This window comes from Drosophila hydei, unplaced genomic scaffold (assembly GCF_003285905.1).
Source record: "Drosophila hydei strain 15085-1641.00,03,60 unplaced genomic scaffold, DhydRS2 tig00008139-arrow-pilon, whole genome shotgun sequence".
In the NCBI taxonomy this organism is placed as follows: Eukaryota; Metazoa; Arthropoda; class Insecta; order Diptera; family Drosophilidae; genus Drosophila; species Drosophila hydei.
Window position 1 is genome coordinate 3,157,193 of NW_022045847.1, and position 130,834 is coordinate 3,288,026.

Genomic DNA, 130,834 nt, shown 5'->3' on the forward strand with positions numbered 1-130,834 from the left:
ACGACCATTTTGGTTTCTCGTTCTCGTTTGAAGCGTGATTACAGTTCAGCTTTCTTTAGTCGCTGATATCTTTCCTGTTGTGCAACACTTCGGAGAACAGTTCGAAGAACGTTGGCCACTTTTTGGAACTTCCATTAAAGTGAGGAAAATCCACTTTTGGTAGCTCTAGAATGTCTTCTTTAATATTTTGCAAGTCACTTACTCCTCTGCTCAGTTTTCTTATGAGTATGCTGACATTGCATTCCAGCTCGTCGATCTTATTGATATCAAAAGCAAATTTCTCATGTTTTGCCTCTAAATCCGTGAGCGTTGACTGGACTTTGTTCCACAGAAAAATCAACTTGCCTTTATAGTCAAGGATTTCATCCTGGCTGCTGAGCTCTAGATTGGCATACACTTCTTGCATGTGTTGCCTTACTTTTAGAGCTCGTCTGTCCACAAGGTCTACCATCCAATCCATTGGGCTCGCGCATCTTTGGGAAAATTTTATTTCCTGCTGCCCGTGCTGTGCCATGGATGTCTTTGGATGGATGGATGCTGTTTGGTCGGTATCTATGGCGTGGTCGGCAACTTCGACTTTCACCAGAGATTCCTCGTCACAACATCAGGAACTGTTTTCCATTATGCCATCATATATTTTCTCCTTAAAATATTGATGGTCGACTACACCGATTTGGATCAGCGTTAGATGATTGGCAGTAAACTCTTCTGCTAATTTATCAATCTCTGGTAACGCATCCTTGTTTGTGATGCTCTGCCAGATCTTGTCATAGACCTCTGATTGCTTTTTGAGCAACTCAAGAGTTTTTTGCCTACAGCATTTTGTTTGTTTTGTTTCGTGTGAAAATTTGTTCTTGATTTAGTCTTTGGCGTGACCCGTTGGAGGTGTTTTTGTTTTGATCGCCTGGTTGATCGTGCTGTGCCTCTACTTTTTTTTTAAACAATTTTTCACTTCGCCTATACACTTATCACAAACCGTAGCCTTGTAGATTGTACTCGAAGGACCAATGTGAATATACATGACTGTGGTGGCGTTCAGTTGCGTATTGATATTTATTTGTCTGAGCTAGAGCTCTTATACCCCGACTCATGCATATTTCATCTCTTAAATCTTGAAAATCAAAAGCTGACTGTGTAAGGGTCAGCGCTCGTATATGTATTCCTATTGCATTCCCTGCAAGTGCGTAGTCGGCATGCTCAGAATTCTTGAATATGCTGTATATTCATGCCTGAACAGTAATTGACTGCGACACTTAAAAAGAGAGGACAGGATCATTAACGGCAGGAACGCATAGCTTATTGACTGCTAGACGTAGGGTCTTACTAGGTGTACGTAGAACACCAACTCTTACGGAGCCATAAGCTTTTGACTCAAGCTAATAGCAAATTATGATCCTTAAGTCATATGACATCGTTGATTTTAAGGCTGTGGGATGTATTGCAGGTATTCCTCGCTCAATTGTAGTCAAGACGTATATTATATAAGTTAACAAGTGCCCCTCGCACGTTTCGCACATTACGATGCGTTGCACGCATTTGTCACAGGCCTAAGAAAAGGGTTGAGAGCTGCAGTTCTTTCAGCTCAACCAAAAGATCTGCCGTCTGTACTGGCCTTAGCCAGAGACACAGAAACCACCCTAGAGAGATGCGCTTTCTCAGATTCCTATTCTAGCACGAAGAAAGAAAAAGAAAATTATGAAGCTGATCAAAACCACTCCCAAGAGAGCTAATCTCCTAGATTGCCAGAAAAGAATCCCTATTATTGGAAACAGAGACAACAGCACAGCAAAGCTCAGTCTAATAGTGCACAGAAGAACCAAACCCATGCCAAGTCGCCAGAGCCCATGGACGTTGACCCTTCAGTGTCAAAGTTTAGGTAGCAGACAGGTTACAATAAAAATCTGTTCAGTAACGAGCGGGTCCAAATCGAACAAGGCAAAAAAAAGCAGAATTCATCCGAAAGGATCTCAGGTCAGAGGCGCCGGCGGGTGAATAGTACTGTGCAAAGTGAACTCACCCAAGAGGGTGAATACGATAAGTTAGCTCACGAACAGAATGCAGAGATTGCATACGAATGTAAGTCTCTGTATGATAGTCCGTTACATTTTTTAGGGAACGCTCCCGCCATCCGCCTAATACTAAAGTTTCTTATCGATACGAGTGTGGTAAAGAATTACATCAAACCCGTAAGTTCCATCCATTTATTAAGTTTCATTTATTTAGTTCGTTGGAACCATTCGACGGAATTATAGGTTTCGACCTGCGAATGCATCCGAGATGCGAAAATACTACTACTGCATCGACTTCAACTTCTACAATGTAGATGACATAGTCGTCCCAAATTCGGTTAAAACCGACTTCAAAAGTATGATCATGAATAGGAAAAAAGTGTTTTCGACCTCTAACGAGGCATTACCTTTTAATACTGCTGTTGTGGCCACGATTCGCACCATTGACAACGAACCAGTCTATTCAAAGTTATACCTACATCCAATGGGTGTTGCCGATTTCATGAAAGCCGAAATTGAAAACCTACTCCGGAATGGCACAATAAGGCCTTCAAAATCCCCGTACAATAATCCACCTTGGGTTGTTAACACGAAGGTATATGACGAGAACGGAAACAAAAAGGAACGTCTCGTAATAGACTTCAGAAAGCTAAATGAGCGGACTGTCGCCGATAAATAAGATATTGCCAAACCTAGATAAAGCCGAATTTTTCACAACACTAGATCTAAAATCTGGTTACCATCAAATCTTTCTTGCTAAACAGGAAAGTATGAATTTTGCCGATTTCCGTTCGGGTTGAAGAATGCAGATAGCATCTCCCAAAGAGTAATCGATGACGTCTTACGCTAGAAAATCGGTAAAACGTGCTATGCTTACGGTGACAACGTCATAATATTTTCCCAAAATGCAGATCACGCCACATATACTGGGTTCTATAGAGCCTATGCGAGGCCAACATGATAGTCTCAAGGGAAAAAACTAAATTTTTAAAGAAAGTGTAGAGTACCTTGGTTTCGTTGTAACCAAATGAGGCCCGAAAACGGATCCTGAAAGGTAAAAGCCATTAAGGAATACCCTGAACCAAAAACTCTGTTCGAACCTTTAGAAGACGTAATGCTTAGCTATCCTGATTTTCAAAACCTTTTCGAACTAACATCAGACGCTTCGGCTTATGGAAGAAGTCTAAAAGATAGAGGGGCCAACTATGCAACCAACGAAAGATAACTATTGGCCATAGTTTGGGCCCTTGACAAGCTACAGCATTACCTGTACGGTGGTAGAGACATTCACACTTACACAGACCATCAACCACCATCCTTTGCCGTTTCGAACAGTAATCCAAATGCAAAGATAAAAAGGTAGAAGGCATTCATAGATGAACACAACTCAAATGTTTACTCCAAGCCAGGAAAAGACTACCATGTTGCGGATGCTCTTCCTAGGTAGTACATTCACGTGGTAAATGCGCTCTTTTGCGACCTGCCCACGGCTGCGTCTATCCAAAGTTTTGGTTCCGCGAATAGAGAGTTATGGACGTCACAGACAAAACAGAATAAAGGGAGATTGCGATAAACAAATTCTAGAGGAGTACTACTTCCCAAATATTGGCCAAAGAGATAGTTGCAAATTACAAAAACTATACTAAGGCCAAATACAACGGGTATCCAAAAAACCAAGTCCATGGTGAAACCCCAATTCCATCGTATTCCGGCGAAATTTTGCACATCGACGTGTCTTCAACTGGCAACTAGCAGTTTTTAACATGTATCGACAAATTTTCTAAGTTTGCAATAGGGCAACCAATTGTGTCTCGTACTTTAACGGACGTAAAAACCCCTTTAATACAAATCTTGAGCTACTTTCCAAAAACAACAACTTTATACTGCGACAACGAAGCAGCCTTTAACTCCGAAACCTCAATGCTAAAAAACAGATACGAGATATATGTGGTGAATGCCCCACCCCAAATGGTCAAGTGGAGCGTTTTCACAGTACACTACCTGTGCCTTAAGATTCATAAAGACATCGACGATACTGTCGAATTAATCTTAAACGCATCCCTGGCATACAATCATTCCCTGCATTCGATCACGGAAAAACCCGATTGATGTAATACATGCATCTTCAGCATAACCCACTGATAAAAGCTCAACAAATGCAGCTTGATAGGAATAATGCTACAAGAAAAAACAGAGTGTTTGATGTAGGTGAAAAGGTTGTAAAACAAACAAAAGACTAGGATATAAGCTTACCCCTTTATGTTCAGAAGAAGTTATTCAGGCAGACCTGGGTATTTCTCTGCTCATTAAAGGGAGGGTGGTCCATAAAGATAACATACAGTAGTGTTCCTATATCTATCGCAGTCAAGAGTTATAGTGGATTTCAAATCATTTTCCCCACAGGGCTTTCAGTTTGATTATTGCCCTGCTGGCAACAGCAAATGCTCGGATCACCGACTATTCTCACTCCAGATACATAGCGGTAGTTGAAGGTAATGTATTGGTATGGGAACAAAGAGGCTGTCTTCTGTAGAAACTTGACAGAATTCGAAGAAAAAGGAGATGAAACGAGTAGACTCTCCGAAACCTTTCCACTATCTCACATGCGCAAATTACTAGACGTGGATTTAGACCACTCCAGAAATCTGTTGTTTGTTTTAAGGCTCAACATAGAATTGCCAGAAGTTTAGATTTTGTGCGCGCACCGGATGCCCCAAATTTTGATATGATAAGGATGACGGAATCAAAACTGATCAAGTTAAATAAAAGGCAAGGAGCAAATATACTTGCTTGCGGATACCGTGAACAAAATATTAAAAGGAAAATTAAATGAGTTTGTAGACACTAAACATATCTAATAGCAAGGAATAGAATGTTGATTACTGAAATTCAAAATCTGATGATCACAATTACAATCACAGTCTAATATTATAAATCCTACCATATTGGATCACAGCGATTTAAAAGCCGTATTGTCTGAACATCACACAGAGAAACCCATAGTTAGCCCACTGGAGGTCTCAACTATTAAGAAGGACCTTAAAAAGAATTGTTTATATAATAATAAACTATCCAAAGATTAAGTCTGTTTGCAAAATGATAATCATCTTGCCGATGTCACACGATGTCAGCTACAAGATGGCATAGTAGCTGAATACAACCAAATTCTGGCAGTCACCTACTGTGATGCAACCACCTACGCACCAATGTGGAAATTGTCTCATCATGACACTTGCGCATGCGGTCTACACTCTGGAAGAATGGCTCACAGTCGTTCTTAATCGAGCCTCTTGGGCCCAGTCACAGTCATAGATGACGGTATCGTAGTTGTAAATGAGATGTAAAACAGATGAGGGGCCAGAAGTATCAATTAACGGCTTAATAACCTTCGAGCGTAAGGCAATGATTAACGGCGTTCAAACCGCCAATCAACGGGAAGCCCTATACGAAGGCTGCGAGAAAGGATAGAGGATGCGGTATCACTCAGCTGTATACTGTAAACTGTATAGAAAGTTTACAGATACAGATAAGTTTAGCCTCGTAGGAAACACTTATTGATTTACAATAAAGCTACTTGCACTCCGGCAACTGGCCGTTAAACTTATCATTCTATTATTGGTGTTATGTTACTGAGCATGTCATAGTCCGGACCACTAGCTCACACCGCTGGACCGAGATAACAAACATAATATAATTTATATATGTATAAATATGTATATGTTTGAGAAAACTTTCCTGATGGAATGGAAATCGACGATGATTTTGTACGTTGCCCTAGCTATCGGTTGGAAGGCTGAGAATGTGGCATCTCCAATGCAAGATACTGCAGTTAGCTATGAATTTGCATTTGTTTTGCGAATGTTCCTGCTAGGTTTTTGAGAGCAGTGCTTAGAAGGAAATATATGATATATATATATATATATATATATTTATATATATATATATATATATATATATATATATATATATTTCTATAAACTGTGGTGCTCAAAGCAATAGGGGCACAGAGGGTTTCTCTTGACTACATTATGTCCAACGACCTGATGGTATCCAAATCAGTACCACTTTATCAAAACTTAGATGCGTCTCGATAGTATTGATATCGGAGTCCTTATCAATAACAATTTAAAGTTTCCAGAGAATTTCGAAAATTGCCGCTGCGGAAAATTAATTAAGTAAACGATAAAACATTCACGTTCAAAATAATACAGAATTTATGCGAAATTATTAGCCATGCCCCGATATATTTTAAGTCGATCTGTAGAGAAACTTTACGGTAACTAACGTTCCATATTAAGGTGATAATTATAAAAATGTAATGCAAGATATGTACAAGGCCGGAAAGACGGACATTGGACAAAAGCAATAAGGTCTTTTACTTCATGAATGACTATGGATATAAATAATTAGGTCCCATTCTATTGTCTCCAGCTATACGCTTCGAACCTTCAGCCGGAATGATGCCTCTCTATATGAAGTTCCATTTTGCATTTTTTTTCTTCCTCTCCGTTCTCTGCTATCTAACATATATGTATTTATATAAATTGCAATTGGTTTACCAATTACCCACTTCTACCTTTTGAGAGAAGATTATAGAATAATCATTAGTTATTTATTATTTGTGCGAAGGGTGTGAAAAGTACGAATCAAAAATACTTTTTCACAACAATCATGCGCACTTACACACTTACAATCCTTTGTTCTCACGTATATGCACGCGTGCAATACTCTTGTTGCCTGCTAAAATCTACAATCTACAATTTGAAGTTAAGTGGCTGTATATAATAGCGTTTGGAATGAAACACTTACGGGATATATCGATACCTTATCAATGTGTAGTGCTGAAAACAATCGATGAATATAAAAGTACGTAGTATGAAATTCGATAATATACCTATCTAAGTAATTGCCATCTCCAAATAAATTCACACGTTTGATTTTAGGAAAAATGGATAATCCTAAGGTAACAATGTAGTATGTTTAATTTCCAATTAAATTTAAAAGAGGTTTTTTATTAGTTATCGAGAGCCCTACGTGATTTGCCGAATAGAGTGCTGAATGTTGCTGTTGAGGAGCGTCTGACACTATTTCAAAACGTGAGTGACGTACTTGATAATCCCGGTAAGTTCATAGCTGGATATATAATTATTACTATATTAAATCTTACTGGCGCAGTGTAAGTTTTAAGAAATTGGTAGCCCACATGCTGTTAATAATAGCTATAAACCTTATTTATTTTTCTAAATAGTGTTAAATTATGAACATTATTGACAGTGAAGCAAGCTGTGTCTAGATTGTTAACTAATTGATATAAACAATTAAACAGCTTAAAAAAATAAAATAAATTAATTTTTATGTTTTAAGAAAATCTAGATTTTTACACATGTATATAAAATATATTAAAGGTTCAAGGTTTTGCATTATAATAATCGAAAAATTGATATATATTTTTCTTCATATATTGTAGGATAATGAGTACTTGACTTAATATATACCTTCACCATTCATTTAAACTTCCTCAAATACCATATAAATGTATACTATTCCTTGATAATGTGAATAGTTTTTGAGGTTTTTTTTTTTGTCAATTGTCAGTTGAAAACAAGTAAGAAAGATTAGGTCGATTGTGCCGGAGATCCTCTGAGCCCCGATCGTATTCGTGGTTATAAATACACTCTCAGATTCACAAATATATGCATGTAAAGTCTTACAAATTGCCAATCAAAAAAATCGTGTTGATTTTTGGAACTTGCAACATCACAATAAAATAAAACGCATTGCCTCTACCACTTCACTGTTGAATTGCACAGCAGCTAATGCAAACGAAGGTAGCAACTGTCAAATCAAACACAATTCAATCATTTGAATGTACGCTTGGTGCCATAGTAAAAACTGAAAAAGTAAAAACTGCCAATTAATCCATTTGATGAAAAGGCCGGTACAAACACATTAAAATTAAATTTAATTTAATTAATATGTAAAGCTAGATGATGGGACGCAGACATTCTATTAAATTAAATATACGTTTATCGTATTAAGATTTGTAAGCAACTGTAAAAATATAGTTATGCTTAGATAAATTGTCAATACAAATAATAAATGTAGTTGTGCTTACATACATTTTCAATACAAATAATTAATTAATACTTCAAAAAGTAAATAAAATCTATTTTTAAATCTATGACTTTTATTTAATGAATTATGAATTTAAAAAATCATATAAGTATTTATTTCTATAGCTTATATATCTTAACTATTTATATATTACCTTTCAATATTCCTCAATTCTCATTTTAGGTGTAAACTCAGCCATCATTAGAGGTATTTGTAAAGTGATCGGAACAACGTTATCAAAGTACAAGGATGCACCATCACAGCTACTAGTTCGAAAATTAATTTGTGACTTAACCATCTTTCATCATGACTTAACTATAGAACATATGCTAGCTGTTATTAAAACACTATTGCTAAAGGAATTACCATTAATACCTGCTCCAAAATCATGCAGACCTGCTGTTGTAGCCCTAGGATGGATTTGCTTGCTTTTAAAAAATGCAAATAGAGATTCAAATATTTATAAAACAGAAAAGTTGAGGTTATTTGAATACCAGTCGATGTTGTACCAAACAACTTTACTTGCCCAAAACACACGTGTCACAGATGCAGCCACAAAGATACTATATGATTTATGGGAGAATAATAATATTTTTAATGATACGTTGACTTCATTATTTCAAATGGATGCAAATTCGAATATTACAATACTGATAATGGCAATGATACGATTTGAAACTGAACACAGTCAGTTGAATATATTGAAAATATACAAGATTCAAATTATAGAATACTTTGTAAAAAGTATGATATTGTGCAAGTCGAAACCGGAAAATGCATTAATATCTGCTTGTCAACCATTATTATCAGCACTAAATAATTCAGAATTTTCACAATATATATATAACGATTTACAAAAGTCTATGCTTCGCAGTCCTGAAAATACCCTGGAGAGTGTTGGATTGATTTTTAACCTTATTAACATTGATTGTAGTCCTTACGCTGGTCAAATTGCTACAGTCTTAATTAAAAATTTATACAGTAAAGGAGAAGTTGCTCGCACTGAATCCTTACAATCTTTAAAAAGTCTATCACAAAAATGCTCAGATGTCAAGATTATAAAAACATTATTGGAACTTATTTTCTCTATTTTAAATGGATCTGATGGAAAAATAAATGTTGTGGAGCATAGAATAAAATTATTGCAGGTAATCTTATATAACTTTGTGGTTATTTTCGATATCATTTTTTTTTTTTCGGTTTGGCTCTTGGTAAAGGAAGTCGAATATTATTTTAGTTTATATATTTTATACCCTAATCCCATTAAAAAGGAAAATCGATATGTAATCGTTTTATTAAAATAATCTGTCTGTAGGAACGCGTCGATCTTAGAACCTGAACCTAGGCCCTTGAATTTGTTTGTAAGCTCTCTTGTAGCACACGCAGATCAAATAATTTATATTTACTATATAACTGCAACTATTGTCGTTTTAATATTTTCGATTTATTATATTGTATTATCGAAATGCAGATCTTAAATTATATTTCGTACGGTGTTAGAGCTAGAGTCTCCAAAACCTGTATTTAGTTTTATGTATATTTTATATAATTTTGATTTCTTATGTATTTTGTTAAGTGACTGAAATTCCCCAAATTATTTCAATTCAAGTTCAGTTTTATGTATAGCTAATATGGAACAGTTTTAATTTGTACTAAACTGACACATATACCGATAGACTATGTAGATATTTTCTGAAAATTTCCTTGAAATCCATTACGTAACATAAAATTTATAAAATCGCAACGATATAGTTGTATATATAATACGCAGTACGATCGGTAAGTCTATGTTCTTATCAATAAAAATCGATAATTTGACTTAGCGTATTTTCAATACCATAAAAGCTTGATACTTCAGTTATACTCTGTAGATTCCTGTAATGAATACGGACAATTTTTGCGCATAGCTCAGATTGTTGTATTTTATATCTTTGTTAGCTTTTTTTAATTTATGATCTGCATAAACTACTGGAATGTATGCCAGTTTAGTCAATTTACCAACTCGTTTAAGTGTTGGCTATAAATGCAACTGAACCTAAATTTTACAATTTTTCAAATTTGGTGAAAATTGGAGACGGTATAAAAAAAAAATCAAAACTATAAAATATAAACTCTATCTCTTTAGCAATATCAGATATAATTTAATTTACTCATTTTTAGTAGACAATTTTCGTAAACTGTATTCTTCCTGCACTTGCGAGACAGTTTTTGTAAACTATATTATTCCTAAACTAGAGAGTATGTAGTATATAACTCCAGACTAAAAATACTTTATTTTTATATTAACCTATTTTTTAAATTTCAGGGAGCTGGTTATTTAAGCTTTAACGACGTACATGCCAACGAATTACCCGAAATATTAAACTTGGCTGCCGATCTATTTAGCAAGGCGCTTGATACTGAATCCCAGGAAAAAGTGATATGCTGTACACTAGAAATGTTTGCGCTTTGGTGCGGAAGGTTCAAAGATGAGGTACCCAGTGTAATTATAAATATTTTTAAAACTGGCATAGAACATAAAAACACAACTCAAGCTATTCGACAAAGTTACCTTGAATGGTTGCTTTCATCAATGCAAAATGCTGACGTCAAGAATACAGAAAATATAGTTCCAAAATTGTACTCCTTATATTCAAAAGCTTTACAACAGTCCTCTCAGTTATCTAACATATCGGAAGCAGCATGTATTGCCTGTATTTTGCTTATTTTAGAAACACCATCTGATTTATATCCAGTTTTCTGGACTTCCCTATTTGATTTGAATAAACAATATTTTTTTAATGAGAAGTTATTAGCTACAGCAACTGCCGAAACTCTATGCCACATTTCATTTATAGCAAAAGTTATATTTAAATCATATTTAGACCAAGTCAGAGGTCCGATAGAATCATTGCACAAAGCATTGCTTCATAATTTATGTAGTTGTATACCTAAAGTGAGAACTTATACAAAAGCACAAATTGAAGAAATCATAAAATGTTCTGATGGCGTAGATTTTGTTAAACTAGCTCTTAGGGAGTATAGTAAACTTATAAATTCACCGAAATATATAAATGAAATAGACAATTGTAACGAACTCGCTGGTACTCAAGCATATGTAGATGCGTTAGAAGTCTTATGTGGCTTACAAAATGTGTCTTATAAAGACTCTGTGGAGTTAACTCTATCTCTTTTAGAAATTGCGAATTGTCCAACAATATTGTTCAATAATCCATACTTTTGGGAAACAACAATTCAGAACAACTTTGATTTGAATCCTGAAAGCTTCATTGCAAAAAATAAGGAGCAAATCATTGAAAAGTATATAAATAATTTTAAAATATCTCCAGTTTATGAAAATGTTATATCTTCAATAGTCCGAATAAACCCACAAACAATAGTGCCCCATATAATAGACCACATTAAAGCATTTCTGAAAGCTGACAGCAATCTCTCTGTAAGCAATGAAGAATTTTTTATCTTTATGACACCAGACGGAGAATTGTATGATAAAAGTGTAATACCGCATGTTGACTCTCAATATAAAACCAGTGGCGTTAAACGAGAAAACAAAGTTTACAGTTATAAAGAACAGTTAGAAGAAATTCAACTTCGTCGTGAAATTGACGAAAAGCGTCAAAAGGAAGGTAAATCGAAGACTGTAAAACTAACCCAGAAACAACAAGAATTAATAAAAAACCAAACAGAAAAAGAAATGCGTATAAAGCTGCGTGTTCAAGATATGCATGAAAAATTAATGTCTGTAATAAGTTTGTTTAAAGCTTCTTGTTCTGGAAATGAAAAATTCATTTCTTTAAATTTTTATACTTTATTAGATGATATTTTACGTGCCACCCATAACTCTTTATGTGCTGAACCTTTAACAGATCTTTACTATTTTTTACATAAAATGTGTTTTAAAACTCATTCAGAATTGGGACGCGCTATTTCTATTGCAACAATCCGACTTCAAAAACCATCTTGCACTTTAAAAGATGAATGGATTGAGAAAAATATTAATGAGAATATTATAGATATAATATCAGATCTTAAAAAATACGTTATTATAAATTCGAACATATTAGATTCACAGTCTTTTTCGTATGCATTTGAGTTTCTGAAACGTGCGATTACTTACTTCAGTAATAACACCAATGAAGAATTTATATTAATATGTATTAAATTGATTGAAATGCACGTCAAAAGGGAAAATACATCTACAGTTGAGTCTAACCATCCAAAGTACTTACCTAGGCTGGGTATGTTTCGCATATTACTATATTTGATGCAAAACAATTACACCCCCATCCAAACTCAAGCCGTAAATGCTCTGCTAGAAGTGGCGATTGTCTCATCTGGCGGAGAATCCAATTCTACACCAGATTATCATATAATTGAATTATTTTTGGATAGCTTGCAACATGAAAGCGATACTATAAGAGATGTAGCGTTACGTGCAATTAAAATAATGATTAACCCAATAGTTACTTATTCAAAAACTAATGCAGATTTGAATAAAAAAATTATATCCAGATTGTGGATAGCAAAATTCGATATTTCGACAGATATACGACAGCTCGCTGTTGAAATTTGGGACATTACTAGATTTTCTTATCCCGAGTTTGACGATATTATTTGTGATATTACACATCCAGAACTCTGTATACAAAAAGCATCAGCGGAGTCTTTAATACCAATAATAGTAAATAACGACAAATTAATTAAATATGGATTAATGAAAATGTTAGATATTTACAATGAAAAACTAACTTTAATTCCTCCCAAACTTGATAAGTTTGACCGAGAAATTGAACCTGCGTCTGATCAATGGAAACCTAGAAGAGGAGTTGCAATAGCAATATCTCAAATTGCTCAATTTTTATCTATTGAAGATATAAATTATTTAATGCAATTCATGGTATCGAATGGCCTTGGTGACCGAGAGGAAATTGTTCATAAAGAAATGTTAGCTGCTGCATTAAAAATAGTTGACTTACATGGAAAAGAGACAATTATAAGTTTACTGCCAGTTTTTGAAGAATTTCTTGATAAAGCGCCAAAGTCGCAAAGTTACGATAATATACGTCAGGCGGTTGTAATACTTATGGGTTCCTTGGCTAGGCATTTGGAAAAAGAAGATAAAAGGATTGATCCAATAGTTAAACGATTAATAACTGCTTTGTCTACACCATCTCAACAAGTACAAGAAGCAGTATCAAATTGTCTACCACATCTAATGCCGTCTGTTAAAGACGAAGCTCCGGCCATGGTTAAGAAATTATTACATTCATTGACTAAATCTGATAAATACGGAGAAAGAAGAGGTGCTGCGTACGGAATAGCTGGCATTGTGAAAGGACTTGGAATTCTTTCGCTTAAGCAGTTGGACATAATGTCAAAACTAACATCCTATATACAAGACAAAAAAAATTATAGATGTCGTGAAGGTGCGCTATTTGCATTCGAAATCTTATGTACCACACTTGGTCGCTTATTTGAGCCATATATAGTCCATGTTTTACCTCATTTATTACAGTGCTTTGGGGATTCTTCCCAATATGTTCGACAAGCTGCTGATGACACAGCCAAAGTTGTTATGGGAAAGCTTTCAGCTCATGGAGTTAAATTGGTACTACCATCGTTATTGCAGGCTTTAGATGAAGATTCCTGGAGAACAAAAACAGCTTCTGTTGAATTATTAGGTGCTATGGCATTCTGTGCTCCTAAACAATTGTCTTCTTGTTTGCCCAGTATAGTGCCCAAATTAATAGAAGTTCTTGGTGATTCCCACACGAAAGTACAAGAAGCTGGCGCAGATGCACTTAAAGTAATAGGATCCGTGATTAAAAATCCAGAAATTCAAGCTATTGTTCCTGTTTTATTAAGAGCATTGGAAGATCCTTCTAATAATACATCAGCGTGTCTCCAAAGTTTATTGAAAACTAAATTTATTCACTTTATTGATGCTCCTTCTTTAGCTCTTATTATGCCGGTAGTTCAAAGAGCATTTATGGATCGATCAACTGAAACAAGAAAAATGGCTGCTCAAATCATCGGAAATATGTATTCACTTACAGATCAGAAGGATTTAACTCCATATCTTCCAAGTATAATTCCTGGCTTGAAATCGTCATTACTTGATCCTGTTCCTGAAGTTAGAGCAGTATCTGCCCGTGCTCTTGGAGCAATGGTTAAAGGAATGGGTGAAACCTCATTTGAAGACCTACTTCCGTGGTTAATGCAAACTCTAACATCAGAGTCTAGTAGTGTAGACCGTAGTGGTGCAGCTCAAGGACTTTCTGAAGTTGTCGGAGGACTGGGTGTAGAAAAAATGTACAAGCTTATGCCAGAAATAATTTCCACAGCAGAGCGAACAGATATTGCTCCACATGTTAAAGATGGCTACATAATGATGTTTATATATATGCCAGGTGCATTTCCTGAAGAATTTACACCGTACATTGGACAAATCATTAATCCAATCCTTAAGGCATTAGCAGATGAAAGCGAATATGTTCGCGACACTGCCCTAAAGGCTGGACAGCGCATTGTAAATTTATATGCAGAAACTGCTGTGGCGCTTTTACTACCGGAATTAGAAAAGGGCTTATTTGACGAGAACTGGCGAATAAGATACAGCTCCGTTCAATTACTCGGGGACTTATTGTATCGCATATCCGGTGTATCTGGAAAAATGACTACTGAAACAGCAAGTGAGGATGATAATTTCGGTACAGAACAGTCACACACTGCAATAATTCGGTTCTTAGGTGATGAACGACGTAACAGAGTTTTATCTGGTCTTTATATGGGCCGAAGTGACGTATCGTTAATGGTCCGTCAATCAGCGCTTCATGTTTGGAAAATAGTTGTTACAAACACTCCTAGAACATTACGAGAGATATTGCCAACATTATTTGGATTGTTGCTAGGTTGCTTAGCAAGTACAAGCTACGATAAGCGACAAGTCGCTGCGCGAACATTAGGAGATCTAGTAAGAAAACTTGGTGAACGAGTTTTACCTGAAATAATACCTATACTAGAAAGTGGATTAAATTCAGAACATCCAGATCAGAGACAAGGTGTTTGCATTGGCTTATCGGAAATAATGGCATCTACGTCAAAAGAAATGGTTCTTACATTTGTTCACAGCTTGGTTCCAACCGTACGAAAAGCTTTAACAGATCCTTTGCCAGAAGTTCGAGTGGCAGCTGCAAAGACCTTTGAATCCTTACATAGTACTGTAGGCTCACGAGCACTGGATGACATTTTGCCATATATGTTAGAAGGGCTTTCCGATCCAGATCCTTCAGTTGCTGAAAATGCATTAGATGGTTTGCGTCAAGTAATGTCTATAAAATCACGAGTTGTATTGCCCTACTTGGTTCCACAGTTAACCGCACAACCTGTGAATACAAAAGCCTTATCTATTTTAGTTTCTGTTGCCGGTGATGCTTTAACAAAATACCTACCAAAAATTTTATCCGCTTTGCTAGAAACATTGTCTCAATCGTATGGGTCAGTTAATGAAACACAAGAACTGGAGTACTGCCAAACTGTAATCTTGTCTGTGACAGATGAAGTTGGAATCCGAACTATAATGGATACACTTATGATGTCTGCAAAGTCAGAGAACGTGTGTACTCGTAAATCATCAGCTAGCTTATTGTCTGCTTTTTGCATTCATTCACCTGGAGATTATTCTCAATATATTCCTCAACTACTTCGTTGCTTATTGCGTTTGATGGCGGATTCAGATAAGATTATAATTCAAAACGCTTGGGAAGCTTTAAATGCTGTAATAAAAGGATTAAGTCCAACTGATCAAATAGGTTACGTATCAGATCTACGCCAAGCAGTAAGATTTGCTGCAAGTGATTTAAAGGAGTCTGAATTACCAGGTTTTTGCCTTCCAAAGGGAATCACACCTTTATTGCCAGTTTTTCGTGAAGCTATTTTAAATGGGTTACCAGAAGAAAAAGAAAATGCAGCTCAAGGACTTGGTGAAGTTATTTTTTTAACCAGTGCAAATTCATTACAACCATCCGTCGTTCATATAACTGGTCCATTGATTCGAATTTTGGGAGATCGATTTAACTCTGGCGTTAAAGCCGCTGTATTAGAAACATTAGCAATATTGCTTCACAAAGTTGGAGTTATACTAAAACAATTTTTACCACAACTACAAACAACTTTCTTGAAAGCGTTACATGATCAAAACAGAAACGTTCGAATGAAAGCGGGTAAAGCATTATCAGAATTAGTGGCTATTCACTCTAGAGCTGATCCATTGTTCATTGAAATTCACAATGGTATAAAAAGCTCAGACGATTCTTCTGTAAGAGAAACAATGTTGCATGCACTCCGTAGCATTATTAGTCCATCAGGAGACAAAATGTCTGAGCAAATAAAAAAACAAATTTTTTGCACATTAATTAGTCTAATTGGACATCAAGAGGATACCACTAGAAATGCAGTTGGTGGTTGTTTAGGTGCTATGATAAAATATATGCCATCAGTTCAAATTTCTGATTTATTAAATAATTGTCTAATTACAGATAGTTCTGATGATTCATTCATTAAACATGGCTATACAATTATTCTCTTTGTTGCTTTAAAAGAATGTCCTAAGGAAGTATTGACAGAAAACTTTAATGATAGAGTAATTGCGAACATATTAGTAAATATAATTTCCGAAAAAGTACCGATTGCTTCTAATGCTGTTCGAGCTGCAACATATCTTTTAGAATACAAACTACTTCAAGGAGAAGATCCTCCAAGCAGTTTAATAGTGGCATTAGCTAGAGCAATGAACCATAGTAGTAATGATGTAAAACAGCTAGTTGCAAAGAGTTGCATTCATCTTTCTAAAAATCTTTACCCAGATCAAATACATGTCGATGTATTAAAAATTTTAGTTCCAACATTAGTAAATGGCACTAAAGAGAAAAATGGTTATGTTAAGTCCAACTCAGAATTAGCCCTTATATCTATACTGAGGCTAAGATCTGATGAAACAATGTTTAAAAAAACATGTGATGTCTTAGAAACAGGAGCAAGAGATTCTTTAAATGATGTCGTAACAAAAGTTCTAAAAAAAGTCGCAGTTCATGCTACAGTAAGGGATGAGGAACTAGATGATACATTACAAACCTGATTATTTTTATAGTTGTAATAAATGCTACAAAGAAAAATTGTTTGAAAATCAAAAAATGTATAAATCTTAATTGTCATTTAACAAAATAAAGGAATTGTTTCATTTAAGATTTTTATTGTATTTTGTAATCGTTCATAAATCATTCAATTTTATAAAGAGACCAACATAGCCCAGAACCAATAAATTGTTTACTAAGTTTAAAAAAAAAACAAATTTCTGTATTTTGAAAATGTATGTATAATAACGTATAATTTAATATAATAAATGAATTTGTAATACATTATTTAGTTTTATTAAAAATATTTCTCACGAATCAAACTTAAAAATTGGGCTTATCACCAAATCAAATAACAAAAACACTTAGATCCCATGGTTGTCAGTCACGGAAACAATAAATTAAAATACGCCATTATACGATAAAACCTTGGTCACTATATGATTATTTATATATTGTGAAGAACAATATATGCAAGTAATTGCTGTGATTCAGAGGTCGAACTGGAGTTGGCCCTTTTCGCTCATACAAATTCAGTAGAAGATGCTGTTGCTCTCGTGGCAAACGGGGATTGGATCAATGAGAGGCTGCCACGCTGCAAGTGATCTGAAGTAGTCAGATGTGCCAATCAAACACCTATTCCAGTATGAATATGTCATATACATATATAATAAACAATAATGCAGAAAGAATATAATATGAGCCTAGAATTCGGTAAATGTGAAGGTGTTTTTATTAACTCTTACGTTTTGGTTCTTCGGCGTTCTCTCTTGTTTACCCCACCCGTGGTAAGAGACACAGAGAAGGCGCCACCACCTTAATGCTGTCAGTTTTTATAAAACCCTCAGCTTTCCTCTCCCCCACCAAAGGTAAGAGAGATTATGATCCCGTCCTCTGGGTTTTTTAATATTTTCCGTAGCTTGTACCGAGCATTCAAAAAAATAAGAAAACAAAAACGAAACGACATTGCAAAACCAGGATTCGAACCCGGATTGTCTGTGCAACGTACACCAACTCTACCAACACCGCCACTTCATAATTTAAAAAAAAAATAAAACAATGAACACGTTTCATCTCCACCGGACTCGAACCCCGGACCCAGCTGAATGCGAGCGCAGCCTCTACCAAGGCAGCCACTGCACCTCTTGTAAGAAGAGTTGCAAATTTGAAGTTGAGTAGCAACTGATAATTCAAGCAGTATTCAGTCGCAATTTCGATTCTTGGAATAGAAAAGAATACACTCCTTTGAATGTATGAATGCACACGCACAGGACATGTGCATTTGCCAATTGGCCAAACGTTTTGTTTAATAACTTCTGTTTTACTTAATGGATTTTAATGAAATTTTCAGCATATGATTTACATGTCCTATTGGCTTGGTTGAGATACAAACGACTTCACATAATGACCCTAGTTCCAACTGAACTTAAATCTTATGAATTTGGGAAATCCAAATCCAAAATCCAACAAAAATCATAAAAATTGCATAAAATATACATAAAACTAAATAAAAAAATTTTGAGGCTCTAGCTCTTAAGACGTCAGAGATATAATTTATTAACTGCATTTCAATCATGTGTTTATTCAATAACAATTAAATACGAATAGGTATCGAATATTTGAAACAAACTCGATATGCGCGTGCTATACACGGACCAACAAAAAAAATTTCTAGCTTATAGATGCTGAGATCCACGCGTTCACACATACGGAAAGACGGACAGACAGACAGGCGGACAGGGCTCAATGGACTCGGCCTGTCGTCCTTATCAAGAATATATATGTCTGCCACGCCTCCTTCTGCCTGTTACATACATTTGCACAAAACCATTATACCCTGATTTCCCATTTTCAATGGGATCGGGTATAAAAAGGAGTGTTCGAATTCAAAAAATAAGTGGAACGGACATTAAGCAAATTCCAGATAGTGAATTTGTTGTGTTAATGGTGTTCTTTCTCAAAAAAATAAAATAAAATAAAAAATAAAGTTTAAAAGAGCAAGCAAAGTCCCAACAAAAGCAAAGAAAAAACAACGACGACAGAAGACGAAAATATTCGCATCAAAATCGGCAGAAGTCCATTCAGTGACAACTGGATCATCATCGAGAGTATCCGAGAGACCCCTGAGCTCTGATAAAATTAAGATAAGTTATTAATATAATTTTTTTATTTAAATAATACACTAAGAAATGCTGTCAGAAAAAGTCATAAAACTTTTGGAAAAACAATCAGACTTAGTATTCAGATTAAAAGAGTTAGACTCATCTAAAAAATTTAGAGAAGTTTTAAATAAGGAGAGAAATTAGTGAGGAATCATGCATTATTGATAAAAGTTGGAGTAATAAACCATGCATACTTTAAGAATTGGGAATTTTATAAAGCGGTAAAACTAATAAAAAATATAAATTTATAAATGAGGAATGCGGAAAAAGAAGAAATAAGCTGTAGAGCATATTAGAGCAATTACGATTCATGAAAAACAATGAAGAAGCAGAGTGCAAGAACAAGGCTGAAAAGCTAAGAGGAATTTTTTACGTAGGGAAAAGTAAAATAATATTCGTATGGAACAGAATTTTTAAAATACTTCAAGAAAAAAAATTTGACGAAGAAGTAAATGAACAAGAATTTGATGTTCAGAAAACAATCAGCGCTTTCGAAGCAAAAATAATGATTTCAGTTCAACCAATAACCCAAAAAAAGGTGGGTAATCTTACGGGATTACCGAGAAAAGCTCAACTTTCAGAAGTTGATAAGGTATTTGCACATCTAATACTAAAGAAATTTAGTAAGCAGGCACTTCAATTATCTGAAGGTAAAATAAAGAAGACAAAGGACGTACATTTACTGACGTAATGGAGTACTTGGAGCAGCAATATTGTGCATAATCCGCATCAAGTAAAGGCGAAAAGAAAATGTTTAAATACTCTAACGACAATATGCAGCGATATTGTGCATTATATAAAGATCTTTAAAAACTCTATTGACAGTAATTGTCCGACATGCAAAGTAGTAACTAATGGTACCACGCAATTCATTAAATTAAGGCAATGAATCCGAATGAAACAGTACACATTACAAGGGAGTAACAAATATGTATAAGGTATTTAAAACACACATACAGTTGGAGGTGTACAAACTTGTAACCCATCACATATATAAATAGAAGTTGAGACGGAGTTAATACACTGCTAACAAATGAAAAAGCATTATTGACCCCTGCCATAATAAAAGTGAAAAAAAAACAAGGGGAACTATATTGATTTAAAGGCTTTAATGGAAGTGGAATTAGAAGAAAATAAGACCTAAATGTGTACCCTTCGAATTCATGTGGTCATTATACCACTTACTATTTGGGATAATGGATGCAGATGATAGACCACAAATGGAAGAAACCATGGCCAATTCATTAAATAACCAACATAACGTCAACAAATTAAGTGAAAAACAAACAGCAACTATTCTGAAAAGATACCAGTGACGATCAGATAATCGATAATGGTACACCAATGAACAGAATAGTTAGTGTATAACTTCAAAATCATCTTATCCTATCATCTAATGTGTGAAGCTACACTGAACAAAAGTAACAAAACGCATCTGTGAAGGTAACTGGCCTTGAAATTTCACCATCATACGTTGAAAAAATTGTTGATATTCCAAAAAAAGATAGGAACCCATTAGAACTACCAAGAGTTAACCATACAAAGGAGATTGAGCATTTAAAAATAACAATACAGCAAACTTTCGCCATATATCGGGTCATGCGTCTATATTAATAAGCAATATTATTGTAATAATTTCATCATAAAAATGATAATAAAATTTAATAAAAAGAGGCTATTAAATGTTATAATAAATCGTGGTCTCGTTTAAGAATATAAATAATTAAAATTGTAAAATATCAAGCCACGGCTTCTCTTAGACCCTGGCAAAATGTTCAAGAATAAACATGTATCTTATGATAAATAATAAAAAGCTGCAGCGGCTACTAAGGATGCAAAATGAGCTTAAACGACAGCACAAAACACTGTGAGTACAAGTCACAAACGTAGCCTTGTGAATCCGGCTCGAAGAACCAAAATGTGAATACACATAACTGTGGTGGTGTTCAGTTGTGTAACGATCTTTATTCGTCTGAGCAAGAGCTCTTATACCCTGGCTCATGCGTATTTCATCTCTTAGCCTAAGTACATTATGTAATGAGTTCTGCGGTTGAGTGGAGCTCCAAGCGGGAGTCATACTATGCTCTCCCTCTGTGTAGCTTCATATATATAGCTTGTATATATTTATATGCATATGGCATAAACATTAGGCAAGTAGCATAGACCTTAGGCAAAGTGCGAACGCGGCATCTCCCACGCTGCTGGTCAGACCACACTTAAGTGGCTGATTATATTCCTATTGTTTATCTTTGCGCTCGCCCTATGTTTATGCGTAGGGAAAAATGGGACTATATGCGTATTTTGTATACACTATCATATGTTAGGCATATGACGCATTTATATGTAGAACACTCTACATTGCTTCAGGTATTATTAATATGTTATTAAATATACTACAGTATGTTCATGCCTGAACAACACTAATGAGTGACACATAAGTAAACATGTGTGCACTTGTGTGCACAATAAAAATGATCTTTCCAGTGACTGGAAGTAGTTTTAAGATTCTCATAGTACGTCTGTAAGACTAGTAATTTAAGGGAATAAAATAGTTCAGATTATTATTATTATTCTTAGTAAATATAATTTCCGAAAAAGTACCGATTGCTTCTAATGCTGTTCGAGCTGCAACATATCTTTTAGAATACAAACTACTTCAAGGAGAAGATCCTCCAAGCAGTTTAATAGTGGCATTAGCTAGAGCAATGAACCATAGTAGTAATGATGTAAAACAGCTAGTTGCAAAGAGTTGCATTCATCTTTCTAAAAATCTTTACCCAGATCAAATACATGTCGATGTATTAAAAATTTTAGTTCCAACATTAGTAAATGGCACTAAAGAGAAAAATGGTTATGTTAAGTCCAACTCAGAATTAGCCCTTATATCTATACTGAGGCTAAGATCTGATGAAACAATGTTTAAAAAAACATGTGATGTCTTAGAAACAGGAGCAAGAGATTCTTTAAATGATGTCGTAACAAAAGTTCTAAAAAAAGTCGCAGTTCATGCTACAGTAAGGGATGAGGAACTAGATGATACATTACAAACCTGATTATTTTTATAGTTGTAATAAATGCTACAAAGAAAAATGGTTTGAAAAATAAAAAATGTATAAATCTTAATTGTCATTTAACTAAATAAAGGGATTGTTTTTCATTTAATAATTTTATTGTATTTTGTAATCGTTCTATTGATCCAAATAAACCAATAAAAGTTTTTACTAAGTTAAAAAAAAAAAACTGCTGTCTTTTGAAAATGCATATATAATAATTTAATATAATAAACGAATTACTTAGTGTTATGTCAAATGTCAAATACAAATCAAGCTAAAATATTGGGTCTATCGGCAAATCAAATCAGAAAAATATTTTGCATCCCACTTTTGGCAGTCACGGAAACAATAAATTGAAATACGCCTGGGAGGATTAATCGATGTTGAGACTTGGATTAAGAGTTAAAGACAAAATGAGATTGTAACCAAACTTCATAATGCAAAATTAAAATATAAAACAATAAAAAATATTTCATCGCCACCAGGCTCGAACCCAGGGACTCTACCAACACAACCACTGCACCGCTTGCGAGAAGCGTTGCAAATTTAAGTAGTAGCAATAAGTATTCAATCGCAATTTCGATTCTTCGAATAGAAAAGAATACACGCACTTGAATGTATGTGCATGTGTATATGACAAATGCGAGTGCGTGGCGCTGCTGAAATGTAATTTTGCAAATTGGCCAAACGTGTTGTTTAATAACTTCTGTTTTACTTAATGAATTTTAATTACATTTTCAGCATATGATCTACCTATTCTATTAGAGTAATTGTCAGCTTAGCAAAAATTCACTTATTTACATATTGGCTCTATTTTCAATTGAATTTAAATTTAAAGGATTTGGGTAAATTTGGAGCCGGTATCCGAAATCCAACAAAAATCAAAATTGCATAAAATATACATAAAACTAAATACAAAATTTGGGGCTCTAGCTTTTAAGACGTACGAGATATAATTTATTAACTGCATTTCGATCATGTATTTATTCGATAACAATTAAATTTGGATAGTTATCGAATATATGAAACAAACTTGATATGCGCGTGCTATACAAGGACCTACAATTTCAAGCTCTTATAGATGCTGAGATCATTCACATATACGGACAGACGAACGGACAGACAGACAATCGACTCGGCTTGTCGTCCAAGATCAAGAATATATAAATTTTTTGGGGTCTGCCACACCTTCTTCTGCCTGTTACATACCTTTGCACAAAACCATTACACTCTGATTTCCCATTTTCAATGGGAACAGTGTATAACGAATAAAAACCGACATTGGTGACTTGAACCAACATTGCCTACGCAACGCGCATAAACTCTACCAACACTGCCATTTGATAAATTGAATAAAAGCAAAAAAAAAGTCTCTTCACCACCTGGCATTGAACTCAGAACTCATTTTCGAAGAGCACCGCCTCTACCAACACCGTCACTCCGCTCCTTGTGAAATCTTGTGAATAAGGCGTGACCGGCCACAATAAACGATATAAACTTGATCACCATAGAATTATGTATGTATATGTATATGTTAACGGACGGTCATTTTCCATTTTTGATTTCGTAGTGAATTTCGATGTATTAGGGTAGGCAACTCAAATTATAACTGACTCTCGCTCTTTTTCATTTCTCTACCTCGCACCGAACTACACAACTTCTTTGCCTCCGCGCCATAACAGTGCTTTGTCTAGCTACAAAAATGCTACCAAAGGAGCATCATTAAAGATGATGCAATATACAACACAGCAACGCCACCGTTGGTGATCCAAATACTTAAACAGGCTATGACACGACACGGCCATCCTGACATATACATGCCCTCGTATACTCAACTTTTGATGATACATCCAATTCAACTTTCCTTTCATACAACTGTTAACGTTTATTCGTAATAATAAAAAATAAAAACATATTTTCCTTAGTGCAGTTCAATTCAATTAATTCACTTATGCTGGTTACTAAAATAAAACATAATCGTTTTCATTCATCATCAATATGCCGACTTTACATTTCGTTTGACCAAAATTCAAAACTCAATGCATAATTTCACGCAGAAAAGCAATTATAGTCGTCTCACTTCGACGGCTCACCATCATCTTACTTAGGCGCCTCACACTCAGCTTCCACTAGACCATTTGACGAGCCTGGATCCTCATTATCGATGTCCAGCTCATAAGGTGCATTTCCCTCTGGAAGTTTCCCTATGTCATGACAATATTTATATAGTCGTTTACTTGATAACGATTTTAAGATGTATTTGTCACCATCTAAGTTTTTAACTACAAAAAATGATTCCTTAAATTTTGGGTCTAGTTTTGTCTGGAGTCTCTCCTCATTCTTAAGAAATCGGTTTTTATTATAAGAGGCTAAAGACTTCAGTTACCAGTTGCTCGAGACCGTGTGGAGTCTAAGTCTACTTGCAACCCTGTATCCAATGGAAGAGCTAATCCAAATGGCTGACCTTCTTTCCCTATTAGCATTTCTAAGGGGTTTGCATCAGTTTCCCGACTAATTATGCAGTTTAACGCTAGCTGCACATGGCAGAGAGCTTCTTGCCAGGGTCTCTGGTTTAATTGGACAGCAGTTAATAGATTTTTAAGCGTGCTCATTACGCGCTCAATTTGTCCATTAGCACGGCTTGCCCCAGTCGCAATTAAATTAAGTTTGATGTTTTTTGTACAGCAAAACTCGTGTGCTCGAAAAAGCATCTGCCCTGGTTTGCTATAATACGTGTTAGTACACCGAATAAGAAAGTTGAGGACTTTATGGCCTTGATACAACTCTCTGTATCTATTTTGAGAGTGTGGTAAATGTATACGAATTTTGTTAAGCCGTCAATTTGAACTATAATATATTCCTTTAGATCACTTTTACCACTTCCTTTACCAGTAATGTCCACATGGACAGTGTGCCAAGGAATGCTGACCTTTGGGATAGGATGTCGTTCTGCTTGAACTTTACCAGGTTATACAATTGTCAACAAATTTACGGACATATTTGTTCATTTTCTCATACCGATAAAATTGATAAATCTTGTCATGTGTTTTTTGCCAACCAAGGTACATGCTTGACTCATATACTTGATTAACTACTGACCATCTGAAAGTTCGGGGCACAACTGACAAGCATCGTGTTTTACCACTTTTTTGGATTTTCCGAAACAACAGCCATTTCTTAAATCATATGTTTCAATTACATCATCTTGCGACTCGTTGGAATTAAGCTTCCTTATAATGGCAACAATATCTGGGTCCAGTTGCTGTTCGGCAAACATTGAAATTACCGTTGTTTATTCGCTTCTCGGAAATTGTTTCCAAAATTAATTTGTGGATTTCTAGATAACAAGTCGACGTGTGCCATACCTTTTCCTTCTATGTATTTTGTATATTGAAGGATTGCAAATAAGACCACCAACGATGAACTCTAGGAGTAAGGTCTATTTTGGTTCGCGGTGTCTTAAATGAATTGTAATCGGTGTAAATCTAAAATTCTCTGCCAAGCAAGTAATGACGGAAATTTTTAGCGGATGCAAATACAATAAAATACAAATAAATAGTTTATAACTCTATCTAAACTCGGTTGGCAAAGTTGTTTTGCTAAGGTATTCCATCGGATGTAACATGGCACTAAATCCGATTTAGCTGGCGTCAGTGTGTATAGGGTATTGCGGGTCGAATATCCCCAGAACTGATTCGTTTTTAAGAACCATCACAATTTTCTTGCGAATACTTTTCAACTCTGTATTCAAAGCAAAACTTTCTGTTCCTGTTGTTAGAGAATATAACGGCTTTATGACTTGACCGATAAATTGTCGTACACCAAAAACTGTTTGTGGCGGTGACAAGGATATTAACGCAGCAATTTTTCGCGGGTTTGGTCGAATTTCTCCTGCTCTTAACTCATATTCCAAATACTGAACGACTGTTTTTAAAATGCTACATGTGTTGACATTAAAAATGAATCCAGCTTCTGTAAGAATGTCCAGTACTTTTCTTAACCTTTCCAACCATAAATCGACTGTGGATGACACGATCATTATATCGTCTATGTAGACAATCACAAATGAATATATCAGGTCACCCAAGGCTCGAATGACTGCTCGTTGAAAAACAAATGGCGCATTTTTAAGTCACAAATGCAGTGTATTCTATAGAATCAAGGTGAATTGGAATTTGGTGGAAACCACTTGCCATATCAAACCACGTGAAGTAATTTGCTCCACGCAACATCTGGTCGTTTATAATCGGCAAGGGATATCTGCCAATAAGTGTGTTTGTATTGAACTCTCTGTAATCGACACAAAGTCGATATGTACCATTTTTCTTGTGTCAATCAAGCGAATTTTCATTTCCCCTGTAGTAACTCGTAGATGGTGTCCCCTTGACATGTGCAGTGGGGTAATTCTCAAGCATTTTTATTAATTTGTTTTTATCAGTTTTGCACAATTCGGTATCAAGATTGGTAAGGTCAACTGGTTGTGTTGATTACATTTTTATAAATATATACCAATTCAAATACTGAAACTTCATGTCTTAATATCATCATAGGTGCACAGTCAGTTGAATTTAGCCCGGGTTGATCTCGGAAAAAACTCAAGGTTCGTTGTAGTATAAATAGATGTACATCACAATTAGACAGCTGCATGAGCAAATTAAGTTTTAAGTAACTATTATGTTAATAAAATATCACCTTGAGGCGATACCAATCGTATGATATTATATCTTGATGGCTTTGAGGAAACTAGTCTTAGATTTGAAAATTTTAATTTTTTTATGTTCCTTTTATCGATTTCGCCTGACTTCTCATGTTAAATTGATATTTTCGCGTACTGTATTTCGTTTCGAATCTACTTCCCTAAAAACACCAGCCTGCATATTATCAGGTCCCAGAGCCTTTGTGTTCTTCAAGTTGCTCCTCGTTGAAGATAATGGTTGAAGTGTGAAGTTCACTATGGGATCCTCCGGTTCTGCCTTTACCTTTGTAGCTACTCTGTAGTTTCCCAGCTTCTTCTACTTTGTAGCCAAATCTTTGCAAAGCCCCGGATTAAGTTTTTTTATGCCTTCTTGTATGTTTCGGAGAACATGCACGCTGCTTTGCCTTTTTTCCAGGTTTTATGAGGACAGTTTCTGTTGGGTAAACGTGTAGCAGCTCTTCCTGGTCGGATACAGCGCTTTTAACATCCATGCTGACGTTTTTCTTTTTCATTAGCTCATTGATTCATGTTTTTGTAAAGAATACGCAGATAAAGCATATTAATATTTTATACAATTATACTCCCTTAAGTAACATTTTTAACATATATATAAATATCTCATCCAATATTAATATCAGTTTACTCGAGCATCTTAAAGGGCACTGAGATTATGCACTCATGCTGACTTGGCCGCAATCGAGCACAGGCAACGAAATTAGGTTTTAATAAGCTCCACACGATAACCGTCGCGGTAGCGCAACGCAGTAGTCAGCGACTCTGACCAAGATTTAACTTTTAATTTAGTCCGAGCCCGAGTAATATTCCATTAAAGATAAATCAGGACGACTTTGTATCAGGATAGTATGTGGAACATTAATATATGTAATATTCAAAATGAAACGTAAAATATATCGAATACGGCAAAAACAAACAAATTTAAAATTATATATATCAATCTTTGTTTTTATTATGAAATATATCTATATTTGAAAAAACTAAATTTTTGATATTTGTATTTAAGTACGGACGACTAACCCATTCTGTATCGACAGCTTTGATATTTTCCAATGTTCCAAGTTTAATCTGATACAACTTCAATTGAAATCTGGGCCCAACTTCCTTTAATTTGATTTCTTTATTTATATACTTATATTGATGGTGTCTAAATGAAATGTTGTCTTCATTGTTAATAAACGAGATAACTCTTTCAGACTTTTCTTTTGGTACCGGAAACAAATGTTTTAAAATTTGTACAGCTCTTAAGCCAATATTGCTCTTAAAATTACTGAAAACTAAATGCGGCTTCTGTTCACTCATAGGTTCAATATCAGGAATATCATGACGCATTGTAACATCTGTTATATTAAAAAAAGCCGTTGGCCCAAATGGCAAATGGCATATCACAAGACTATCTGGAATGCCCCTATGCTCGTGTACTATTATAAAGTCTGTAACATTATTAGCTCTACAGGCTTCCATTAAGGTTTTCAATTGATATTTTCCTCTGTTCATTTGTTGAGCATTAGGAAATATCAGTCTAAGTTCTTTCACAAACATTTTTAAGCGTGAAGAGGGCTCATGGGATGTCGTTAACATAATTTTCGGATCCTGACAACCAGCATACTTGTATTCATCAATAGTAGTTATGTTTCCATTTTCCATATCTAAAAAGAAAACCACATTATATTTATATATTCTATAAAACGCAATGATCAGTAATTTACTTTATAATTTCAATATTCATATATATTTAACATACAGTGGTTCACAGCATATTTCAACCAGCACCTTAAAAAGTTTGTTGGGCTATAAAATCTAAACTATTGGGGATATCCCGAAAATTTAAATGTAGGTTGTTAGTGTGATGTTTAAACTAATATAAAATCAATTCATTTATTTTTTAAATATTTTTTCAATATTTAGTAATGTTTAAAAACTAAAAAATGAGACCAAAACAATAGTTAAAAATTTAAGGGCTACTATTACGCATGGTCGTGGCCGTGTTATGGCGTTTGTCTGTAGTGTGGCCGGCGTTGGAAAGTCAGTGTGCCTTTAAACTAAAACTTACACTTTACTTTTTATTGAAGTTTTTATAAATTCCTAATTCTTCTTAGGAAATAAGTTGAAAAAGCTGTGGTCTACTGTATATAGGTCCATACATATAAAAACTTTTTGCAATATTTGACAAATAAAGAAGAATCACATTAAATAGAAATTGAGTATTCAACAATATATTGTTTACAAACAGTACCTCCATCATATTTTAGAGAATTATACACTGTTACTCCGTCCAAAATGTTAGAAGGTCTAAGGGATTTATTTTGTTTTAAGGTGTCAGTTATAACCTTCATATTTTTCTTTTTTTCCCGAATCCGTTCATTTACAACTTTGGAATACAAAAATTCCCTTCTTTGTCTGGCCTGTTTTCTTAACATTTTTAATTTTCCTCTTTTCTATGTTGCCACGTGACTCTAGACCGGAATATTAGCGCCAGCATTTGATCGATATATTTTAAGCTAAGAACTTAAAATAACCATTTAATAGTAACTTGTCACTAGTGTCGAAAAACAGTGACTCATTCACAATGAAAACAAATGATTGAATTATAAACTAGCAAGTATAACATTTTCCAAACAATTTTGAATACGCACATCATCAGTCTTGTTTATACAACATTTTTTTTAATATATACGTGAGCTAAAATGGCAAGTCTTTTCAACTTTATTTGGTTTCGCGCAATTTCCGTCCAACCGTCCGTATGAAAGTAAACTATTTCGCCGTTATGGGATCAAGTGACTTAATATTTGGAATATATCTATATAGGTACCCTCGTCTCACAAAATGCTAAGGTTTCACCAAAACGCTCTATTGTAATTTGTATATTAAAATCTATACTACTTATAATTCGCATCATTGAAAATTAAAACATATACTCGAGAAGACAACCAAAAATAAAAGATATCTTATAAAATATCCGTAAAAACCATATATTTAAAAGTTTAATTGCTGGCATAGTATAGACCTTAATTAAGTATTATGTAGCTGGTAGCGCTTGATGTCAACATTCTGTACCAGTCTTAGTCGTATATATTTAAAAAATTAGCATAGAAATCATTTATATATGTTGTGGTTATCATGGAAATGGTATGGAAAATGAACATTACTAATACATAGTGTAGAACCAATGTTTTTTTATTAGCGAGTATATTAATATAAATTTGTGTGTCCATACATTTTCTATACATACCTATTATGAAATGCTCAACGTAGTAACCACTGATATTTTTAATCCTACTATGTCGATACTTCATAACCTTATTTATTGAAACAAATTCTCAAGGGCGATAAGATATTGGCAGAACTAAGATACGTTTTAGTTGATATGTCAGAAAAGTACTAATATAATCAAATTTAGTGGAAATTTAAATCGGGATTGGATCAATTATACATCCTAGTTATGATTGTCGGTTAGGAGTGTTTTTGTTGAAAATTTCACCGGTGAAGTAGCTTATTTTCGGTTGTGTTTCCACTGCGGCCGTGCAAAGCTGTTCGAATAGAATTAGGTTTCTATGATTCTCCTAAGTGTTAAAAAAGAGATACTATCTTGACTAGTCCATTTTAAGCGATCAACGATAACATTTCGGGAATTCACTTTGGTTACATACTTCCGCTTGACAGAAATACTTCCTTTTGTTTTGAGCTGTGTTGAGAAAGGTACATATGTTCGTGTATTACTAAATCTTAAAACATCAGATTATACATTGCACTTTCGCTTGACTTAATCACGTAGATGTATTGCGGATTCTTAAATTAATTTAGTTAAATTTTTCTATATAGATATTTAAAATATATGTTCTAATCTTTTCAGATTCACCATGGGTCGTCGGCCAGCTAGATGGTATTTAAATGTTTGAAATATTTTGTCCCCATATATATTTTAAAGTTAATCTTCTTATTTTAGTTACCGATACTGTAAAAACAAACCCTATCCAAAGTCCAGATTTTGTCGTGGTGTCCCCGACCCAAAAATTCGCATTTTTGATTTAGGCAGGAAGAAGGCAACTGTTGAAGACTTTCCTCTATGCGTACATTTGGTATCCGATGAATATGAGCAGTTGAGCAGCGAAGCTCTAGAAGCTGGACGCATTTGCTGTAACAAGTACTTGGTAAAGTTCTGTGGAAAAGACCAATTTCATATCCGTATGCGCTTGCATCCGTTCCACGTCATTCGCATCAACAAAATGTTGTCATGTGCTGGAGCTGATAGGTAAGCTTATTTGTAAAATATATTAGTTTTACACAATATTTACATTTAAAGTGTGCATTTATTCTTATATGTAAATATATATATATGTATTTTGTAGGCTTCAAACCGGTATGAGAGGAGCATTCGGAAAACCGCAAGGAACTGTTGCTCGTGTAAGAATTGGTCAACCGATTATGTCTGTCCGCTCTAGCGACAGGTACAAGGCACAAGTAGTAGAAGCTCTGCGTCGCGCTAAGTTCAAGTTCCCCGGTCGCCAAAAGGTATAAAGACAATATCCTTGTAAAAACTCTTATAATAATTTGTTAATTGTAATAGATCTACGTGTCTAAGAAGTGGGGTTTCACCAAGTATGATCGTGAACGATATGAAGAGCTTCGTGATGACAATCGCTTCGAGCAAGATGGATGCAATGTTAAATACCGGCCAGAACATGGTCCAATTGCTGCTTGGGAAAAGGCTCAGCGTGATCTTTATGCTTAAAATAAACTCCATTTGATAAATAAATCGATGGATCGTTGTCCATACTGCATAGAGACACGTTTGTTGAATGAACTTTAATTATTTTTATATACTGAACATGGAAGTGGCGAATCACGGTTTTATGGCTTTATAACGGACAGAAGGAGCAGTGGCAGACCTCAAAATATATATTGATCGGGACTACGAGCTCAGTCGATCGAGCCATGTTCGTCTGTCTATCTGCATGAACCCGTCGATCTCAAACCGTGAAATAGCTAGAGTATATTTTTAAATGGGAATAGTTTCGTTTAAATACATATAACCCACATTCCTATGTGTACGGTATTCAAGCTACGTTAAAAGAAACCAATAATTTTTTTATCGATAAGTAGGAAAATTGTATTGCAAAAGGTATGCACGAGTGCGTATTTTTACCGTGATCGCCGCGTTGACCCGGACAGAAGACTATGGCTAGATTGACTCAGTTGTTCGTTCTGAATATTTTTAATTTATTAACTCTGCCACGCATTTTTAAGTCCTATTACATAAATTTTAATATCAAAGCAAGGACTATACTTAAGAATCCTATAAATCATATAGAATCAGCCAGGTTCTAGAAACAACAGCTGCCACAAACAGACACCTGACGTGACGTGGACGTGTTATAAGGCTTGTGTGTCCTGTGAAAGAGTAAACATCTTTCACGTAGCCGTGCGTAAATACTTCTACTGCGCAGATGCTTGTAGTGACCACAGTAGTAAGTACGACAGATCCACCGAGCAAGAAAGTATTTCAGAGTACAGAAAACCAACAAGAATATTTAGCAGCTCAACTATTTATATACATATATCGACTTTGCCGTCGCAGGTGCCTACAATCACAATTAGTGTTGTCATCTGAATCTCGGGTAATATGTTGCACAACATATATCTTACATGAAAAGCATTTGTAGAATCATGAAGTTTTAATTTAAATTGTTAAAAGAAAAGGCTTTATTTTTTGACATAAATTTAGAAAGTGATTATTATTGTTATAAAATCAATATTCAGCATATTCTGGGATCATGATAAAACATTCCTCGCCGTATTCATCATGCTTTAGGGCATGCAAGAAAATATCTTATATCTTACAAACAAGTTTTTTTGTCAATAGCAATTGCAGGAAATACGTACATAAAGCCATCCAACCTTTTTAAACACTTGTTCTCGATTTTAGAATTGCAAAAGGTATTTTAATTATTACATTTAGAAAAACATGAAATGAGTAAGATTCAGCCTTCACTATCCTGCCACATAGTAACCTTAATTTTTGATGTACTAAAAACAGCCAATGTTTTGAGCAAATGTATGTAACAGGCAGACCCCATAAGCTATGTATGTTCTTGATCACTACAAGCCGAGTTGATTGCGCCCTGTCCGTCAGTCAGCATGTGTTAACGCGTCAATCTCAGCATCTATAAGAGTTAGCGAATTGAAATTTTCCTAGGTCCGTATACAGCACGCAATCAAGTTTGTTTCAAATAATCGATAACTTTTTTATTGTTAACGATTGAAAACATGATGCAGCTATTTAATTATATCTTTTATGGCATTAGAACTAGATCGTCAAACTGTTCTATTTACTTAAATGTATAAGATTTGCTTTTGCAAATTGGCCAAACGTTTTGTTTAATAACTTAAGTTTTACTTAATATATTTGAATGAAATTTAATGGCAATGAAATATTGGTCCTATTTTCAATAGAACTTACACTTAAAGAATTTTGTGGACATTTTTAGCCGGTATGCAAAATAGAACAAAAATCAAAATTGTAATAATATACGTAACAGTAAAAACAAAATTTTATAAATGAATTTTGATTGTTTGTAATCGATAACAATAAAAAGATATACTCGTTTCGATTATTTGAAACGAGTATATAACCTAGATTTGCGCGTGTTATACACGGACCTTCAACTAAAGCCTTTGGTTTTTATAGATGCTGACATTGATGCGTTCACACATACGGACGGAGCGACAGGGCTTTACTTTATGGGGTCTGCCACGACTCCCTCTGCCTGTTACACACATTTTAACAAAACCTATATCCTGATTCCCAAATTCAATGGGAATATCACATCCGGAATTGTGTAATTTTTTTAAGTTACTAGATGTATTTAACTATATACATAGAGTCATATAATCTGATTTTACTTGGAAAGATGCAGGGTTCAAGATATCTTCTCGAGCCACTCACTTGGTACATTTAGTTAGTTATTGTTGGTGAATAATTTTATTGTTTACTGTACATTTAATTTATTCAGTAAGTAAACATTTTTCGATAACATTCAAAGAATTTCAATTTTAATGTTTTTTTTTTTTATTATTTTTCATCACGAGGAATTCCCAAATGGAAATTGGACCATTTTGCAGCATTTGGGTAATCGAACTCTCCCTGTCAATATATATTGAAATGTAGATTCTTATTAAATGAAAAACATTTGATACTCACGGTAATGTGATCTGGCTCATGCCAAAGGTGCCAAATTACCCACCACCACATGGCTCCTCCAACTGCTACAGCGCCAATCCTAGTTGCCTTTGAGTGAGGCGGTGGTGCACTTCGATATGATACACTAAAAAAATTGACATAAATACGCTTAAAGATAATCAGTAAACAAAAATTATGTAAGGGCTGCAGAATAGTCAACAAATACCCATTTTAATATTGACTTACACATGACTCTTTCTGTTAATTAGTTTTGTGCCACCATTTAACAATTGAATTGCTTTCTCCGTCGCTAAGACACTTTTGAAAACTTTCAGATTCCCGAGCATTTTCGCTGTTAATAAGTAACTTAATATTTAAAAGCTAGCTAGGTATGGTATAATATAAAATATCGATAAGTATTTGGGTAAGTGAAATTGTTTTGATAAATTTGTGACGTTATGTTCGTGAAGTACGATTTTCGAAACATAAGATGACAGTAATAAAAATGAAAATTTTCTAATACGAAATTAGGCATCGCAAATAAATAAACATTATTAATTTGCTTTTTTCTTTAACACCGACTATACTATAAGTTCCCAATTTGCGACCAGTTACTAGAGCTTTTGTGTAATAAACGGTTACTATTAACAAATACTCGTCTTTATACCCTGGTGCTATTGAAAATGGGAAATCTGGGTTTAATGGCTGGAGGATATAGAGGATATCATGAATGCCCCAACATGTTAAGCATGAATTAAAAAGTGTGAAAAAGTTTTAAAAAGTCTATGTTTAATAGTAAGAAGCCTAATTTTAAATTCTATCTAACCAATGATCCGGAGATTAAGTAGATAAAGTACGGACTTGGATCCTCTATAATTGTAGCAAGTCTCTTGATAGACCACCACAGAGTCCCGATCTGAACAACATTGAACATATGCCCACACATGCCCACCTAAAGATAAGAGGAAGAAAACGGGATCCAAAGAACCGCACACAGCTGAAAACGATTATCCTAGAAGAGTGGCAAAAAATCCCTGTAGAATAGTTAGTAAAGTTGGTGCATTCAATGAGACAATGCCTCCAGCATGTATTTTGAGGTAATAATAAATATTAAAGTTAGCACAATTCGTTTTTTATTTAAGGTTAACAACAAAGTGTTTGTATAAAAAAAGTTAGTAGATTTGGTTTTTGTTGTTTATTTTGTTACACATTTTTAGTTTTATTGTTTTTTTTTTATAATTTAACTCAATAATTATTACTGAACACTTAAACATTGAAAAAAGCTCATTAACGGCCATTAATTTTGCATTTACAGTCAAAAATTATATTTTTTTTCGGTGTACAGTTTCTTGATAAACTGTACATTCAAGTGCGTGCATTATTTCTATTCCACTAATCGAAATTGCAATTTTATTGTGTTGTTACTTTAATTGAGACTAAAAATTATTGCACAGTGGCGATGATAGTAGAGGCGGTGACCGTGCCGAGAAGTTATTTGATCAATGCCAGGCAGTGACGGGGCTTTCTTTGTATTTTGTATCCTGATCCCATTAAAAATGAGAAATCAGCGTATAAAGGTCTTATCGAATAAAAACATGATCGAAATGCAGTTAATAAATTATATCTCATACGTCTTAAGAGCTAGACTCTCCAAATTTTGTATTTAGCTTTTTGTATACTTTATGCAATTTTGATTTTTGTTAGATTTTGGATGCTTGCTCCAAATTTCCCCAAATTCTTAAAAATTAAGTTCAGTTGGAAATAGGGCCAATAAGTGAAGGAGTTTGCATTGCTGCCATCGAATATGTAGATCATATGCGGAAATTTCATTAAATTTCATTAAGTTAACCAGAAGTTATGAAACAAACCGTTTGGCCAAATTGGCACAAAAGCATTCAAATGCATGCATTTTACTCTATTCGAAGAATTGAAATAGTGTTTGAATTGTAAACAACTGTTGTAGAGATTATATCGACGTTTTTACTCGTATTTTTTTTTTTGTTTGAGATACTCGATACAAACAATGGAAAACATTAAAAAACGCAGATATGACTGGGACCAGAGATTCTCCTAATCAGCACCTAGCAAAACAAAGAGTATACATGATGTAACCTGTAAGAATAAATGCAATAAGACTGTGTGTAGCGGAACATGGCAATTTTTATCTGTTATCATTTCATATTTTATTGAGTTATTTCGACAATGGTTCTTATGGTTCTACAAATATTCGATATATGCCAACAGACTTAATGCTGGAAAACAACTTTTTTTCGTATTTCACTACAAATTGCAAGAGGTTTCAATACAAAATAACAATTGATTAGACGTAAAATATTATTTGTATCGATTTTCGACCTGGCGGCGGACTGAAAATCATATTTTGGAATCTGCAATGATTTTTCGGAAACTCTGACTCCAAACATTTACGAAGGCTAAATAAGAGCTTTTCTATTCAGTTTAATTAGCTAACGCCCAATGCGTTTTTACAGACAAAGATAATTTATCGTGAGAAATTAATATAAAGCTGCTGCGTGCATGGAGACGATTTTTGTACAGAAAACAGAAGCAAAAAATATAAGCTATAAGTAGCGAGTTCAGCAGAATATTATATATGTTTGCTTACGTTGAGTGCACTAAGAGTAATTGTGAATATACTTGACTGTGGAGGCGTTCAGTTGCGTAATGATCTTAATTCGTCTGACGGGGGGTTCAAATGTGTCAGCTAGCAGTTGCTGCCTCTGGTCTCTCCTCTTAATCCGTTGGCTGTGTCTCCGTCTGTATAGCATCCCAATTTTTCGATGCTTCGCAGGGATCTCTGGGACGTCCAGGCACATCGTTGTTGATTTTAGTGTTTTGTCCCAGTGTTTTGTTGATTATCTATACTTTTCCCAACATTATTATGGGAACTAAATCAACGCCAATAACAACATCAATTTGACTGGGCTCGTTAAAATGTGGGTCTGCTATCTCGCAGCCATTCCAATCCTAATTGACATCCATGTCAATTTTCTTGGTCGGAAGAATTTCTGAAGAATTGCTTTTAAGCCTGGGTTTGGTTGTTAATGTTCACATTTTCCAAAATTCCTTGAAGTTCCATTTTTAAGGTTAAGGTTTTTTGCGAGCATCCATCTATAAGAGCCCTTAGCTGCTCGTATTTTCCAGACTTGTTTTTAATTTGGATGAGCGCAGTCGCCAGCAACGTACCTTGCCTTTTATTTTCATTTAGACAGTTGCTGCTGGTTGGGGTCTTAACTAAACACTGTTAGCTTTTAGCTTCATATCTAGAAAGAATATTTTATTACAGATCACGCTTTCTTCGTTGAACAAAAAAATGTTAGAATAAATTATTAAGAATTCTTAGTTTATCATATTTTGTTACCGCTGCGGCTGGTAAGTTCTGGGTACAAAATATTTGACGAATGCATTACTCTTGTGTGTCAGCCGTTAACTTTAACATTTTAACAATTTCTCTAATAATACACCGGTCAAGCCGGAGTATTGATTGAACAGTCTTCTGCTGTTTTAATTGCGAATCAATCTAATACCAAAAGAATAAGATATTCTGAATAAGCTTAACATTAACAGTTTAAGAAACGCTGCTACAGAGTCATAGTCGGCAAGGCGACCTGGCGTCGGCGATAATGCTGCTTACCGCTGGATTTCGTAGCCCGGGCGTTAGCTTGAACTAATTTGGATAGCCCAAGTTTTCCATCCAAATTATAATTAAGATATTTCGTATAGAAATAAATGGCGTCTATTGTGAAGTCAATTGAACTATATTCTAAATTATGTAATGAAGATGTAATGTTCGACAGTTAGGAGAAATGTTTATTTATTGGTTAATATATTATTGGTCAATATAATTGTATGAAAATATATGTATGAATTACACATTTTAATTTATAAATATATTCTAAAATTATATTGTAAATTTTATATTATATATATTTAGAGTACATTATGTAAAATATAATATTTTTACTTTAACAGACATTTGTAAGTAACTGATTCTGATTGAATGATGATACATCGGCGATAATTTAAACTATCGCTTTGAAAATATGTCTATCGGTATACTCGCATCTTCAATGGTTTCTTGTTATTTTAAATCAGTTTTCCAAGATGAGTTTACTGGAATGGAAAAGTGTTGAACTTTTCGATTTTGTTACTTTACCATCTATCCAATTAAATGAGAACAATACTGAAATTACATCGCACTGCTGTAATATAGTTAAAGCTGCAAATGGAAGAACAAGCACCACGTTTGTATTTTGTGCGAAAAGTGGAAATGTTTATGTTGTAATAAAAAATGGTGTAAAGTCAAGGCAAATAATCTTTAAATGCCATGACAGCCATAAACCGATTAAATTATGCTCCATAACAACCACCAATTTACTTGCCATAGTTTCACAAAAAGATAAATACGCTTTATGCATTTGTATTTATGACCTAAACCAGATAAAAAAGGAGGAACACCCACCTTGCATCTCAACTGCAAATATGCAAGTATCAAGTACTGCAACATCCTTACATATAGCCGTCATTGGGCCCGATAAATTACTTGCATTGGGTGTTGGCTTTGAAAAAGGTGATATTCTGTTACATTTTGGTACCAATCGTGAGCTGGCCTTAAGCATCCGCCGGCATACCGTTGCTCTAAGCCCAATAAATGGAATACAATTTACAACTTGTGATCAGCAAAATGAAATGAGAGCTTTCAATGTGTTCGTTATAAGTGTCGATGCAATATATTGCTTAGTATTAAATGATAAGAATACAATCGATTCCAAAATGGTTCTTGATAACAATAAAAATATTTCTAACCAGTGTTGCACATTATCCCAACCAGTAGTTTCAGATTCCTTTCTTGTTGTTGGCCGTAATGATGCTATCTACTGTTTTAGAAGCGATTGCAGAGGACCATGCTATGCTATTGAAGGACAAAAACAATTTCTTTCATGGATTGACAATTATCTTCTTGTAGTAGTTAAAACTAATTTTGGATCTGCCATTACAGTAGTTGATATTGATAACAAGTTAATTGTTTTACATAAACGAATATCAACTGTGATGGACATAATCAGTTTCAACAAACTATACTATTTTATAACCAAAGACGAAAATTCTAAAAATGTATGTGCATTTAATGTTTATGCTTTAAATGAGTATCAGATAAATATCAAAGTAAGAACGCTTATTGAAAAGTGTATGCATGATAGCGCCCTCATGATGTTAGAAAGGGAAGAAAACCCGCATCAATATGATGATGTGGCATATGTACGTTTGAAATACGGTAATAATTTATTAGCAAAAGGTTTTTATGCTAGAGCAGTTAGTGAATATGCTCAAACCATTGGCATTTTGAAGCCGTATCACATTATTTCAAAACTATTAAGTTCGAGACACAATGATAATTTAATACAATATGTAAATAACTTATTAAAAAGTAAAATCATTACAAATGAGCATCACAAATTACTTCAAAGATGCCTTGATCGTACAAGCCTACGTTCTAGGATTGAACAGCTATGGATTTCGAGAAATGATACTACCCGCATTTCTGATTTTAAACAGATATCAGTTAGAAGTAGCAACATGTCACACTTGATGGATACATGGAATAATTTTCAAGAAACTGATTTTAACAACAACGACGAAAGTGATATTTTTAATTTTTACCTTGAGTATGGGAAGGAACTTTTATTGGCTGATACCACGATTGTTTTAAACACTATGAAATCATTGGTAAAGAGCAAGAAAATTAAGGATATACTTCGCTTTTTAATTATATTTCCAAATTATTTAGAATTTAACGCAAATTTACTATCGTACTATGTAGAAAACTGTTCATTCTGCGATGAAAAGTTACTCTATTATTTGCTCACCCTTTATTTGGGACTATGGCGAGAAAAGAAAATATTATCCAAGGACATAACTGATTTAGTAAAGAAAATGCCAATTAGATTTGAGAAGATTTTAACACTATCGAAGACTTATTTATTTAACATTGACATTGAAAATTTGGGAACTAATGAAGAACCTCAATTTATTTCTGAGGAACATAAAAACTTTCTTCAATGCTTGAATCAACACATAAAGAAGAATCCAAATCTTACTTCATTGTTGACAATCAGTCACCAATCATTGCTTACAATATTGCAAAAATTGTGTGGTGGTTCCGAAATAAAATTAAGAGATACTAAACCGTTTTTGACTGAAAAATTCATTAAAAATACTATTGATGCCAAATCCGAACTTAAGTCCATTGCAGATCTTAACTGTGAAATAGCAATCCATAGTTCACTGGAATCCCACTATAAACAAAATCCAATAGAATTCCGCAACAGGTATTGTGATGTATGCCGTCAATCATTGCATATGCCGGCAATTTATTATCTTTGTCAGCATTCATTCCACAAAGATTGTCTGCGCTTTAATTATAATATAAAAGAAGGTGATGACGTCGGCTGCGTGTTGTGCGCCACAAATTTAAAATACTTTGAATCAGATGATGAAAATATTTATTTAAGTTGTAAATCTTATGATATAATAAAGGGAATTTCAAATGTTTTCGCTTCTGGTATAGATAACTTATTAATATCAGAAGATTGTGATAAAGAAGAATATTACAATGCTGTCGTCTCCAATGATATGACCAATCAAAATACTTCGGAACGTACAAAAAATCCATTTGATGACAACTATGATTCTAAGTATAACTGTAGTTAAATGCTTCAGTAATTTTTATAAAGATGTGCATCCAATATATATTAGATTGTAATACACCTTTAATGATTAAATACAACTGTTTTAAAATTTTTAATTTATGCGTTTAAAATATACAATCAGACAACAAAACAATTCAAAAAGCTACAAATTAAATTCAAGAGTATTGATATGCATTTTTGTGAATGGTAGTTATTAAGGAAGGTAAGATGTTATTGTTATAAGTTGTGTGACAGCAAAAAAAACATGTTTGAATTTTTGGCAGTAATTATAACATCGAATGGTCCTTCAATAAATAAATAGTTTCAAAATAAAATAAAATGTTCAAATTTCTAAAAAAAACTTGCTTTATGGGAATAATTTGTCATATTGACCTTGTTTGTTGAAAAATTTAACTTTTTTCGACTTCTTCATAGTAGTACAGTACGGTATGGCTATAACTGGTATGTTTTTATACGGAAACAAATTTTAAATCGTATCGATCGGGATGAATTTGGACTCTTTGAGGAATCTGTGGAATCTATTGAGCTTAAAAGTTGCTTTAAAGTTCATTTAAAATAAATGTAAGAAAAATATATATTCATTTTATGGTTCTTTTGCACAATTTGTTCTCAATATCAGCAAGTAACTTAGGTTGTCATTCTGTCTGTATATAAACCGATTATTAATTAATTAGAAAATATTTAACTATAATTTTGCTCGCACTACGAGCGTCGTCTTAGCTTCATCAAACATGTCTCAAACACATATTTTAGAAAAAAAGAATAGAAAACGAAGCAGCAATCTAAATATCTTTCAAAGCTAGTCTATTGCGCCAACTGTAGTCAAATTACAAAGTTTATCAAAGGTATCGAAAACGAATTTGAGGCATCACGTCAAACTGCACACTATTAAATTAATAAGTTTTAAGAGTATAATGACTGTAGAAGCTTCACGAGGTCATGAGCTTAGAGTAAAACAAAGCCCAGTTAAGATCGAGTTCTACGGCAATTTAAGGAAATGTATTTTTCTGAAACCAAAAGACAATCGAAGTCCAGTCAAGACAAAGCCGTACCAATGAAAGGTAAAATAGCCTAAAAGACTGGACATTGGTAAGTAACCATACAACAATAGAACACATGGAAGAGACTAGATTCCCTGCTCCAAGTTTTCTGATGTCGAGGTCCTATATTTTCGTTTATCGAGCCTAATAATAAGATACCTGAATAAATACGATTTTGAGTGGGATTTAATGATAAAATTTTATGCGTTGAAAAAGTTTCTGGTGATACTTATTTTTTGAAGCTCGTTGGTGTTGCCGCATGGTCTCCTTTAAACGAAAAAGAAAATACACTTTTGTTAAATAATACTAGAGAGAAGAATATCTCAGAACCCACTTTTCTTTGAAAAGATATTTCATCAGAGATTCTAATAGCTTAGTGGATTAAGTAATGAAACTAAAGTAGGTTATTAATTTCATTAAATTTTTCATTAATTTATTTTTGTTCAGTTTAAGCTTTGTTTATTTTCTTTCTTTATTATTTTCTAATTAATTAATATCTTTTTAAGATCCTGTAAAAAATATGTTTTTGCTTATTAAAAAATCATTATTCTTTAAAAAATCGTTTAAAAGTTAAACTGAAAAGTTTATATTTTATTTTGTCTAAATACTTATGTAGATAATTTAACAGCTAAATAATCGCGCCTTGACATTAATATATTTGAGTGTCATCAATATCTGAAGGTTAATACAAGTCTACAAGTCTACATATTGCAGAAAAATTATTTAGCATTGAATTTCCCATAATTAAGCATACGGCGTATATACATTTCTATGAGTTATTTTGTATTTTTTAATGTTTAAAAGGGAACTTTGAGGGAAAGCAAATAAAGAAATTAAAAATTTAAAAATAATATAGAAGTTTATGAAAGTGAAAAATATTTGGTTTCTCACAAAATCATACCATATCCTACTAATTGAGTTGTTCAACTCATAACTGTATATTTTCCGGTACATTTGCTCTGTACATGCACGTGCGTATATATTTTGAGCTTTGACTTATTAATTCAAACATATATACGAATCTGTATGTGTATATGTATTTCAATCGAAAGCTCCAGGAACTTCGATAAACAATGCGCGCGCAAATGCTCTGCTTATGCGAGGTTAAATTCCAAATAAATAGAACGACAACAAAATACCCTCTGCAGCTGAGAAAAAATTAAACTATCTCAACTAAATAGAACGACAACAAAAGATCCCACTGTTGCTGAGAAAAAATTAAATTATTTTGTTTCTATGCATAAAAAAATTAATATTGATAAAACTGATAAACAGATAGTGTGTAACATATTTTTTTTTTATAATTTTGATGTTTTCTATTAAAAAATTGTGATTTATTTTTCTATAGTGTTGGTTGACAACAAAGTTAGCAGCTTAATAATTAAATGTATTAATTGTATATCGTTCTTGTCATAACAAAATTGTAATTTTTTACTTTTTAGTTGATCATCAATTCTAAAATGACAGTAGAAACTAGTGCACATTTCTCTTAATACATCCTTGCTTTAGCTTACCTAGATGTAAAGGGTATAGAACCAATTTGAGAGAAGAGCTGTAGAAAGGTTAGTTTGTTCATATCCGAGCGAAAATCTTGTGCTTTAAAACTTATTTAGTCGATTTCTCTTTCATAAATAAGTATTACTATACTTATAAGTGCAATATTTGTTTTTATCAACGCTAAGACCCCAATTTGAGTCAAGTAAGTAGAATAGAATAAAAAATATTCTTAAGTTTACCAAGCGTTACAAATATATATACATGAACATCTATATAGTTGAAAGTTCTGAAATATAATTTAAAAAATGTGAAATACTTAAAAATCAAACTCGTATTTTCAACTAGGAATTATTGATTATACACAACTGTAATTTTAACAAGTGCGCAGAATCAATAACACATCATGCACTTGCTTATATAATCTTTTCATTATAGAAAAAATTAAATATTTTAAAAACGTAATTTGAAGAATCAATACAAAGTGTATTTTTTTGCTTCTTAATTAATTTATACAACATACTTTCATTAATTTCGAGATTGAGTGATTTAATAAAAAGGAGCATATTATTTTTCATATATATATATATCGCATAAAGATATATATATATATATATATATATATATATATATATATATATATATATATATATATATATATATATATATATATATATATATTCACATATATATATAATATATATATATACTTCTAAGCAAGCAAATTTGTAAAATATTACAAATACATATTTCATTACAATATTTTTTAATTACACTATGAATATTTAATAGTTTGTTTCTTCTCATAAATCACATCATTAATTAATAAATAATTAATCTTAAATTATGTTTTTTAGTTTTTAATAAATATGTGAATCTTTAATTTATCAATTTTTAAATTGTAATCTTTTATATTTAGGATGCCAGCAGATCCTTCGGATGAAATACCTGGACCACAGGTTCCAAAAACAGAACTGGAAGAGTTGCAAATTAAGTCACAGGGTGTTGCAGATGAGGTAACTACTGTATAAATTTATATAGTTAAACCCAAATTAAAGTACATATCGATCGAACTGAGATATTTTTGTATATTCAGAATTTGTAGAATATAGTAATATCGTTCTTAATTAACGTGAAGAGTTAGTGTTTCATATAACTAAGATCGTAGGTTTAAATGCGTTTGTGCCACCTTAGGCACAACTTTAGCGAGCTTTCTGGCTAATATGATCATCAGTACATTTTGGGGCAAAAAGTTCAAGAGATTGGAATATTTGAGATTAGTTAAATAGTAAAGTAATTGTAGAGAGTTGCATCATAAGCAAATATTGATTTTTGCGTTTTCGATAGAAGGATATTGTTTAACAAAATATTAAACGATTTTCTAACAATTATATTTGTATTTTATTTCAGTCCCTGGAAAGTACTCGGCGCATGCTTGCTCTCTGTGAAGAGGTAAGATACGATATATTTAAAAACTCTCATCTCATAACGTCCGACTTTCTGTCTGCTTGAAATTATTATTATAAAGTTTTCTGACGGAGTGGCAATTACATATAAAACTTTGCAAAATTCTTCAGCCCGATTCAACTGTTATACTTCTGTTCCAGAATTTGAGGTCACAAAAGCGTAAGCTTTGGTTATATATATCAAATAATAGTAATTATTTATTTATTAAAAAATAAATAAATAAATGAGTTGCATATTTATTCCACCAGGGTTAAGTTTATGTTTTTTGTGTTTCTTATTTTCTATTATTAATGCTTACGATTCGAACTTTTTAAAATGATATACCGTGCAGTAAACTTGATCCAGTATTATCGCATAATAGAATATTGACCTGATGCAAACTCAAACGATTTTTAAAGCAATATATTTTATATTTCTTTTCTTATTTTATATTTTAAATTACCGTACATTGAGCCATTCGACCCATCATTTTGCTTAATAACTTTTGTTTTATTTAACGGATTTCAAGGATTTAAATTTTCAGCACATTATCTACATATTCTATTGGAATATTTCATGTATTGGATGTAATTGTAACCGAACTTATATATTAAAGACAATTATCAAAATTGTATAAAATATACATCAAATTAAAATCAAAATCTGAAAACTAGTTATATTTAGCAACTATATTTTGATCAAGTGAAGTTTGTTTCAAATAATCGATAACTGCTACCATTTTATAGTTATCGATTAAAAATATGATCAAACTTCAGTTATAAAATTATATCTCGAAATAGGGCTTCCAAGTTTTGTATTTAGTTATATGTATATTTTCTACAATTTTTATATATTTTGGATACCGGCTCCGAATTTCCCCAAATTCATTTAATATAAGCTCAGTACAAAATAGAGCCAATATGTGAAAGAGTTTGTTTTTTACTAAGCTGACAAGTACTACAATCGAATATGTAGATCATATGCTACAAATGTCATTAAAATCCATTAGATTCACAAAGTCCATTAATAAACGTTTAGTCGATTTAGAAAAGCAAATGGCAAGTAGCGCCAAGCATATTTCCATTGTGTTTGAATTGTCAGCTGCTGCTTTAATTGAGATTTGAACTCCTTGCATAAGCAGATCAGTGGCGGTGCTGGAGAAGTCGTGAGTTTAATTTCACTTGGCAAAGAGACTTTTTATACCCTGATCCCATTGAAAATGGAAAATCAGGGTATAATGATTTTGTGCAAATGTTTATAACAGGCAGAAGGAGGCGTGGCAGACCCCATAAAGTATTTATATTCTTGATCAGCCTAGTCGATTGAGCCCTGTCCGTCTATCTTTCTGTCTATCCCTATGTGTGAACGCGTGGATCTCAGCATCTATAAGAGCTAGAGACTTGAAATCAAATATTCGATAACTATTCGCATTTAATTGTTATCGAAAAAAAACATCACGGACGTGCTAGAGCTAGAGCCTCCAAGTTTTGTACCGGCTTCAAATTCCACCAAATACTTAAAATTAAGTTTAGTTGGAACTAGGGCCATTCTGTGAAGGCACTTGCATCTTAACCAAGCCAATAGGATTTTTAGATCATATGCTGAATATTTCATTAAAATCCATTAAGTAAAACAGAAGTTATTAAACAAAACTTTTGGCCAATTTGCAAAAGCACATGTCAGCAGCGCCACGCGCACGCATTTTTCCTATGCGTGTGCACGCACACATTCACAAATGCGTAAACAATCCGGGTTCGAATCCTGGTCTCGTAAAATCGTTTTTTATTTGTTTTTGTTTTTTTTTGAATACTTGATACAAACAACGGAAAATATTAATAAACGCATAGTCGGGCACACGACTAGAGCTTTCTTACTTGTTTTAATATGAAGTGGTGGTATTGGTAGAGCTTATCCGCATAGCGTATACAATGTTGGTTCGACTCTTGGTGTTGTAATGTCTGTTCTTACTTTTATTTAATTGTCGATACAAACTATGGAAAATATTAAAAAACTCAAATAGGACGGATTAGGGTATCTCCCAATCGGACACTTCGAATACAGCTTTCTTACATGTTTGATTTTATGTTTTTTTTGTTTAAATATGTCAATAAAACTAACTGTACAATAGAATAAGATTTGCCTTTTGTCTTATTTTATCAGTTTCAACTAAATATTTCAATGGCCATCTCTACTTTTTTTTATGGCCTCAATTGATTACGATAATTTTACTTCTTGTTTAAAATCATCTAGTTGATTCTTCTTATTGTAATACTTTTATAGTGTTACTTTGATTGTTAACAGTTAATAAAAAAGTAGAAAGCTCTAGTTACTCAATTTGGAGATACCTGAAACCTCGACAGATTTGCATTTTTAAGCATACTTAACAGTTTGGATTAATTGCCAATTCATTGCTAACACGTGAAATAGTTCATCCGAAATAAAAGTGGCAAACATAATTTAATACTAATTACTATTCATTGAATAGCTGGCATTCAATTATATGTGTGTACATATATAAATGCGTATGCTTTGGGTTAATTGCCACTCGGATTTTCCACTATATTATTTTAATAACTTACATGTTATTCAATGAATTTCATATTTTCCTATTATGATTGACGTATTTGTGATTTTTACTAATTAGTACTAATTTAAATACATTTGTAAAATTTAGAGTCTAAAATATTATAATAATCAAAAGCTTTAGAGAAGAACGAAATGTAATTTAAAAAATTAAAATATTTTTTTAACCAATAGCATTGATTATTTGTAATATACTTAATCTGATCGTTGTGCTGGAGGACTTACAACAAATATTTTAAGTCTATAGCTCTTATTAGTTCTGTGATCGACGCTTTCACACAAGTGAACAGACAGACGGATGGAGAGTCTACTCAACTCTTCGTTTTTCTTTTCTGTGGTCATGTTTGGTGGTTTTATTAATAACACTTTGATTTATTATATTTCTTATTTCAAAGTCTAAATTGGGAGAAAAATATTTCGGCTTTGAATGTTTAGCTAACTCCTCAGTCATTGAATGGTAATTTATATTTAACATCAATTTTTTTTTGGTCTGTTGTTACAACACATCTATTTGCTTCATGATATATAATTGGTTTTTTAAAGGTGTTTAAGAGTTTTTTGTTATTAAGATATCATTATTTTCGTTTTCTTTTGAGCTAGTTGCCATAGTGACCGAGTCCAATACATTAACTTCTTCTATGTTTATACGAAACAAGGCGTCAGCTACATAATTTTTTTACCAGAGATATATCGAATAATTTTTGGTTCTTTTAATGAATGAAGCCATTGATTGTCGCCCATAAAGATATGATCTAGAATATTTAGTTGCTCATACTATACTATGATTTTGTGCTTATAAAGGGTACGACTTGCAAAACGTATTGGTTAATTGATCTGTGAAAATACGTCATCTATATCATAATCGCTGACATCGGTCATTAAGAAACTCTCTTTATGAAAATCTGGTAGGTTCTGATACAAAGAGTGTTTTGAGTTTATAAGCTTTAGTTTCAATATCATTAACACTTCCCTTTATTAAAAAGGAGTTTTGCTATTTTAGAAAAATCTTTTATGAACTTATCGCATATTTCTCTATAGCTTTAAAATGTTAATCTGTTCAATTGAAGCATTCAATTGCTTCTTTGATTTTGTCGCAAACCTTTCGAAGGCCCTTAAGATGGTCTTGTAAATAATCCGAGAAAATAATTAAATCATATAAGTATATTAAACAGTGTTATTCAATAATATCTTGAGTATTTGATTTATAATTCAGTGAAATGTTTTTGGAGCGTTGGTTAATCTAAATGGCACACGAGTTTTTTCGTATAGAGCAGTTTTAGTCCAAAAGGCCGTTCATCCATTGGAATTTGATGAAAACCTTTGGCCAAATCTAAAGTTGTAAGATATAGGCATCTATCCAATTTGTCTAAGAGTGCACCAATATGTTGAATTGGAAATCTATCTGCGACAGTAATTTGCTTCAAGTTGCGATAGACAATAACTATACGAAATAGTGTTTTTTTCAGTGACGTAGTCTATTTTTGAGATGATCCTAATTGGACTGCCATAAAGTGAATTAAATTTTTGGATAATACCTTGTTTCAAAATTTCATTAATTTGTGAGTTTAGCTATTCTAAATAACTTTGAGGGTAAGGGTGTTTAGACATGAACAAATATGTTACATAGATTTAAGGGATAAAATATGCATGAGTCAGAGTATAAAAGCCGTAGCTCAGAAGAATAAAGAACTAATACAAACCAAAAAACATCGCAGTCAAGTGTATTCAAGATCCTTCGATCCAATATTCAAGGCTACTAAACTTTTTGGGATAAGTGTAAAAGTAAAGTGATAAATTTCTTAAAAAAGATTTTTTTGCTTGTCAATCCAAGCTATGAGCAGAGCACGATCAACCAGTCCCCCAAGAAACAACACAAAAAAGATGAGGTCGACAAAAACTCTATAGTTGCTAAATAAGCAATTAGAGATTTATGACAAGATCCAATAGAGCATCGCGAACAAAGATGATAATATTTTAGGGAGATAATATATGTTGACATAATGGAAAATGTCTGGACCTATGAAGAGTCCCTGATGAAAGTCGAAGTTGCCGACCACGCCACGACACGACACAGACCAAACAGCATCTAGCAAAAAAAAAAAAAAGGAAACTAAAAACATCCAAATTAAAACATAGTCAGAAGAAGAATATTTTCACAATGAAGTTCAAGCTACTGGATGTGATGATAGACCTTGTTTACAGAAGAGTTATAAGAGTGAGGTAGTACATTAACGTGTATGCCAGTCTAGAGCTCAGCAATCAAGATTTAGAGGCAAAATATAAAAAATTTGCCTTTGACATCGATGGCATCGATAAGCTGGAATGTAAAGTCAGCTTATTCGCAAGAAAACTAAACAGAAGGGTAGGTTACTTTCAAAATATAAAAAAACATCTCTAAGCTACCGAAGGTGTACGTTTTTCACTTTAATGGAAACCCTTCGAGAGATTCTCCGATGATTCACTACAGGAAAGATATCAGCGACACAAGGAAGCGGAACTAATTTTAATCAATCAACGGAGAACCAAAATGGTCGTTGGCCACTTATTAGTTGAGTCTGCTAGCTATAATTCAACGTGGGACCTTATATGCAAGCACAACGAAAATAAGCTAGTTGATATGGAGCTGCTGAAGAACAATGATGAAGGCAGTATCCGCAAGTTCTTCGACACAGCGACTGAGTGTGTTTTCATCATCAAAAGAAAAGTGCCATTTAGTAATTACGCTGCCGTCTACAGCAAATGTCCAAAAGAAAATAATGGGCAAGAAACGTTGCTGATAAATGTTGATGTCTGAAGAAGCCGCACAACAGCTAAAACTGCGCCGAATCAAACGGAATGAAAATTCAAAGAATTGCTCAAAATATTGAAATACTTAAAAATAGCGTTTGATTTACAATTAAACCAAGAATTAAAAGCAACTTGGTTATCAGAACGCAGGAACTTGTTATGTCAAAACTTCAGAGATCTTCACTGAGCAAGAAAATTGACAAGTATGCCAATAAGGATTTAATGGGGTTCGAGCTGGCGTTAATGTACTTTCACTAATTATGTTTGAAAAGTAAAGAAAATCAACGAAACACTGGGATAAAAGACTGAGCTTGGATGGATTGCTTTTGGCAACATAGCTAGATTATCAAGCAACAAGGTAATCAGTGCATAAACGACGATGTGTCTTGACGACCAAGAGCACTTTGAGGAGCATCGAAAAATTGGGATAGTAGATAAATGGAGAACGCAGCAATTGATATCTGTTACACATTCTGGCCACCCGCAAAATATTTTGGCATAAACAAACAAAATAAACGTAGATTATAACTATGCCGTCTATGCACTCAACAGCTAGCAGGTAGTGCAATAGAAATAGACAAGACTGTATGTTTAGCATCTAAAATGAAAAACTCAGCAATAAATAAGCGAAATTTAAAGGATGAATAGAAGAATAAAGAATTAATACAAAACTGAACCACCGCGCAGTCAAGTGTATTCAGTAACGTTTTTTGTAAACGGGTTCCCCAGTTCCCCTAGTATGAAAATTTGTATCCTTAAAGTTTAATGCAAAGTCAGTCTTTAAAACTGAGCAATCAGGGTATAATGGTTTTGTGCAAATGTATGTAACAGGCAGGAGGCGTGGCAGAGCGCATAAAGTAAATAAATTCTTAATCAGGACGACAAGCCGAGTCGATTGAGCCCTGTCCGTTTGTCCGTATGTGTGAACGCGTCGATCTCAGCATCTATAAGAGCTAGAGACTTGACACTTTTTTGTAGGTCCGTGTATAGCACACGCATATCAAGTTTGTTTCATATATTCGATAACTATTCCCATTTAATTGTTATCGAATAAAAACATAATCGAAATGCAGTTAATAAATTATATATCGTAGGTCTTAAGAACTGGAGCCTTTAAATTTTGTATTTAGTTTTATGGATACTGGCTCCAAATTTCCCAAAATTATTAAAATTGAAGTTCAGTGGAAAATAAGGACATTATGTGAAGGCTGAAATTTAATTAAAATCCATTACAACAGAAGTTATTTAACAAAATGTTTGGCCAATTCGCAAATCACATGTCAGCAGTGCCGCGCGCACACATTTTTCCTATACGTGTGCATACATACATTCAAGTGCTTGTTTTCTTCTCTATTCAAAGAATCTAAATTTCGATTGAATACGGCTATTTAACTCCAAACTTACAACTCTTCTCGCAAGCGGTGCAGTGGTTGTGTTGGTAGAGGCGGTGCTCGTAAGCATCTTGCCCCAGGGTTTGAGACCGTAGGAGATGGAATATTTTTTATTGTTATATTTTTTTAATTATGAAGTGGCGGTGTTGGTAGAGTTGGTGCACGTTGCGCAAACAATTTTTTTTTATTGAATACTCGATAAGAACTACGGAAAATATTAATAAACGCAGATAGGACTGGGATCAGAGTATCTCCTAGTTGGGCTCTCCGACTAGAGCTTTCTTACTTGTTTAATTATGAAGTGGAAGTGCTGGTAGAGTTTTTTATTAATCGATAGACATACAATCAATAATGGATTTCCGAAAAATATAATGATCTGATGAGTTAAATAAAAAATATTATTGATCTGATGAGTTAAATACAAAATATTATTGGGCAACGAATAAATCCATTATTTGTCACTTGATGTACTCACTAAGCTGTTTTTTTTAACAATTCTAGTGTTTTTAGTGGTCTGTTTGATCAAAGAATAATTTTTTAAATTTACACTACTTCCTGTCTCGATTAAGTTATTATATATATTTCACGAGACTTTTATTTTAAGAACTACTGTTCTGGGTGTTCGTCCGTAGATTTTTATTGAAAATCCAATTTAATTTGAATAATTTTTAACTGTATCCATCGGTAAGTTAGATTGGTGTGATTGTCCGCTTAAATTGCTTAAATGCCTGTTTATATCTTTGGAAGTTATTTTTTCGGATTATACTCTTGTGTGTTTAGATTAGTGCTATTCATGGTATACTTTTTTTGAGTGTTAATATATGAAAATAAGACATTACAGATTTTTAAAAAGTATTACTAGAAGCTTTTGGATTGATATCGAAATGTAAGCCTTTTTGCTTAGCAGTTTTTTTTAAGATGAATCGCCCCTTCTGTTGTTAATTAATTGAATTATCGTTTCTATATTCTCAATTATTATATGAGTGTTTATTAAAATATAAGCTTCAGTTATTTCAGAAAAAATTTTTCTTAAGCTTACGAATAAATCCACAATCGGCGGTGAGATGCACGTTATATAGTTGTCTATAATATGTCGAATATTTTAGTTGATAAAGTAAGAAGTATTTTTAATGTTGGGAACACTTTTTTTTGAATATGCTCCACCTGACGACAAAACGGAGCCAGACTTTGATTTCATATTCAATATTTCATTTTCGGAAAATTTTAAGTATATGTATATATATTTTCCGAAAATGAAATATTGAATATGAAATTAAACGTCTTTGAGCTACAGCGATTTATATTGAACTGATCGACAATGTATTGACCACCACCTTTAATTTAAAATTTGTTTAATTGTGATAAAAATAAAAAAAATCGAATAAGTTGGTCAATAATATCATGCTAATGCTTTAACGAAAGCTCGGTACTCAGTACAAACAGATTTGGAAAACATATTTGAAAATGCGCCTATTGCGTAATAAATTTGATTAAAATTACAATATTTCTTGTATGCTATATAAACTGAAATATAAATACTAATTCCAACAAACAACTTATTATTAAAATATATATACTTATACAATACTAACACTTATCTATACACTTTTACAAACTATTTACATTGCATTTTGCTGCACACCAGAGCAAGGAGGCAGGAATACGTACACTTGTAGCCCTTGATGATCAAGGAGGTGAGTCCACTACTAACACAACAATATATCACAATTTAATAGGGCATAAATTGGAAACCATAAATTTACCATTTTGCATAGATATTATACATTCACAGCACTACAGAACTTTTAGCACGATATTTAATGCATATACACTTAATACAATATTTAATCTACAAAACCCGAGAATTACAGAGCTGGAGACATCGTACATTTTTACATAATATATAATACATAATACATAATATATAATATAATATATATATATATATATATATATATATATATTATATATATATATATACATATATAAAACTCTCTCTTTTGGGGTTGAATTTCCAATGAAGTGCTACGATTGGAATACATGGCTTCTAAAATAAATTTCGTAAATATTGCGATGCAAAAATATGTTTTCCTGAATATCTAAAAATATGTGTATAGAGATATAAGCTTGGATGTTACAGAGGGGTCGTAAAACTAAAGATCAGAAATATAAACAAGAAAGTTGCAGACGGGCGAAACAGTCTACATAATAATCATTCACGGTATAAGCGCCAAAACTTTCGAAGATATGCTTTTTCCCGATCTGCCACGCCTTCAAAAAGCTTATAAAAATAACTTTCAATAGTGCAACAGTAATTTAGTTGTTACATTTTTAGTTTCTAAATATAAAAATTTTGAAAATAGACGCCCAGGTAAGCATGGCCATATAATTTTTGTCACTCCTAACAAGAAGCTTACACTAACGTAATTATAAAATTTTGATGCTAAGACTCAAAAAATTTGGAATATACAGGGTTTTTTCTATATTTCACGCCCTCAAACGAGCGTAATTGTTATGATGCATCGATGGAGGAATTCAACAGGAACCTAATATTTTAAGTTTCTATCTCTACAAATTTCGAAGAGACAGACTTTGTTGTTCTCTGTTCATTGAGTTAAAAAAAAACTAAGCCAAATTATTGATTTTTATAGATATAGCTCGTCGCTATGATCAGGATCATATATACTGTATGGGGTCTGCGACACTTCCTTCGGACTGTTATATACATTTTCACTAAACCATTATTACCCTGAATTCTCATTTTCAATAGGTATCAAACCTTAAAAGCAAAGGGATAAATAAAGAGATATAACAAAAAAAAAAAAAAACAAACCCCATAACGTATATATATTTTTAATAAGGATGCTGAGCGGATTGCATGCTTAGGCATGTGTGCCCATGTGTTGTTTGTATAGAAAGAGTGAAAAAATGATTGGAATATCAGGTCATTGTTCAGGGTATCTCCTAGTCTAGTCGTCTCGACAAGAGCTTGATAATATTTTTATTTTTTTTCTTAATTTTATTTTATTTGGAATAGTTCAAGCTACCTTCCATTTTCTTCCTAAGTTAAGCTATGAGAGGTTAGAGTATTTCAAAGTATTCCCTAATGTGCTTTTCATATTAACTAAAAAGTCCCCAGAAAGATCGTAAATATTTGATAATTATAGCTGTTGGGATTTTTTTTATTTATATTATTATTATATCGGCTTTATGTTGTGACTCTTCAGCTCAAACGTTTAATGGGAACGCTGTTATTTTTGGTGGAGCAGCATAGTCTATAAAATGGACTTCGGATGCAACTACGGGCTCTGTAGCGTGCAGTAGCTTTGGTAATTGTTCGACTAGTTCGTATACATTTTCCTGCTTTTTAGTTTCACTGTTAAACAGACATGGCAATGCACAGTGCTGCTTGTGAAGCATATTTTTGAGAGGGCAGAGAAACTGTTTCGGTTTAACACTCGAATATTTTAATGCTCGAACAAATAAGGAGTTGAGTTTGACCTACTACACAAATTTGATGTGTTAAAAAAGTTTGCCCTAGTTGTTCCACCAATGTGTACATATAGATACATAGATTAGTGAGATATATGCAAGAGCGTAGAATGATTGGAATGCCAGCTCTTCAGGTTTTCTTGGTGGGACACTGCCGACCAGAGAAATCTCACTTATTTCCTATACCCTATTGATTAGGATGACCACTAAACTGATATATTAAACTTTGCAGCAATTATATTTATAAACAAGTAAATGTCTTGCAGTCGAACGCTACTGATTGCATTATATTGATTCACTGCATAAACGCCGTCTACTCTAAAACTTTCGGAGATGTTTTTTTTTTGATTTGCTACACCTCAATATCATGAACATTTTTTGGGAACTCAATAGTGGAAGTCAACAGTAACTTGAAGTTTGAGTTTTAAATTTGGGTCAAAGGCTCCAAAACTGTGGAAAATACAAAATTCAAGCATTAAGAATAATATAATATATAGGTGGGACTGCTCATCTTAAGCTGTTGTCATCTGCATATACATACATATGCTTCGTTGAAGATAATGGTTAAAAGGTGGAATACTGCTTTTAATCGGGCTCGTAATGCCTCAGTGACTGAAAATTGTCAACTTTTGCCAAAAAGTTAATTAAATTGTAAAGCCCGGGACTTAAACAGTGAGTCTTAAGATTTTTCATTTATAGTCAAATAGTTATGCCTAACAAATAAGATTCTCTGAGATATATATCACTACACATGTGGAACAGTTATAAAGATTCCCAATGAGCGGATAAACAAGTTTATCTGTAAGTAAAATCAACAGTCACAGAGAGGTCCACTAGTTGTGGCTAATATGAAAATGGTGATTTTGTATCAAATATAGCTTTTTTTGGACGTTAACACACTATCTTGTAAGTGTTAATGGTTAGTCTTTCTATCTAATAATATATTTCGATTCTGTTTTCTACTGCAGAAATAAATCTATGATCTTTAGACAAAATGTTATTATTTATCATTTTGGGAGAAGCATATGAAACCAACAAGACCTCTTGTATTTCAGGGGATACTCCCAATATATTTGATATAAATGAACAAAGCTACCAAATTTTAAGTGAAAAATTATGTTTTGTGCATTAGATAATTTTGATTCATAAGCTTAATATTAACACGATAGTCCCAATTATAGTAATAGTTTTTTAATATTGCTCTATGTCTGCCCGATTTTAATAATAATCGGACCTATATATGTATCATAAACAGGAAACTGAGTTAATTGATTTAAAAATCATAAACATTTTAAAAATGATATACAACTAAAAATGATATAGACTCAAATGTTATAGATATTTTGATGAATTCTCAGATTATAGTACTAATTTTAAAATCAACATGTATTTCTATTTAGAGCGCGGAAGTTGGGATGCGAAGCATTGTTATGTTGGACGAGCAAGGAGGTAAGATTTTTATAGTAAAGGACATAGACCAATTTTAACAACTGATAAAATTAGAAAATACATATTATTCAAAGCTGTCATAATGCAATTACTAATAACTTGATATAAGTTGATCATAAAATAGGATAGCTTTAGGTCGAGCTTTAAGTGATATATCGAGTTACAGAATACAAAATATGTATTTTTATTGTGATTGAGGTGGGTAATTTACCGCTAGTCAGATCGTCACTCTGACCGGTATGCCGGCCTGCATTTCCGCTAATTGACTAAAAAGCCAACTTTTTCTTGAGATCCATCTGCCATCTTAGATGCATTAGTCATTCAGCACTAACCTCCTATGTGGATTCCTTTTTGTGGTCCACTTGAGCATTTTTATCCCTGCTCCTACACATACATTCCACTTTTTCCGCTTTCACTTTTCAGCGAATTTACAGGCTCTTTTCTAAGCATGTTTACTTTTGTACATTAGTTTTACTATTTGACTTACTTTACTTTTCCACTTTGCCAGAGACTCCATCTTGCTGCACTCTTTCACAAGGAGTTAGAGTTACTTCTGACTTTACTTCGTTACCATACATAGGATTGCATTTTTTCTTCTATTAGGAGTCTTCGTTTTTCTGCAATCGGTCCGTCATTATTGTAATCAGTCTACTCAGAGACACCGATACTATTCTTTACGTGTCATGTTAAAAATGTTCTCAAAAATTGAGTCCTTGTTATGGTTCTGCTATATCACTATTTCAGTTGAGATAAGCTTTACCGAAAACTGAATTATCGCCGTTTTTTGGTACGAAGTTCCAAACTTATTGAGCTGCGTACCGTCTGCGTGCGTATCATGAATTGAGTAACTCTTTATTAAGTCTCTACTGTATTTCTGAGTGTAATTTCAGCCGCGATGTCATCTGCCAATCTAATCACAAAAATATTTCCCTGTGTAGATCCACTGGTCACTCTATAACATTTCGTACCAGTTGTGTAGCGCACAGAAGTACTCGAGCCTGCAAATAATTCCTAACCATGCGGATTTAATATTCCGATATACGAAAATTCTGCTCTACGGAAGCCAGCAGACCAAAAACCGCTATTAAGAGCGTTTTTCACGCCAAGCGCTACTAACAGGATCTTGGGACCCGAGTACGCATTTCCTCTTTCCCCCTGGCTAACTTTGTTGGATTCTACCGCAGGAAAAGCTTTTCTAGCAGCTTTCCAGCCGTATTTAACACTTATGCCAATTTGCCGATGGTCTGGTTTGGGTAAATTGGTCTGTTCCTCTCTCCTCTGAAAAGTTAGAGGTAGAAACTAATAATCAAAAGAAGCAATAAGGGAGAAATTATTGTTTCTTTTGATTATTAGCTTCTACCTCTAACTTTAAGAGGCGTTTCTGCACTGTCCATATTTTTCTACCTAGTCACAGCAGCACGTCGCAATGCCTGCAGATATTCCAGGACTGTATCCTCTTCCTCGGCATTGAGTTTCAAGACCCTTGCCTTAATGAAATTTCCTGCGCTATCTGCGTTCTTGTTTCAGCAATGGTTTTTAGTTGTGTTTTCTTCCCATTGTTTACTGCCAATGCGAGCCGGTGAATAGTGGATAAATTTCTTTTAGTGGTGTTCCACTGCTTGATTTTTTCTTGTTATTGGGAGTTTATTTGCTTACAAATTCCATGAAAAAAGGGTCCAGCTACAAGCTGCTATCTTAGCTCGAATGTACAGTCGCTCATAACCATCCTCGGGGTTGCCGAATGGCCACGCAGGGCTTGCCGCTGGTTAGCTACAGCCGACATTCAGAGCCATGATCCTGCACAAATTTATAACTTATTTCAACAATAAGTGACAAACGTACTTGGATTGGCAGTGGCAGGTTTTTAACTTGTTCGCAGTTTATGTCTTATTTATTTATTGAAAACAAATAAAATTCTTGCTAACCCTGCTAAACTGGCGTGCTGTCTTCTCAATCAAATTTTTATCAGGTCGTGGTCCCATACATCAGATTTCGGTTGAGCTAGATATCTCTCTAGCTTTGATTTCATATCATAACGTGAGAAAAGTATTAAACCTAATTTTCTACCTCAGGACTGTTAAAGCTAGGTATGAAACTGTTAACAACTTACTGACAGCAATATTAGCAGAATAGTAGAGGCTTTGTGGTTTGCCTGCTACAATTCGGATATCCTGACAATAAGATAGTTCTCTATCTGTGTCAATTTCTTGTAACTATTCATCTTTATGACTTATATCAAAATCTTAAAATAAATATTATATTAAAATTACGTTAACTAATATTATATAATATAGTGACTTAACTTCTGTCAAAGCTTACGAAAGTCCGTTTATAATAATGCCTTACTCTTATCCAATTTCTTATGTTGTTGGAATTTCAGACGCCTTGATAAGAATTTCGGGACAACTGAGAACCGACAATATTTTTGACCAAATACCAGATACATATGATTCTTTAAATTAAGCTTTTAACTTTGTGAAAGGCTTGCTGGGTTTTCGAAACTTGTCGCCATTATGAATTCTCCTGTATCGTACTTAATTTGTTTTTGTCTTTTTTGTTTTTTTAAGTACTGTTATTTTTGCTTGTAATAAAGACTGATTTGTTGTACTTTTGCCAAAATGTCTTTTGAATTTCGTGCACTAAGTCTGGCCATTTCTGTTACATCCTCTAATTTTTCTCCTAAGCTATCACTAATTTCGCCCTTCTGTGATATTCCATATAAGATTTCGCTAGGAAATTTATTAGTGCTATGGTGGTGAGCGTTAATTATTCGACTCTTTTACTGTCCATTTTCAGCTTTACTATCATTGTTCCTAAACTTCTTTTCGTATACTCTATCTAATCCTTTGTGTTGACCGTTTCGAAAACTAAAATGTTGGATGAAACTGGGAAATCACAATATAACGGTTTTGTACAAATGTAACAATGAAAAGGAGGCGTGAATATATATTATTGATCAGGATGACAAGCCGAGTCCATTGAGCCCTATCCGTCTGTCTGTCCGTCCGTCCGTATGTGTGAACGTGTCGATCTCAGCACCTATAACAGCTATGTATGCGTGTATTATTTTCTACTCTAAGAATCAAATATGTTTAAAATGTCAGCTGCTTCTTAAGTTGAGATTTGCTCAAGCAGTGCTTTGGCGGCGTTGGCAGATGCAGCCATAATTATGTTGTGGCGGTGTTGGTGGAGTTGATGCGCGTTGCCTAGACAATATGGATTCGAATCTTGGGGTCATAATGTCGGTTCTTATTTGTTTTTTTTTTTTAATACTCGATACAAACTAGGAAAATATTAAAAAACGCAGATAGGACTAAAGCTTTCTTACTTGTTTCTGCAATAGCTTCGTTCCCTTATCAAAGTTGTAAATATACTATTAACAAATCTATGAAATAATTGTAAATCAGTTTTTATCCTATTAGCCTCTACAAGAATTCGAACTGCCAGAAACTAGTAACGAATACGGTGTATTTTAAAAATTCCTCTGAGTTGTATGATGCCATCTCTAATTCATTCGTCTAACTGTTTCTGTACTTTTTGTTCGCTGCATCTTTATATGTAACCCTTAATTTCTAAATACTAAACATAACACAATAATACGAAACATAACGCTCAACAATTCACTCATTTTTTTTATTTTCAAACAATGTACTCTCTATTCCATTACTATTACATTTAGTATCTCATATTTTGTACCGCGCTAATGCTTTGTTTTGCAGAAAATTCTTTCGATTTGGTACTCTCTTTGACCATTAGAATCCTGATATTTATGACCCAAAATCATCCGCAGAACGTTTGGGTCAACATTTAAGTTGTATCCTTTCCTGAAATCCGTACTACTCCTCACCTCATAGATCCATAAGCATATAAGCATATACGTATATAAGCATATAAGCATATAAGCATATAAGCATATAAGCATATAAGCATACGTTCGCTTTCATTTAGCTCAAATTCAATGGGTTTGGAGTTCTACTCCAATTGCACACAATTTTCATGAATGAAATGACTGAATGTTTACCTTTATGGTTAAAATATATACTGACTAATTAATAATTATTTCCAATTAAATTCTTTCTTTTCGCGTATTGCACCACAAAGTGACCTGTGGTACCACAGCCGTAGCAGAACCCCTGTTCTTTCTTGTTATCCGTTGTAATTGCAGTGTCGCATCTCTTTAACTAAGTTGCTATTGGGTGCTAATGGTTTCACCTGTACTTCTGAGTGCGCATCTAGTATTCGTTCGGTAAGAGCATCCTGATTTTTCTGAACTTTTTAGTAGAGTTCAAAATGTCTGCCTCGAATTTGCGACAAATGTCCACTTTACATCTTTTGGCGCACAAACCCAAAGATTGTGAGCGATATAATTATTATTTATTTATTGAAAACACATAAAATTCAGTCCGTTGTTTAATACATTAGATTTTGCTTGAGTTCGAGTTCGCGCTTTGATTTCATGCCGTAGTATCACTAACTACTTTGCTTAGTTGCCTACCACAGCATTGACAATATTAGCAAAATAGTAGAGATATTGTTATTCCTTTGCTCTTATTCTCTGTCGTCGAGTTTTTGTGAGTTCTATAATATCTGTTTATACGTTAAGAACAATTTTGTCATGCAACAAGCGATGTGCGCATAACAACACATTTATAGGACATTTTTATTCTCTGATCCAATTGAAAATGAGAAATTAGGTAATAGTTTTGTTAAAGTGTATGTAATAGGCAGAATTCAGGCCCCATAAAGTATATTCTAGGACGAAAAGCCGAGTAGACCCCTGTCTATCTCTCTGTCCGTCTTTCTGTCCATATCTAAAAGAGCTAGAGACTTGAAATTTTATTTTTAGGTCCGTGTATAGTACATAAATTTGTTTCAAATAATCGATAACCACTCCCGTTTTATATACTATTTTCTATTATCTTTTATACTATTTTCTATTATACATTTTTGATTTTTGTTGGATTTTGGATAGCTACTCCAAATTTCCCATAATTCTTGAAATTGAAGTTCAGTTAAAAATAGGGCCAATATGTGAAGGAGTTTGCATTTTTATTATAGAATATGCAGAGAACTTCATTAAAGTCCAATAAGTATAAGAGGAGTTATTAAACAAAACATTTGGTCAATTTGCAAAAGCACATGGTAAACAACGCAAAACGCACGTATTGAAATGCGTGTATTCTTTTGTATTTTTCCGTGTATTCCAACAATCGAATTTGGTGTTGAATTGTGCTTGAATTGTCAGTTGATAAGCAGCCTGCTTAAGCAGCGAAGTGCCGTTGTTGGTAGAGGCGTTATCGTTATCTCGGTCGACAAGCTATGGGTTCGATGCCTGGCATCGAAAATACATTTTTTTAGTTGTTTTTTTTATTTTATTTTTTTTATATCATGAAGTGGCGGTGTTTGTAGAGTTGATGCGCGTAGCGTTAGCAAAGTGGGTACGATTCTTAGTATCCTAATGTCTGTTTTATTTATTTATTTATTTTTTTTTTATACTTAATACAAATATTTAAAAACGCAGATTGAGTTGGGATCAAAGTATCTTCCAGTCAGGTACTCCGACTAGAGTTTTCTTACTTGTTCCCTTTAATCTCAGAGTACGAAAACAAAATTAAAATAAATAGATTAGAAAATAAAATATTAAAATTTATGTAAGACAATTGTAAAATCGAAGATAAATTAATGTATCTTACGTCTTTACGGTAGTGGTAGAAAAGGCTGTGGCAGACCCTATAAAGTATATGTCTTCATGATCAGGTTACTGTGCTGAGTCGATGTAGATCTGTTCTTCTATCTTTTGGATTGCCTGTCCATATATACATATAAACGCATCGATCTCAAAATCTATAAAAATTGAAATTGATTGTTTTTCAGACCATCATTAAGCACGCGTAGATTGTTTCGAATAACTGATAACCATTTCGGGGGATAACATGCAAAAATGCATTGAAGAATCATTTGAGGTGCACGTTTTCATTTTATTACGAAAATGTGTATAAGCTTACACTTATTTATGCTTAAATATATAAATGCACAAGTGTAAATACATTTGTGGAAACAAGCTATGGAATATATTTAAAAACGCTTAAGCGCCACTACAGGATTGAATTTGGAGCGAACAACAACCATCTTACACACAATTTTCGATGCCATTCGGTACAAAAAATAATGGAATTCAGTTCATATTAACCAGTATTGAATGTTTTTATGAATTTAATGTTCTTATTATTTTTGCAAAGATTCTGTTTGTAAGTATTTCATAAGAATCGGTATAACAAATTTCTATCTCTTTTTAGAACAACTTGACCGAATTGAAGAAGGCATGGATCAAATTAATGCCGACATGAGAGAGGCTGAAAAAAACCTGAGTGGTATGGAAAAGTGTTGCGGCATTTGTGTACTACCCTGCAATAAGTAAATATTAAAGAAACCATTTTCTGAAAACGAGCAATATAACATTTTTTCCCAATTGAGTATATATGATCCTTATTAAAAAACAGTAAAAACTAGCTTTTATACAATTTTAAAACCACTTGACTATTTTCCATACATCTGAATATTCTTCTTGGGATCACTTAAAAAGCATAATTCAATTTAAATTAATTTAAAAGAGAGTTATCGCTATAACATTTTAATCCGTTTAAATACAGCGATCTCTTACACCAGAAAAGCTAGAAACTTGAAATTATTTTAAAATAATAAAATATGTTAGTGCACGTGAAAAATGTTATTTTCAAAACTTGAATACTTTGAATTTTGCATTTAAGGTGCTCCTGTAATGTCCACAGAACTAGCTTTAAGTAATCCCTTACTAGTCAGTGTCCACAAAATTGATGTGTCTTTTTTAAAACGTCAGGCATTTGAACTTATATCCTCGTTTGTATACACAAATTTCATCTATTTCAAGAAGTTAAATTTTTAAAATGTCTACGTAAACTGTAAGTAATACAGTGTATATGAAAGATTGTATTGGCTATATGGTTATGTAGTCAATAGTCAAGACATTTTTCTTACACTATATCTATTAAATATGAACTGAACAGTTGGATTAGAAATTGCGATTGATTTGTATCAATGTAAATGTTTCACTAAATTTAATAACTATGATATTTTAGTAACCTAATAATAAATAATGCTTATAGAAAAGTTCACATAAATTCAATTGTCCACAATTAAGTAATATATTTCAAAGCCTTTATGATTTCCTCAATCTTTTCATCAAAGTATCCAATATTGATTATGATTAAAATTAGTATTAACAGATAAATAAATCCCTTTCAGGAGCCAATCATTTAAAGAAGATGACGGTACATGGAAGGGTAATGATGATGGAAAAGTTGTTAACAATCAACCACAAAGGGTAATGGATGATAGAAACGGAATGATGGCTCAAGCTGGATATATTGGGAGGTATAATTTTGAAAATGCCAAAACTGACCATATTTGAATGTTGATTTTAAACTATTCTCGCAGTTTTAATGTTCTCGCTATGAAAATCAAGATTTATTTGTAGCATCTTAGACTAAAAAATTCGGTCAACTATTTCATTTTTTATGAACTTTTTGTTTTTGAAACAATTAGGATTATTGATTATTTATAATTAAAAATTACAAAGTATAAGCATCTACAAATCATGTATCAATTGAAAATATTTTAACATATTTAAACATTACACACATCATTATAAAAAGCGAATTATAAGTATTTTACCAATGGCTCCTTTATTGTATTACAAACATATTGTTAGTTGACGATATTCGAAAATTGTAATGACATTAAACTAAAATGGCGAAGATTTTAACCTTGTATCCCATTGTGAATTGTGATTAATACATACTTTGCTTTCAGAATAACAAACGATGCAAGAGAAGATGAAATGGAGGAAAATATGGGTCAGGTTAATACCATGATAGGTAATCTCCGAAATATGGCCTTGGATATGGGCTCTGAGCTAGAAAATCAAAACCGCCAAATAGACCGAGTTAATCGCAAGGTACATTACATTTTAAATATGTTATATTTTTTTATATGCAAGATATCAAATTGAGAATCTAAAACCCATGTTGATTATTGATACTTCGAGATAATCTTTACGGAAGTGAAGCCTAATATCAAAGAGCTGACGGCCACATACGGAAGCTTTAAACCAGGCTATATAAATGAGATTCATTTGAGCACCTTAGTTAAATTTAAAGATAAAGGCGTCAAAGGCCATGGTTTCGCCCAAACCAATTTAAACAACTACAGGCCAAAGTTTTACGGCTTACGTCAAGATTAAGTCTCAGTATTCGTGCTCCTATTATAGGCATGATATTGTATATCATATATTATAACCATTTAATTCTTGCTTTCAATATTGATGTTAGTACTTTAAAAATTATATATATACATTCCCCTATATGAAAGATTCTCTTCGATTAAGATGAAATACACACACAGACTTAGTCTATTTCGGGTTTTTAGATTTTAGCGACTTATGCTTTGTCATTGAATTATTTAAAGAAAGTCGATCTAGAAAATAAATTGATTAATAAATAATTTACAATGAACTGTGAAACTAATATTTTATTTTTGTATTTTCCCAATTATAGGGTGAATCTAACGAAGCAAGAATAGCAGTAGCTAATCAACGAGCCCACCAGCTTTTAAAATAAGCCGATCTCAAAATAACAGCATGTATATACCAAAAATTGTTTAAGGGTATTCAGTGTTATACAAAAAATATAAGATTCTTGTAACTGCTTAGTGCTCCAACAGTTGTAAATAATATGAACAAATTAAACAAATCATTTTTTGACTATTATCAAGCAATGTTATACAATTTCATAAGTAGCATGTATACATACTTAAATGCTCAACAACATTTCACACCTTTAATCCATTGCATATTTTAATGAAAACATGTCAAAAAATTTATAAAAAAAATTTTATTTTATAAAAACCTTTGTTAGTCATATATCTCTTATTTTATTAATTTAAAAAGTAATTGCCACAATTTTCAAAAATTTAATTATTTTTGAATGTTTATCGTTCCATTTATGGCCAATCCAATCTTCACAAAATATTTTCTTAAAGACTAACATTTTACAAATTCTAAACAAGCTTAAAGTAATTAAGGTATATTCAATATATGTTCGATTTTTCATGAACTTAAAATAGCATCTCATAACAATTCTGTATCGATTAAAATAATTGATCAAATTGATATATATTTTATATAAAATAATATAAACGGATATAAAACGTGTACTTAATAAGATTTGTAGAAAAATCTAGTACCAGGATGCATATAAAATTAATTCCTTTTAATACATACATATTCAAGTCACTTGAGTTCTAAATATTATTTAAGACCACGATTGGTAAGCATATTTTTTTAAAGTATCAAGTCTTCATTAACTCTCAAACGAATCTCAGAGTGTGAATAGATTATTATCAAAACTCTCCTACACTCTTAGTCCAATTTATAGGATAAAAAAGTAAACCCAGATGTCACGATTAATATTTTAATAATAATTAAAAGTTATTCATATGTTGATAGTTTTAATATCACAATTATTTTTGTACGTCTTATTTAATTATTTTATGCAAAACAAATACTATAAATTTATAAAAACTGGCTAAGAAATTAAAAATGCTGTATAGACAGACATTTGTAGTAAAAATATTTCTAATATATAAGGCATGTCTTTTCCACTACTATATATAGGTGTTTATCATACTGAAGATGTATGTACATTTTTTAAGCCCTTTTAAATATATTTAAATCAAATTATAATGTGATTAAGATGACATTTGTTAACATTTTTTGCTCACTGTAAAATGTTATCAAATTCGTCAACTACATGATTATAGGAATACGTAAATATATTCCAAATTTAAATAAATTATCGTTCAAGCAATGCTTTTGTTTGTTAAATTATTATTTACTAATTTCTTTGGAATACGAGCTATAAATTACAGCGGTATAATTCTCAGAAATTGTGGTTTGTACATCTAATGAATCGTTGTTAAGAGAAGTAAGTAAGTAAAGATATAGTCGCCGAATTTTTAGGACCATAAGATTTGGCTTATTCATAATTAGTTTTGGAATCAGGCCACGGTTTTTAGTCATATCAAAATTGAGCTTGCGCCTCGTGCAAGATTGCGGCAGACATAAAATATCTTCGTATCCAATGTTGTTAAGTAATGGAGAATAAGTAAGGAAGAGTAAATAAAAGTAGTAATGGATTCTAGTTTAGCCAGCTGTTTCTGTGTTTGACACTGTTACTGTTTATAATTACAGGACAATAATAGCTTACCAGAGTGCAGCTTATTATGATTCCTGTGTCACCATTAATGTTGACTCTGGTTCTTAATTACAACTAAGCCATCGCCGATTACCGTTAACAGGTCAAAATGACTGGATTGGATCTTACATCATACAACTGAATGATAAATATTGAATATTTATAATTTGAATACTTAACAATCTATTTTTGTTGACTGAATTGGCAGGTATCGACACGATCTGTTTTCGAGTGTTATAGGATTTTAGTGCTAGATGGAAGATATTTATTCAGTTCTTCTGCTGGCTAGACTTTGATGGACACTTAGAAATCTTAAATCTCTATTTAGTTGATAAGTCCTCTTGTCCAATCCACGATACGAAAACATTCAATTAGGCTAGCGGTATGCGCTAACCATATATCGATCTCAAATGAGGAGTCCCCTTCCACTATCAGAATATAGTCCGAGTGTGTGTAGTCAGTAACCCAAAAGTCTTATAATCTAACGTGTAATGTAAAAGAAAATTCAAAGATGAGAAATATTGAAAATTACCAATTTATTAATAATCTTATCGACCACGCTCTTATTATTGGGGACTGTTCTCCCCAAGTCTTTGACTCTACTTTTTGCATATACGGAAGTTAATTTGTTTCTCATTTTTGAGTTTGAATAATATGTCTTGAATAATATGTCTGTTGCCTCTGACACTACTGAGGTGTTTTAACTGGCATATATTCTTATGGATTTTCATTACAATTCTCTTGTTCAACCTGGTGTAATTTTATAACCCTGCGTCACGCTGTAGTGAGGCCAGTTCGATGTAACGGCAACAGCGCGAGGAAAAGAGCTTTTATTCGGACTCTGACACAGCAATCAGTGCATGCTAGCTGTTTCACTGTAGCCAATAGTGCTCAACAGAAGAGCATATTAATAAAGCTAATGTTACCAATGATCCGTTGTTTAACACACTACCAGTTTCTGAATGTATTTCTTTGTGTGTTACCATGTTATCGTGTCGCATTGAAAATGGAAAATCAGAGTAGATTGGTTTTGTTAAAATGTACAAAAAAATGGCAGAAGGTGCCAGACCTCATAAAGTATGTGGTGTCTTGATCTGAACGGTAGGCCGAGTCGATTGAGCTCTGTCTGTCTGACCGTACATATACGTTCACATAACGCATCGGTCACAGCATCATAAGAGCTGGAGATTTTTTTTGAAAATCCGTTTAGAGCACGTGCATATTAACTTAGTTTTAAATAATCGAGAACTCTTCCAATTTTATTGTTATCAATTAGGAACATGATCTAAATGCAGTTATTAAATTATCTCCCCAAAGTTTTGTAATTTTAAGTTCAATTGGAAATAGAGCCAATATGTGAAAGAAATTGAATTTTTACTAAAGTGTCAAGTAGAATATGAAGATCATATGCTGAAAATTTTCGTGAAATCCGTTAACTGACACAGAAGTTATTAAGCAAACCTTTGGCAATTGTTAGAAGCACCTGGTAACCAGATCTAAACGTACGCATTTTTCGAATGCATGTGCACCCATACACTCAAATGTATGCTTTCCTGTCTATTCGAAGAACCGTATTGGGATTGAATTGTGATTGAATTGTCAGCTGCCAACTTAGTTTTCATTTGCCACCAATAACGCAAGCTGTGGAGCGATGGGGTTGGTGGGTGTCGCCAAAACAATTTTATTTTAAAATGATTTTTTTAATTTATTTTACATTTACGGTGTAGATACGGAGTTATATTTTAGCTTAATAAATGATTAAAGGCAGTATTTGGGGCGTCATATGTTGATTTGGCATTTTTACAAGAGACGAACACTTACAAAGAATAATACATGTATACGAAAACAATAAGAAAACCACAAAATTGCGCATGCATACCAACATAAAGGCGTCATAACTATCTGCAAAATCTAACGGCAGTTGAACTGACATCAAATTTCGATTTGCATTACGAATTGCGAGAAGTTTTGATGGCGCCGGCGATGATCAGCGCATTTTCCGTCCGAGTTGACTGGTGACCACGATTCAGTAGTTTCTTTTAAACTAAACTACCAACGCCTCCAGGCTCACAATGTCGACACAGTCGCCTTGAGCCACATTCCACACATTGTCTCCGAAGCTGAATTCTTAATAATCACCTCAAATTATAGGCCTTGTTTTCCACTATGGCATTTTTGTTGCATTTCCTGATGCATTCCTTTTCTTTTCCTTTTCTTGTTGTCAGTTTTATTTCCCATTTTTGTTAGCTGCCCTACCCTACAATTGCTGTTGTCCTGTTTTAGCTTGTAATCTCGTTTTGCTTTTCATTGTAACTGCTTCGTGGGTTCCTCTTTATTCATCCATCTTAATGTTTCTTGGAGAGGGTTGTGTTTCTCATGCAATTGTTATTCTTTTTGTTTTTGTTTGGTGTTGTGTCTTCTGTACGACGAACGGTATTTCTGCAAACAGTCCTTGATGACCGTCGTGTGACCGACGCGAGCCCTTTATTAATCTATTGGAGCAAGAGGGAAAAACTCCTTTTCGGACTCTGACCCTTTACAGTCGAGATAGTTGTAGATAGTTGTATTCTGTTATAGAACTATATTCTAAAGAATCCAACTATTGAGCTACGGGAATATCAAAAATAGCCTGTACTTTACACAGTTTGGGAAACTCAATTCCAATTCGTTAATTTACTGAGTTACCTATTGAGGCATGAAAAATCAAAAAACTGTATCTTCTACAATTTTATTTTTAAAAAGTCAAACTTACTTTTAACGTAATATATATAATGTTATAGATTTACCAAAAATGATAATATATATGCTTCTTGAATGCGTGCTTATTATTTTAATTAAATTTTCCAAAATTTTTAGGTTTGTGCTTGTTAAATTTTTAAATTGATATATATTTCAATGCAGCTATGTAGCGACTTTGGACCTAGAGTTTATGCCTAGTTTACACCGGGCTGAATTCAGTAACCAATCTTTATATGTCGGTAATTTTTATGGATTTTATTACACTTTTCTTATGTCGATTTACAAAGTAAATGTATTATAATGTGATTATATCCTGTCTGAGGCACTTATGCTATATGCAAGAGAACCTATACACAGGATCTTATTTGGAGACGTTCAACTCTAATCCGGATACACGAGTGAGCTATGATTTTCTTGTCCATCAAAGAATTTACTTTGAGCACTCCAAGTGCAGTCCAGACATGTTCAGTCCCCTTGGGCGGTTCGCTCCGATCTAATTCAGTGCTCTCCTACGGTTGGATTCACTGTAAGCACACCTGAGTAGTTCCAAAACTGCACAGCACTCTTTCCGCATGTCTTTGTGAACGATACTGATTCCTGCACTGGATGCATAAGAGTCCTAACGCTATCTAGCTCTGCACTAGTATTCGTGTTAGTAGCATCTTTTCCTGAGGTGTCTATTCCTCAATTTCAAATACCATACTATACCACATTTTACTAACTAATTTTACACGTAGTTTTACAGTTAATTACCTTGATGTATTACATATTTATCGTATTGAATTGGTGCAAAAGTGTATACGTATTGTCTTACATAATCTATGTATGACTTCATACTCTTGATTCTTCTTCTTGATCTTCCATTGTTAATCAACCTTGGAAAAATCTTCTGGATTCCCTTCAACATTATTTGGTTTCCAATAATATTTATATTATATTTCCTTTAGTACGAATTTTCTCTTTTTCTGTCTATTCCAGACCAACTAAGCACTTTCGTCCGTTATAATTGTTCTCTGCTTCATGCTTAAAAATAACGTTTGCTTGAAGTTTCGATTAGCACTCCAAATATAGTCTAGCAATTTCACTGGACTACATTTTACTGTGAGCGGTGGATTGGTGCTCGTCCGGCATAGTGATAGTAATTTAATGCATTTTACTTATGTGCTTTAATTTTAATTTTTTGTTGACACTCGCTTTGTCAACGTACCTAAATAAATACATATTATTTATTTATTTACAACAAATAATTGGAACAATTTTGAAAAAAATGTTGCTACTTTTACGCATTATTGTGAGTACTAATAACAAAACTTCGGCGGTATGCTGACAATTGTCAGTATGCATCAATATGAACTAGTTCTTAACATACTGAAAAGGTTTTTAATATCTTGTGAATAGTTAATATAACGAAGTAAGCAAAATATTTATATTAAATACACATTCTGAACAGAAAATATTTATTTATTACTAGGATATTTATAAAATGCAAGGGCTCGGATTACAAAGTCTTAAAAAAAATCCAGCGGTTAGTAAAGTGAAATTATTCATTTAGTATTACGTAATTTTTATTGCAAACTGAATTCAAATTTTTGTATTAATATTTAAACTGTAGTTGATTCCCCTCTACGTTTGCGTGGCTGCTGGAGCTGTTGGAGCCGTATACTATATGACTCGTCTAGCTACAAGGAATCCAGACGTTACATGGAATAGGTCATCCAATCCAGAACCATGGCAAGAATATAAGGACAAACAATATAAGGTAATCATCTCCAGCATTCATATTTTTCGCTACACATATTGTAAAATTTTTTTGTACATATTTATATAATGAATGATTTTTTTTGTTTATTTTCAGTTTTACTCTCCTATAAGAGATTATTCTAAAACAAAGAGTGCAGCACCAAAATTCGAGGAATAACTTTATGGAATGCAATTAAATTGATTGTCAAAATAAATGCATTAAAGTGCTGTTAAACATTGCGTTGACGAATTATAATTTACATATACATATATTACGTATTCGGATATTGACGCCAGTATCTGCCTACATGTTCATTCTATTAGCACAACATCAAACTGATAAAAAATTATATAATCGAGAATAGTTATAGTTGGCAAATCAAGTCAGATAATTTTGTGCACGAATCGAGATCTGGACTTAATAGCATTATTAAAGTCATACACCGCCTACACCATAGTTGAAAAAATGCAGCTCAAAATACCCAGCGAGCATTTGACAATATAGTTGATGGTCGCCTGACCTGCGGCCGCCGTTAATGCTGTTCTACGAAGTACAGCCTACTCGCCTCTGCCGGAATATATTGTTACGCAGCATACTTGCTGGCCGCTTAAGTAGAGTCCTTAACCACCGCAAATTGAGAGAAATTGAATTTTTTATTGTTTATCTACTCCGCGTTAAGAATTTCACCATCTGCTTAGTTTGGCACACATAGCCATGAATACGTTCCGCTTCGAAAAATACACTATAATATATATATATATATATATATATATATATATATAAATATATATAGTTTACATCAACGCTTTTGTGGGATGATAAACCACAAAAATCTACACCCTCTAAAATTGTCAACTAAATTACTGAGCTGGCAACATTTATATTTTGAATGTGAATTATGCAGTTGGTGGCATTGACTGCCTATTCCTATTATATTTATATTTATTTTATCACCAATTTACAATGACTGACTGACAGTTTTTTTCATGCACAACCCCATATTTTAACATGTTTATTTCATCCACCTTATATCTACAGCTTTAATATATTTCCTCGATTCTACATTCCAAAGTTGAAAGCCGTTTGGTTACTCGACAAGTATAATTTTTATTGACTTTCGTGAAATTTAATTGTGGAGTGTGAGGAACCGGAAAGCTGATGCTAAATTCATATATTCTATTATTCGCTGCCATTATCAATATATGATTGAACATTTTTAAGATAAAATGAGCTTCACTTTTCGCAACAATATATACATCGGAATTATTTGTCAAAAAGTAATGTAATGTTCTGATCAATAAGTAACGCTTTAAAGATTGTGAAAATACCATCCAGATGTTAATGATACTAAGGTTTTTTTTATTAAAATTTGGCACGATTAACAGCTAATTAATTAATATGTAATTTAGCATCATATCATCAGCAATGTTTCATATAAGTGAACAGTAAGTGCCTGCTTACCCCTCGTTAATTTAAATACTTTGTTTACGATGTCTGTTAATCGATTATTTGGTCGAAGCTTAAATGTTATCTTATGCTATAACTGATAAAAATATAGAAAAGTTATAATAATACCGGGGATCCTAGCGGATGTTGCCCTTTGTTGATTTCATGATGGAATAAGTTCATTCATAAACTTCTATTCATTTCATTTCTCTCTTGCTAGTATAGTCTATGCTACATATACCTCATTGGATTCATTCGGATACCGTTCCGGCACATTAAACGTAAGAGGTTAATTGTTGATTTCTATTACCTTATGAAAAACACATAGCAATTGTTTCTTATATATCTTCATAACGGTCTCAGAAACCAATATATTTTGAAGTTTCTCAAACGCGTTACGGGTTTGACCTGTATTTGTTTGTAATGGTGCAACCTCTTGTGGGTCCATTCTTAACATGATCTGACCCGTTTTGAGAATATATGATAAATACATCTACTAAGACTTACCAATCTGCTTTAAGCATGCTGCCAGCGTTCTTAAAGCAGAAGGGAAGTCGAAAAAATAGTACTTCAGGTGATCTGGTGATAGCCGGTTTTAAAGCTTTTGACTTATTTTGGTTTTTTTCCGGCCTTTAAAATAGCAATTCGTCAGCGTCAGTGAATGCTTAATATGGCTTTTTAATTGGCTTTTATCAAAGGATATGCGTCAATATCATGAATACTCGCGCATAAAACGCGCTAGTGTCAAATGACAGAAGAGCCCGAGAAAAAGACGGCTAAAGGGCAGTTGACTCATACAAATGAAACTTGTAAATAAATAGTAAATACGTGCATTTGCACAATGTGCAACGGGCAGCAACTGTATATGCCTTTGGGAGCAAATATTATATAAATGCGCGCACAAAAGTATGCAGCAACCTTTACACTCTTCTAAATAGGACTCTCCGTGGCTGACAGCCCGTTCGGCTATTCACGACATTCAAGCAAATCAGCCATTTTTAAGCTTAGTTTTATTGGGAACGACTATTTAATACTCCAATAAGTGTAATTAAAACAAGAGGCTAGAGATTAACTCGCAGATATCTTGATTTTAGACAATAATTTTAATTCAGCAACCTTTCACCCTGCACTCCCGATATCACCAATGCGCCCAGTAGTCCACAGCCACGTAGCCCATGTCGCAAGAGGAAAAAGCAATTATCACAATGTCAACCAAATTTGCGGTTAAAATATTGAAATAATACATGCATGATTATCTGATACTCTATACTTTGAAAATAATCTGAACCTAGAACAATTGAAAGTTGATCTTTACAATGGAAAAGCAGTAGTTGAAAATATATCACTAAAGGTTAAGGTAAGCTACATTGCGATATTATTTATAATAAATATAATTTACGTATTGAATAAATTGGTACTACTGCCATGTATAAATATTAAACACAATATATATTTAAGATAATTGTATTTACATATTTACATATGTATGCATGCATATATGATCATGTTCATAATTATTAAGTGCAATAAAATTGCATTTGTATATTTATTTCTGAGTGCACTTATTGAACTAAAAATGCAATTCATAAAATAATTATGAATCTAACTCAGCTCACAAAAGTATGTTGCGCAAAAAGTTTTTGTGGATTAACTAGATATGACATCTTGTCACTACCTGAAATTTATTTCAGAAAATGATTTACAGATTAAGCAAAATATTAACACATATATAACATAGATAAGGCATTTCAAATAAACTTTTCAACACAAGAAATATCGGCACTGAAATTACACGCAGTGGGAAACTATGGCAATATGTTCCTAGTAGATAAGCATTTTTATACCCTGATCCCATTGAAAATGGGAAATCAGGGTATAATGGTTTTGTGCAAATGTATGTAAATGTAAATGTAACAGGCACAAGAATACATATATTCTTTATAAGGACAACAAGCCGAGTTGATTGAGCCCTGTCTGTATGTGTGAACGCGTCGATCTCAGCTTCTATAAGACCTAGATTTGTTGTAGGTCCGTGTGTAGCACGCGCATATCAACTTTGTTTAAAATATTCGATAACTATTCGCATTTAATTGTTACCGAATAAACACATGATTAAATGCAGTTAATAAATTATATCTCGGACGTCTTAAGAGTTACAGCCTACAAATTGTGTATTTAGTTTTATGTATATTTTGTGCAATTTTGATTTTTGTTGGATTTTGGATACCGGCTCCAAATTTCTCCAAATTCTTTAAATTTAAGTTTAGTTGTGAAAGCGTTTGCATCTCTACCACGAATACAATAGAATATGTGGAGCAGATGGCTGAAAATGTCATTAAAACCATTAATTAAAACAGAAGTTACTAAACAAAACTTTTGTCAAAAGCACATGTCAGCAAAAGTATATGCCATATGTAGCGTTGTAGCATGTTCAATGTATTCCAATGAATTTTTGACGGTGATCGACTCTTTAGGACGACGGTGATGATACATATAATAACAATAAATAGGTTTCCATATTCATAAATTAATGAATATTAATTCTTAAGTTTTAGGACTGACATAAGAGAAATTTTTAAGTTTGGAATCGTTTTCTGGTTTTCATGTTCTGTTTTTCTGTTAAATATGATGATACTGCAAACGCGGCAAGCGTACATTCACTGTAGGCTGGGTAGATTTGGTCCATATTAATTAACTTTTTGCAATGTGCTTACGATGTAAGAGTGTTGGGGTTGATTTTGCCGTTCCATACACTATACCCTTGCTCACCCATGAACACTTTCAGTGATTTCCAGAGAATGATCTGACAGCAAAGTTTTTATAAAGGCAATATGAAGTCCTGAATTTTGAAGAATTGTTCTACGATCGATTAAAGATGAATATCGAAAAGAAGGAGCCTACTATTATGTGGCAAAATATTAATCTATAATTATATTTATATACTCCCTCACTTCTATAACTTTTGTAGACAACTTTTTTGCTTCCGCCTCAGCCGCTTAAGCGGGGGAAACTGTTGCGTTGATTTTGCTTTACTCCAATATGTTAATTGTAAATTATTTAAACACTGAAATACAATATTTTATCGCAGCAATTTTTGCTGGTCTCCGGTGTCTTGAACTGAAATGAATTCATTCCTGCTTCGTATTATGCCACTGAACAATGTGCAATAAATCCCAAAAATAAAAGGCAACCTCATTTATAGATTTACTATATTTTCCGTTCAACTTTATTTAAGTAAACGGGATTCGGATTTGTCAGGGTAAAAATTTGATATCCACACAGAATTTGATGATATACATTACTACTGATTATTAAATTTCTTTTTTTATTTTTATTTATTATATAACGAAAAAATGTTTTTTAGAAAATAATTAAAGACACGTCATGTTGCGAAATACTTTTTTCTCTTACGTATAAGAATTTACCAATTTGTGTAAACGTACAATCGATTGATTTCTAAATTTCTCCGCTTTACATTCAAATAAATAGTGCCCTTTCGTATTTACATAATAAGGTGGAGTTTTTTTTTTTCTTAATACAATTTTATTTCCCAAAGTAAACTGCATAAAATCGATTATTTGATCGTTCTCTGAAATTTTCAAATCTTGAAGAGGACTAGCTTTAATTTCAGTAAATCCATTCTTTGCCATTTGACGTTCAACAATATGCAATTTTGTTTCGTTTGCTATATCTTCATATGATTTTTGACGCATAAGCCCAATAAAAAATGCTTTCACAATGTGCTGAAGGTTTGTTGATCCTTCAATTTTTGCATATAAGTCCTGTATTCCTATAACTTTGCAAATAGTTTGTATGGCCCTGTGGCATACTAAGCCATGCCCTTCCGGTTTTTTAAAGACAAAGATTTTGGTTTTTCCAAATGCGGTATAAAAATCATGATTTACAGTTCTATTTTCATAAAGGTCAATACTAATAAGTTTTTGACCTGCACGATTTTTCGATTTTCGGAGGGCAGTTCGAACTTCAGGAGCCTTAGCTGTTGCGAACCCAGCTAATCCACTTTTATTTCCAGTGACAGATAATACAGAGTACCGTCTTTTTCTTCCCATATTACCTTTCATTATAAATACTATTTTATTCTCTAATACACGTGTATCAAATAAATTAAAATTTTCTTCTCCAACAGCATCTGGTGGTCCAATACTACGACCTGGCATTTTTGATCCTGACCAACCTCGATCTATAGGATTTAATTTCATGAGCTTGAAATTGCTCATGGAATCACGCAAGCTAATAATGCTTTTTTCTCTATCCAAGTTTTCAGATTGTTTTTGTTGATGCGTAAGCTCGTTTCCTCGTATAATTGGTGCATTCAGACCAGGCCAAATGCAATTACTTTTGCCGAGCCCAATTGTTTGGCCTCTGTTCAAATCCTTCGCAACTTTTTTTCCTGTCCCCTTTCCACGGCCTCTTTTTTTACCTGCGTTACTTACTGCTGTTACCCCACGCCAGATATCTTCGGCTGGTACTGTAAAAGACACCATTCAAAATTTTAATTTAACGAAACTGAGCTTATATTTTCTATGACATGAAATCTTATTTATGATAAATCATATCAAACATATCAATAAGTTGTATAGCATAAATAATTGGATACATGTTTAATTAAAAATATCAACATAACTTATATGTATCCACATAATTTAACTTTTACTAATCATTTCGGAACAACTTACTCTTTAAAGAAACAACTGTAATTAATATGAGATATTAATTTGGGCAGCAATCTCAGCAATGAGAAAATATAATAAGAATTAATAATTTTATTTTCATTTTTACTTCGGAAATCTTGCGATTTGATAAAAAGGCACTATTACTAAAAGTGTGCATATAGAATCGAAGTTATTCAATCACTTATTAAGCGCGGTGTGAAAATATAAAAAAAAACTGTCTATGTACGTAAATTTTAATTACAATTGTATGAATGTTTATTTTCGTAATATAAATTCAGTAGCGATAAAACCAAAGTTTATAAGCAAATAAGGATATTTATATTGGACTTTGCAGCACGTGTACTTACATTTATTAAAAAAGCTAGTGTTACGTGTAAAAACAACAGCGGAGGGAGTGCGCACTGCGTTTGCATAATATGCAAGCTGCGGTGCGGATGCCCGCCAGTTGGACATCATAAATGGCATAAGCCACAATTTGGCCATTTTATACTTGTACTCAATTGACAGGTAATACGTAAATGTTACATATTATTATAAAACTTCTCGATTAAATTTGTTTTTTTAAGTACTTTTTCGATAGCTAAAATATCGATACTTAAAACAAATATCGCTTAAAAATTTACCGTCTAATCAATGAATAACTTAAGGTAATCGTGCGAAATGTGCGATAAATATGTAAATGTTGTATTATTGTTAATATCTTATATTATTTTTTTTATTTAATTATAAAATAAACAAAATAATTATAATTTATTTTCTTTACTGTTTATATTCAAAGCAAAAACAACAAAACTAATAAAATAAAGTCTCGTTATTAACTATGTTGTTATCGATTTTGCGATCGAAAAAAACAACTGCCAATAGCACATCACCAACGGAAAACAATAACAAAGGATTAAAAACTAAGCTATTGTATTTAATTTTCACAATTTCACGATGTCGTGGTTTAATCTTTGGGATGGATTAAAAACAAAGACCTGTAGATACCTGTTACAGAGGTATCTAGGTCAGTTCTTTGAAAATAATCTGAATCTAGAACAATTGAAAGTTGATCTTTACAATGGAAAAGCAGTAGTTGAAAATATATCACTAAAGGTTAAGGTAAGCTACATTGCGATATTATTTATAATAAATATAATTTACGTATTGAATAAATTGGTACTACTGCCATGTATAAATATTAAACACAATATATATTTAAGATAATTGTATTTACATATTTACATATGTATGCATGCATATATGATCATGTTCATAATTATTAAGTGCAATAAAATTGCATTTGTATATTTATTTCTGAGTGCACTTATTGAACTAAAAATGCAATTCATAAAATAATTATGAATCTAACTCAGCTCACAAAAGTATGTTGCGCAAAAAGTTTTTGTGGATTAACTAGATATGACATCTTGTCACTACCTGAAATTTATTTCAGAAAATGATTTACAGATTAAGCAAAATATTAACACATATATAACATAGATAAGGCATTTCAAATAAACTTTTCAACACAAGAAATATCGGCACTGAAATTACACGCAGTGGGAAACTATGGCAATATGTTCCTAGTAGATAAGCATTTTTATACCCTGATCCCATTGAAAATGGGAAATCAGGGTATAATGGTTTTGTGCAAATGTATGTAAATGTAAATGTAACAGGCACAAGAATACATATATTCTTTATAAGGACAACAAGCCGAGTTGATTGAGCCCTGTCTGTATGTGTGAACGCGTCGATCTCAGCTTCTATAAGACCTAGATTTGTTGTAGGTCCGTGTGTAGCACGCGCATATCAACTTTGTTTAAAATATTCGATAACTATTCGCATTTAATTGTTACCGAATAAACACATGATTAAATGCAGTTAATAAATTATATCTCGGACGTCTTAAGATTTACAGCCTACAAATTGTGTATTTAGTTTTATGTATATTTTGTGCAATTTTGATTTTTGTTGGATTTTGGATACCGGCTCCAAATTTCTCCAAATTCTTTAAATTTAAGTTTAGTTGGAAATAGGGCCATTATGTGAAAGCGTTTGCATCTCTACCACGAATACAATAGAATATGTGGAGCATCTGCTGAAAATGTCATTAAAACCATTAATTAAAACAGAAGTTACTAAACAAAACTTTTGGCCAATTTGCAAAAGCACATGTCAGCAAAAGTATATGCCATATGTAGCGTTGTAGCATGTTCAATGTATTTCAATGAATTTTTGACGGTGATCGACTCTTTAGGACGCCGGTGATGAAACATATAATAACAATAAATAGGTTTCCATATTCATAAATTAATGAATATTAATTCTTAAGTTTTAGGACTGACATAAGAGAAATTTTTAAGTTTGGAATCGTTTTCTGGTTTTCATGTTCTGTTTTTCTGTTAAATATGATGATACTGCAAACGCGGCAAGCGTACATTCACTGTAGGCTGGGTAGATTTGGTCCATATTAATTAACTTTTTGCAATGTGCTTACGATGTAAGAGTGTTGGGGTTGATTTTGCCGTTCCATACACTATACCCTTGCTCACCCATGAACACTTTCAGTGATTTCCAGAGAATGATCTGACAGCAAAGTTTTTATAAAGGCAATATGAAGTCCTGAATTTCGAAGAATTGTTCTACGATCGATTAAAGATGAATATCGAAAAGAAGGAGCCTACTATTATATGGCAAAAACCAGGATCTGAAATTGAACATTTTTATTAAAGGCTAATTCTTAAAAAAATAAATAAGGATATTATCAGAGAAAGGTGACTTCAGTGTCAAATTAATTGTTGCTTTTCAGAATTGCTAGCTATATGATATTCGTGATTTTTGATTTGCAGCGTAAGTAGCGAAACTTCAACAATTAAAGCTTTTTTCTTTGCCCCGTTGTGTCATGACTTTTTCAATTAAGCATATCGCAGGCAGATGGATTATTTTCTAAAGTCTCCCTCTATTCTATTTATATATGTGAGTTTCATATGGTAATGGGATGGGATATTTTTACAGCTTGTATGGCTAGATGTTTTTGATTTAATTTAATTTTAGATGTGATAAGACCATTGGGTTTCTTTATTTACAATGTTAACGACTTCAAGTCAAGTTGATCAATTTACTACCATCAGAGTTCAGAGTTGCTACTTATTTGAAATTCATGAATTTTGAATCAACCATCGCGTAAAGCAACGCAATACCAACTTATTTGTTTAATTATTAACCAACTTCTTTGTTTAATAACTTATGTGTAATATAAGAAAAGTATGCAATTTGCAGCACATGAGCTACATATTTTATTCTGTCAAAATGCAAACTCTTTCACACTTAACTATATTTACAAATTATCTTCAATTTAGAGCATTTTCTGTAATTTGTATAAAATATAATAATTGTTGTAGATTATTTTTAAATTCTAGTCTTGTAATAGTTTTAAGTTCGACGTGATGGGACAGGGTTAATAATTAATTAATATAAAAATATATAAAAATCTAATTCTACAAATGATTACTCTGATAAAGTAAAATATTATTGCTAAGGAATATAATATAAACAAATTTTTCTAAATATTTTTATTTTAGGCTCTCAATGATTTGTTTGAAGATCAAGGCTGGGCTTTTGAAGTGATTTCCGGGCATATTGGATGTTTAACGGCAATGGTACCGTGGAATGCTCTTATGACAAACGATAGTTCTCTTAATGTTTCAAATTTGACAATAACTTTAAGACCAGTGACACGTTGTCAAAGTGGAACAACTATGTTAGAATCGATGTGGTCATCCGTTAGTAGTTCAATGCAAATGGCGGAGGAATGTATGAAACAAATTGATGATGACATACCATTTTTAAACCACAACAATACCTTAATTGGATTGGAAAAGTTTGCTGAAACTATTGACAATGGCAAGTAAAACTTAAGAATAATATTTATCATTTTGTGCATAATATATATGCTACCTTGTCCGAACGTGACTATCAGAGAGCTAATGTGAACGACGGGAGGTTCGGTCGATCGGTATTGCGACTGGCTGTGTTCTGAACGTGGTTGAATAAATTAATGTAATGTAAAAAAAAATTAGGATTTTCATTCAATATAAACAAATGTGCCCCGCTTCGAACATTAAATGAGTAACATGAATTTTTGATTAAGCGTGATTAAATATTAGAATCACCCGCATCCCCGACATGTATCTAATTTGTTTTAAATCAAAAGCGAAGGTGAATGATAATTTTTTTTGTATTTATAACTGTAATACTAACCACTTTGCATATACAATGTGCATCTAATCTAGCAACATATCTACTTAATAATAAATAAATAAAAAAACAAAAACCGTCCCTCCGCCACCTGTTATCAAACCCAGTAATTTTCGATGTCGAGCGCCGAATCTAGCAACACCGCCACTGCACTGATTGTACAACAAGTAGCAAATTTCAACATAATTGGCAGCTGACAATTCAAGTACAATTTAATCGCGATTTCAATTCTTCAAATAGGATAGGAAGAATGCGTACGCTTGTCGCTGTTTGATTTTGCAAATTGGCCAAACGTTTTATTCAATAACTTCTGTTTTACTTAACGGATTTTAATGACATTTTCAGCATATGATCTACATATCCTATTTTGCAAAAATGCCAAAATTCACATATTGGCCCATTTGTTGCCCAGTTGGAAAACTGAACTTAAATTTAAAGGATTTGGGGAAATTTGGAATATCCAAAATATAACGAAATTCAAAATTTTACAAAATATACATAATGTACATAAAACTAAATACAAAACTTGGGAACTCTAGCTCTTGAGCCGTACGAGATATAATTTATAACTGTATTTTGATCATGTTTTTCATGTCTAGCTCATATATATGCTGAGATATACGCGTTCACACATACATACACACGACATGGTTAAGAATACGCCGCCTTATGCCTATTACATACATTTGCACAAAAGCAATATATCCTGATTTCCCTTTTTCACTGGGATCAGGGTATAATAATACAGATTTTCCCGTTTTGTCATGCCTTGACAACTGTTTGACTGACTCTAAACGGTGCAAAAAAGGGCTTGGTGCATCGATAGAGGAGGTAAACAGTAACTCAATTATAGAAATTTCAAGTCTCTAGCACCACAACTTAAAAATATAAGGACTTATTATTGGACACGCCCTAAATAATGTGTATGGACCTTTTTCATCTTGGATTGTCTACTTATACCTAAAATACCTGATTTAGTATAGCCAGATTCACCACGCCCATAGGCGTATTAGAAAAATATAAACACGATCAGATGATCACAGATAATAACCACTTGAATTCTTATATTTAATATTCTTTTAATTCTATGAATTTAAAGAAAACTGAACCTATGATCATATATTTATTTAGTAAGTTTACTTAGTAAAACGACGATTTGTCGTTGTGGTCATAGTTTTCAAAATCAATCAGTTTTAAGATCATTAATTACCACAGGTTAGAATACAGTATTGTATATATATATATAAATAAGTCGAAAAATTTATAAATGTTATTTTTTTTTTTCAGTTCTTAATCGAATACATGCAAACTTAACTAACACAACGATTAATATCGAATATATGCTACCTAAATCATCAAAGAAGCTGATTATATCATTTAAAGCACACCATATTGAGTATAAAAATCAAACTGGATATGAAAAAAATTTTTCATCACATGAGGAATTAAGTAATACCGATAACACAGATCAAGCAGCTAATATGATATCATTGCCGATGATAGCTAAGCACAATCTAGTAACTTATGACTTAACGATTCATACTTCCGAAATAACAAAAACGGAAACTAATACAGCGGACTTGAAGTCTATTGGACGACTTTGTAAAATTGTTGAATTTAAGGGATGTCAAAATTTTAAAATAAGTATTAAGCAAACCGAAAATATTGTTGGTCCGAAAATTAACCTGGAAGTTACAATAGACGATATTTATTTTATGCTTACCCCACGTCAAATACATATGTTAATTCGAATTTTTAAAGGGTTTGATAAAGTACGACCAAAAGATAAGTTGATAAAGAAATATACTGATTCAAAAACTGAAGTACATAATACACATTTCCCTACAAAAATGTCTGGCCTTGTTGAAAAAGATAAGGAATGGTGTGCTGAAGATGGATATAGAAAATCAGAGTATATATATAATGATAAAAAGAAGTCAAAAAAATGCGAATCTATAATATCTTCAACGTCTACAAACAGCCTAACAACATCATACAGCAACGCTCAAAGAAATGAGGAAATTGATGAAAAATCTGGTGAAATTTTAAAGTTTAAATTGCAAATATATAAAATTGTAGGTGTTTTCTTGCATACCGATATTCTCTTTGAAAGCACATCCCATCATATTGGGTCTAGCTGTATATATACTAATCAAAGTTTCGCGACATATTTGGAAACTGCTAGTTATTTTTTTCAAACCGCAACTATCGAAAAAAATGAGAAAGAATGCCATATTCCAATACCAAACAATAATTATCTGTTGCTAATGATCTCATCATTATTAGTCAGTGGAAATCAAAAACGATTTTGTAATGAACTGACTTTAAAAACAACATTATCAGCAACGATGTTTGACTTCTGTGAAATTCTTGATAACACCAACACTCATTTAATTTTGTTTGACAGAAAAAAAGTAAGTTTTAGTATTATTTATTTTTTAATTAACTTTATTTAACTAAAATATAAAAATGTTTATCTTATCACCACTATCTAATAGGCTAAGTTCTGTTTATTAACGTTACCAATAACAAATAGTAATATGAAGAAAATAATATGTTTCAGAACTGTCAAGACGGATATCACACTCGACCCGAAATTGTTCTGTCCCATATTTCGTCGTGTCTTTTCAAGCAAAACTATAATATAAGTAACAACAAAATTGAATGCACGATTGACGACTGTATTGTAGAGTTTGATATATCAATTTATGATAGAATTAGTTCGCTATTAGGCATATCTCCATTCATAAATCAGGATGATACAGATGAATGCATTTCGGAAAATGGAAATCCAATGGATATGCAAATTAAGTGTAACTACTTAAAGTGTAATTTGAGGTACGTTTTTCACTGAAAATAAAATAATATACAGTAGTTCAACACAGATTTCTGTATCCGCTAAAAGTACCAAAAGTGCTTTATGATATTTTGACAGTTATAAAATAATATTTTTTTTTTTAATTTTTAAATAGGTTTCCAGTGAACGGAGGTTTACCTAGAGACAGCGATAAATTTGAAGGGTTTCAGAAAAATATAAGAAAGGACTATTTCTTATTTGATTTACAAAATATATTAATTGAGTGGAAATTATATATTAGTATATTTGTTGACAACATCTATGGATATTACTGTGTAAGTATAATATATATTTATGTATAGTATATAAGAGTAAATGTAAAGATTTGCTGCTTTGAAGATTGTTGAGTGTTAACCTTAATAGGTTTGGAAAATCATGTTTATGTTTTTGTTCTCTCTTTGTTTTTATTGAACATTTACTTAAATATCAGAACATGGTTTTAATCGGAAAATTCAAAATGTATGGTATATTTTTGGCTCATTTGCATAATTATATAGAACTAAAATCTTTAGTATTCTCAAACTTAAATCAATTATTAAAAATGTATCGTGGAAAACCCTTAAGCGATTTGGAAACAAAACAGCAAAAAAACGCAAGCAGGATTAGCCACAGTTATAATATAACAATTTTTCTTAGTAATGAAGAAACGAAAAATGAAAAATATTAAATGAGGATATACAACAGCATCAGAACAACGACTCTTGCCTCTCGGCGAGTGACCTTAAAACGAACTAAACACTTCTTTGAAGAGTCTGAAAATAAAACAAGTAAGAATGCTCTATTCGAAACTGATTGACTAGAAGATACCCTGAACCCTGCGGATCGGTGATATTACAATAATTATAAGCTGCTCTGTGAAGAGGTCATTATTCCCTTTCTTATAAATACTTTACTGCGCAGTTTACGCACCGACTGCACTTGTGCTGCGCTGTTGACTTTACTATGGGATCTTACTATGGGATCTTTTCCGTTGTTGTTTGTTATTTCTGCTAGATCGACTTTCTTAATAAACTTTTTAATGATAATGACAAATATGCTATTTGATTGTGAAAGTGTGATGTCCAACATGAAAAATATTTAAAAACGCCGGTCGACTGAGTTCTTTTACTTGTTTTGTATAACAACATTTAGTTAATTCAAATCGAAGTTTTTATTAAGGAGATATAACCTTTCAAATTTTTTAAAAAATCCAACCAGTTGAGGGGCATCATAAAAATATACACTATTAAATTATCCAATTTTGTACGGTATAGAAGTTTCCTCAGACACCCAAATGATTTGAAGTAGTGTTAATCACCACAACGTTGCTAATGATTATATTCTAATTGGTTGTATGATCATTCCAATTACTAGACTTTTTGAGTATCAATAAAAGAATATATTTATTTTCCCCTGTTTTTGAAGTAGACCATTTATTTAAGATGTGCTTGGTTATAAGCTAGATGTTAAACTTATATATTGGATAGAATGAATATGTAACTAAAGCTTAAGACAAATGGAACATAGACCTCGTGCTTAACTTGATCGAATGATTTCGACGCCTCCAGCGTTGATATATGAGGATAAGACTGAATTCCTCGGTTTCTTTGTGCTCCTAGATAATGAGTAAGTTGTGTTCATGCAACTGTTGCTGCAATAGTACAAGATCATGTCATGTGGTGCTCAGCTAGTGTGAACCCACCGGTCCCGGGACCTTCCTTACACCGTTATTGTAATTAAGGTGTGCACTTTTAATTATTACGGCTATGACCTCAAATAAGAAAAGGTGAACCCCTTATATTGTCATCACGGGTCCGTTATCTGTGCTGACTCTGTGCGAATCGTTCGTTGATGATTATTCCCTCATCCCCCACGGTGATCGGTTGAGACATGTGGCTCGAGCTCATGAATTGTAAATTATTGTCAATAGATTGTCATGGAAACTAAACTTATTGTCTGTTTATTGTAAGAATCTCCGAGTTATATTTCCAGAAGACTTTAAAATAACATAAGTATTTTATCGTCGGTACATATGACGCTATCTAAATACAAAAATGATTGACATTAACCAATTTTAAATATTTATTTGCGAAATAATAAGTAAGACTATTACTATTTCTATAATTGACATACTAAATTTATATAATTTATAACCACAATTTTTAACAATGTTTATTTTTTCAGGATGATTCGAATGAAAACAAAATTAAAATTATGCAATGTTCCTACCATAATAAATTGGATTGCTTAACTGAGAAGGATAAGTAAGTCATAGCGTATATTGTGATTGCAGTCAGTTATTGCAAAAAAAAAAAAGAAAAAAAAAATTATTTGCAAATACAACAGCATTTTACTGGACCGAACTTAATTAAAATTTAGAACGATTTCAAGTGAAGCAAAGATCGAATCACATAAAAAAGATATTACATCTAACAGCTTATAATAATATTTACAATTAACTTAGAAATTCTTCTATATTCATATTCATCAACATATCACAAAAATAATTTAAGCGTGAACAACATTGAACATATTTGTAATTTATCAAGTGTTGCATCGTGTTTCCCTTCTCCAACTATGATGGGTGATGTTTTCGATTTAGTAAAAAAGTTTAAGTCGGAAGTGTTCGGCTAGGAGATCCCCGTTGAATCTGCGAAAATGAACCCCGTTCGAAATTTTTTTATTGAACTTAATTACTAATTTTTTAATCTTATTCGTTGTTCTAATATAAAACCAAACTATTTTTAGAAAAATTTTAATATCAATTCTCAATACAAGAACTTTTGATGTCTCACCGCTCTTATAATGATCAATATATGGATTAACTCAATTAGATGTATCGAATATTACATATTTTTTTAGAAAAATTGTTAGCTTCAAATTTGAAGAGTTAATTGTTACTAACATGGACAAATAACAGTCCACTGACATAGGCCGATTGGAAAAATGTTTAACACGTTCATTTTATTATTGCAAACATATAAAGCCTTGCGAATAGCAAGGTGAATATAATGCAAATATCAATAAAAATAAATTAATGATCTAAACGTGCGATCTTAATTTGTAAATGATGTTTAATATTTACTCAATGTTTTTTTAATAACATATATTTTATTTATGTTTTTTTAAGGGTTTGCTTAAAAATTTATTTTAACAATGATGCAAGACTAAGTTCTATTGAAAACTGCCCAACTCTAAAATGTAAATCGCCATTCAGTTCAAAGTGCTCATATGGCTATTCATCACATATTGAAGGACTTCATGATAATGCAGGTAAACATTTTTGTTTATTCACGAAGTAAACAGATTGAATAAATCAAGTATATCTATCTTTTATGCTGATAGCACCTTTAAATAATGAAAATGTTAAAAAAATATATGCAGAACCAATCCTATAACACTATCATTTATCAGCCCTAAAATTAGAAAATTAGAAATTTTACTTGTGTTCCACGAATCAACAACTCTCAAGGCAAAATATTCCTCCAAAAAATATAGATATCACTGGCAATGAATTTTAATCATTAAAGAGGGAGTTTTGACCTTCATGAAATAATGTTTAAGTAAAATCAATAGGATTACAATTAAGAGATTTTTAACCGTAGTTGACGAAGGTTATTTATAACTTAAAACAAGCCATAAAACTAAAGATAAACTGTCATCAGCAAATGAATAATTGATGAAAAATCGGTCCTCACCATGTAGAAACAGCAAAAAGCTTTCCTGCAACTAATATGTATCTAGTAATTTGTTTTTGCAGTGTTTATATTTATGAAAACATTGTAACTTTTCAATCATACATAGCTTTGCGGTGGAAGTGTAAGCGCTGCTTGCTATCAGAATTATAAAATGTATAAAACTGCTAAGATAGTCGTAATCTTATTACTATAACTTCACTATAATTTATATATATACAATTCTAAATATCCAACGCATGTAATATATATACAGTAATAAAGTGAAAATTAGTAGAACTTGTCAAATCAAGATACTGATAGAAAAATGTTTTTTCATTATTATAACTGTCGGAAGTTAGATTATTTAAGTGCCTTTTTCTTCTTCGACTTGATTATTTATTTTAAAATATTTTTGTTTGTTTATTTTTTTAGATAAAAGCGATTTTTTTTTGCCTGGAGATACTGATGAAATTAACGAATTCTGTGAAAATTGCAAAGAATTATCTAACATTAACATTATGGCTTCTATTCCGATCATCAAAATTGTTATAGAGTAAGTGCATTTTAAATTATTTTTTGATATACATTAAAAATATTTAATAGGCGATATTTTACGTGATAATTTTTAGAACAAGAACGTCAAAATTAAATATATAAATAATAAAATATGTGGTGCAAACTTTATTTTTATAATGGAGCTGTTAAATGTCTCCACCTTTTTGTATTTGTTTTAAATTCAATTTTTAGCCATATCGGCTCGTTTGGCTGTCAGCTCATACATCCATAAAAACTTAATTATTTGTGTTAAAATTTTGAATTCATTGTGAATTAAATTATAGGTTTGGTCATTGCCTCTTATAACTACAAAAAAAGAATAGAAATCCTTTATACGCTAAGAGCGTGTCAAATTAGCATAAATAATAAATAATTGAAGGGGCTGTTTTTGGATAGTCCAAGAAGTTGCAACCAAAAACAGGATTATAACGGATACCCCTGTGAAAAAGTCTGAGAGGGGATAAGAACTGGGATATCAATTTATAACAAATATTTACACAAATGTTGTTTTTACGCGGAACTTTACCGCTCTTATCTGATCTATATATACATACAAATATATTATAGTAATAAAGTTTTATTAATTTCAAATCTTCTTGATTAGTTGTTTAAGGTCTAAGATTAAATTAAAAGCAGGGAAATTTTATAAATTATAAATTCATTTTAAAAACTATATGAAAAATTAAAAATTTAACATATTTAATAAATTGTTTTTAACAAATTTTGTAAATTACTTTTACTTCTTTATCTTTTTAGATCTAAAGAAATTTATGAAATAATTTATAACCGTCTAAATAGCGACTTATTAATGTGGGAGCCACACTCTACAACACCAAATGAAGAAAAAACAGTGAGCAGCTTTGAATTATCTGTCAATCAGGGAGTGATTATACTCTTCACCGATATTCAAGAGATCGAAACAATTAGAGAACTATCTCCACGTGGAAAGATGCAGTTTAATTTCAAAGAATTCCGATTATTTTCGGCGACTGCTGTTAGCAATGATAAGAATCTGAGCTATTTTTGTATTCAAATAAAAGAAATTGATGTATATCACTGTGGTAAGTTTATATAAGTAAAATTAAGAAAGTCGTTTAATTGCAACCACCGTCGACCACAAAGTTTCCAATTTTTGTGAAATTACAGCTACGCTTTAAAAATTATATATAATTTTCGGTCTTATTTATAGTAAGAAAATGGGTTGAGTTTCAAAAATAAGGCATATACATTTAAATGTTTATATTTTGTAGTTTACGAAATGGTTGCGTTCATACAGATGATTAAGCGGACATGAATATAGAGATTCATCTCATCATTAAGCATCTTTATATTTTATTGAGCTTACTATGTCTTTTTCTGTCTGTTATATAATTGTTTACAAAATCAATATATCATTAATTCAAATTTCGAATGGATTAAAGACTAAAATATATAAAGCGTAAAAAAATATTTTTTTCAATTTTTTGTATACCTTTTTATAATTATTTTTGTTTGTCTTATAGGACAGGTCCTTCAAGATATTGATACCGCTTGGAGCGATGAAACTGACGAAAATTTAATGCGAATAATTTGCAACATTTCAGAGGAAAAGAGAGTAACAAATAATCGTCACGAAATTATCTCAGTTGTGGCTGAAATTAAAAAAAAACCAGAACAACGTTTAAAGGTAATTTAATAAATATTAAATTAAATATTTGTGGTGTCTTACATAAATTTATACAAATATATTCAACCCTCTGGTATTCTTAATATTGTAAAAATATCGTCTTAAGTTTTTTTCTTTTGTTTTTTTTTCTCTTGGTATGTTCCTAAACTTGATTTCTCAAACGGCGTCAGAAGCTGGTCAATATTATGTTCAGCTTGAACCGGCAGACAACCCATTATTTAGCGGAAAAAAAATAAAAATTAGCAAAAACTAATAATGTAAAATGGTTGCCTAAAATAATGATACAGAATATGTAGCTGTAAGGCAATCACGACTAGTGTACTATTACTTGTTAGATATGATATGCTATACATTTTAAAGTGAATATGATCTTTGTTTTTTAATATAGTCACGAAGGACTCGATAATTATTAGAGAATTACCTCTTCAGTGACCTTTACGAAATTTGTATACTCCTTTATGAAGTGAAAGATTGTATTTGATTTGTGCTATGTTTGGCTTGCTGTTTGTCTAAGCAAATTCCATTTTGCCGGTCTTGAAGAGATTTGAAATTTAAAATTTAAAATATATGTAATCGTGAGTACCATCGACTTAAACGGTGTTTAGCATTAACATAACTGTGGAAAAATCAGAAATAATAGATCAGGACAAAAATAAATAGTAGATACATTTATCTGGAAAAAATGTATCTTCTACAGTTTTATAGAAACACAAAAATAAAAGAATAAGTTACCTTTGGCGTGCTCTATTGATATGACAAAAATTATTTATGTATGCCTTTTGAGTGCGTAGTTAATTGGAAAAAACTACATCTTCGAATATTTTGGAGCTACATCTTCTGGTTTCGACCATAAATAATTATTACGCAGTCGATAGCGTGTATGATTTTTTTGATTAATTTACAGATCAGCGTTCCAATAGGTGTCGGTCATTTTTGCTTGGATTCCATCTAAAAATTTTTTACACAATAATAATGTACATTATATTTTACAGAGAATGAAGCTTGCGTTCGGAATAAATGGAGCTTGTTTTTGGCACAAGCCCGCACTTTCATTACATCACTGGCTATTTCAACTAATCGATTTTCTTAATATAGCCGTAAGTACTTTTTTAGATTATTTATTTTGTATATTTAATGATTTATTCATAAATCTGATAGAAAATTCATAATAGGGCTAATTCGAAATGACTTTAAAAATTTTACAAAGTAAATGGTAAATACACTTGCCAGAAAAACTATGCGTACAGGCCTAATGAGCGACTTTGATAGAGAATAAATGTGATAAATAATAGTATATGTATCAATATCATATTTTTTAATGGAAAACACTTTAATAACACACATTTATCAACCATTTTTTTTTTTATAATATTAAAGTTTTTTTTATATTTAAAATAAGAAAAAAACAACGAAAATTCACTTAGAAAAAGTATGCGTACAAACTAACAATCCATTGTTCTTAATCGTCGTGTGAAGCTTTTAGTATCGTTAAACAGCATATTACGGTAAAAAAAAGTATTAAAGGATGTCAATCACGTGTTGATTTGCAAATTTTGTCATTAAGTTGATAGATTTCGTCATGGGCAGAAAAACAAAAGAGATTGATCCCAATCTGAGGAAACGCATCGTAAAATTACGCGATGAAGGGAAATCTTTCAGAGAAATTGGCGAAATTGTTGGCAGAACTCATTCTTCTGTCCAAAGAGTAGTCAATAACTTTAATTTGACTGGCTCAGTTAAGTCAAAGCCACGCTCGGGAAGGCCCTCAAAGCTGACCGAGAGAGAGAAGAGGGACGTGCTGAAGACTGTGCTGCTAAACCCTGGATTAACTGCAGCAAAGATTAATCAGGAAGTTAAACAGAAGTACAAGAGCTTCACGAAGACAGCATAAGAAAATTTTGAAAGAAAAATGAAATAAATGCGCCCGTGTTGCTCGAAGAAAGCCGCTCATCTCTGAGCCAAAAAAAATCAAGCGGCTGGATTTCGCCAGAAAATACTTGGAAGTCAGTCCAGACTATTGGAACCAAGTAATTTTTAGTAATGAGAGCAAATTCTGTATATTGGGAATCAAGGGGAGAAAGCTTGTGTGGCGAAAGAGGGGCACAGCGTTCGATGTCCAAAATCTAGCTCCAACCGTTAAGCACGGCGGAGGTGGCGTAATGGTGTGGGGGTGTACGGCAGCAATTGGAGTGGGCAATTTGGTTTTTATTGAGTCCACAATGAACCATATGGATTACCTCCATATATTGAAAACCAATTTACACCAAAGCGCCAGACAATTGGGTCTTGGGGAGGACATTGTCTTCCAACAGGACAATGACCCCAAACACACAGCCCACAATGTCAAGCTCTGGTTGCTCTACAAATTCTCATTAAAAAAAGTTATTTTTCTTTTGTTTTTTAGTTTGTACGCATACTTTTTTTAAGTGAATTTTCGTTGTTTTTTTCTTATTTTAAATATAAAAAAAACTGTTTAATATTATAAAAAAAAATTGTTGATAAATGTGTGTTATTAAATTGTTTTCCATTAAAAAATATAATATTGATAAATATACTATTATTTATCACATTTATTCTCTATCGAAGTCGCTCATTAGGCCTGTACGCATAGTTTTTCTGGCAACTGTATATGCATTTGAAGTTAGGGATATTAATAGCATAAAAAATAGCAAAATAATAGCGAATAATTCTTCTTCTAAGTGCAAAAAAGCTCCAAAATCAAATTTACAAACGAAATCAAACTATCGATTTTGGTCAGTAATAAGGATATTAGATGAGTTATCGAACAAAATGATCAACTTTTACTATGTATGGTATACACGAGTATACATTTCAAATTTCTATTTTTTGTGGATTTCGAGAAAACAGAATTCTTACGGATGGGTATGGCTAGATCAACTCAGATTATTATCTTTATCAAGAATATGTATATTTTATTTTGCATACACTTTCACAAACCATATAGCATTGTGGTACAACATAAATAAGTTAAGTTCAGTTCTGAAAATCAAGTCAATAATAATCTCCCAGCAAGATTTCGGGATAGTCGGGCAGATATAAAAGATATAGGCTTTAAATTGCCTTTTGAGATTTACGCCACTCTTATTTTACGTAGAAATTAATTGATCAAATAAAGGTTTATTTTTATTATTCAGGAATATCCTATTGAAGCGTATGATCCATATGCGTTAGTGTCGGAAATTCAAGGACATATATGGAACTTGTCGATTGAATATAGGTAAGTTATTATTTTGTCATAAATAAGAAAGGATAATGCTTTGCAAATTTAGAAGAAAAATAAAATATTGAAGCTCGTTCATGTAATATATATATATATATATATATATATATATTAAAAATAAAAAAAATTTTTTTTTTTTAAAGTCCATAACATATTAATGTTTAGTGCGCTCTTACTGAACATTAATATTAATTAGTATTAGTAATAAACGCTAAAAATAATTTAAAAGCGCTTAATTTTATTTTCAATGTTTTGGGAAATTCCGAATATAATAAAAGCTATACTTTTGGTTGAGAATTTGACTGAATGTTTGATCCCATCACAATTTACAAGCAGTCTTTAATCAGCAATGCGAATGTTTTTGTTTTTTGTACACCTTCACGAAATGAAAAAGAACATTGATTCTGTGCAATGTTCATTTTTTCCGAATGAACGGAATATATATATATATATATATATATATATATATATATGTTGCAGTTATGTTTCAACGAAAATGCTCGAAGACGCATCAATTTATATGAAGTGTGACCTTCAAACATATTACCAGCACGCGCCTGCAAGGCGCCTATACATTTCTACTACCTACTCTCCGACATACACTTGCCAGAAAAACTATGCGTACAGGTCTAATGAGCGATTTTGATAGAGAATAAATGTGATAAATAATAGTATATGTATCAATATTATATTTTTTAATGGAAAACACTTTAATAACACACATTTATCAACCATTTTTTTTTTTTATAATATTAAAGTTTTTTTTATATTTAAAATAAGAAAAAAACAACGAAAATTCACTTAGAAAAAGTATGCGTACAAACTAACAATCCATTGTTCTTAATCGTCGTGTGAAGCTTTTAGTATCGTTAAACAGCATATTACGGTAAAAAAAAAAGTATTAAAGGATGTCAATCACGTGTTGATTTGCAAATTTTGTCATTAAGTTGATAGATTTCGTCATGGGCAGAAAAACAAAAGAGATTGATCCCGATCTGAGGAAACGCATCGTAAAATTACGCGATGAAGGGAAATCTTTCAGAGAAATTGGCGAAATTGTTGGCAGAACTCATTCTTCTGTCCAAAGAGTATAATAACTTTAATTTGACTGGCTCAGTTAAGTCAAAGCCACGCTCGGGAAGGCCCTCAAAGCTGACCGAGAGAGAGAAGAGGGACGTGCTGAAGACTGTGCTGCTAAACCCTGGATTAACTGCAGCAAAGATTAATCAGGAAGTTAAACAGAAGTACAAGAAAGAGCTTCACGAAGACAGCATAAGAAAATTTTGAAAGAAAAATGAAATAAATGCGCCCGTGTTGCTCGAAGAAAGCCGCTCATCTCTGAGCCAAAAAAAATCAAGCGGCTGGATTTCGCCAGAAAATACTTGGAAGTCAGTCCTGACTATTGGAACCAAGTAATTTTTATTAATGAGAGCAAATTCTGTATATTGGGAATCAAGGAATCTGTATATTGTATATCAAGGAATCAAGAAAGCTTGTGTGGCGAAAGAGGGGCACAGCGTTCGATGTCCAAAATCTAGCTCCAACCGTTAAGCACGGCGGAGGTGGCGTAATGGTGTGGGGGTGTACGGCAGCAATTGGAGTGGGCAATTTGGTTTTTATTGAGTCCACAATGAACCATATGGATTACCTCCATATATTGAAAACCAATTTACACCAAAGCGCCAGACAATTGGGTCTTGGGGAGGACTTTTTGTTCCAACAGGACAATGACCCCAAACACACAGCCCACAATGTCAAGCTCTGGTTGCTCTACAATACTAGACACCAGCTTCATTCGCCTCCCCAGTCACGAGACCTTAATCCCATAGAGCATTTATGGGATTTTTTGGAGCGCAGGATCAGAGAGCGAATAATTACATCAAAGGACATGCTCAAATCGGTTCTGATGGAGGAATGGCTAAAAATTCCGGTTGATTTCACCCGGAAATTGGTGGCATCGATGCCAAAACGTTTGGAAGAGACCAAGAAGCGATAGGGGTATCCAATCTCATATAAATTTTGCAAATTCTCATTGAAAAAGTTATTTTTCTTTTGTTTTTTAGTTTGTACGCATACTATTTCTACGTGAATTTTCGTTGTTTTTTTCTTATTTTAAATATAAAAAAAATTGTTGATAAATGTGTGTTATTAAATTGTTTTCCATTAAAAAATATAATATTGATAAATATACTATTATTTATCACATTTATTCTCTATCAAAGTCGCTCATTAGGCCTGTACGCATAGTTTTTCTGGCAACTGTATATATATTATATTATTTTCAAGATACTCACAATAGAGGCGTGATAAATTCGGAAATACTTTATCTTGTATAACAGAAACACTATTATTTAAAGTACATTAAGTTTGAAACATAGTATATAGTATCAATATCACACCATTGAGGGGCTTAGCAAACTGCAAAACTCTATACCTTCTAAAGATTTAGAGCTAGATTATTGAGTTAAACATTTGTTAAAAAATCTCTGTAATTTCAAAAAGTTTAAGCCTTTGCCTAAAATTTGAATGTTATGTTTCTGTATTCTCCTAAGGATTGGCCGAATCTTAAATAAATTGCCATGGCAAATCGGGAAAACTTTTACTTCTACAGTTTTACAGTTAGAAATTCCAAAATTAATGACTGAACTATTATTGACCTACTCTGCTGATTTACAAAAATGTTAACTAGAAAATCCATATTTCCTCAGCTTTTCTCAACTTTATAAAGAGGCTATATTATACTCTGTATACCCAATATGCAACTGGACTCATATGCTTTATACATGATTTTTGTATGCAATAATAAAAAATAATTAATATTTTCAGGCCAAAATACTTTTCTTACCGAGCTTTACTAGATATTGGATATTGTTCATTTAGTAGCAATATTATTTATCCTATGACTGGGTGTACTCTACGACTAATTAGTGAAGATTGTCTTCTATCGATTGGCCCAACTGTAAGTATAATGATTGACCTATTTAGATATTTGATTATTTTTATACAAATTTCACAACAAAATTACTAACATGGTTTAGCCCTAGTGCTTACAAATATTTACTTATTATTCAGAAGTACATAATATTGTACTTTTGTTTTTATTCTTTCATTGCTATATCTTATTGCATTCGGAAGAGTCCAGCTTAAAATGTTAAAAGCCCTTTTTATAAAATTTGGATATGTGTAGTATTATTTACTGATTTAAAAATATAAATCTGTTATTTGTTCCTTAAATAGGTATTATGAATAATATGTTTGGATAATAAAGCGTATTACACTACTAGCAGTATCTAAGTTCAAACATGGTATGATTGATTTGTGTTGCGCTACATTTCGAAGTTGCTCATTTTCATATTTTGTTAAAAAAAGTTATATATAATAGATGAGGTTAGGAGGACCGGAAAATGATTTGCAAACTTTATAGTAAAAGTCATTCCTTGAAGCAATTACAACCAGTAAGAAACTTGTAGTGCTATCTGCGTTTTTTAATATATTCCGCAGCTTGTATTGATCATTAAAAATAAAAAATAATTAAAAGCCGACATCATATGACCAAGACTCGAAAAAACAATCGAATCAACTCACCCATATCACCACTTCATAATTAAAAAAAGAAAAACTGGGGACTGCTCAATTTCCATTCTTCGAATAGAAAAGAATGCACGAAATTGATCATTTGTGCGCACTTGTGTAGGAAAAATACGTACGTCATTGCCACGTGCTTTTGCAAATTGGCCAAACTTTTTGTTTAATAACTTCTATAATGGATATTAGTGAAATTTTCAGAAAATTATCTATATAGTCTATTACAAAATGTACATAAAACTAAATACAAAACTTGGGGGCTCTAGCTCTTAAGTATTTTATATATATTTATTTTATTTATAAAATTAGTTTTTTATTTTGCCTTTAGTTTTATTGAAAATTCTGATACATTTTTTTTGTTACCTACTTATTAAGGTAATCATTTTTATTAATACCGAATTCTAAACCGGGGTTGGTAACTTTTGCTCTTAGAGATTCAGCAGTGGGCTCACGTCTCTCATTCGACGAATAGCCTTCCATCGCTGGTGCGGACTATCTCTCTCGTGCAAGCTATGCCTTGGTCTTAAAAGTATATGGCCTCCATATAATCGATTTATTTACATAAGCAAAATTATTAGTTTTACTATCGTAGATTGTAGGCACGAGCTCATAACTCATTAATCTGGCTTAAACTTTTGATAAACCAAGGTTTCATATAACGTCTTTGCTACAAATGTTATAATCGAAAATTAACATTTTGATGGAGGTGATTCGCATGAGTCGAACGTCGATTTGCTGGCGTTTCCCCATTTTTATACCCTGATCACATTGAAAATGGAAAATCATGGTATAATGATTTTGTGCAAATATATGTAATAGGCGGAAGAAGGCGTGACACACGCGATAAAGTAAATCTAGATCAGGACGACAAGCCGTGTCGATTGAGGCCTGTCCGTCTGTCTGTCCGTATGTGTGAACGCGTCGAACTCAGCTTCTATAAGAGAGACTTGACTTTTTTGTAGGTCAAATATTCGATAACTATTCGCATTTAATTGTTATCGAATAAAAACATCATTGAAATGCAATTAATAAATTATATCTCGGACGTCTTAATAGCTAAAGCTTCCAAATTTTGTATTTAGCTTTATGTATGTTATTTTATGCAATTTTGATTTTTGATGGATTTTGGATACCGGCTCCAAATTTCCCCAAATTCTTAAAATTTTAGTTTAGTTGGAAATAGGACCATTATGTGAAGGCGTTTGCATCTCAACCAAACCAGTAGAATATGTATATCATATGCTGAAAGTTTCATTAAAATCCTTACTTAATGGAGTTATTAAGCAAACCGTTAGGCCAATTTGCAAAAGCGCCACGCGCACTCATTTTTCCTAAGCACACATACATTAAGAATATCGGCTAACTTTCGAAATATCCAAATGAGCCTGTAAAAAAATATTTTTGGGAGAAACACGTTGAGAATATAAAAAGTGTGAGTTAATAATTATTTTACACATGCAATCAAATTATTTTGTACGACATTCACGTAAAGTTACTGGATTTGCGGATTTGAAAGGAAAAAAGCAGGTAGTTCAGAAAACATTGTACTAGAATACCCGACACACATACATATACAACTGAATAAAATAATAATAAATGCAACGGTATTCAACAGAATTTGTATAAACACATAAGAAATCTCTAGTGCGATCTGCGATTTTAAATATACAAAATAGTTTGTATCAACTTATAATATTTTTCGATCCCACACTTTTAAAATCAAATAGCATATGCTTAAAAAATAATAAAAACCCACATCTGTACAGCTCGTACCGACGTCTCCTCGGAAAATCGCATCACCGCTAAATGTGTACAAAAAAATAAACAAAGAATAAACAAAGTAGAAAATTTAAAAAAAGCAGCTGACATTTCAAACACAATTGAATCGCAGTTCCAATTTATCGAATATATATAATAATGTAGCAGTTTGATTAAGTATAACACTTTTTACCACGTGATTTTACAAATTGGCCTAACGTTTTGCTTAATAATGGATTTTTATGAAATTTTTAGGGTATGATACACATTTTCTATTGGAATTTTATTTAGTTTAGTAAAAATTCAACCTTTTCAATTAAATGAAATGAATTTCAACTTGAAAAATTCGAGGAAATTTAGAGCAAATCCAAAATCAAACAAAAATCAAAATTGTAAAATATATACGTGAACCTATATAAAAAATTAGGAGACTACCATAATAATTATTTTAATATTATAATATGGGAACATTTATCGATTTTTTGACACAAACTCGGGCCAATAAAAAAAACAGTCGAAGAGGGATGAATCGGTACATCTGCGTTTTTTAATATTTTCCGTAGTTTGTATAGAGTATTAAAAAAAGGAAAACAAATAACAATCGACAGTATGACACCAGAATTCGAATCAACTATTTTTACGCAACGCGCACCAACTCTACCAACACCGCCACTTCATAATTAAAAAATAAAAAATATTCCATCTCTACCGGGCTCGAGCCCAGGGACTAACTGCTTACGAATGCCGCCTCTACCAACGCAGCCACCGCACCGCTTTCAAGAAGAGGTGCAAATTTTAAGTTGAGTAGCAGCTGATAATTCAAGGAGTATTCAATCGCAATTTCGATTCTTCGAATAGAAAAGAATACACGCATTTGAATGTATGTGTGCTTAGGAAAAATGAGTGCGCGTGGCGCTTTTGCAAATTGGCCTAACGGTTTGCTTAATAACTCCATTAAGTAAGGATTTTAATGAAACTTTCAGCATATGATATACATATTCTATTGGTTTGGTTGAGATGCAAACGCCTTCACATAATGGTCCTATTTCCAACTAAACTAAAATTTTAAGAATTTGGGGAAATTTGGAGCCGGTACCAAAAGGGCTCAAAATATAATAGAAATGTATTAAATACTATATGGTCAGAACCGATATCCGTGTAGAATTCGTAGAAAGTCTTAACAGCAATTCACATGGCTAATTTTACTGTTCTAGGTCTAAAACTATGGAACATTATATTATACCTGATTTGTCACGGTCCAATAGGTGTAGATACATCCACTATACTTTTTACTTTTGAGTTGTCAACGCGAATATAGGTTGCAGTACCTTTAGATAAATTATTAGCTGATTTGCTATTCCCCCAGTAAACGTATCGAGAAAATCTTAACACTTTATCGGGAGAGGAGACCTAGTATATAATCCAATTTTAAGTATCAAAACAGCGTACGGGCGAACATCGAGATGGACATTGCACAGAACCAATATACTTTTCATTCATGAGTATAAAAATGTTGGTGAGACCTGCTAAAATGAGTATCTACTTTACATTAAAAGCATTTTAACTTGTTTTTTTTCTTTTTGCTTAAAATAGGTATGAAGTAGTTCTTCGGACCCCTTTATGAATTAAGTTTTTCGGGCTGTCTTTTGCTTAATTATCAGTAACAGGGAAACACAGTTAAGAAAATAAGAAAATGGTGCAATATCCGTCTTTATTTTCAAATAGCGCGTCGATTGCTCGTACTCCTGAATATGCCGACGTGATAAATTATAGATAAGTTTCCTACGCTGCGTCTAATTTTGAAAATTTCTTGCTGTTTTCCTTTAGCTTTCTGGCATTAAAAACGGATGATTTTAAACCTTATCACATAACTACAAAATAGTGAGGCTATTTATGCAAAGAGCACCAATTCCCAAATTCTGAAACTATCTATCTCAGACAAATTTAAGAAACCATATTCATTAGAAACATCATAGTTGCTTTCCAGTGATGTTAATGTTTAGGAGCTTAACGCCGTAAGACTTGAGCCTTTTTTTGCTGTCTAATGAACAACGTTGTTGTTTAATCTGAGCTGTATTAATCAATATGAAAGACATCTTATCTTGCTGGTCCTGCAAGTGTCATATTTCGCAATTTCAGGCAAAGTAGTCAGTACCGCACTTTTCGAATGATGATTTTGGTGATAAGCTATTCAGGAAAACTACGCATTCCTTAACTTATAGCAACTTTTTTTTAATACATTTTCCCTACATGACCTACAAATAATATAGGCGCTATTCAGAGTGTGGTCAATTGAAATACATGGACTATTTAATAAATTTGGCATGTTATTTGTTCTCTCATTACAAAATTTTTTATTACTAACTTTTTCTTTTTTTTTTTTAGGATAAAGCAGTCAACGATGTTCAAGAATTTATTACCCACATCAGCCAATTGGGCCTAGTTCCAGTTTTAAATGTTGGCTTACTAAACGTTTCTATAAGTCTTAATGATCACAGTAAAACATACCCAAGTATTGATCTAAGATCATCAATACATGATATTCATTTAAAGACATGCTTTGATGGAGCAGATATATTAGCACAACTTATTGCATACATTGCCAATGATAAAGACTTAAATACTAGTTGTGATAATACAATAAATTTAAAAACAAGTAATACAATATCAGAAAGCAATGCTGACCATATCTATGATGAAACGGTAAAGCAAATAAACACCCTTATGGCGGATGCAGTAAAAGATGTTAACACGATTTCGGCAACGCAGATTTTTGAAAATCCGGAAGAAATAGTAAAAAAAGAATCTGAGAGCATACAAAATACACCACTTTTTAACAACAACACTTTGGATATTAATAATATTTTAGACTTAGAATCAACCGAAATGCTTGAATATTATAATTATGAAATAACAGAAAACTCTTTTGTAAACGCCGAACTTGGAGCTACATCATTAAATGTTATACCGGCTTTAGAAGAAAAAGAGTTCCATGTAATACACGACAAGGACCTTTTTTTCATGGTAAGTTTTAACCACTTATTAACTAAAAAAAATTGCATATAATATCCATTTATTTTTATATAGAACTAACTTAAAAATTATCTCTTTTTGCTGATAAATAAACTATATTTAATAATGAAAAAGGATCTAGGATCAAAAAACAAAAATTAGTTTTCATCATGATTAAAACTGAGTATCCGCTAGCACTTTTACATATAATCACCGTCTCTATCAAAAGGAGTATATTGATTTTGTGCAATGTCCGTCTTGCTGTCTATCCTCTACAGATTATGCGTCAACACTTTTTAGAGGCGTGTCTGTCCGTTTATGTGAACGCGTCGATCTCAGCATCTATAAGAGCTAGAGACTTGAAATTTTTTGTAGGTCCATGTATAGCACGCGCATATCGAGTTTGTGTCAAATATTCGATAACTATTCGCATTTAATTGTTATCGAATAAAAACTTCATTGAAATGCAAGTAATAAATTATTTCTCGTACCTCTTAAGAGCTTCCAAATTTTTTAGTTTTATGTATATTTTATGAAATTTGGATTTTTGTTGGATTTTGGATACTTGCTCCAAATTTCCTCAAATTCTTTAAATTTAAGTTCCGTTGGAAATAGGGCCATTATGTGAAGGCGTTTTTAACTCAACCAAGCCAATAGAATATGTAAATCATATGCTGAAAATTTTATTAAAATCCATTAAGTAAAACAGAAGTTATTAAACAAAACGTTTGGCCAATTTGCAAAAGCACATGTCACAAGCGCCACGCGAACGCATTTTTCATACATACATTCAAATGCGTGTATTCTTTTCTATTCGAAGAATCGAAATTGCGATTGAATTGTGCTGAATTATTGGCTGCTACTTAACTTCAAATTTGCAACTGCTTCAATTAGAAATGCAGTGGCTGCGTTGGTCGAGACGGCGCACGTTATCGTTTGGTCTCGGGTTCAATCCTCGCGGCGACGAGACTTATTTTATTGTTTTTTTTTTTTTTAATTATGAAGTGGCGATGTTGTTAGAGTTGGTGCACCTTACGCAAACAGTCCGGGTTCGAAACCTGGTCTTGCAATGTCGTTTTTTATTTGTTTTCTTTTTTTTTGAATACTCGATGCGAACTACGGAAAATATTAAACTCAGAGGAGTGGGATCAGGGTATCTCCTAGTCGGGCACCCCGACTAGAGCTTTCCTACTTGTTTTTAATTATATTGGATATATTAGTTTATATATATATATTAGTTAAAGGCGGAGTTATTGAAAAGTCGCCAACATTTTCTATATTATTCGGAAATACGTCCTCGTTTTCATTTTGCGTTCTCAATCGTCATCAATCTTGGGAATAATAATTATAAATTATAGGTTATTTCAATATTAAGTTGTAAATAATATTTAATTTGTTGTCTTTTAGTTTTAGGAGAAATACATTTCGTAGTTTTTACTTTCACTGAGATACAAGGGTCTCTGATAAAGTTTTTATTGGTATTATAATCGTATTTCGTGCTAAATATTCATCTTTTAAATCTTCGGTGTGTCTAATAATTCTGAATTGATAACAGGTTTGTGTCGGGAAAAGCTTTGATTTAGTTAACCCAATCTTTTTGATTGTAGTGCTAATTTAATTGTTTCGATATAATTGGTTTAATATTCAATATTTTCTTTAAGTTCCATAATTTTGCTATTTTCATATAATTTTTTTCATGATTTAATTTGTATGTTTAGTTTCTTTTTTAAGACTTATCTGTCTTTCATATTTAGGATTCCAAATAAAAAGTTATATATTGAGCATACTATATATATTAGACCGCGTCTGTTGGGAAGGTGAAGTTCCTTCATTTGATTTTCCAGTTTTTGGTGATTAAATTTTTTAAATCATTAAAGATTATTTGAATTTCAGTATAGCTTACAAAGAATTAATATATATTATAATCCAAGAAGTCTTTTATTTCTTCTGTTTTAAGGAAAATAATTTTTTTTTACTTGTATCATTTTTAGACAGTGTATTCCGATGAGGAAGACGATTGTGGGTTTTCCTACAAAGGGTCGGTTCTTGTTTATCAAATTGTTTTCTCATATGGAAACTCTGGTTATAGCCATATACCAGGGTATAATGGTTTTGTGCAAATGTATGTAATAGGCAAATGAGGCATGCAGACCTTATACAGTATATATATTATTGATCAGGATGACATACCAAGTCCTGTGCGTCTGTCTATCTATTCGTATGGGTGAATGTATATGTCTGTACGTATGTCGATCTCAGGATTTATAAGACCTAGATCGTTGAAATTTTTTTGTAGGTCCGTGTATAGCACGCGCATATTAAGTTTGTTTCAAATATTCGATAACTATTTCCATTTTATTCTTATCGATTAAAAACACAATCGAAATGCAGTTAGTAATTGATATCTCGTACGGCTTAAGTGCTCCAAATTGTGAATTCATGTATATTTTCTACAATTTTGATTATTGTGATATTTTTGATATAGGCTCCAAATGTCCACAACATTTTTTAAATTTAAGTTCAGTTGAAAATAGGGCCAAAAGGTGAAGGGGCTAGCATTTTTACTAAGCTGACAATTACTCCAATAGAATATGTAGATCATATGCTAAAATTTTATTAAAATCAATTAAGGAAAACAGATGTTATTTAACAAGACGTTTGCAAAACTACATGCCAAGCAACTCCAAGCGCACTCGAGCGCACTCTTCAAATGTGTACATTCTTATCTATTTGAAGAATCGAAATTGTGATTGAATAGGGCTTGAATTGTCAGATGTTACTTAAGTTGAGATTTGCAACCAAATATCTTGCACAAGCAGTACAGTAGCGGTGTTGCTAGAATCGTTCGGCGCTTGTTGCCGAGAAGTTCTATGTTTAATAAAGCGAAGGAACGTTTTTTGTTTTTTAATTATGAAGTGGCGATGTTTTTAGAGTTAATGCGTGTTGCGTAGGCAATGATGGTTCGAATCTTGGTGTCGCAATGTCTGTTTTTTTTTTATTAATTTTTTGTAGGTCTGGAATCAGGCACCCCAACTAGAGTTTTCTTACTTATTTTTGAATAACTCTTCTTCTATATAGACTTTCTTAATCCAATTTTCACAGCATGGTAATAACATTAATACAAGAAATACGTTTTTGTATCTATGTATCCGTGCAAAGTAAAGTCTTTGTTAAAAAACGAAGTGCTTCGATCAATGGCATACATACATAAAACACACGTAGTTACACATATACACGAATTATTGGAACTCACAAGCAGCACAATATTTTAAATCTGTTAACCATAAGGTCATACTTTACCCTTCTGAGAGATAATAAAAAAAATTGTAAAGTTGAATACGACTATTATTTTATCATTTTAATTATTACTCGTTGGAAGGGTAATGAAGGGCATACGCCTTTCGGCTACCCCTAGAGGAATTTTTTTTTTGCAAATATGAAGTTGATAGATGTGATGCGCGTTGCCGAGGAAATCTGGTCTGGTTTGCTTTCTTTTTTGATACATATTTGACGAAGGTCGGACAGGGTACAGGGAATCTTCTAGTAAGGCACAGTTTTAAAGCTTATGATTATTTGAAAACCGATATTCGGTGTTATAAAATCTGATATAACTTATATCATGCCATGTACATATTAGTGTTCATCCGTCCGTATGAGCACATTGATCTATTATTTTTTGTATGTATGAAGAAGTGTAGAATGATTCATAGTATCATATCTGCTAGTGGAGTATTATTACTTGATCAGATCGACTATTGCATTCTTACCTGCTTATCCTTATACAATACATTTTAATAAGTTTATATCATATCTACTAAATATATATACTTAGAATGTTATCTTATTATTCTTATAGACATATTTAAATATTCTAGCTGGCTTATTTCATGAAAGCTTTTAATATTCATGAATATTAAATTATTGTAGTCATTTCAACATACATTATGTTCGATTTTTGCGGTATCACTTTGTCCGTGGACTTAAAATTTGTAAAAACCATTATTTAATATTTTTTTTTATATTTTTTATATTTGTCTAATTTTCTTCTAAAGGATAATTTTGGTGTCGAACAGATCTATGTCTCTGAAGGTCCTCTTCAAATAATTGACAATCATTTCGGGCTGCCAAGTGAAAAAAATGATATTCTTAGACCTCCTCCTCATTTCCCAGTTCCTGAGAACAGTTACACATTATGTGAAATGACATTTACATGGCATATATTCGGAGGAAAGGATTTTCCAGATATTACAAAACCAAAAGCAAAAGATAATAAAAGGTATGTAAATTGCAAGATATATTTAAATTTACTATTAGAACTAAACATGTGCTATAAACTATTTTTTTCCTATTTTATTAATATATTTGGCTAGTAAGTTTTTTTTTTTGGTATCACTCAAATTAGCATAAAATTAATGCTTGTGTTCTGCTGCAAGTATTTCAACATATTAGTTTTTGAATCTATAATAAAGCCAATTTTTAGTACTTTGGTCTTATTTTGACCTTACTAATGCACTTCTTTGGCAATAAAAATAAATTGAAAAAATTATATCTTTTAATTTACTTAAATATTTACGCTTACTATAAATCGGTAACAACTAACATATGGGCTTCGCAGTTCGAGTGTGAGTTGCAGCCGCTTACTAAATGCTGTTCTATAGATAAGCGATTTAATTGTAAGATGTAAATTCCAAAATATTGTATTGTATCTTGTATTAAGTTGTCCTTGAAAGGTCATGAAAATACAAATGCAACTCATAAAATAAAAAGTTTTTTTTAATTACACTTATTACTAGGCCTATAAATACGGTTACAAAAGTATTCTAGGAAAAAGTACTTTACTTACATTTTGAACCATTTCCTTCTTATGATTTTAGTTTCACAACGGGCATGTCCGAAACTTATAAGCACGGTGTATCACAAGGTGCAAGCAAGCATCAAACAATAAATAAAAATATGGTATATGATGAATCAAATACATGCCGTAACTTAGATGTACTTGTAGAAATACAATTTACAAAAATTCGTTTTTCCTTTGATGCATACCCCAAACACTCAATTTATGCTTCCCGACAAGTGCTGGTTATTTCGGATATTGAAATACGTGATCGCTTACTTTCTTCCGATATCAACAAGCTTCTTTACCATCCTAATAAAAACAACATACCACAAAAGAATGATGAAAACATGATTACAGTAAAAGCACTGAATGTTCGATCCAATGTTAAGAAAAACAGAGAAGAAGAATGTTCATTGAAAGTGTCAATTTTACCGATTAGATTAAATATTGACCAAGACACTTTGTTGTTCTTGGAAGAATTTTTTTCAGCTTTAGTTAAAAGATCCACAAATGAGGGTTCAACATCTCTAAATAACAAATTAATAAATACGAATCAAAATTTACCTGTGGTGGCCATAAATGAAATATCAACTGGCACGCATGATTTCAAATGCAAGGAAGAAACAGGCACCAATTTAAGTAACTCCATAAATGCAGTGTCTTCAAGCAACCTACAATATTTAGAAAATTCTTTTGACAATGAAACTCAGCCCATTTACTTTAAAGAGTTTATCTTCAGTCCTGCTTTACCAATATGCTTTGACTATCATGGCCGGAGAGTTGAACTATCTCGTGGGCCAATAACTGGATTACTAATGGGACTCGCCCAGCTACAAGGATCTGGAATATGTTTACGTGAAATTATTAATCGGTGAGCTTACAATTTTTATGTATTATATCATAATTTTGATATTATCTCTAAAATCATTGAGTAGATTCTTATATCAAGACTAAGTAAATATATCAATGGTTGTCTATATATATATATATATATATATATATATATATATATGGTATTTTACTATCAACAAAAATAATTTGTACAGAATTATTTATTTATTCATTAAAATAAATTTATGTATCGAGTGAATGGACAAAATTGAAACTTCAACACCGTTTTTATGTAAATACATTTGTTCAGAAATGAACATACAAAAAAATCGAAGATTATAAACAGCCGTCTACGCACTCAACAACTAGCAGGTAGTGCAATAGAAATAGATAAGACCACATGTTTAAGATCTAAAATAATGCAGGCCAACGCTGAGCCTGACAAACTCCGCAATAGATAAGCTAGATTTAAGGAAGAAATAACCAAAAATGGTCCTTCTAGCCGGATTAATACAAAACTGAACAACATCAAGTGCATTCAAAGTTCGAATCGTGATTTTTATGCCAAACTAAGTCCAAAATATTTCTTAAAAATTCTTTACATTGTCGTACCGCCATTAATCCGTAATATTTTGTTTATGCAAATAATAATGCACAGTTATATGATGAATTTTGTGTGTATTCTCATTTCTTTTTAATTGTTAAGTCGATATGTGAAAATGTTCAACAACCGTAAGCATAAGACCGTTCTCAATCGCATTACAAAGAGAGCATAATTTCAACCATTGATAATGGAACACAAAGAATTGAGGTTGCAAAACAATTTAAATTGAAACCCTAGAATAGCCTAATATCTACATTCTGTACGGATTAAAGTTAAATGAAAGCGTTGACAAATCGTCTAACCATATATTTCTTAAAAATGCTTCCCTTGCCATTTCTAACTCTCGAGATTCCACTGTATATTATTTGTTAATTCAGAGAAAAGTACCCAACACTATGGACAACACCTGGAGGATGTGACCATTTTATTTGTTCACTGACAAATATGGTCATTGAATTATTATTCATGGTTCATTGTTAATTGAAAACTTAAATAAAAACAAATAAGACCTCGACCAATTTTTTAAATGTATCGCATATATTGCATCTGTGTATTATTCACAATCAATTAAATTATCATGTTTGCTTAAAAAAAAAACAAGTAAAAGTAAGAAATGCCCGAGTAGAAGGTACCCTGAACCTCGTTCCATCTGTGTTTTTAAATATACTCCATAGTAAACTATATTTAGCATATAATTATTCAATTTTTCGAGATCTCGCTTTCACCATCAAAAAAACGATGTCCTCTTAAGACACTGGGTGAATACACTTGACTGTGGTGGCGTTTAGTTGGGTAATGATATTTATTCGGCTGAGCTACAGTTCTTACACCCTTACTCATACGTATTTCATCTCTTAAATCTAGCTTATCCAGTGCTGAATGTGCAAGGGTCAGCGTTCGTATGTCTAATTTCAGAATCTAAGTATGTAATTTGATCTATTCCTATAGCACTCCCTGTAAGTGGTTAAGTGCGTAGATGGCATGCTTAGAATTCTTGAATATGCTGTATGTTCATGCCTGAACACACTAAGATATACATATGGTATACAAAAGTCGTCCGCGATTCAACGCGGACAAGTAATTAAAAGTAAAAGTAAAACGCAAGTTAATTCAGCCGTAGGAAAATACTGTACTGAACCCGAGTAAACTGGCGACAATTAATTAATTTTTTATATGAAATCAATACTGTTACGAGCGTGTGGGTATATACTTTAAACAAACACATCCGCTTTGGCGAGTGCATAGCAATAATCCAGGGAAGGATTCGATACTCTCTCGATACCCTCACGCCTTTAGGATACGCAACAAAAAATTATTTTCGACATATTAAGTATTTGTGTATACTATTATAATATAAAAGACACTATTTTTCGTCAACAATATGCATTTGGGTTTTCTGAAAATTTTATTTTTAACTTTATAAGCCTTGAAATTACACAGCTCCTCACGGTTTAGCTAATGAGGAAGAATGATGAACTTTGAATTTTTTATTTTTTTATAGGTGGATTTTGGTTAGTTAAATTTTCAAAATGTCCAATAAATTTCTGTTTCTGAGTGTTCGAGCTATTTCTTGGCAAGTTTATATTGGGGAGATGGCTGACGTGTAAAACGGATCCAATCTGAATATAAGGGATTATCCATTGATTGGCTAGTGCTTTGGTTGACACACACAATTCCTCTAGCGCTGATAGAGACATTAAATCACAATTTACATTATGTGGCTCTTCTCAATCAACTGTAACTCAATAATTGAACATTTAAGTTTCAAGATCAAAAATTTTGGCGTGGGTACATTAACTTTATTCTTTTAGATGTAGGTTGTCTACATTTGCAAATATTTTAAATTTCAAGTCGCAAGTATGTGAAATATTTCAAAAATCTAACGAGTGTAACGAATTAGTTTACAGACGGACAATTAACTTAGTCCGCGCATTCTTGATTTGTTATGGGTAAATTCAATCGCATTTGCAGTTCTTAAAATATCCAAATATCACAATTTAGTAAAAATGGAGACTTTTTAAATTTTTTTTTCTATTAGAATTCGAGGAAGCTTTGAACCGATTTCCAAAATTGTACAAAATCTATAGGAAACTAAATGCAGAATTTGGAGACCCTACCTCTTAAGATTTGTTCTAATCTTTCCTATTTACATTTTTATTATTATTACTTATTTTGTTTAAATGTTATTTTGATTATTCACAATATTCACTAAAGTAGTAATTTTTCAAATTTCCATTAACTCTTATTCCAAATAATAATATCACTATCATATTTCGTTGTGAAGTGGGACACAGCTGATCCGTCCTGCAAATAAAATACCCAATTATGCCGGTGCTATTGTTGTGTTTACTTGTTTGTACAGATATAGGTAAAATAATATTTGTTTTAGTTTTATTCTTTTAGTTGACACCAATTACGTTTGGGTATGTTTAAATAAATTTCCATGGAAATTATTGAAACTATTTGTTTAATAGATTATTCTTAGTTTCTTCTCTACTTATAGTTAAGATCGTTTTAACGATTGGGAAATTAATTGAGCACCTTAAATAAGCAAAGTTATTTGCAGCTGTAACTATAGTTACAATTGCTTATAGGTACATGAATACTGAATGTCTAATAAGGTCCTCCAACAGAATTTAATCTTTTTGCAGCTTAGCTTAATTTTAGACTCAAATATAGTTTGTATTGATTATTTTGTTTTTCGCTTTTTCTGGAAATATTTGTATAAGATTGCTGATCAATCGTATAGGATCGACATAATTAAATTTGATAGCAGTTTGTGTATATGACAGAAAGTTATATTTTAACAATTTCGATATATAATTTACTGAATTTAATTAAAATTTAAATTTTTATATAAACATACATAAAGATGTATGTTGAATTGGTTGAAATCCATTGGCTCTAAAAATTTTTTTTCCTGTCGTATTGTTAATATTAAATATTTCTAAACTTTTATCGCAGGCGAGGGATCCTTGGTTGGAATAAACTTTTTGAATTTGTAAGTAAAGAATGGCTAAAGGACATAAAGAGAAATCAATTGCCAAACATATTAAGTGGAATCGGACCTACAAATGCTGTTCTACAATTATGTAAGTAGTTGTTGCTAAACCATTTTATATCCAATTTAAGTAAAACTATTAATAAAAATACATTTTATAATTTATTTTAAGTTGTACGATGTTCGTAGCATGTTTGTAGCATGTTTTTATTGCTTGGTAGGGTAGGGTAATAGAAAATGCAATTCAATAATAAAAGTTTAATTTTATTTAGGATCATTTGTGTGGTTTGTCTCGGAAATTTTTGTCCGATTGCTGTATATGTTTTTATACCATAAACCAATAATAAAAATTAAAAAAAAATCGAACAAAAATTATAGTAGAGAATATGGAGTGATTTTATGATTTAAATTATAGAGCTTTGAACTTGCTAGTTTATTAAGGTTCCTTAAATTAACTTAGTAAGGAGAGATGAAAAATGTGTTCATGTACTTTTAGTAGTTACATAAATCTGAATTTTCTTTCAGTTCAAGGCTTTTTCGACTTGTTTAGACTACCTTTACAGCAATATAATAAGGATGGAAGATTCATTCGTGGCTTTCAGCTGGGTGCACAGAGTTTTAGTGCCCGAACTGCATTTGCTGCACTTGAGATAACATCAAGGATAATTCAGTTACTTCAGGTAATTTTTCGAATTATTTAATAATGTAAATGTATTTTACCCATCAATTACTCCATCAAACAATATTTTTATATATCGATATATATGTATATGTAAATTATTCTACCTATTATTACTATTGCATATTTATATTATTAGTCTCATAATTTGGAATGAGTATTTAAAATTGCACTTTCTAGCAATCGACTTAAATTTGATGTGTACGTAAATATATATATGTATATATATATAGTCGAGTGCCATTTCTTGAACATCGATATTATTTAGCATCGCAGGACTGATCAAGTTGACTTTCGAAAGGGTTATAGCAAGAATTAAATTTTGTAAGTCTGATGTGATCACTCTGTTTTTAGCCAGAACAGTTTCATAAAAGTGGTTGATGTCAGGTTGGTCCGTTTTACTTATTGAATTAAGCAATATGGTCAGTTCGTTGAGTCGAGATTGAAATTTTGAGTTTAGTTCTATTTGTTCATTTTCGGAGTTTACTAATTGATTTTGTCTAAACTTAATCTGTTCCCAGTCATCAAAGTCAGGAGTCTCAGCTATCACCTTAAGGACTGTTCCAAACAGGTTAATGCTACGGGTCATACTTTGGTTTATTTTAAGCATTTTAATTAGCGTCTCTATATGTCTGAGGTCTGTGATCAGTACTTCCCTTACATGTTGTTTGAATAAGTCTATCATCTGTCTGGTTTCGTCCACGTAAGTCTCGTACGATGTCACGTTTGTCGTGTGTCCTAGGTATCCGTATTCGTTCCAAATAGTAACGTCTCCGTCAGTTACAGGTATGTAGTCCGACTGTGTGTAGTTCGTGAGCTTAACGGTTGCAGTTGAAAAGATCATTAGAAGTGTCACTACTATTAATTTCAGGATAAATGAAAAACTAATTTTAATTTTTGATTGCTTACTCTCTAAGATTGTCTCTATGGACCACCCTCCCTTTAATAAGAACTGTCGATCTAAGGTCTGCCTCTACTATGCCTTCAACGCATAGTGGTGTCAGCTTATTACCTAAGCGCTTGTTTGATTTCACCCATACCTTATCTCCTACTTTATACTCTGTGTCGGTTCTATTTTTGTTTTCCTGCGTTAAAGTTTTTAGATGTGCATTTTGGAGCCTTGTTGTTATCTTTATTTCTGTTTCTACATTGTTTGAGTGAATGATAACGATTGGTTTCATTTGGGTACCGAATGAATAGTTCTATTGTATTCTATTGTGGAAAGAAGAATCAACTTGACCGTTCGAGACACCTTGGGAAGGCGGTGCATTTGCAATTTGAATATTAAAGTTTGACAAAGTGGACTTAACTGTTTCTGAATTTAGATACCTTTCATTATCGCAATAAATGGTATGAATGTTGGGAAAGAGATTTACAAGTTGTAGAAGTCTTGTTTTTATATGAACGATAGCTCTTGAGCAAATTGGCTGGGTCACAGCGAAGTTGGAGAATTTATCGACACATGTCAGAAAGTATTTTTGGTCTGTGAAAAATACATCGACATGTAAACGCTCTCCTACAAAGGTGGGAATGGGTGTTTCGCCTAACATCTGTTTTTTTTTGGATGTCGTTTATATTTGGCTCTAGAGCATGTTTTACAATTTGCAACAACTTCTGCTGCAAGTTTTGTCATGTTAGGAGAAAAAATAGTCGCACATTATTTGCTTAACATTATCCTGTGCCGCTCGGTGAGCTCTTTCGTCTTCACGTAACACAATTTCTTTTTGGTCACTTTTGTTGGTAATATCCGCCTCTAGATACTTAGAGTATCGATAAGCAGTTGGCGGAAAAAGTTTAATCAGACTGTGTTGAATAAAGGCAAGGATTGACAACTCGCAGTGAATTCCATTGACAACTCCTGTGTTTAGGAAGCTTTGAACCGATTTCCAAAATTGTACAAAATCTATAGGAAACTAAATGCAGAATTTGGAGACCCTTCCTCTTAAGATTTATTCTAATCTTTCCTATTTACATTTTTATTATTATTACTTATTTTGTTTAAATGTTATTTTGATTATTCACAATATTCACTAAAGTAGTAATTTTTCAAATTTCCATTAACTCTTATTCCAAATAATAATATCACTATCATATTTCGTTGTGAAGTGGGACACAGCTGATCCGTCCTGCAAATAAAATACCCAATTATGCCGCTGCTATTGTTGTGTTTACTTGTTTGTACAGATATAGGTAAAATAATATTTGTTTTAGTTTTATTCTTTTAGTTGACACCAATTACGTTTGGGTATGTTTAAATAAATTTCCATGGAAATTATTGAAACTATTTGTTTAATAGATTATTCTTAGTTTCTTCTCTACTTATAGTTAAGATCGTTTTAACGTTAAAGTTTTTAGATGTGCATTTTGGAGCCTTTTTGTTATCTTTATTTCTGTTTCTACATTGTTTGAGTGAATGATAACGATTGGTTTCATTTGGGTACCGAATGAATAGTTCTATTGTATTCAATTGTGGAAAGAAGAATCAACTTGACCGTTCGAGACACCTTGGGAAGGCGGTGCATTTGCAATTTGAATATTAAAGTTTGACAAAGTGGACTTAACTGTTTCTGAATTTAGATACCTTTCATTATCGCAATAAATGGTATGAATGTTGGGAAAGAGATTTACAAGTTGTAGAAGTCTTGTTTTTATATGAACGATAGCTCTTGAGCAAATTGGCTGGGTCACAGCGAAGTTGGAGAATTTATCGACACATGTCAGAAAGTATTTTTGGTCTGTGAAAAATACATCGACATGTAAACGCTCTCCTACAAAGGTGGGAATGGGTGTTTCGCCTAACATCTGTTTTTTTTTGGATGTCGTTTATATTTGGCTCTAGAGCATGTTTTACAATTTGCAACAACTTATGCTGCAAGTTTTGTCATGTTAGGAGAAAAAATAGTCGCACATTATTTGCTTAACATTATCCTGTGCCGCTCGGTGAGCTCTTTCGTCTTCACGTAACACAATTTCTTTTTGGTCACTTTTGTTGGTAATATCCGCCTCTAGATACTTAGAGTATCGATAAGCAGTTGACGGAAAAAGTTTAATCAGACTGTGTTGAATAAAGGCAAGGATTGACAACTCGCAGTGAATTCCATTGACAACTCCTGTGTTTACTACTACTGAGATTCCTATGACGTGTCTTGTTTTGTTCTGAAAGAATAAGAACGCTTTTAAGGAAGGGGAATCAGATTGTTCGATTATTATCTGATTCCTAAAGCAGTTTACTGGTTTGTCGGTGGTCTCGATAGTTAGGTAAGGGATTCTTCGCTATGGATCGTAGCGAGGTCCGAACACTGAGACTCCGAGTACAAAGCATTCACGTTTTGTCGTGACAATGCATCTGCTACGTAATTCTCCTTGCCAGGTTTGTACGTGAGTTTGGCGTTATGTTCATCGATAAACGCTTTCCAGCGCTTTATTTTGGCGTTTGTATTGCGATCAGATACCGCAAAGGTCAAAGGCTGATGATCAGTAAATATGTTTAGGTCTCTAACTCCGTACAGGTAATTCCGGAGATTCTTGAGTGCCCAAACTATTGCCAGTAGATCTCGCTCGTTTGTAGTGAAATCTGCCTCTTTATCCCGCAATGTTCTTGAAATCATTGTAATCGGGCAACCTTCTTGTGAAAGAACGGCGCCAAGGCCATGTGCCGAGGCGTCAGTTGTTAGATCAAAACTCTTTATGAAATCCGGGTATCTTAACATCACATCCTCAGACATGAGAATGTTTTTCAGTCTATCGAAAGTTTGCAGCTGTTTAGCTGTTAAGTCAATTTTGACCTTTCTTGACTGATTAGCGCTTACCTTACCGTTGTCTCCTTTCAAGAGTTCGGTTAACGGTTTTGCTATCGCGGCGTAATTCCTTATGAAACACCGGTAATAACTGGATAACCCTAGGAACGACCTAAGATCAAACAAAGTTAAAGGTGGCTTGAAGTTTGAAATTGCCTGTACTTTCTCGGGGGATGTTTTAACACATTTACGACAAAACCCAAATATTCCACGGTTTTCTTAAAAAACTTGGACTTTTCTTGGGATACTCTCATGCCAGCTTCGTAAAGGCTTTTTAAGACACAGTCAATATGTTTGACGTGATCCTCTTTATTTTCAGAGAAAATTATTACGTCGTCAACGTAGACGTAACAAGTTTTCCCTATTTGTTCTCTCAATACATCGTCTATGGCCCTTTGGAATATGCTTGGAGCGTTTTTCATGCCAAAGGGGAGTCGGCAGAATTCATATTTACCGTTATTCACAGAGAAAGCAGTTTTTTCTCTGTCCTTTTCTGCCAATTAAATTTGACGTTAGGTCTAATGTAATGAAGAATTGGGCCTTACCTTCGACAGTATTGTCGAGATTGCGGGTATAGGGTATTTGTCATTCACCGTTATTTGAATTAGTTTCCTGAAATCGTTGACCATTCTTTTTTCTTATTGCCCAGCTCATCAACACCCTTTTTATCCACAACCCAAATAGGGTGGTTGTAAGGTGATCGTGATGGCCGAATGATGCCGTTTTTGAGAAGTTGCTGAACTTCCGAATTTACGAAGTCGGCTACACCCATTGGGTAAGGGTATAATTTGGAGTAAACTGGCTCGTTATCCATTCGGATAGTGGCCACTCTGTTGATGTTGTAGGGGAGAGACTCGTTTGGGTCTGCAAACGCTTTTGACCTTTTATAGATCATTGCCTTGAAAGGTTGTCTCATGACTGTCGGAACGTCAGAATCGTTAACTTGGGTAAAGTTAACTTGCGGGCATGCTTTGAATATAATTGGCTGTGTGCCGCCATTGTACTTAATCGTATCGGTATTTAAGTCGATATGTTCTTTGATTTGTATGAGAAAATCTAGTCCCACTATACCATCGAAATCACTTAATGTTGGAAGCAAGAAAAAGTAAGTTGTTTTATTGAACAATTTAATCGGACATTTTTGTAAAATTTGTGTGCCCCCGTGAATAGATTTAACTTGGAAAGGTTTTTCTACACGGGTCACATTTCTTAAATCGGACAAGAGTTTTATATAGTTTTTTAACGCTCCGGTATCAATAAGTAGTTTGAGAACTAATCCGTTCCCTACATCCTTTTCAATGTACGGGAGAAAGGACCTATTCCTAAAAAATTACACAAGTCGTCGGCCACATCGTCGTCACCAGCTTGGTAATTCTCTTCAGCCAAGGACCGATAATCATTATCGTAAGTGTCTTGTTCTTGAGCAGAGCAGTTGACGTTTTGTCGATTCTGAGAGGAGTTTGTTTTTTTGTTGAAATTGGCTGGTTGTCGTAAACGCGACATTGATGGATCAACGTCCATTGGTTCTGGTGCCTGATATTTCTCTCGAGGCTTAGACCGTTGCCTAAAGGTTTTCTCCTGGGGCCTGTTTGAGATTGTGGTTGGCCACTTTCCTTGTTGTAAAGCTGTGGGTAAATCTTCAGGTTGGGCAGGAAAAACTACAGCTTTAAGAGACTTTTTCAAGCCAGCAACGAAGGAGTGAAGAGCAGCTTTCCTGAATTGTTTAATGTGAAAGCTGCCGCAGTGTCATGGGTCAAGTTCGTTTTATTGGTGAGAAGAGTCAACGTCTTCTCAACCTCATCGTAGTATTCTAACAGAGTAAGTCTAGCTATTATAATAGCTCTGAAATTTAAGACTGCATTGAAAGAAGACAGTGTTGCGCTAGCCGCGCCTCTGATCTTATTTCTGATAATACTGTCGATATAAGGTTCATAAATTTCATAAGCAGATGTTGCTGCTTCTCGCCAGGCAACGTATTCACTTTGTTTGCCGTCGAATTCCGGCAAGGATTTGACCAAATCTAAAGATTCGTCGCATTTAATTTTTGCGTTAACTTTCACCCTTTGATATTCTATATCCTTTTTTTTTATTTGAGATTGTATTGCATTTATCTTACTGTCAAAATCGCTTTGCATTTGCTTTGTTACTGTTTGGAACCTTTGTTCCTGCTCCTCAAGGGCTAACCTTATATTTGCCTCCATAATATTGATCACCTCTTGTGTCGTCATGTTTTTTTTTTAGTGAATTGGCTAGTTCTTCGTCACTATCACAGTGCTGTTCGTTACCTATACTTCTCGACATAAATTATGTAACTGTCTATTCTTAGTTTTTCACGACTTTTTTGACAAAATGATAAAATTTATTAACCATAGATTTATTAACCATAGATTTATTAACCATAGATTCGCCCTTGGATCATCGTCGCTGCGTCTTATATTCGACCTCTAAGGCCGTAAGCAGAACAAAAATGAAACTCATGTAGGTAAATTGCTTAAGTGTTTCTCTTGAAAAATAAAATAAGTAAGTTGTGCACTGACCACGTGAACAGGAGTTTTTTTTTTATTTGTCTTTGACACGCGGCGAAGGCGGGAGTGTTTTAATTTTTGACGAAACTATACTCGCGGTGTTAACGAGAGTTCTTACGGAGTTTTATTAAACCGTTGGGCGCCAATTATGAATAATATAAGTGTATTTCATTAACTTCGAAAACTTATCAGCGATTCGTGTGGATCGCGTAGACGTTCTTGAAAAACTAACTTAAACATAATTCTCTAATCATAACCTAAGTTATCGACTTCGGCAGCGATGCCGACGGCGTTCCCAATAGAATGCTGACCACCCGCCTCGTGACATTCCTTACTGGCTCGTCACGATGCATCAGCTTAAATTTACGTCATCGACTTCTGTTGAGTGCTGCGACTTTGGTGCACACGCATACGGTTAACCTGATTAGACTACTTTGTGTTAACTTATATATATATATATATATATATATATATATATAAAATTCAGCTATATACAGTATATTACCATATAGCGACTCGAGTATTTTAGAAGCAATCCGAATGGAAAGGGTCAGCCACCAAGGACAGTTACTTTAAGTATTTTCTGTCCAGAGATTACAGTGCTATAAAATGCTGAATCGAAATTATTGAGTTTTGCTATAATTGGGATCGGTGTACAAACATGTTTCTAGTCGAGAAACGTGCATCAACCAGGGTAGCCGCAGTCAGCTAGGGGTCAGAAGACTCTCAGTTATTGGTGATAGAACCTATCGGGGTCGAAAAAAATCAAAAGATATAAGACGATGGACATCAAACTGCGAAGGACCCCATGGAAGACTTAAGGACGATAAATTCATGGTACATGTATTGTACTTCAGGAAGGAACAGCAGCGCTCCTTAACTTATACTTCACAGATCCAGCAGAACTAGCAGTAATAAGAGAATTATACTGAAAACCCACGAAGATATCTTATGGATTCGGGATCAATATCTTAGGTTACCGTATTACTTCAATTTTAAAGTGTCAGGCCAAACTTCGTCCACATAAAGTTTAATTATATTTCCAGCTTTCATTACGAGTGCTTGTTTTTCCTATAGTGGCACCGCCACTCTACTCTACTATTCTGAGAAGTGTATGAGAATAGTCATGACCACTTCTAATAAAATAATGGAGTATATTCTAGTTGAAGAGATTTAAAGAGTTGAATTCGCATTGTGTCTTTAGTTCGATTTCTTCGTTAATCACATACTAGTAGTCCTTAGTTAGTCTATAGCATTCCCCAATCTATTGCCTTTGCGTTGAAATCGCCGGACACGATTGAGAGGTGGTGTCTTTCTACGAGCATATAATTGTTTGTGCCTAATTTTAGTTGGAACGTATTTGAATAGTCGCTGGATTTAGAGCAATAGACCAGTCTATTTAGACCTAGTCCAAACAGTTTCATTTCAATTGTAACTAAGTACTCTGAATCTGCCTGTAATCTTATTTGGATTACATTGATGAATGATAGTAAGAGGAAGTGTAATTTATATTAAATTAATATAATCCCTTAACTGAAAGCTTATATTATACAAAAATCAAACGAATTTTTTTGACATTTTATTATAAGACTGATAGTATACAAAATTGGTATTTTATCCACAAATAAAAGTAATTAATATATTAAGTTAATTTTTTCTTACATTTTAGCTTACGGCAGAAACTACATTTGACATGTTGTCTTCTGGACCATCATTAAAAAGAAGAAAAAAGTCTAAGCATGAGAGGAAACGACATGGGCGCCCAAAAGATTTACGAGAAGGTGTTGCAAATGCTTATTCAATCGTAAAAGAGGTAATACTATGTACATCATATAAAAATTAATATAATGTAATAATTGATATAGTATATTAATCATGTATATAATTAAAATAAGGCACTAAAAAATTAGATGTAAACATGATAATCAAATATATGTTATATGAATCAGTTATAAACTATTCTAATAGCGTTTTAAGTAGTTATCATGAGCTAATACCATTGACCACTGATACCATTGAAAATGAGGAATAAGTAGAAAGGTTTTGTTACAATGTATGTAACAGCAAGTAGAAGCCGGGTAAACTCCATAAAGTATATAGTTCCGTCTGTCCGTATCAAGTTTTTTTTTAATAATAGATAACTCTTCCCGTTTTATTGCAGTTATTAAATTATATCTCGTACAGCTTAAAAGCAGAGCCGCCTCCAAATTTTGTATTTAGTTTTATGAATAACTTATATTGATAGATCTTTGTTTAAATTTGCTTCCAAATTTCCCCAAATTCTTTAAATTTAAGTTTAGTTGTAAATAGGGTCAATATGTAATGCAGTTTGCACTTTAAACTGCGAAGTTCTCCAATAGAATATTTCATTAAAATGCGTTAAGTAAAACACGGGCACACTTACATTCAAATGCGTGCTTTCTTTTCTATTCGAAAAATTAAAATTGTGGTTGATTTGTTTTTAAATTGTCAACTGCTACTTTTGTTGAAATTTGCAACTTCTTGAAAAAGCAATCTACTGACGGTGTTAGCAGAGGCGGCACTTGTTGCCAAGAAGATGTTGGTTTAATGATGTGCGGCGACGGAACATTATATTGACTTTTTCTGTATTATGAATTGTCGGCGTTAGTAGAGTTGATGCGTGTTATTTCGAATCGTGGTATCCTAATGTCGGTATTAAATTATTTTTATTTTTAATGCTGATTTAAGCTATGAAAAATATTAAAAAACGCTGATAGGACTGGGCTTAAAGTATCTCCTAGTCGGGCACTCCGACTAGAGATTTCTTATTTGTTCATATTAGACGCTGCTGCTCTTCGTGGCTGAATATATGTATTTATTGTATGTGGTAATTGTTTCGTGAACAGCCTCAGCCTGAATATACGGTTTCATTTGGGTCCACCTCTTGTGTTCTTTTATCCCATCTTTACGTTAACTTCATAGTCACATAATTATATTTTTCTTCTACATGAACCATTGTCTCCATCGATCGGTCATATTCTGCTTATTTTATGCTGGGTCCTAGGAGCCTAACCTTGTAGATTCTTCTATTTTAAGCACTGAAGTGTGTTGCTTTAAAAAATTGTATAATCTTTTTCAATTTATTACTATACTATATTTTATATTACTATTATTATAAATATAGCTTTCGAGTAGCATATTATAGATTGCAAGAAGTAGCAAATTGGTCGCTAGAAAAAAAATACAAGTATGGTCCATCTGAAATATTATATTACAATTTTTGTTGTTCTTAAATAAATAATAAGCTTAATATTACCTTGTACAAACGGATTTTTCAAGTCTTCAAATCTGAGCTAGTCTAAACCTCATATGGACTGCGCATTCACGCGTTTTATATTACCTTTCTCGTACGTACGTTGCTAATATACAATGGTAAATTAGTCCTTTTAATTTCAGTATTTTGGTTTTGTACAATGCCAATCTTGGAAGTCCTGATGACCACGATTGAAGCTAGAGACTTATTTGTATACATCCAAAATTAGCTAAATACTACAGCTTGGTGACAAAATTTTATGTCGACGATTTGACTTTATGGTGATTTGAGAAAATTGTGATTCAGGGTTTCTCCTATTCAGGCATCATCGACTAGAGCTTTCTTGTTTTTATACCCTGACCCCATTGAAAATGGGAACCGTATGTGTGAACGCGTCGGTCTTAGCATATATCAGAGCTAGAGACTTGCAATTTTTGTAGGTACGCCTATAGCACGTATAGCATGTCAAGTATGTTTCAAATATTTCATAACTATTCCCGGTTTATTGTTATCGATTGAAAACACAATCGACTGCAGTTATTAAATTACAGCTCGTAGGGCTTAAGAACAAGAACCTAAAAATTTTGTATTTAGCTTCATGTATATTTTTTACAATTTTTACGTTTTATTTTGGATATCGGCTCCAAATTTCCACATATTTTTAAAATTTAACTTCAGTTGAAAATAGAGCGAATTTGTGTAGGAGCTTCCATTTTTACTAAGCTTCAGTATAATATGTAGATCATATGCTGAAAATTTCATTGTCACGCCCCAAATAATTGTATATATATTCACTATATCTTTATGATTTTAAATTCTCAATGCATGTATATGTTTGAAGTCTCTAGAACTTTAACTAATAGCATTTCCCGATTTTCCATTATAACACTTTATCAAGCGAGGGTACCAACAAGTATATATTCCAAATTTAAGGTCAATAGCAGCGAAATGTTTTGCGATCATACGGACGGAATCAAGACGAAAAAAATCAATATACTCTAAAAGTAGCATATATATCTGACATTTAAATTTAATGTTATGTTTGACAATTTTTAAAAAAAGTTCAAATAGCTTATACCATAAAAACATGAATTTAATAAAAACCGATTACCAAACGGGTAAAGTTTTTGTTAGCATTAAGAACAATTCAGTACGAATTGTATGGTAATCCTAAAAATCTTTAGATTATTATATCGAAGTGTGTTATTATTTATCTTTTATTATTTTTTACGCTTCAAAATGAAGGATATTGTGTAGAATTGTTAACCTTTTGTATTTGAATTTGCATAAAGTTAAAAGACTTAAGAGCATACATAGAAATTGATCTTGTCATTTTAGTTAGTCTTTGATTCACATAAGTACGAATTTGTATACAAAGTGAATCTGGAATCTTGATTGTTAATATAAAATAATATTTTTTATGAATTTTTATTACAGGGAATAAATGAATCTGCGAATACACTGTTGGAGGCAGCCATTGTGGAGCACGATCAAAAAGGTTACAGTGGAGCAGTTGGTGCAGTGGTTAGACAGTTACCTCAATTAGTTGTGTGCCCCGCGGTACTGGCAACTCAAGCCACAACAAACATTTTAGGAGGAGCTAAAAGTTCGCTTGTTCCGGAAGCTAAACGTGAAGCCACCGATAAATGGAAACAGCCAAAAAATTAAAAAAAAAATTAATAAAAATTTTTATATATAATGTAATAAACACACTTTAATCGCCATCTATAGAGTCCGGTTAAATTTTATTGTCATTAAAATACTTCTTATTTTGCAATCATGATCATAAACCGAATTCACTTCAAACTATAACGCAAAGAGACGGAAAACTCAAATGTTACTTCAAGTGTTAATCTTAATATCAAGTTTTACAAGGATACGGCGCAGCCAGATACTATTGTGATCCCTGCATTATAAGTATCTTGCGAAACTGCCCCATCTCGATTAAACTAAACTACACAACAATATTGACATCTGGAATTACATATCTTTTGATCCCTCAATATGATATTCACTCTCTGTTGACATGAACAATAATCAAAGCAATTCTGTTTCAAACGGCTACATTGCCTAAGTATCAAATCGATATATTCAAGGTCATGCTCTACTCCTTGAACATCATTGAACGATGAACATCATTGAATTGTGATCAAAGTCTGGCTCCAATTTTGAGTCAGGTGAAGCATATTCTCCAAGTGCTCCTAACATCAAAATATCTGATTAGCTAATGTTATCATGCAAATAAGCTAATAAGAATAATAAGAGTAATATACACTCAGCTAATAATTAAGCTTATAGAAACGGTAATTCTTGATCAATTACTAACTGAAGTGCTGATTTGTCTGAAATCTGCAGATATAAGTGCACTTTTAGGTTAAGAAACAACTGCTATATTCTGATATCAAACCAAAAGGTTCTAGTAATACTCATTCAAAATCTCAAATCTCTTCTTTCTGTACATTAACACCCAAAAAGAGTCTACCATGAATCTAAACACATAAAGAAACACCAGTATGATCTAAACAGTCATTTAGACAATCTCATCAATCTAACGTACAATGAGTACAATGATTCAAATGAAAGTTCGGATATTAAAGAAAAAGCCTCGGATGAGTACCTAGAACAGTAGTTATTAAAATATAAATTTCGAGTGCAATACATAATTGCTTAACCGATACAGAAAGTAGTATTCATAAATAGACCAGTATAAAACATGTAAGAAAGTTAAAATCGGGGTGCCCGACTAGGAAATACCCTGATCTCAGGTCTATCTGCGCTTTGAAATATTTTTAGTAGTTTGTAGCGAGTATTCAAAGAGAAACACATAAAAAGCGACATTACGGCACCGAGATTCGAACCAAAGTTGCCTACGCAACGCGCATCAACTGTACCACCACCGCCACTTCATAATTAATATATAAAAAAGAACAAAAAAGATTCGAACCAAAGTTGCCTACACAACGCACATCAACTGTACCACCACCTTCATAATTAATATATAAAAAAGAACAAAAAAGACGTCCCTTCGCCACTTGGTCTCGAACTTGCGTGTAACGAGCGCCGCCTCTAGCAACCCCGCACTGCTTTCACAAGTATATGCAAATTTGAACTTACGTAACACCTGATAATTCAAGCTCAATTTAATCGAATTTCGATTCTTCGAAATAAAAAGAATAAACGCATTCGAATGTATGTGGGCACACATAAAAAAATGCGTGCGCTCTTCGCTGCGTGGCATGTGATTTTGCAAATTGACCAAAAGTTTTGCTTAATACTTGTTTTACTTAATGAATATTAATAAAATTTTTAGCATACGATCTACATTTTCTGTTGGCTTGGTGAAGATAAAAACTCCTTCACATAATGGCCCTATTTCCAACTAAACTTTAATTTGAAGAATTTGAGAATATTTGGAGCAGGTACCCAAAATATAACAAAAATCAAAATGATAGAAAATATACATTTATTCAAAATATGGAGATCCTAGCTCTTAAGTCGTACAAGATATAAATTAAAAACTGCATTTCGATTGGACTTTTAATCGATAACAATGTCTGAGATCGACATACGGACAGACACATACCCATATGAATAGAGAGACAGACGAACAGGGCTCAATCGATTTGGTATGTCATCCTGATCATTAACATATATACTGCAAAACGTCTGCACGCCTCATTCTGCGTATTACATACATTTGCACAAAACCATTATACCCAGGTTTCAGGCTATAACCAGAGTTTCCATATGAGAAAACAATTTAATAAACAACACCCGACCCTTTGTAGAAAAACCCACAATCGTCTTCCTCATCGGAATACACTGTCTAAAAATGATACAAGTAAAAAAAATTATTTTCCTTAAAACAGAAGAAACAAAAGACTTCTTGGATTATAATATATATTAATTCTTTGTAAGCTATACTGAAATTCAAATAATCTTTAATAATTTAAAGAATTTAATCACCAAAAACTGAAAAATCAAATGAAGGGAATTCACCTTCACAACAGACGTCGTCTAATATATATAGTATGATCAATATATAAGTTTTTATTCGGAGCCCTAAATGAGAAAGGCATAGAAGTCTTAAAACACAAGTATGAAAGCTCTACTTGGGGTACCCGACTAGGAGATACCCTGATCCGTAGTTTATATCGAGTATTCAAAAATAAAAAAAAAATAAAAAGAATAAAAAACGACATTACGAGACCAGGATTCGAACTTGGATTGTTTGCGTTACGTGCACCAACTCTACCAACACCGCCACTTCATAATTAAAAAATTAAAAACAATAAAAAATGAACCTTGAATCGAGACCAACCGCTAACTGACGCCGTCTCTACCAACGCAGCCACTGCACTGCTTATGTGAGAAGTTGCAAGTTTGAAGTTAAGTAGCAGCTACTAATTCTTCGCAATTCAATCGCAATTTCGATTCCTCGAATAGAAAAGAATACTCGCATTTGAATGTATGTGTGCCCGTGTTTTACTTAACGGATTTTAATGATATTTTCAGCATATGATCTACATATTATATTGGCTTGGTAGGGATGCAAACGCCGTCACATAATGACCCTATTTCCAACTAAACTTTAATTTTAAGAATTTGGGGAAATTTGGAAGTATCCAAAATCCAAAAAAAAAAAACAAAATTGCATAGCTCTTAAGACGTGCGAGATATAATTTATTAACTGCATTTCAATCATGTGTTTATTCGATAACAATCAAAATGCGATTAGTTATCGAATATTTGAAACAAACTTGACATGCGCCTTTTATACACGGATATACAAAACAAATTTATAGTCTCTAGCTATTATAGATGGTGAGGTCGACGCGTTCACACATACGGACAGATGGATGGACAGACAGAAGGACAGGGCTCAATCGACTCGGCTTGTCGTCCTGATCAAGAATATATATACTTTATGGGGTCTGCCACGCCTCCTTGTGCCTGTTATATAAATTTGCACATACATTTTTAAAGGGATCAGGGTATAAAAACTAAACAAATTAAATTATGAAAAAACCCAAATGAAAATACCAAAATTATGCAACTTAAGGAAAATATTGAATATGGAATATTTCACTAATTATATCAAAACAATTAAATTTGCACTACAATTAAAAAGAATGGGTTAATTAAATCAAAGCTTTTCCTGTTACAATTAAACCTGTTATCAATTCAGAATTATTAGACACACCGAAGATTTAACAGATGAATTCTATTTAATACGAAATACGATTATAATATCAATAAAAACTTTATCAAAGACCCTTGTGTCGCAGTGACAGGAAAATTTACCAAATGTATGTCTCCTAAAACTAAAATACAATAAATTGAATATTAGATACTACTTAATTTTGAAATAACCTATAATTTAATTATTCCCAAGATCGATGACGATTGAGAACGCAAAATGAAAACGAGGACGTATTTCCGAATAAGATAAAAAACTTGTCGACTTTCCAATATCTCCGCCTTTAACTAATATATTTACACTCGTTCTCCAAAATAATGCAAAAAAAAAGATACATTGACATTGATACATTATGAATTTTTTATGTAAATTTGTCTAGCATGTGTATTCTTCAGCTGGGTCCCTTATGTATTATGTATTATGTATTTTTCTTATATATTTCATTTATGTACCCAGCATCGCGTTCTTAGACAGTTCTCCCCAAACTGACGTTTTTACATCATAATAAAAGCTTAACTGTATGCTTGTCTTTTCTGACCGACATAGCTATTTTCCATTTCGTATACTTTCATTGCAGCCACGACGAAAATAAAAAAGATTAAGATTATTGATTAAAATTATGCGAAGCGGGTAAGCAATAGCTTACCCAAGCTTCGCGCTTCCACTTAATTGCTGCTGCCTTCTGCCAGTGGTTACCCCTCCTATTTGACATTATTGCTGCCGCAAACTTTACCGATCCTTCTCCAGCTTAACGATTAGGGGAATACGACTGGTGGGCGGCAGCTGCAGTCAAGTGGATGTGCACTTCGAGTCGATGATAAAACTGGTCACTAGAAGCTTCGTGCCAAGGTGCGGCGACTTAAGACTAAAAAATTAAGCCAAGAAATCCGCAGCGAAACGCACAGTTGAAAGAGGGGCTGTCAGTAAAAGCAATCTCGGAGAGCTAGCATCTACTGCATGAAAATACGGAGGTGGATGCATTTCTGGGATAGCTGTAAGCTAAGCTTCAGAGCTTAAAGAGCATCGAGGCCTCAAATAATCCTCATAGAGCGACGATATGGAACGAGTTATTTAATATGCCTAAACTCAAATGTACGGAGCTGAACTATTCCAATAAAAAGGAGTGCCAAGCCGTCATCTGGGATATCTGGAAAAAGAATCCATATATCGAGGGTGGTGATCACAAATGTAGCACTGAAGTGGCTCAACTCCATCGATGGGATTCGCCCTAAAGTAGAATTATCAAATGAGTGATGAACTATATAAATTGATGTCATGTATACTAATGTCAAGCAAAGCGTTGAGGAAGGTGGTGAAAACAGGGATTCACCCGTAAAAGAGTGTCTTGGGATACAAAAGTTAAGTCAGGAATTGCACAGAAATCCACTAAATTTTTAGGATTATAAGGAGGAGTAAGGAATCATATATCAAGCCGACCATAATGCTGTTAGTCCATGGAAGCTTTATGCTACAAACACAGCGGCTCACCAAATACTCCCGCAAATCCCAGAGGCACCATCTCTACGATCTGATTTGATTCCTCAGTACCGCTTCCGAGATCAAAGCACGGCAATACCATACTACTGGAGTTCATCGACCGGTTCCTCAAATGGACAGAAATTGTGCTGCTGAGGAGCACCAATATGGCTGTGCTCTAGACCGTATTTCGAGAGCGGATATTTGCACAATTCGGGGCACCAAAAGTTATCATTATAGATTACTAAGCTCTTGAGCCTAGCGTCTAAATTCTTGTGGACGAGCTTGGCGTGGGATATCAATAACACAGAGAGGGCGAACAGAACAATAAAGATGATTGGCTAACAGAGACTAGAGATGCTGGGATTACGTCCATAAGAAATCCAAAATGACACTACAATATTGGAAAATAAACAAAAATTAAAAAGGAACGGGCAGCTCCATGGAAACGATTCAAAAAGATAATCGAAGCACTTTGAAATTATTAGACAATAATTTTAATTTTTTTTTAATTTTTTTTTTTTAATTGCTGTTTTTATTTGCAATCTGTCTTATACTAGACAATAAACAAATTTGTTAACAATAATATTACGTAACCGGTTGGCTTGGGCTCCAATGAGATCAATCCATATATTTATCTACTTTATTTATTTATCTATTTCTGTGGGGTAGGTCTAGGACATGTAATTTTTTGATTCGCCTGTGATTGCTTGAGTCATCCAGTAGTCTTAGTGCTAGAGCATTGTCGTGGTTATGTAGTTTATTCATGTATCTGTTTGCATATAGTAGTATTTCTTCTTTAACAAGGGGCAGTTTAACATCTTTGTGAATATTATAATTAGTCACATACCAGGGTGCACATGTAATCATTCTGAGAGTCTTGTTCTGGTATCGCTTTATTATTTCGATATTTGAATTACTAGCAGTACCCCATAACTGCAATGCGTAGGTCCATACTGGCTTCAGTACGGACTTATATAGCCTTAATTTGTTTTCAAGATTAAGTTCAGAACGTGGTCCTAACAGCCAATACATTTTCCTGGTTTTCACCTTGAGCTGCTTTCGTTTTGATTTGATGTGCTGCTTCCAAGTTAGCCGCCGATCAAGATGAACACCTAGATATTTTACCGATTCACTAACAGGTATAGCATGACCGTTTAGCGTGATTGCAGGACAACTTCCAGATCTCAGAGAAAATGTAACTTGCACTGACTTTTGCGTGTTCATTATTATTCTCCACTTTTGAAGCCAGACTTGTGGGTCAGTGTTCGTAGCAATGATTGCGGTATCATAAGCATATGTTGCTATCTCAACAGCGTTTGTTATAGGTATGTCAGCTGTGTAAATTGTATACAAAACTGGACCCAAAACACTCCCTTGCGGAACACCAGCTTCAGAAGTGTATATATTGAATGAGTCGTCATGTTCTTGTACATAAAAGGATCGGTTTGCCAGGTACGATTTTATAATATTAAATAATTGATTAATGAATTTTTTTTAATGACAAACACTTTTTATCATGTATAATCTTATAATAAATTTAAAGTCGTGATTTGCTCGAAAAAAAAGCAAATCTCCAAAATCTTAATGATGTCAAAGCAGACAAAGGCTCAAAATTGGTTGGAATCTGAAAACGTAATTATACTTTGAAGATTCTTGTTATCGATTATTTGAATGAAACTAAATCGGACCTTCAAGTCTCCAGCTCTTATATTTTCTGAGACAGTCCCTTTCATACATACGGAAACACAGAAATCGTGAAATCGCCTTATCTGGATCGAGAATATATATATATTTTATACATTTAAACAAAACCATTATCATCTTTATAGGTATAAAAACTATAAAAACAAACTACTATGAAGTATGTAGATACAAAATAAAAACAAGGCCCTTCAATTAAAACCCAAACAACAGTCGCCCTATGAAGACATAGACAAGTCGAGGGAGATAAAGCATTACAAATCAAAATTCAAAAAGCAAAGGAAAACTCAAAAATAAATATATTAATCAAAGTATAGAATTAATCCTATAAAAGCACCTAATGGATAGATTTACCATCGATACATAGACAGATAGATAAAATAGACTTATCGTTGCTAAACTTTAAGCCTAACGAAAATACAAGCCTATTAACGTATTTAAACATTCTGACTCATAAAAATATAATTCTATCTAATTGAAAACCAAGTCGCAAATTATATATTATATATATTAACAAAAAAAAAAAAAACAAATTATAATATAATTAGTACATCGAATAAATATTTATTTGGGTTTTTGATCAGTAAGACATCTAAGAGCTAGAACAAAAAATTAACATTTATCCATAATTTTAATATTATTTTCTTCTTGTTGC

The 130,834-nt window shown here is 32.8% G+C and overlaps 10 protein-coding genes and 1 long non-coding RNA gene across 19 annotated transcripts; 7 read left to right on the forward strand and 4 right to left on the reverse strand.

Moving 5' to 3' along the window:
* Nucleotides 1-6,250: 6,250 nt before the first annotated feature.
* Nucleotides 6,251-6,984, reverse strand: LOC111600802. 2 transcript variants are annotated; one of them, XR_002751502.1, is made up of 4 exons: nt 6,904-6,984; nt 6,819-6,850; nt 6,695-6,763; nt 6,251-6,529 (listed from the first exon to the last, which is right to left on the reverse strand). It is a non-coding gene; the product is annotated as an uncharacterized LOC111600802 (long non-coding RNA). The 2 variants fall into 2 exon arrangements; XR_002751501.1 differs by having other exon boundaries at nt 6,251-6,585; nt 6,693-6,763.
* Nucleotides 6,891-22,501, forward strand: LOC111600801 (eIF-2-alpha kinase activator GCN1). 2 transcript variants are annotated; one of them, XM_030225715.1, is made up of 5 exons: nt 6,891-6,972; nt 7,028-7,130; nt 8,307-9,271; nt 10,429-16,786; nt 21,997-22,501. In XM_030225715.1, exons 1-5 carry the CDS (start codon nt 6,958-6,960, stop codon nt 22,467-22,469), a joined length of 7,914 nt encoding a protein of 2,637 aa, XP_030081575.1. In that variant the 5' UTR covers nt 6,891-6,957; the 3' UTR covers nt 22,470-22,501. The 2 variants fall into 2 exon arrangements, with proteins under 2 accessions (XP_030081575.1, XP_023172860.2); XM_023317092.2 differs by lacking the exon at nt 21,997-22,501 and having other exon boundaries at nt 10,429-17,319.
* Nucleotides 22,502-27,880: 5,379 nt separating this feature from the next.
* LOC111600836 (U3 small nucleolar ribonucleoprotein protein IMP4) lies at nt 27,881-29,681 on the reverse strand. The gene is made up of 3 exons (XM_023317140.1): nt 29,417-29,681; nt 28,128-28,829; nt 27,881-27,942 (listed from the first exon to the last, which is right to left on the reverse strand). The coding sequence occupies exons 1-3, from the start codon at nt 29,598-29,600 to the stop codon at nt 27,881-27,883; spliced, it is 948 nt and encodes a 315-aa protein (XP_023172908.1). The 5' UTR covers nt 29,601-29,681.
* Nucleotides 29,682-30,812: 1,131 nt separating this feature from the next.
* On the forward strand, nt 30,813-31,967 carry LOC111600803 (60S ribosomal protein L10). Its single transcript, XM_023317093.2, has 5 exons — nt 30,813-30,879; nt 31,034-31,063; nt 31,127-31,432; nt 31,530-31,692; nt 31,748-31,967. Exons 2-5 carry the CDS (start codon nt 31,041-31,043, stop codon nt 31,910-31,912), a joined length of 657 nt encoding a protein of 218 aa, XP_023172861.1. The 5' UTR covers nt 30,813-30,879; nt 31,034-31,040; the 3' UTR covers nt 31,913-31,967.
* A 2,176-nt stretch (nt 31,968-34,143) lies between these two features.
* LOC111600839 (NADH dehydrogenase [ubiquinone] 1 beta subcomplex subunit 2, mitochondrial-like) lies at nt 34,144-34,785 on the reverse strand. Its single transcript, XM_023317144.1, has 3 exons — nt 34,607-34,785; nt 34,382-34,505; nt 34,144-34,324 (listed from the first exon to the last, which is right to left on the reverse strand). Exons 1-3 carry the CDS (start codon nt 34,705-34,707, stop codon nt 34,253-34,255), a joined length of 297 nt encoding a protein of 98 aa, XP_023172912.1. The 5' UTR covers nt 34,708-34,785; the 3' UTR covers nt 34,144-34,252.
* A 3,661-nt stretch (nt 34,786-38,446) lies between these two features.
* Nucleotides 38,447-41,205, forward strand: LOC111600820 (vacuolar protein sorting-associated protein 11 homolog). Its single transcript, XM_023317120.2, has one exon. The coding sequence runs from the start codon at nt 38,483-38,485 to the stop codon at nt 41,087-41,089; it is 2,607 nt and encodes an 868-aa protein (XP_023172888.2). The 5' UTR covers nt 38,447-38,482; the 3' UTR covers nt 41,090-41,205.
* Nucleotides 41,206-41,567: 362 nt separating this feature from the next.
* On the forward strand, nt 41,568-65,614 carry LOC111600813 (synaptosomal-associated protein 25). Of its 6 annotated transcripts, XM_023317108.1 has the most exons (9): nt 43,658-43,690; nt 43,765-43,827; nt 44,542-44,638; nt 45,033-45,074; nt 53,475-53,523; nt 63,067-63,184; nt 64,052-64,180; nt 64,619-64,763; nt 65,362-65,596. In XM_023317108.1, the coding sequence occupies exons 3-9, from the start codon at nt 44,543-44,545 to the stop codon at nt 65,422-65,424; spliced, it is 642 nt and encodes a 213-aa protein (XP_023172876.1). In that variant the 5' UTR covers nt 43,658-43,690; nt 43,765-43,827; nt 44,542; the 3' UTR covers nt 65,425-65,596. The 6 variants fall into 6 exon arrangements, with proteins under 6 accessions (XP_023172875.1, XP_023172874.1, XP_023172879.1 ...); XM_023317107.1 differs by lacking the exons at nt 43,658-43,690; nt 43,765-43,827; nt 53,475-53,523 and adding exons at nt 41,568-41,649; nt 56,722-56,770 and having other exon boundaries at nt 65,362-65,614; XM_023317106.1 differs by lacking the exons at nt 43,658-43,690; nt 43,765-43,827 and adding an exon at nt 41,572-41,649 and having other exon boundaries at nt 65,362-65,597.
* Nucleotides 65,615-71,164: 5,550 nt separating this feature from the next.
* On the forward strand, nt 71,165-71,788 carry LOC111600847 (cytochrome c oxidase subunit NDUFA4). The gene is made up of 4 exons (XM_023317152.1): nt 71,165-71,209; nt 71,270-71,323; nt 71,411-71,557; nt 71,654-71,788. Exons 2-4 carry the CDS (start codon nt 71,282-71,284, stop codon nt 71,714-71,716), a joined length of 252 nt encoding a protein of 83 aa, XP_023172920.1. The 5' UTR covers nt 71,165-71,209; nt 71,270-71,281; the 3' UTR covers nt 71,717-71,788.
* A 4,589-nt stretch (nt 71,789-76,377) lies between these two features.
* LOC111600826 (28S ribosomal protein S5, mitochondrial) lies at nt 76,378-78,260 on the reverse strand. The gene is made up of 2 exons (XM_023317130.1): nt 78,027-78,260; nt 76,378-77,474 (listed from the first exon to the last, which is right to left on the reverse strand). The coding sequence occupies exons 1-2, from the start codon at nt 78,160-78,162 to the stop codon at nt 76,393-76,395; spliced, it is 1,218 nt and encodes a 405-aa protein (XP_023172898.1). The 5' UTR covers nt 78,163-78,260; the 3' UTR covers nt 76,378-76,392.
* A 278-nt stretch (nt 78,261-78,538) lies between these two features.
* On the forward strand, nt 78,539-85,432 carry LOC111600823 (autophagy-related protein 2 homolog A-like). Of its 2 annotated transcripts, XM_023317126.2 has the most exons (6): nt 78,540-78,780; nt 81,246-81,567; nt 83,209-84,335; nt 84,485-84,759; nt 84,894-85,053; nt 85,415-85,432. In XM_023317126.2, exons 1-6 carry the CDS (start codon nt 78,616-78,618, stop codon nt 85,415-85,417), a joined length of 2,052 nt encoding a protein of 683 aa, XP_023172894.1. In that variant the 5' UTR covers nt 78,540-78,615; the 3' UTR covers nt 85,418-85,432. The 2 variants fall into 2 exon arrangements, with proteins under 2 accessions (XP_023172895.1, XP_023172894.1); XM_023317127.2 differs by lacking the exons at nt 83,209-84,335; nt 84,485-84,759; nt 84,894-85,053; nt 85,415-85,432 and having other exon boundaries at nt 78,539-78,780; nt 81,246-81,323; nt 81,392-81,473.
* Nucleotides 85,433-89,974: 4,542 nt separating this feature from the next.
* Nucleotides 89,975-123,528, forward strand: LOC111600233 (autophagy-related protein 2 homolog B-like). The gene is made up of 12 exons (XM_030225736.1): nt 89,975-90,050; nt 90,497-90,655; nt 91,648-91,752; nt 93,811-93,893; nt 96,723-96,855; nt 101,625-102,263; nt 106,304-106,527; nt 107,126-107,959; nt 111,488-111,615; nt 112,050-112,204; nt 120,195-120,338; nt 123,237-123,528. The coding sequence occupies exons 1-12, from the start codon at nt 90,036-90,038 to the stop codon at nt 123,465-123,467; spliced, it is 2,850 nt and encodes a 949-aa protein (XP_030081596.1). The 5' UTR covers nt 89,975-90,035; the 3' UTR covers nt 123,468-123,528.
* The last annotated feature ends 7,306 nt before the right edge of the window (nt 123,529-130,834 follow it).

What these genes read in the sequence shown, in the direction of transcription:
- LOC111600801 (XM_030225715.1), top strand. An exon ending in TGACGTACTTGATAATCCCG is followed by an intron (nt 7,131 to 8,306) that starts GTAAGTTCATAG and finishes TTCTCATTTTAG; the next exon opens with GTGTAAACTCAGCCATCATT. An exon ending in ATAGAATAAAATTATTGCAG is followed by an intron (nt 9,272 to 10,428) that starts GTAATCTTATAT and finishes TTTAAATTTCAG; the next exon opens with GGAGCTGGTTATTTAAGCTT.
- LOC111600836 (XM_023317140.1), bottom strand. Translation starts at nt 29,600, where the DNA reads ATGTTAAGAAAACAGGCCAGACAAAGAAGGGAATTTTTGTATTCCAAA. An exon ending in TTCTCTAAAATATGATGGAG is followed by an intron (nt 28,830 to 29,416) that starts GTACTGTTTGTA and finishes TTTTCTTTTTAG; the next exon opens with ATATGGAAAATGGAAACATA. An exon ending in AGATATATTTCATAATAAAA is followed by an intron (nt 27,943 to 28,127) that starts ACAAAGATTGAT and finishes AATCTTGGTCAG; the next exon opens with AGTCGCTGACTACTGCGTTG.
- LOC111600803 (XM_023317093.2), top strand. Translation starts at nt 31,041, where the DNA reads ATGGGTCGTCGGCCAGCTAGATG. An exon ending in TCATGTGCTGGAGCTGATAG is followed by an intron (nt 31,433 to 31,529) that starts GTAAGCTTATTT and finishes TGTATTTTGTAG; the next exon opens with GCTTCAAACCGGTATGAGAG. An exon ending in AGTTCCCCGGTCGCCAAAAG is followed by an intron (nt 31,693 to 31,747) that starts GTATAAAGACAA and finishes TAATTGTAATAG; the next exon opens with ATCTACGTGTCTAAGAAGTG.
- LOC111600839 (XM_023317144.1), bottom strand. Translation starts at nt 34,707, where the DNA reads ATGCTCGGGAATCTGAAAGTTTTCAAAAGTGTCTTAGCGACGGAGAAA. An exon ending in ATTAACAGAAAGAGTCATGT is followed by an intron (nt 34,506 to 34,606) that starts GTAAGTCAATAT and finishes CAATTTTTTTAG; the next exon opens with TGTATCATATCGAAGTGCAC. An exon ending in ATGAGCCAGATCACATTACC is followed by an intron (nt 34,325 to 34,381) that starts GTGAGTATCAAA and finishes ATATATTGACAG; the next exon opens with GGAGAGTTCGATTACCCAAA.
- LOC111600820 (XM_023317120.2), top strand. Translation starts at nt 38,483, where the DNA reads ATGAGTTTACTGGAATGGAAAAGTGTTGAACTTTTCGATTTTGTTACT.
- LOC111600813 (XM_023317107.1), top strand. An exon ending in TGCTTGCTCTCTGTGAAGAG is followed by an intron (nt 45,075 to 56,721) that starts GTAAGATACGAT and finishes ATTTCTATTTAG; the next exon opens with AGCGCGGAAGTTGGGATGCG. An exon ending in TGTGTACTACCCTGCAATAA is followed by an intron (nt 63,185 to 64,051) that starts GTAAATATTAAA and finishes AATCCCTTTCAG; the next exon opens with GAGCCAATCATTTAAAGAAG.
- LOC111600847 (XM_023317152.1), top strand. Translation starts at nt 71,282, where the DNA reads ATGCAAGGGCTCGGATTACAAAGTCTTAAAAAAAATCCAGCG. An exon ending in GTCTTAAAAAAAATCCAGCG is followed by an intron (nt 71,324 to 71,410) that starts GTTAGTAAAGTG and finishes TTTAAACTGTAG; the next exon opens with TTGATTCCCCTCTACGTTTG. An exon ending in ATAAGGACAAACAATATAAG is followed by an intron (nt 71,558 to 71,653) that starts GTAATCATCTCC and finishes GTTTATTTTCAG; the next exon opens with TTTTACTCTCCTATAAGAGA.
- LOC111600826 (XM_023317130.1), bottom strand. Translation starts at nt 78,162, where the DNA reads ATGGCCAAATTGTGGCTTATGCCATTTATGATGTCCAACTGGCGGGCA. An exon ending in CACTAGCTTTTTTAATAAAT is followed by an intron (nt 77,475 to 78,026) that starts GTAAGTACACGT and finishes TGTCTTTTACAG; the next exon opens with TACCAGCCGAAGATATCTGG.
- LOC111600823 (XM_023317126.2), top strand. Translation starts at nt 78,616, where the DNA reads ATGTCGTGGTTTAATCTTTGGGATGGATTAAAAACAAAGACCTGTAGA. An exon ending in TGCTGAAACTATTGACAATG is followed by an intron (nt 81,568 to 83,208) that starts GCAAGTAAAACT and finishes TTTTTTTTTCAG; the next exon opens with TTCTTAATCGAATACATGCA. An exon ending in TACTTAAAGTGTAATTTGAG is followed by an intron (nt 84,760 to 84,893) that starts GTACGTTTTTCA and finishes ATTTTTAAATAG; the next exon opens with GTTTCCAGTGAACGGAGGTT.
- LOC111600233 (XM_030225736.1), top strand. An exon ending in AACCAGAACAACGTTTAAAG is followed by an intron (nt 90,656 to 91,647) that starts GTAATTTAATAA and finishes TATATTTTACAG; the next exon opens with AGAATGAAGCTTGCGTTCGG. An exon ending in AAAGCAAAAGATAATAAAAG is followed by an intron (nt 106,528 to 107,125) that starts GTATGTAAATTG and finishes TTATGATTTTAG; the next exon opens with TTTCACAACGGGCATGTCCG.